The 144117-nt window shown below is 41.4% G+C and overlaps 1 protein-coding gene, 1 non-coding gene and 1 pseudogene across 2 annotated transcripts; all 3 read right to left on the bottom strand.

Moving 5' to 3' along the window:
- Positions 1 to 54612: 54612 nt before the first annotated feature.
- CAPN9 (calpain 9) lies at positions 54613 to 129836 on the bottom strand. The gene is made up of 20 exons (XM_077168297.1): positions 129527 to 129836; positions 103178 to 103247; positions 101005 to 101123; positions 95445 to 95578; positions 91110 to 91278; positions 90018 to 90101; positions 84566 to 84651; positions 79412 to 79489; positions 75975 to 76135; positions 74741 to 74898; positions 74389 to 74597; positions 71226 to 71262; positions 70028 to 70108; positions 67681 to 67738; positions 65396 to 65460; positions 64828 to 64896; positions 64190 to 64268; positions 60985 to 61101; positions 60074 to 60132; positions 54613 to 56652 (listed from the first exon to the last, which is right to left on the bottom strand). Exons 1-20 carry the CDS (start codon positions 129737 to 129739, stop codon positions 56626 to 56628), a joined length of 2073 nt encoding a protein of 690 aa, XP_077024412.1. The 5' UTR covers positions 129740 to 129836; the 3' UTR covers positions 54613 to 56625.
- Positions 91685 to 91791, bottom strand: LOC143642977 (U6 spliceosomal RNA). Its single transcript, XR_013156033.1, has one exon. It is a non-coding gene; the product is annotated as a U6 spliceosomal RNA (small nuclear RNA).
- Positions 129837 to 137947: 8111 nt separating the features above from the next.
- LOC143689432 (keratin, type I cytoskeletal 18 pseudogene) lies at positions 137948 to 139204 on the bottom strand (annotated as a pseudogene).
- Between the last annotated feature and the right edge of the window lie 4913 nt (positions 139205 to 144117).

The raw sequence follows: 144117 nt of genomic DNA, 5'->3' as shown, positions 1-144117 counted from the left end.
GGTGATGTGACTCAATCAGTTGTGGGGACTAAACTTGATTAGACGGGGACATGTCTCCACCCATTCCAGGGGAGTCTTGATTACTTTCTTGGAATCTTTTTAAAGAGGAAGTATGAAAAGGCTGGGGATTCTGAGAGGAGAGAATGACAAGAGCCAGAGCCCACACTGCCAGAGACCTTTGGAGATGAAGGAGAATGCCCCTGGTGGGGAGATTCATGAAGCGAGAGGCCTGGGGAGGAATCAAGAAGATGACGCATTTGCCCTGTGCCTTTTCAGTTGAGAGAGAAATTCTGAACTTCATTAGCTTTAATTGGGTGAATGTAACCTCTTGTTGGTGCCTTAATTTGGACATTTTTATAGACTTGTTTTAATTGGGATATTTTCATGGCCTTAAAACTGTAAACTAGCAACATATTAAATTCATGTTTTTAAAAGCCATTCCATTTCTGGTATATTGCATTCCAGTAGCTAGCGAATTAGAGTAAGGTGGTATCTATTTCCCTTCCCTTTGAATCTGGGCTAGCTCTGTCTGTCAATTACTTTGACCAAAGAAATGTGGCGGAAGTTACACTGTTTAACTCAGAGCCTTAGCCTGAAGAGGTCTTACAGTTACTGCTTTTATTCTCCCCCATCATGCAAAGAAGCTCAGTCTTGTCTCCCAGGGGAGAGAGTCCATGAGAAAGAGAATGAGGCACATCAGTCCATCGACCCAGCCTGACATACGAGTGTGCTAGTTTGGAGCTGTTACATGCCCCAGAAAAGCCATGTTCTCTTTACCAATCCCTGTGGGGGCAGACCTGTCGTGGGTGGGATCTTCTGGTTCAATGGAGAAGTGACCCAGTTCATTCAAGATGGGTCGTAATTCTGTACTGGAACCTTTTATGAGAGCACAGAGAGAAATGCCCAGAGACACTTTGGAGAGAGGCATCAAAACCAGAGCCCGGGAAAGGAGGACCAGCAGATTCTGGCCAAGTGCTTTCTCATATGATAGAGGAACCCAAGTGCCACCAGCCTTTCCTCAGAGAAAGTGTCTTCCTCTTAATGTCTTCATTGGGACATTTTCATGGCCTTAGAACTGTAAATTTGTAAACTAATAAATCCCCATTGAAAAAGCCAACCTATTTCTGGAATTTTATATCCTGGCAGTTTTAGCAAACCCAAACACATGAATGAGGACATCCAGGACCAACCTGTTTCCTGCCAACTTGCCCACTGACCACAAACATGTGAGGCAGACCAGATGACAACACATGGAACAGAGAGGAGTCAACCAGCTGAGCTCTGTCCAAATTGTCAACCCACAGAGCTGTGGGCAAATAAATGGTTGTTGTCTTAGTCCCCTAAGGTTTAGAATGGTTTGACTGACAGCAAAATAATCAATGCACTCTACCACTTACCCCCTTCCTGAAAGTCTGTAATGGATTTCTATTTTAAGAGGGTGGAAGAGAAAGACAAAATAAAAGCAAAAACTCCCCCAAGTAGAAAATGCTGTGTAGGGCAGAAACATTCCACGAATATCTGTATTGATTTTCTTCATTTAGTAATAATAAATGGATAAGTGCACAGCCTGCCTTACCGTTTACAGAGCACTGTCACCTGCCTTCATTCTCTCGCCTCTACTGAGATGAAAGATGGCAGACATCTGGGCTGTAAGTAGAAAGAGGAGCTCCTGGAAGATGATAGCGCTCCCTTCAGGAAGGGGCTGCTAAAAGCTGGAGAGAGCTCTGAGGACAAGACCTAAAACAGACCCTCCCATGATGCCCAATGTCCACCTTCAGCTCTAAGGAGATGAATCGACGAGTGGGTGTGTGCTGCTCTCCAGTGCCAGGGCCCTGGCGGGAGCATAATAAAACAGAACAGTGCGATCACTGCCCTCAGAAGTCTAGTTGGAGAGGCAAAGAGAGCTACAATTGAACATATTTTACCGTTAATCTGTATTTCACTGTCTGCATGGCGCTGTGAGTTTCCAATACACCAGGACTTTAGCTGGAAAAGGTAGCAGAATGGAGAGGTCAGGTTGTGTGAAGAAGGAGGGGAAGGCTCCAAGAAGAAACAGGATTTTACTTTCAGCGCCACCTTTAACCTGTCCTCTCCCAGATAGGACTGCCTCAGGAGGCAGGTAGGCATTTTCCCTGTGGCTATGGGGTGGTACATATATGCCTCATCATTTATGGGTTAAGATGGCAAGAGCTGTCTGGGATATTTGAAAACTGACTGTGTCCGGGACTCACAGGAATTACTATGAGAATTTTCATTGATTAAAGATATAACTTGTGCCAGCTTGTATATCAGGTGATGTTTTATGTCATTTAATCCTTACCATACCCCCTGTGGCATTGGTATTGTTATTAGTCCCACTTTATAGATTATAAAACCAAGGCTCGAATTGGTTAAGTAGCTTATCCAGGGTCACACAGCTAGTAAGTATCCAAATAGGTGGTCAAACCCTGGTCCATATGACTTCTGAGTAAGTGCATGTGTTAGTTAGATTCAGTTGTCAACTTGGCCAGGTGAGCATACCTAATCTTGTTGCTGCGGACATAAGCCAATGGTACATCTGTTGCCAATTACATCTGCAGTCAGCTAGGAGGCGTGTCTGCTGCAATGAGTGATGTTTGACTTAATTGGCTGGTGCTTAAATGAGAGAACACAATGTAGCACAGCCTAAGAAGCTCGGCATTCCTCATCTCAGCACTTGCAGCTCAGCCCAGGCCTTTGGAAATGCAGAAAGAAGTCACCCTGGGGAAAGTTGTTGGAACCCAGGGGCCTGGAGAGAAGACCAGCAGAGACCATTCTGTGCCTTCCATGTAAGAAAGAACCTCAGTGGAAAGTTAGCTGCCTTTCCTCTGAAGAATTAACAAAATAAATCCCCTTTTTATTAATAGCCAATCCTTCTCTGGTGTGTTGCATTCCAGCAGCTAGCAAACTAGAACAGAGTACAACCATTTTATAGGAGCCATAGAATCCTGCACATCTGCCTAACAAAAATCATTTTTTTTTTTGCTACAAACTAGTGAAGATGTTTTCTGACAGATAATTTACTCTGAAACTTTTTCATGCTTCTTCTTTTATACTTATGTTCACTGAGCTGTGATGTATCAAACCATCCTTTTTTTTCTACTTAGAACATAAAGCTACAAAGAAATTTTTTCTGAGCATCACAGTGGTTCTTTACATGCTTAATGATTGTTAGATTGAAAACTCAGTTTGGTCATTTTAACACCCAATTTCATAGGCCTAATATTCTTGATCTTTTTATTATTACTTTTTTTAATGAAGGCTGCTGTCCCCTTGTCTTCCACGTGTCCTTCTGTGGTTCTCACTACTCCCATCCCCATTTGGGTTGAATCACTGGGTGCTGCATTGGAGCCACACTATGGCAGAGGCTGTTGTGGGGGGTGACCTCTGTCTTTACTGTACCATCTCTGGGAGGGGAACGTATCACTTCCTTTTGGGGGCAAATAGTACATCTGAGAATGAAATATAGCAGCAACAGGAGCAGCAAGAATGGTCTGCAGTCTCTCTCTCTTCCGCTATCAGACCTTTGTCCTCTCTGACCTTCATTACCCTTTGTTATGAGTTGAATTGTATGCCAAAAAAGATATGTTGAAATACTAACCCCTGGTGCCTCAGGATGTGACCTTATTTGGAAGTAAGGTCATTGCAGCCCTAATTAGTTAAGATGAACTCATACAAGAGTAGTGTGGGCTCAATCCAGTCTGCCTGGAGTCCTTATAAGAAGAGGAGAAGAGGCACAGAGGCACCCAGGAGAGAAGGCCATGAGAAGACAGACAGGACTGGGGTAGTATAGCTATGAGCCATGGAATGCCAGTGACTGACCACCACTGGAAGCTAGAAGGAGGCAAAGAGGATTCCTCCCTCGGAGTCATCAGAGAGAGCATGGCCCTGCCAGCACCTTGCTTTGGACTTCTGGCCTCCAGAACAAATTTCTGTTGTTTTAACCCATAAAATTGTGGTGCTTTGTTATAGCAGCCCTAGGAAACATGCATGTGCATGAAATAGGATGATATATCTTTGAAATTTCTGGCACAGAATGTGCACCCAGTAAATGTTAGATGAATCCACACTCTTTCATAGCATGGTTTTAGGACTGTAGGTTCATTTAAATTATGTCCCTCACAAAATATATCTACATATGGGACACTCAAAAAATAACCTTTTAAAATTGTATGGCACTTCAGACCCTGTAGAGCAGACATTTGGTTTCAAAGCCTGAATCAAACAGCCTATGCAGCATGTTACAAGCATGTGCTCCTCTAGAATTCAGAAATTTTAATGTCCTTTAAGAGGTCCCTGAGCCTGACTTTTATATAGATACTCTCTTACCATGAGCACATTCTGACCTGCGGGGGAAACAGTCCACGGAGTTCTGACAGGTGGAGACGAAGGGGCTCCTCCACCTACCAGCCGGGTGAACTTGAGCAAATCACTTCTCTTTAAGCCTCAGTTTCCATTTACTAGTTTGCTAAGCTGCTAGTAAATGTAATATACCAGAAATGGAACAGCTTTTATAAAAGAAATCTAATAAGTTACAAGTTTATGGTTCTAAGCATAAGAAAATGTCCAAATTAAAGCACCATCAAGAGGTTACCTTCCCTTAGGAAAGGCTGATGCCATCCAGAACACCTCTGCCAGCTGGAAAGGCACCTGGCTGGCACCTTCTGGTCCCTTGCTCCTCGGTTCCACTGTTACTTTCAGCCTCTGTTCCTGTAGGGTTTCCTCATTTGACATCTGTGGGCCTTTACTTAGCTGCTCTGGGACAAAACTCTGGGTTTCATCTCTTAGTATAGCATCTGCTGTGGCCAGAGAGTTCTCTTCAGATTCTGGCTATTTCTGTAGTCCTTGCTTAGCATCCAGGCTATTTCTTTCTCAATCTCCAAGCATCTATATTGGCTCTCTCTGTCAACTATGTCATTTCTGAGGTTTCTGTAAATGTTTTCCCTTTTAAAGACTTCAGTAAACTAATCAAGACTCATCTAGAATGGGTGGAGTCACACCTCCATCTAATCAAAAGGTCACACCCATAATTGGGCATGCCACATCTCTCTGAATATAATTTAACCAAAAGTTTCTGCCCTGCAATATCGAATTAGGATGAAAAGAAATGGCTGTCCCTACAAGACTGGATCAAGATTAAAACATGGCTTTTCTGGGGTACCTGATGGCTCCAAACTGGCACATTCCACTTCAGCAAAGTGAGCCCAATAATTCTGATGCCACAGAGTTGTGAGGCTGTGTAAGTTGAAGTTCCTGAGATTGCAGACCTTCAGAGGTGATCATTATCCCTTCCTACCGCCCAGTGAAGGGGTGGAGGGAAGGCTGGGAGGTGCCAGGCCCTGTCCCTGAGCTCTGGGTCCAAGTCTGCAGGGTGGGGGTGGGGGAGTGAGAGACCATCAATAGATTTAATTTGTGATATTTAAATTCTTAAAACTTTGAGAAACCCTTTAGGGAATATCTTGGAAAGGCTTGGCCGCTGGTCTGACCATTTCAAATGGACCGGCTCTGATGTGATTTCTTTCATCCACTGAGGTTTCCTATCAGATTGTTGTTGTAAAAATGTTTCCACTGAAAAGCACATAAGGGTTGGAAATCCCTGGACAGTAAAATCCCCCAGATTGCTTTGGCTTCTGACCCTGGGTTCTCTAACTCCTTAGCGCCTGGGCCAGTATTTGTACTTACAATACTGCCCCTGAATTGGAAACAGCCTCATGAGAGGTGCTTGAAACAGTGCCTGACTGGCTGTAGAACTGGGCTGTCTCACTTGGGGCTACTGGGCCCTTGACAGGGGGCTGGAGCTAACTGAGATGTGCTGGAGGGTGCAAGATACACACTAGATTTAAAAGGGTCAGCAGGAAAAAAAGGAATGTGAACTAGCTCCGTAATTTTGTTATACTGATTGTTGAAACAATAATATTTTGGATATATATATAAAATATATGGCTAAACATTGGATAAGTAAAATATAATACAATTATTTTCACCTTTTTTTAAAACTTCAAAAATTGCGGCTGCACGTGCGGCTTACATTATATTTCCACTAGACAGCATTATACAGAGCTTTATCCTCTTCTGGAAGGCCTTACAGTACATTCATTCATTTGACTTACACACCAGCTACGTGCTAAGGTCAATGTATGTCCTGGATGACCACAAGCTGTGTGGGAACATGGCCTGAAAAGTAGTCCCCACTTGTTATCCCTGTGACTTTGCACGAAACAGTTTCCTCCACTGTAGAATGGAGATTAGAATCCCTTCCCTGCCAGCCTCATGGGGTTATTGTAAAGCTCAACCCAGACAATGTAAAAGACTCTTAAGGTCTCAAGAATAAAGTTGGCATTATTATCTTTATTATGGGGGTGAGAAAGCCTAGGCAGAGAGAGGTGTGTGACTTTTCTGAGCCTGGGAAGGACCCCCATCTCTCCTGGGTCTGTATTTTTTTCTGTCTAGTACAGGGAACTCCACCATTAACCTCTTGAGTACACATTCCTTTCCAGCCTCCTGTTCCAGTGAGTTGTCAGATTAATTTGACAGGAGAGGGTCCCTTGAGAAAGGGCAGATTTGCCTTTTGGCCCACCCAAACCTTTCAGGATTGCAAGCTAGGAAAAGAAATAAAAATGACCTTAAAGAATTGTATAGCAACTTTTTTGCCAAATAGTCAATGTGCTTTGAATTTGTACAAGGCTATTCTTTACAAGGACCTTTTCACCCCGAGGAAGATGGTAACCATAATTGTCTCCATTTTCCAGTTGAAGAAATAGAAGAACATAGAGGTTGAGTGTTCTCCACAGAGGCATCCAACCAAACAAGGGTAGAGCCAAGAACAGTCTCTAGGGGCATAAGAAGTGGGGAAGGAAAGGGAGAAAGGCTGTATGTGGGAGAGCAAAGTCTAAACAAGGTCCAAGTGCAGTGTTTGGAGTGGGGGTGGAGAGAACTGCCTGTGGCTCAGATCTCAGAGGTCTCTTCAGAAATACTCACGTACAGATGAGTATCCACGACCTCCACAGTCAATGAAGATTCTTTAAACACAAATGGTTGGATACATTCTCTGATTTGGAGAATAATCAAGTGCCGTCTTTTCTTGGATGGTGGATTCAGGCATAGTGTCAAACTCATCCTTCTACCCCATCTGATGGGGGGGTGTCAGCTAAGTGTTTGTGCTAAGTAAAGTCTTGACCTGGAGGTACCACCCCACATGGCATTGCTGGACTACTGATGCTGGAGGACACTCTCCAGTGCCAGTAAGCCTTGCTGGAAGAGTCTGGGGGCTCCATTGTTGTTGGATGGCAGGTTAGAAGAGTCCAGGAAGAAGTCACACCCTCTAAAATTTATAAAAGAGGCAATTTATACAAAAGTGTCACTGAGAGTCCAAGTGGACTGAGAGAGATGCATGGAGCTACAGGTGAGGCTACCAACTTGGGGGACTGAAGATGCCTCAGCCCTACCCATTCTGAGTCTTAGAACTGAGCTCCATGACCTTGTACATCATGTGCCCACTCCATACTGAGTTTTCATTTTTTCTTAAGCAACAGAACCACCAACACTGATGCACTTGCTCTGCAGAAGGTGGGACCTGGTGGTTACCTCCTCTCTTCTTACCTTTGGGAGTTCCAGGTAAGGATCGGCAGCAGGGTAGATGAATTAAAAATGGACTTTGGAGTCACATGGATGGAGGTTCCTTCCCGACTGTGTGGTTTGGTAGATTACATGACCTTATGGACCTCTAGTGTTGGTGTGAGGAGTCACTAGACTAGCTGTTAACATAATGCCTGTCACATAATAAATACTACTTAAAGGGTTGCCATTGTTTTTTATTAGCAAAGTCATAATGAGTCAAGAAGGAACAGAAGGAGGTGGCTCTCCATCCTGGTGCCATATTCCTGTCCCCTTTCTTCTCCACCATCCCCAACTCAATGCTGGAGTTTCTACCTGTCTTCCAAGAGGGCATCATACCACCTTGTGGCTTCACTTCCCTCTATGGGCTGGACTTGGTGTTTGTTTTTACTGGCTTTCACCTGCAGGTCGACTTTGTGTGCAGGCTGCATGCAGTGTGATTTTGTTGTCCCTGCTGTTCCTTTTTTCTGACTCTGCCTCTGACTTCTCAAGAGCTGATTATGAAGAGGGCTATCAGGTGCCTGATCCCAAACCATGCTGAAATTGGTAGTTCCTTCCAACACACAACTCCCACCCTCTAACCTCCATTCTGTCCAGCTCCCCAGGTTGTCCTCCAAGCACATCCAGTGCTTGGCAGGCACCAGCACTGGGGACGGCGGATGAAGATAAGTGGCTGAGAAGCCCTGGCTAGTCTTGGGCTGCTGGAAGGGCAGATGGCCAGCTTTGATCCCAGCAGGTTGGGTCTGTGTACTCTATTTTCTGTCTTCCAGCCCTTGAAGATCCAGCTCTGCTTAACCTGGGGTCTTTGCTCTCTCTTGACTTGGGCTCTTGCTTCAATCTTGTACCAAGGGCAGACAGCACGGCTCCAGGGTTCCATAGGAAGCAGACAGAAGAGCTGATTTCTCCTTGAATTGCTTACTTACTGTTACCTGCATCCCAAACCCAGCAAATGCTGAGGCAGGGTTTCAGTGATTAATGGGGCTCTCTAAGACTGCCCCTTTGGACAATTTCCCTCCCCTTACCTTCACTGCCAGTATCTCCTGTCCCACAGGGCTCTAACCCCATCCATTCTGCAATGCCATTTAGGAGAATATGATGTTCTATTAACCTCTTCTGAGAACCAGAACACTTATAGAAAGGCTCTCCTGCCCATCTGTGATCATACCAATCAGGGCCACAATTACCAACTGCTCTGATTTCCCACAGCAAAAGGTTCTGGTTTCTAAATACCTTCTTATTAGTAAATCACATCAAACAATTGACTTAGCTTTTCTGTTCTCTGCATACCTTATTTGTAGTATGGGAAGATTGATAGTTCTATGTCATAGGGTTGTTTTGAGGATTAAATTAGTGAACATGTCAAGTATATTCAACAGTGCTTGGCACATAGCAAATAAATACTTGATAAATGACATTCACTATTATCATCACAATTGTTACTAAAGCAGTCTGAAATCAAACTCCCTGAAGTTCTCCCTGCCCCCCTGAAACTTTGTCACATTCCATAGCTTGCATAATTTGCTCAGTTTCATTGCGTCAATATTTGTGTTTGGTAGCAAATGTAAATCAGAAATACAGATGTTCATACATGACCGTATGAGGTTTACAAGGAGTCCTTCCTACATTGCCTAAGAGCCTGTTGGGTCTTAGCTCAGAAAATTGCCATCTTCCTCAAACACAAGTCTCCTTGGTGACTCATGTTATTTGCAAATTTTCTGCATTTAACGTCAATAAAAATCAACATGAATAGGTCTTTGCTCACTATACTCTTAATAGCTGAGCCATATTACAAAGCAAATTCACCTTCCTGCTACCAGTTAAAAGCATCCTTTACCTGTATGTCTACGAGAACATAAGCCCCCTGGAGGCAGGACTCTTTCAGTCTTGCTGCATTGCCAACCTCTACAACAGTGTCTGGGTAGTGGGTGTCTGTTCTGTCTGACTCACGCTGACGTTTACCTCTAGCTCTTCATTTTGTCCTCCTGGACACCCCACCCATCCCCAATAACAGTAGGAGCAAGGTGGCTGGGGCATCCTCGATGGCAGGGCTGAAAGAAAGAGCAGCAGCAGGAGAAGCCTGGACTTCCACCATGTAGAGTGACAAAGACGCATGGGTTCCCCCTTTGGTCAAGAAGATGCTCCGAAGGTAGGCAGGCTTGAAGTGGACATTTCAGTACCAGAAAGTGAGTCATTGTTCTTAAGAAGGCTTTAGGACATATCAAAGATATTGTCCAAGGAAGGGAAGAGGGAACTGACAGAGGTAGGATAGTTGAAGTTAATAGTTAAAGAAAAAAAATATTTCTTGACTGTTTCCCCAACTGAGTTCAGTTAACCTAATAAACCAGTTCCTTCAGTTTAGTTCAGGCTACAGTTTTGGCCTAGAAAAATCCCTCTTGTTCACCTTATGACTTTCTTGGATTCCCTGTGGCCAAGATTACACCTGGACTGAGGCCTGCTGCTTGCCAATCCCAGTGATTTCCAGGGAAGCAGCGGTTCCTAGACAAGCCTGCTGATATCTCTAGTTCAGATGACCCTGAGCTGCTGACCCAGGGGCTTGGGAGACAAGCCAAGCTGTTAAATATCATAACAGTAGAAGTCATCTCAGGGCCCCAACTGGGATTCTTAAAACAAATGTGGATGTGGCTAGCCCAGGTTAGAACAGAGATGAGGAAGCTTCCAGTTCTCAGGGAAGTTCCCAGAAGTCTCTGGAATCCATCAGGCAGATGATATGTGTGCTGGTTTGAAAGGACATTTGTACCCTAGAAAACCCATGTTTTAATCCTAATCCCATTTTGTAAAGGCAGCTGTTTCTTCTAATCCCGATTCAGTATTGTATGTTTGAAACTGTAATTAGATCATCTCCCTGGAAATGTGGTTTCATCAAGAGTCGTTGTTAAACTGGGTTAACTGGAGGCATGTCTCCACCCATTTGGGTGGGTCTTGATTAGTTTCTGAAATCCTATAAAAAAGGAAACATTTTGGAGAATGGGAGTGATTCAGAGAGAGCAGAGAAGAACGACATAGCCACGAGAAGCAGAGAGTCCATCAGCCAGTGCTTTGGAGATGAAGAAGGAAAACACCTCCCAGGGAGTTTCATGAAAGGAAGCCAGGAGAGAAAGCTAGCAGATGATGCCATGTTCACCACATGCTTTTCCAGATGAAAGGGAAACCATGACCCTGTTCTCCATGTGTCTTCTCACTTGAGAGAGAGACCCTGAACTTCAGCAGCCTTCTTGAACCAAGGTATCTTTTCATGGATGCCTTAGATTGGACATTTCTATAGACTTGCTTTAATTGGGACATTTTCTCAGTCTTAGAACTGTAAACTAGCAATGTATTAAATTCCCCTTTTTAAAAGCCATTCTGTTTCTGGTATATTGCATTCTGTCAACTAGCAAACTAGAACAATATGGTCGTGGAAAGGAAAGGTCTCTGGGTTGGGAGAACTAGAATCAAATCCTGGGCCTGATTATCTGCAAATAATCAGCTATGTATCCTCTGGTGAGTCACTTAATCTTACTAAGACTCAACTTCTTTATAATTTGAGGGAAACAGGAGAGATGGAGGATTTTAACCTACAGTCCCTTGATAGGCTTCAGAGAAACTGTGATGCTTTAAAATTATGTGCAATTTTTTTTGTATGTGCGTTTTCTTGAGGAAAAGGCAAGAAACTTTTTTTTCCAGATTCTCAAGCGGGTCTGTGCTGGTCTGAAACTCTTCTGTACCCAGAAAATCCAGGTTCTTTAATCCTAATTCGATATTATTGGGTGGGATCTTTCTGACTAAATTGTTTCCATGTAGATGTGACCCACCCAGATGTGGGTAGGACTTTCTGATTAGGTGGTTTTCATGGAGATGTCCATGGAGATTCAAGATGGATCACTTACTAGAATCCTTTAAGAGGGAACTATTTTAGAAATAGCATCAGAGCTGAGCTGACACAGACAAGAGACCTTTGGAGATGCAGAAGGAAAATGTCCCCGGAGAAGCCTCTTGAAACGAGAAGCTAAGAGAGAAAGCTAGCAGATGTCTCCATGTGCCTTCCTGGTTGACAGAGGTGTTCTGGACCCATCGGACTTTCTTGAATCAAAGTATCTTTCCCTGGATGCCTTGGTTTGGACATTGTCACAGCCTGAGAACTGTAAACCTGCAACTTAATAAATTCCTTTTCTAAAAACCATTCCATTTCTGGTATATTGCATTCTGTCAGCTTCAATAAACTAAAACAGGGCCCATGACCCAGAAAAGCAGTGAGAATGCGGGGTGATACCTGAGGTTCTTCCATCATATACCATCTAGAGTTCTAAGTTACAGGCCTGCTCAATGTGTTCATGGGTCTCTAAAGTTGGCAGAGACAAAGCTAAGGCTCTGCATCCCGCCCCTGAGCAGTGGGGCTGTGAGGGGAGCCGAAATGGGAGGGTGGATGGATACACATCTGTTTCTTCCCTCAGTTGTGGAAGAAAATGCAGCTCTCCAAAGTGCTGTGCTCTTCCAGAATAATGGGATGCAGATGCTCCTGTTATAATCATTTCCTTTTGCTCCTTGTCCACAGGCTCCGTGGAGTCTCCTCGGGGAGACAGTTGGCCCAGCTCAGCATCTCCACCTTCCTTTTTCTGCGTGTGATTTGGTACTGCTCTTGACACCACATGGAGGGGGTGGTTGCTGCCTGAGCCCCAGGACCCATTTGCTGAAGGCAAAACAAAACACCACCTGTGGTATTTCACAGCCTGCTAAGACATCCTACCTCCTAGGTGCACAGAAAGAGTTCTGTCTGTTTTCCCTACAAAACAATATTTTTCTGCTGCTTTTAAGACAGACCAGAAATGTATAAACAGAGACAGTTTGGTGTTTGAGGCGATGTCCTCATAAGAATTCAGCTTCATAAATTGGATTAAGTGGACAATGAGTTTCTCACATGCTTAGTTCTCAGAACCTCTTGTCTCAGCACCTCCAAACTTTTTAGGAAAACCCTGGTCAGACTGCAATTCAGAGTTAGCCATGAGGCTGTGGAAGCAGAAAAACAAATGATTAAATGTCCAGGGGCTAATGAACTGAAATGTGAGCTTCCCCGGCTTTTTGGGAGAAAAGGTCCCCACTGGCAGGCCTCACCACAGGGCTGCTTCTGGACATCCAGGCCAAATGAGTTCTCAGTCCACTGGGCTGCTGGCAAAGCCGTTCCCTGGACCTACTGCTTTTCTTTAGGGTCCAAGCTATGGGATGGCTTATTTTTGTATATATTTTGCTTGTTCCCAGCCAACTCTTCTCCTTACCCCAACCCTATTTCAAATAGGTCAGTTTGAATATCCTTTTGGCAGGAGAGATGGGGAATTTTATTTTTCCATCCAGGGGCCTCCCCAACTGACACCCTGCTGGAACAGTTCAAGCCCTGCCAGCTGCTGGGTGGTCTCATGGGCCAACAGGAGCCCGGTTCTCCCTGTTGGACAACATCAGTGTTTTCCCTGGAAGAAAGGAACAGAAGGGCCTTTTCAGTGAAGTCAAAGCTCTCAAGCCCTGAGCCACGAAACACCCCCGCATTAGTGACACAGCCTTTCCATCAGCCTGGCCTGGGCCTGGCACCGTGTGGGAGAATGATGGAGCACGCAAGCTTTAAAGGTAAAAGAAGAGGACTTGAATCTTCCCCACCACGTGGATATAATTAGATCTTGGGTGAATTTTTGCATCTCCTTCTACTACCACAAGTCCTTGTAAAGATCCCAAAGAGACACACAGCTCCTGTCTTCATACCTGCAGTCATATGGCCCAGTGGGAATAATAACCTCTTGTATTCATACAGTTTATAAAGACTTCCACGCATGATGGTATCTCAACAACACTGAAAGTGGGCAGGGGTTCTAAAACTGCTCCCATTTTGCAGATCCCCACCCCTCTCTGACCACCACACCTTGGAGCTCTTATCCCCTCACCCACACTGATTCAGCTCTTTGTGGAACATAATGGTTTCCCTTCTTTCCTTTCACCCAGGCCTTCAGTCCTCTCTCTTAGATGTACTGGTTTCTTTCTTCACCCGTATATGTACTTCTTGGCTGTCCAGATTTTCTGCTAAAGCACTGTGTCTATGCCTCAGACTCTTCCCGTCTCTGCCTCTGGTTGCTGAGCAGAGCTGGAGAGAGATTTGGTCAATGCTTTCTAGTGACCTGTCCCTCCCAGGCACAATCACCCCAGCATCACTTCATCTGCCTCATATCTTGCTTCTTCTTAAGCTCCAATTCCAACTCAACCTTCATGCTAGAGAACTCTCTTCTGACAGCTCTGGAAATGGAGGTCACTGCTTTGTTTCAGCCTGCCTCTGTCTCCACCTCTTGTTCCTCTCAAGAGGCACCAAAGAGCTGCAGATAAGACCACAATGTTGGATCCAGTTCCCAGTTTGCCACTATGAGCTGGGTGTGTTGGCAAGTGGCTTAAGGTCTCTGTGACATGCTTCCCTCATCTGTAAAATGGAAATAATGATAGTACCTACTGTTGGGGTTCTTATGAGGATTAAACATTAAGTAATAGAACACTGCCTGGCTCAAATTAATTATTCTATGAATGATAGCTGCTTTAGTATTATGTTGGTCCCCTTTGGACAAAGTTGACTGTTCAAAATTTGTCCTCCTCTTAATCTTTTAGGTTTCTGTTCCACTCCCCATTGCCTATAGGATCAAATCTAAGATTTTTGATGTGGCATTCAAGGACCCTCCTACCCATCCAGCCTCATTCCTAAACTCTCCTCATACTCAACTACTTGCCTTTTCTTGCACATGTAATTCACCCAATTTTGAATCACATCTCTTTTTTGACTCTTTTTTATGCCTTCCTCCACCAAAATAAACAGAAAAAGCAACTTCTTTCTTTCTACTCAAATACTGTATCCATTATCTATTGCCATAAAAACAAGCCCAGAATTCCATGGCTTAAAACAATAAGCATTTCTATAACCAGTAAGTCTGTAGGTCAAAGATTGGGGTGTCTCATGGGGGCAGCTGTAATCTTGGAACCACTCACGTGTCTGCAGCCAGCTGGATGAGGGTGCAGGGGCTCCCTGGACCACATGCCCCTCACTTTCCTCTCACAGGCCAGCTTGGGAATGCTCTTGTGATGGTGGCAGAGAACAAGAGAGAAAAGCAGCACAAACGTGCAAGCCTGTTCAATCCTTCAGTTGGACATCATTTGCTAATGTCCTGTTGGCCAACACAAAGCAAGTCACATGGCTGATCTTAGGGTAAAAGAGGAGGGACTATAAAGTTATAGGCCAAAGGGTATGGGTCTGGGGAGTTTGGGAGGAGTTTGGGACTCTAAGGTGGTCAATCTAGCACAGATAGCACGTTATACACATTGCCAGTGGAGCATTTATCCCTCTGTATTACAGTTATTTATTTATGTGTCTGCCCCTTTCCCACTGCCCTACATGCTCTAGCTCCATAGATGCAAGAACTGTCTTATTCATGATTGTATCTCGACTACTTGATTGAATTGAGTTTATGCTCCCCTCTCTATAGCAGTCTGAAAGAGCTCACTATGTTCTGTTTTTAAACAGATATCCTCTGGAAACTTAAAGTGTTTTCACTTCACCCTGCTGCCGACTTTGAGCTTTCCGTTGGTAAATCTCACAGCCAAGTTTCTTGATTACGTGGCTTATAACAACTGCCCTTTCCTAAGTCCTTAGCCATCTGTAACTGGATATTTGAAAGCCACTGATAATGTTTTACCATATTCAGTCTAATTCACCAGCCTGCTTGACTTTTTAGTAACAAATGTCCATCTCTTTATCAAATAATTCTCCTCTTATTGGTGTAGGACTGTGAAAAGGGTTGGCCCTCAGCATCAGAGAGATACAAGTTGCATGCCTTTCAGATGTGTGGCTTTTGGGGCATCTGTTGTGTTCCACTTAGTCTGCGTCCCTCTTGGTCCCATCTATTGGCTCACTCCTACTCTCTGCTTGTGATCTTGAGTCAAAGTCCTTCTCTGAAGTCCAGAGGTTTTCCACATTTCTAGAAGACTTTAGAGCCAAAGAAAAGAGAGGGGTTGGTTTGAGGGTTGTCATTTTGTCTGGAAATAGTGCCATTTTGGGAAAAGTGTAGATTTCAGATTCAAACAGTTCACATCCCTCTCTCTTTCACTCCCACAAAAACCCTGAACCATGTGATAGTTCTTATTTCTCTCTGACCTCTTTTTTTTAAATCTCTTTTTCCTTTTATGTCCTAATGTCAGGCTCCTTGAAGGCTCTATTCCCTTAAGCTTTCTTTTTCTACATTAATTTTCTTGTTAAAGCTTGACTTTTAAAAGATTTATCTGAATTGATACCTTTCAAATTCAAACCACCAGCTCTGTAATCTCACTTAAGATGCAGCCCCAGATTTCCACTTTCCGTCAGTACGTTTTCACTCTGATATTCTGTAATTACCTCAACTCTCAAACTGGAACTGGTTTCTCTTCAGTATTCACCCATTTTTTGGTTGTTGTTGAGGGCCATTTTTCCTCCTCTGTCTGAAGTTCACAGCCTTGTTCATCTTTGTTTCCTCCTTCCTGTTGGTGGCTTTTCTCATTTTCTGTCTTCCCACCAAGCTTTGGACCAGCTTGTCGTTTTTCCTCCAAAAGACTGTGGAGACACGAATAAATTAATCCCCTGTTTATACCTTTTCTTCCAAAGACAACATTACATTTCCTGAGATTATGGAGTGAGGAGATGAGGCACAAATTGTTATTTGTCTAGGCCACATGCTTATCAAGTAAGACTCTAGGTAGTTATGGATGTTTTAAGATGTGGATAGGGAGAGAGAGGCTGAGGAACAAATTCTCTGTGTTCTTTTACTTCTTCTCTGAGAACAAAAAACAGTACCAATTCCTCATCCCTGGTAAATGCACATAAAAAGTCTTGTCCTCCAGCCTTTTAACATCCTCAGATGCAAGGGCATAAAGAATGCGGTGGATTTCTTCCATTCTGGGCAGAGATCTTTCCAAGAAAATGATCTCATTTTGTCTTGTTGAAAGACTCATTTTCAATGTGCACATTTCAGTTTCCTTATTAAGTAGACACAGAATGTCTAGCAGCTTCCTTTAAGTGATTTCATACATAATGACTATACATATTGCTCCACTTCATATATGCGTCTCAATAAATCATTATTATATTTCTTTCAGCACTGTGGTAATCAAAATACATTGAGTAATGTGTGTGAGTCCTTTGGGTTCTTCTAGTCTGTAAAATAAATGTCTCATGACTTAGGAGCAAGGGCTGAGAGGGAGGACTATAGGGTTGAACCTCCTGTACCGCCCTTCCAGTAGAGTGAGATTGTGCAATGCCATGTGTAGGGTGAAAGACAGCTGGGTGGGAGATGAGGAGAGGAAAGTTTGACTCCATGGCTTTGCTGTTTATTTTTTTAAAATGGTTTCTGCCAATACTTTCAGAACCACAGTCCAAGATCAGAGACAAATTGTCAAGAATCCTGCAAGGCGTCCAATACCTTGGACTCAATGAAGAACACTGAGCATCAGTGGTGTCTGAGAAAATGACTGTGCTTAGATCTGGTCTTGCCTTACAAAGATTTGTAAACCTAGTGAAGTATTTGCTGAAGTGAAAATTGTAAGCCAACTAGCTACAGCTACCAGTTTCACGATGTTTGAGCAATGCTGACCTCTGAGTCACAGAAACTACCCAATCATTAGCATGCCAACCTTATGAAACCAAATAAGGTAAATTTTCAAGGTGCTATAAGAAATTAATACCTGAGGCCTGCCTACTCTAGAAAACAGTGATGGCATTTTTTCAGGAAATGCATTTTAACTACAAAAGCAGTAGGAAAAAGTCAACAAGTAATCTTTAATAAATTTGATTGCTACAGGAAAATTTGCAGTACAGAAAAATTGGCAGTGACTCAAATCCCCTTCACTTCATTTCTTAGAAATTGGCCCCAAGTCTCTTGAAACTTCTGTTCAGAATGTTTTTCAAAATTTTTTCTTTCCCATCCACTGTCTCCCTGTATCAAATGCTCGTCTAAATTTCTTGTCTTTGAATAGATGTTCTTTTACCTTCTGATTTTTAAAAATTCCTTTCCTTAAATCAGAAGCTTTAGGTTTACCAAAAAAACTCAATCAGGAAATGCAGAGTTCTCATCTCTCTCTCTCATGCACATGCACACCCACAGTCTTCCCTACTCTTAACACTCTGTACTAGGGTGGTACCTTTGTTACAGTTAATGAAAGAATATTATTTTAATTACACAATTAACAATAGTCCATAGTTTGTATTAAGGTTCACTAATGTATAGGCCTTTAAAAATTTTTTTATTCTAGTAACATATATACAACCTAAAATTTCCACTTCTAACCAAATTCAAATGCATAATTCAGTTGTGGTGTTGACTATATTCACAGAGTTGTGCTACCATGACCACCATCCATTCACCAAAGCTTTTCCATCACCCCAAACAGAAACACTGTACTAATTAAGTATTAATTCTCATCTCCTACTCCTGTCCCAGCCTCCAGCAAGACTGTATTCTGGTTTCTAATACTATGAATTTGCTTGTTCTAATTATTTCATATCAGTGAGATCATACAATATTGGTGAACATCAGTGTGCAAATATCTGTTCTAGTCCCTGTTTTCAATTATTTTTGGTATATGCCTAGAAGTGGAATTGCCGGGTTGTTGCAGTTTTTCAGCAACCCCTGCGAAATGAATACACACAGACACTGACACTTCCTGGGGAATGAGTCACACAGACACACAGAAGACAGACAAGATGACTGCAGCCCTGAAGAGCTCCAGCTGCTTTATTTCATATCCTTTCTCACAGCTCTTTTGCTGACCAAGCCTGCTTTTCAGTATATTACTCCCTACATACAAGAGATAGCTTAAAAGACCTTGGGGTTTAAGAAAAAACAAACATTCTGTCCCTCTCAGACTGTCCTCCAAGTAAGCAGATAACAGTCTCCACAGTTTACTGCCAAGGCCACTCTGAAGCCAGTCACTCCCAATAAATTCCGCAGGTTTTCTGTTAACCCTTTGGCTCCTACACCAGGTCATGTGGTAATTCTCTACTTAATTTTCCAAGGAACTGCCAAACTGTTTTTCACAGCAGCTGCACCATTTTAAATTTCTACTAACAGTGATGAAGTGTTTCTATTTCTCCACATCTTCTCCAACACTGGTCATTTTTTCTTTTTCTTTTCTAAATACTAGCCATTCCAGCAGGTAGGAGATGATATCTTATGGTTTTGATTTGCATTCCCTAATGACTAATGATGCTGAACATCTTTTCATGGATTTCTTAGCCATTTGTGTATCTTCTTTGGAAAAATGTCTGTTCAAATCTTTTGCCCATTTAAAAAAACTGGGATTGCTTGCCTATTTGTTGTTGAGTTGTACGATTTTTAAATATATCCTGGATATTAATCCCTTATCAGATATGTGGTTTCCAAATATTTTCCAAATAGTCTTTTTTTAATTAATTTTTTTTATTGTATAGTATAACATATATACAAAGCAAATAAATAAAAAAGTAATAGGTTTCAAAGCACTCTTCAAACAGTGGCTACAAGATAGATCCCAGAGCGCCACAATATAGGAGCTGGAGGGTTTAAATACTTTTTTATCATCACAGTTGACATTTTTTTCCTTCTTTTATTGTGAGCAATAACATATATACAAAAAAAGCTATAAATTTCCAAGCACAGCACCACAATTATTTGTAGAACATATTTCAGAATTTGACATGGGTTACAATTTCACAATTTTAGGCTTTTAGTTGCGCTAATATACTGGAGACTAAAAGAGATATCAATTTAATGATTCAGCATGCAAACTCATTTGTTAAGTCCTATCTTCTCTATACCATTCCATCATCATCTTTGATCTTTCCATACCTCTCATTGGGGTTGTTTGGGCTATGGCAATTCTAAATTTTTGATACAGATATTGTCTCTTTATTTTCATGACGAAGTTCTTTGATACTGAGAAGTCTCTGAGCTTGATGCAGTTACAGTTATCTGTGCTGTGAAATGAATTAGGTATGCCAGTTTAGACTTGTTCTTGGTCGAGAGAAATCTAGAGAAAAACCAACAGATGAGAAGCCAGAAGCTGAAGCAGTGAAACCCATGATCGCAGGACCAGCAGACATTGCCATTTGCCTTCCCATGGGACAGAGATGCTTTAGATGTCAACAGCCTTTCTTCAGAGAACGTATTGTTCTGTTGATGCCTGAATTTGGAAATTTTCATGGGCTTAGTATTGTAAATTTGCAAACTAATAAATCCCCATTGTTAAAAACCTGTCCATTTCTGGTATATTGCATTTTGGCAACTTTAGCAAACCAAAATATTCTCTTAAAATCTTTTTTATTTCTGTGAGGTCTGTCATAATGTCATTCCTTTCTTTTTTGATGTTAGTTATTTGTACCCTCTCTCTTTTTTCTTTTTCAGTATAAAGTTTTTGTTTTTGTTTTTTTATCTTTTCAAAGAACTGACTTTTGGTTTTGCTGATTCTCTCTATTGTTTTATTCTTTTTTGGGGGGTAAAGGGTGCATGGGTTGGGAATCAAACCTGGATCACCCGCATGGGAGGTTAGCATTCTACCATGGAACCACCTTGTTCATGCTTGTGTTATTCTTTATCTCACTTATCTCCCCTCTAATCTTTGCTATGCCTTTCCTTCTGCTCACGTTGAGTTTGCTCTTCTTTTTCTAGATCATCAATTGTGAGATTGGGTCTCTGATTTGAGGTCTTCTTTCTTAATGTAAGATTTTAGAGCTATGAATTTCCCTTCAGCACTTCCTTTGCTGGATTCCACATGTTTTGATGTGGGTGTTTTAATTTTCATTCACCTGACTATAAGTCCTAATTATTCCTTGTGATTTCCCCTTTGGTGGTTTAAGGGTGTCCTGTTTATTTTCCACATATTTGTGAATTTTTCAGTTCTCACTCTGCTATTGATTTCTAGCTTTACTCCATTGTGCTCAGAGAAAATACATTGTATGATTTCAACATTTCTTAATTTATTGAGATTTGTCTTTTCACTAACATATGGTCCATCCTGGCAAATGATCCATGTGTACTAAAGAAGAATGTATATTTTGCTGCTGTTGGGGGAAGCATCCTATCTGTGTCTATTAGGTCTAGGTGGTTTATAGTACTGTTCAAGTCTTCTATTTCCTCATTGGTTTTCTGTATAGACATTCTATCTATTATTTAAAGTGGTATATCAAAGTCTCCTATTATTAATTATTAATGTAGAACTATCTAGTTCTCTCTTCAGATATGTCAGTATTTGCTTCATATATTTTGGGCATCTGCCATTAGGTGCATATATGTTTATAGTTGTTATGTCTGCTTATTGAATTGACCCCTTTATCTGCATATAGTCACCTTCTGTGAGGGAATGGCACTCCATAGGATCTTACACTCCCATCTTGGTCAACCAGAAACTGCAAGGTTGGTTTAACATTAAAAAAATCAATAAATGTAATTCATCATATTTAAAGAATACAAAATAAATACCATATAATCTCAATAAATGTAATAAAAAGCATTTGACAGAATCCAGAATCCATTCTCGATTAAAACTCTCAGCAAACTGGGAATAGTCAGGAATTTCCTCAAACTGTAAAGTATATCTATGAAAAACTGCATCTATTATCATATTTGGTAGTAACACTTAGAATGTATGCCCCTAAGATCAGGTAAAAAGCAAGGATGTCCACTTTCATAACTTATCTTCAACAGGAGGTTCTAGGTAGTGCAGTCAAGCAAGAAAAGACAAGACATTCAAATTTGGAAAGAAGCGAAATTGTTTTTATTCACAGATGGCATGATTATCTACATAGAAAACCCAATGGTATGTACAGAAAGGCTACTAGAAATAACAAGTGAGTTTAGCAAGTTTGCAGGGTACAAGATCTATATACAAAAAGCATTTGTGTTTCTCTATACTGGTAATACACAATTGGAAATGAAAATTAAAATAAAAATTGTAATAGCATAAATATGTAAAATACATAGGGTTAAATATATCAAGACATGTAAAACCTGTTGTTTTATAATTATAAGCTGTTAGGTAAGCTTAGGTAAGGTTCTTTGGATGGTGGAACATAACACAAAGACACTTGGATAGGTGAAAAGCAGAAGTCTTAAACGCTGAATAAGAGAAGGCTGCCACAGGGCCGCACGGAGGGTTGTACCTGGGGACAGAGTAATAGCAATCTGGAACTGAGGGAGGCAGCTTAGTATGGCAAATAAGATGGGGTCAGCTAGGTTTCCTGGACTCCCTGTAGATTGGCCAATGTGAATAATTTCGAGGGCTCCAGGACATAAGATATATCCTATTTAGATCAGGTACCTTGTCTCAGGGTGAGGGTATGTAATGGCCGGGCAATGTGAGAGCCTGGAAAAGTGAGTGGGGGACTTCATTGGCTGCTCAAGAAAGGGAACTGACAGGCTTTTGTCCAGGCCTTAAAGAGGGAAGTGACAGGTTTTTAGGAAGGGTCTTAAAACTGTGCTGAGACAGCATTTCAAAGAAAATTATATCTATATACTGAAAAGTACAAAACATTGTTGAGAGAGATTAAAGAAAGCCTAAAGAGATGGGAAGGTATATCATGTTTGTGTTCAGAAGTCTCAATATGGTTAAGATATCAATTATCCCAAAATTTATCTACAGAGTGAAGGCAATACCAATGAAAAGCCCAGAAGGCTTCTTGGTAGAAATTGACAAACCAATTATGAAATTCATGTGGAAATGCAAAGGACCTAAAATGGCTGTGCTGGTTTGAAGCTGTTATGTAGGCCACAAAAGGCCACGTGCTTTTAATTCATTCATGTGTGGGCAGACCTTTTGTGGATGGGACCTTTTGGTTAGGGTATTTCAATTGAAATGTGGCCCAGCCCATTCAAGGTGGGTCTTAATCCTTTTACTGGAGTCCTTTATGAGGATGAAAGACAGAAAAAACCCAGAGAGCTTAGAGAGAAAAGTCCTGGAGAAGCTAAGAGAGGACCCACAGAAGCGCAGAGAGAAGGCCATTTGCGTCAGAAGCTGAAAGAAACAAAATCTGGGAGTAAAGGACCAGCAGACACCAGTCATATGCCTTGCTATCTCACAGAGGAACCCTGGATGCCAGCAGCTTGTCTTCAGAGAAGTTATCATCCTGTTGATGCCTTAATTGGGAAATTTTCACAGTCTTAGAACTATAAATTTGTAAGCTAACAAATCCCCATTGTAAAAGCTAACCCATTTCTGGTATATTGCATTCCAGCATCTTTAGTAAACCAAAACAATGGCCAAAATGACTTTGAAGAGAAAGGACAAAGTCAGAGGACTTCCACTATCTTAAAGATTTATAAAGTTACAGTAGCTAAAAACAGTGAGATATTAGCATCAAGATAGACAATGGCTAAGCTTCTGTGGTAGTTAGATTCAGTTGTCAACTTGGCCAGGTGAAGGCACCTAGTTCTGTTGCTGTGGACATGAGCCAATGGTACATGAACCTTATTTGTTGCTAATTACATCTGCAGTCGGTTAGGAAGTGTGCCTGCTGCAATGAATGATGCTTGACTTAATTGGCTGGTGCTTAAATGAGACAGCACAATGTAGTACAGCTAAGCAGCTCGGCATTCCTCATCTCAGCACTTGCAGCTCAGCCCAGGCCTTTGGAGATGCAGAAAGAAGTCACTCCGGGGAAAGTTGTTGGAAACCAGGGGCCTGGAGAGAAGACCAGCAGAGACCATCCTGTGCCTTCCCATGTAAGAAAGAGCCTCAGTGGAAAGTTAGCTGCCTTTCCTCTGAAGAACTAACAAAATAAATCCCCTTTTATTAAAAGCCAATCCTTCTCTGGTGTGTTGCATTCCAGCAGCTAGCAAACTAGAACAGCTTCCTAGAGTTTGTTTGAGTTTTCAAGCTTTAGCTGCTATTTTGTCACCAAGTAACTCTCCTTTGGCTGTGACTTTGGATCTTAGTCCCAGGTTCTTGACTTAACCTAGAGTTCAACTTGCTCATTTGTAGAACAGAGAATTGATATTTGAAAACTGTAAGGTGACTCAGTTTTTTTATTGCTCCATGATTCTGTGATGCTAAGTAATCTTTTTTAGAATTACAATATATTTCAAAATTAGACAATTAGATTGATGGAACAGGAAAGAGTCCAGAAACACACCCACACAAGTATGGTCACTTGATTTTCAACAAAGGTGCGATGACAATTTATTGGGAAAATGGATAGTATTTTAAATAAATGGTGCTGAAACAATTAGATAATCATGTGAGAAAAAAAAAGAGAAGAAAAAAGGAATTTCAATTCATATCTCACACTGTATAAAAAAGCTAACTCAAAACAGATCATTGAAATGTAAACTCTAAAACAAAGTTTTTAAAAGAAAACATGAGAAAATCGTTGTGACTTTGGGTCAAACAAAGATTTCTTTTGTACAATACAAAAGTACTATTCATTAAAAAATAAACAACTTGACTTCCGGAGAAGATGGCGGCTTAGTAAGACGCACGGGTCTTAGTTCCTCCTCCAGAAAAGCAACTAAAGAAACAGAAACAATACGAAACAACTCCCGGAGTTACGATAGAGACCAAAAAGACAGCGTACCCCATTCTGGAACGGCTGAACGGGCAGGGAGAATCTGCTGCGGTGAGATACCCGAGGGGCGTGCGTTTTCCTGGCCGGGGCGGCTGGCGACTGGGGTCCCCTCCACGCACGTGGCTCCCCGGTCTGACTGGGAACGTTGGATAGCGGGGCCCTCCCGTCACGTTTGGCGATTCGGGCCAGCTGGGCAATTAGGACCGGCACTCTCCCAAGCCTCGGCGGCCAGTGACTCCCGCCTCCACGTGCGGTTTCCCGGGCCGACTGCCGTGCAGACAGACGAGCGCCACGAGCGCCACCTACTGGGCAAGAAAAGAAAAACAGAGCCCAGAGATTTCACAGAAAAACCTTTCAAACAGCTGGGTCCCACACCCAGGGAAATCTGATCAAATGCCCAGACACCAGCAGAAGATAATGGATGACGCTCGGAAAATTGAAGATATGGCCCAGTCAAAGGAACAAACCAATAGTTCAAATGAGATACAGGAGCTGAGACAACTAATGCTGAATATACGAACAGAAATGGAAAAACTCTTCAAAAACCAAATCAATAAATTGAGGGAGGACATGAAGAAGACATGGGCTGAACAAAAAGAAGAAATAGAAAATCTGAAAAAACAAATCACAGAACTTACGGGAGTGAAGGACAAAGAAGAAAAAATGGAAAAAACAATGGATACCTACAATGGTAGATCTAAAGAGACAGAAGCTACAATTAGTGAACTGGAGAATGGAACATCTGAATTCCAAAAAGAAACAGAAACTATAGGGAAAAGAATGGAAAAACTTGAGCAGGGAATCAGGGAACTGAATGACAATATGAAGCACACAAATATACGTGTTGTGGGTGTCCCAGAAGGAGAAGAGAAGGGAAAAGGAGGAGAAAAACTAATGGAAGAAATTATCACTGAAAATTTCCCAACTCTTATGAAAGACCTAAATTTGCAGATCCAAGAAGTGCAGCACACCCCAAAGAGATTAGACCCAAATAGGCGTTCTCCAAGACACTTACTAGTTAGAATGTCAGAGGTCAAAGAGAAAGAGAGGATCTTGAAAGCAGCAAGAGAAAAACAATCCATCACATACAAGGGAAACCCAATAAGACTATGTGTAGATTTCTCAGCAGAAACCATGGAAGCTAGAAGACAGTGGGATGATATATTTAAATCACTAAAAGAGAAAAACTGCCAACCAAGACTCCTATATCCAGCAAAATTGTCCTTCAAAAATGAAGGAGAAATTAAAACATTTATAGACAAAAAGTCACTGAGAGAATTTGTGACCAAGAGACCAGCTCTGCAAGAAATACTAAAGGGAGCACTAGAGTCAGATACGAAAAGACAGAAGAGAGAGGTATGGAGTAAAGTGTAGAAAGAAGGAAAATCAGATATGATATATATAATACAAAAGCCAAAATGGTAGAGGAAAATATTATCCAAACAGTAATAATACTAAAAGTTAATGGACTGAATTTCCCAATCAAAAGACATAGAATGGCAGAATGGATTACGACCCAGCAATACGACTGCTAGGTATCTACTCAAAGGACTTAAGGGCAAAGACACAGACGGACATTTGCACACCAGTGTTTATAGCAGCATTATCTACAATTGCAAAGAGATGGAAGCAGCCAAAATGTTCATCAACAGACGAGTGGCTAAACAAACTGTGGCGTATACCTACGATGGAATATTATGCAGCTTTAAGACAGACTAAACTTATGAAGCATGTAATAACATGGATGGACCTAGAGAACATTATGCTGAGTGAGTCTAGCCCAAAACTAAAGGACAAATACTGTAAGGTCCCACTGATGTGAACCGACATTCGAGAATCAGCTTGGAATATATCATTGGTAACAGAGTGCAGCAGGAGTTAGAAACAGGGTAAGATAATGGGTAATTGGAGCTGAAGGGATACAGACTGTGCAACAGGACTAGATACAAAAACTCAAAAATGGACAGCACAATAATACCTAAGTGTAATGTAACTAGGTTGGAACACTGAATGAAGCTGCACCTGAAATATGGTTTTTTGTTTGTTTGTTTGTGTGTTTGTATCTTTTGTTTTTGTTTTTTTTCTTTTTCCTTTTTATATATATATATTTTATTAGTATTATTATTTTAATTCTCTTCTCTATATTAACATTCTATATCTTTTTCTGCTGTTTTGCTAGTTCTTTTCCTAAATCGATGCAAATGTACTAAGAAATGGTGATCATACATCTATGTGATGATACTAAGAATTACTGAGTGCATTTGTAGAATGGAATGATTTCTAAATGTTGTGTTAATTTCTTTTCTTTTTTTTGATTAATAAAAAAATTAAAAAAAAATAAACAACTTGATAGAGTGGACTTTATAAAAACTTAAAAGATGCAACAACATGGATGAACCTCAACATAATCATGCTATGAACATACTGTATGAGTCCATTTATGTAAAACCCTGGATAATGCAAACTCATCTATAGTTACAAAAACCCAATCAGTGGTTTCCTGGGGATATTGGGGTGGAGAAGGGAGAGGAGGGGCAGAGGAGAAGAGTTACAAGGGCACAAGGGGATAACAGATATGTTTATTGTCTTGATTGTGGTGATGGCTTCATTGGCGTATATGTATGTCAAAACTTATCAAATTGTATCTTTAAGTGCATGCATTTTTTTGCGTGTGTCATCCATGCCACAATAAAGTTGTTTAAAAAATATGCAAAAAGCGGGGTGCAAGGGTAGTTTAGTGGTTAGAATGCCCGCCTTTCATGTGGTAGACCCGGTTTAATTCCCAGACCATGCACCCCCCCCCCAAAAAAAAAATATATATATATATGCAAAAAATAAATAAATGCAAAAAGATCAGAGAACAAACAAATTAAAAATTTCAACTAAAAATAGCATATATGATACAATACCATCTCATAAAAATCTATATAGGTATCCGTCTATTCTTTTGTTTCTTTGTTTGTATATATATGAATATCTGAAAGTGAGACATAGCTTTTCAACATCTAGAAAGATATCAGGAATCATGTAAATCAAATAATAATGACTGCCATATCTGGATGATAATTTTTTGATATTTATAAATTCTTTATAATAAATGTTATAATAATGTAACAAAAACATAAAGTGGTTTAATAAACAGCAGGAGAGTTTTTGGAAATATTTCAGGGCTGACAATGATGGAGTCTTTGAATTGCTCTGTGAGGCTCTGTGTGATATCAGCTAGGAAAAATCCAGTGTCTCTAGGTAGAGTGACCTACTATGAGCAAAATAACAGCTTTGCCAAAGAACTTGTGTGATTTTAATGCATTTTTGGCAAAGGAAATAATAGAAAATGGCAAATGTGATGTGGGGTTTCCGTGGGAATTTCAACCCCCAATTCTGACGTTTCTAGTGACTTTAAATCACTGAATGCTACTTGGACATGGTGTTTTTTGTTTGTTTGTTTGTTTGTTTGAATTGCAGTTATTAAATACAGCAGGCATTTTCTGTGAACTGCACCATGATTCTTTTGTTTAGAAACAGAGCCTTGCACCTGCTTTCCATCAAAGGTTTTTAGCATGGTGCTCATTGCTTCAGTGAAGGCCACCCCGTGTGCTTGAAATTTCTCCTATCTGGATTACATAATGCATCTCAGAATTAGAACATACCAGATGCTTTTTGAGTGGTAACAGAGCCAGTTTGATGTGCCAGCCAATTGTGTTTAGTGAGTGGACTTTCACATATCCACAAAGACAAGTCTTATTTTGCCTATTCAAAGGGATTGAAAGGGGCACAGGATATACGTTCTGGATCCAGGTTTTCCTTTCATTCATTCCTCTGTTCCATGAATATTTATTGGGCATCTCTTGTGGGCTTGAGTGGTGTGCTAGGCACTCAGGACACTCAAAGATCAAATATAACTTGTTCTTATCCTGCCATAAAACTTCTCAGTCTATAGGGGAGACATTCAAGTGAACTGAAATGAGAGCCCAGTGGAATACATGCTCTGACCCGGCAGAGCACCTTGGTGCCAAATAGGAAGGCAGCTGACGCTGGCTGGGTCTTGACGGACAAGCAAGAAGCAGTCAGGAACCCTGCTTGGAGTTAAGCAGGGCTGTTCTAGAGATCTTGGCACTTTCCAGGAGGTATTAGCATGTTTTAATAAGGAGGGTTATGTAGTAATTGTCAAAGTGCAGCAGAGTGAGTCCGTATTTAGTATTTGTAGAATGCAAAAATGGAGATGCCTGCCTAAGACCTAACTGGAACTATTTAGAGGTACACAATTGTGGAGCCCCACAGAGGTCTAGGAGGAAGCTATGGATGTGGGAGCAACTGGCACAAACATGGTGTTTGAAGCCACAAGAACAGAAGAGGGTTAGGAAGAGGTTATGGCATGAGATGAAAAGGGGCTGGGGCTGAATCCCATAGAATACCAATACTTAAGTCTGAATAAAGGGAAAAGAGCATGAAAATGAGACCATAAAAGGGAGGCTAGAAAGGCACAAGGAAAACCAGAATATAATAGCTTTCAATAGCTAAAGAAATGTAGTTTCATGAAAATGTAGTGCCCCTTAGTGTTCAGCAAGGCAAGGGCTGCAATGTGCCCCCTGGTTCGAGTGGTTTCCAGGTGATTGCTGCCTCACCTCTGGAGGGGACTCAGCACAGTGTGCTCAGATATGACCATGCGGTGGGCATGGGGAGCATCTAGGTGGAAGATTCTTTTTAAAATCTCAAAGGCAAACTGTGAGGAGCAAGAGAGAAGGTAAAAACCACATGGGTAGATTGGGTTCAGGTAAGTAAGTGAAAGAGTCCAGCATGTTCAGTGCTGAAAGGAAGGAGGAGTAGATTATCTCCTAGAAGCCAGGTCCTATGTGGCCCAGAGAGGGTCCCTTGATGGTCTCATTTTTCTCAGAACCCTGAGAACTGTTACGGAATCAGCTGAGTTCTTTTGCTCCCCCTTTCCCCCTTCCCTGGCCCTACTTCTACCATTTCATTCCAGTCTCTCCCTCTATCCAAGCTACACTCAACTTGGCCTTCAAGTCCCCAGATTTAGGGAAACAATCATATATATATATATATGTATATGATTTTTATATATATATAACTGTACAAAGCAAGGGAGTCCAGAGGGGTTAAGTGCTATGGGTGAAGTCACAAGCCTAATTGGAGTAGCTCAGAACACCAGTCTCCAGGCTCTAAATCCAAGGCCATTTGTATTATGTGATCATGCATTTGTTCTATGTGGTCTAGCTGTCTAACTATCATTGTCGCCTTGCCTTGGAAAGTGATTCTGCTGATAACAAACATAAACTTTCTCACTCAGAATTATCACCGGCTACTTTCTTCCTGAATACATAGGCACTATTCAGGCATCACTTCTCCCTCCCCCCTCCCTCACCAGAAAGGCTGGGAAAGCCCTCATCTGGGGCTGGGAAAGTGCTCCAGGGTAGTATCGGTAGCCAACTGTTTATGCACTGCCATGGTGCAGCCAGCAGCCTTCACACTTATGCTGGCGGTCTCTCGGTCTCTCTTGGCTCTCCGCAAAGGGGTGCTTTGTTTTTCTGAACGATCCAGTGCAGCTGAACTGAGCTGGTACTGCATGACCCTGGCACTCTGCTCCACGCAGTCACATGCTCAGGCCTTTCTGTAGCCCTGGCCCCGCAGTTCAACACTGTGCATGTGGAAAGGAGCCCGGGAGGCAGGCTCCTCATTTCAGACAAAGGTAACTGTGGGCTGAGTGTTCCTCCTGGCACGGTATGAGCAATTTGGTGTAAGGACATGTAGGGGAAGATTTCCACTCCCTTTGTTGGGCTGCAGACACTTTGATGCAACCAGAGGACGGTTAGAGAAATTATGATTTAAGGGATGATTTTTGATTACTGAATCATTTTTTATATATATGTTTTCTTTTTTGCTTTCTGGTATATTGGAGTAGACAGAGGAAAATTCCTGAAATCTCTAGCGTAATCCAGCTGCCTTGATCTCTGATAAGGATTGTATGGCCTTGATCTTCTGCCCCTGTGATTGTAAAAACCTTATGTCTAACCTTTATCTGTAACCATATATCCAGTTTTTCAACTTTAGAGTCTTGTAATCACTAAAGACAGCCCCTAATGTTTATTAATAAAGGGTCTTGGGTCAGCCCAGAGCTAACCCACCCTACGTCCAAAGTTATCTTGAGAACTGAGACTGAATCTAACAAAGATGGGCCCACCTGATATATGCAGTAGCTTAGACTTTAAACTACATGTCACCTAGACTTCATTATAATACTAAAAATCATGCCCATTGTCATATCAAGGCTGCCATTTTCTTTATACACTCTGTAGCTAAGCATGCAATCAGTCTGCACGTGCTCAATAATTAGAGATCATCTCTTATTACATCATTGGGGCCACTGTGCTCATAATCCTAAACTCTGCCCATCTTTTAATTCTATAAAACTGTCAGAATTATTGTAGTTCAGAGTGACAGATTTTAAGCTGATAGGCCATTCAATCATCTACTGCGTGCGTAGTAATAAACTTTTTCTCTCTCTGAAACCCTGATGTCTCAGGAATGGGTCATTTGAGTGCATCGGGCAAAAGAAAGCTTTGCCGTTGTCTGGTAACAATTCAGTGAATGTGAAGGGACAATGTCTGAGGCTTTGGAGCCCCAGCAGGGCAGGTAAGCCAGGTAATGGAGCCTTCTGTGACTGCTGGACTTAATTTAGCTGAGAGGCTTGGCATCCGGGGTTTCTTGGCTCTTCTGGCACCCCAGAGACTTCTGGGCCTTTAAAAGTCTTCAAAGAGAGAAACTGCTTCCAGTTCCATGCCCGGACATCTGACTGGTTGAGTGGGTCATCAGGGTGAAAGTGGCTCAGGGAGCAAATACAGCAGTTGGAGTCCCCTAGAGATAAGCCTGGGTCATGCTTCCAGAAGGATCCCCTTTGCTCTGACCTCTACACTTTTCTGTTCTTTGGGTACCATGCAGTACGGGATGGGAAGTCCTGCCCTAAATTTGTTGACTATACTCCTGGAAAATGAGTAATACAACAATTAATTGGTATTTAATGAAATTAAGTAGTCCTGTTTAAGTACTAGATGGTGTGTTACCTGAGTCTAGTGTTCAATGCTTGTTTAACTGTTAGTTGGTGTGTTCAGTCTAGTAATTAATCAGTGTGTTACCTAAAAATAATGTGTTAAGCATATGTTTAAATTTATTAGTTGGCAACCCACTGCATTTGTATTCATCAAATATTCGTAATTATGGAAATTATGTAAAAAGGAAACCATTAGGCTGAATTGAAAATTGTAAAGATTTTAGTTATGAGTCCATAAAAAAGTATATTTCTGTAACATTATCTGACCTCAATATGATTTAAAATGAAAATACTACCATTCCAGTTAAAATTAAAGATATTTACAGTTCAATTATTCTGCAAAAAGGTAGACAATGGATGAGTTAATATATTCAATCTTTTATGTGTCCCTCTTGAAAGTATTTCTGTGTTTCTGTTTCTTGTGTAACTAACCTTCTATTTGTGTCTCTCTGGCTGTTCAATGTATATTCTCATACCTCTAGATGGTAATAACAAAGTAACAAAAATTCCTTTTAAAAAAGCTCTGTTAGAATTGCTTAAAAAATCAATGTGCAGCTTTCTATAAATTTTATATAAACTGATACTTTTGAAGTAAAAAGGAGACAAAACTTTTTGGCAAGATTCAAAACCTTTGTTTGTAATTACCGTAAACAACCTGAACATTGGAAGGAAACTGCCCTGGAATTTCCCTAAGGCAGCAGAAAACTACCAAAAGGCTGCCTCTGGAAAGAGCAGACTTTTCCCAATGGTCCCGGTCACAGCTTTTAGTGAAATGGACCTAATAACCGGAAATAAAGAAGGGCATAGGAACTCTCAAAATTCCACTGACTTCACTTAAAACTTTCAACAAGCCAGGCTTCATTCTTTCTCTGCAACCTACCCCTGCCCCAGGGCCTAAGCACCTAAGGCAGCCCTGAGAAAACATGGGGGAGGTGTGGTTTAGAAGTCTTTTTTTACTGGGTTTAGAGATTAAAAACAGTAAGTATAGAAAACTGTAGAATAGGTCACGTCTGTTAAAATTATTTTTTCCATTACCTTTGCAATGGTAACTGTAGTAATCAGATCATTATTAAAATATAAATAGCCTTGGGATAGAAGTAACTGAATAAAATCTAATTACCAAATTTCAGTAAGTAAAATGAAAGATCTTTGAGAGATACGGAGAAGTTTTCCTGGATTTAGGCTTGGGACAAAATAAACAATTGCTGTATGTTTTCCAGAACTTAATCTTTAATGTACTTTTAAAATAGTTTGTAATTTTAAGATATTTATGAAAACAAACATATTTTTCAAACGCTGATGAAATGAATTTTTTGATAACATTTTGAACTGAACAAATATGATTTTATTCTGCTTGGGTATGCCCTCCCTAAATTTATAAAAACTTACTAATAAAATAAGCTAGCATTATAAGTACATTCTCAATATTTCTCTTAAAAATAGGCTAACTAGACAGGGTAGGTTACATGAACTGAGAAGCCAGAAGAGAGGCACGGAGTGGAGTCTCCACTTTAAGAGGAAACATGGCCCTGCTGACACCTTGATTTCAGACTTCTAACCTCCAGTGAGATGAAACAATAAATTTCTGTTGTTGAAGCCAACTGGTCTCTGGTACTTTGTTGTAGCAATCCTGGCAAACCAGGACACAGTGGAATTGCTGATTTATATGGTAAGGGTATGTTTAACTTTTAAAGAAACTAGCAAACAGTTTTCCAAAGTGGTTACACCATTTTGCATTCTTATCAGAAATGTATGAGGATTTTAGTTTCTCCACATCGGCTCCATACTAGTATTGTCAGTCTTCACCATTATAGACATATTAATGGGTGTACGTTGTATCTCATCGTGGTTTTAATCTAATAACTAATGATGCTGAGCATCTTTTCATATGCATATTGGCCATTTTTGGTGACATACTGATCCAAACATTTGCACATTAAAAAATTGGGTTGCTTTTCTTATAGAATTGTAGCCATTTTTAACATATCTGGTTGCATGTCATTTACCAGATGTATGTTATGCAAATATTTTTTCCATTTTCATAATGCAGTCTTTTGAAGAGGAAAATTTCTAATTTCAATGAAGCCAAATTTGTCTGATTTTCATTTAGAAATAGTTCCTTTGGTGTTATTTCTAAGAAATCTTTGCCAAATTCACAGTTTTGTTTTAGAAGATTGATAGTTTTAGATCTTACATTTAGATATAATACATTTTGAATTCATTTTTGTGCATTATTTGCGGTAAGGGTATCTCTAATTGGATGTGAAATTGCTCTGGCACCATTTGTTGAAAAGACTATCCTTTCTTCCATTGAATTGACTTGGCACCTTTGTTAATTATAAATGTAAGACTTTATTTCTGGACGAAATTTCTATTGCTCTCAATTCATCCACTGTATCTATCCTTAAGCCAATGGTGCATTCTCTTGATTACTATAGTTTTATATTATTTGAAATCAAGCTGCATAAGCTACTTTGTTCTTTATGTAGTTTCTATGTAAAATCTTCAGGATTTTCTACACACAGGTTTATGTCATCTGCAAATAGAGACAGGTTTACTTCTTCTTTTCCAATCTGTATGCCTTTAATTTCTTTTTCCTGCCTGGGTGGAAATTCCAGCATAATGTTAAATAGAAGTGGTGAGCACTGACAGCTTTGGCTTATTTCTAATATTTAGGGGAAAACATTAGTTCTTTTGCCTCTTTTACCATTAAGTATAATGTTAACTGTAGATTTCACATAGATGCCCTTTACCAGGTTGAGGATTTTCCCTTCTAAATTTAGTTGGTGTGCTGATTTGAAAGGATTTATGTGCCCCAGAAAAGCCATGACTTAATCCTAATCCAATCGTTTGGGGCAGTTTCTTTTAATCCCTACTCAATGATGTAGGCTGGAATATTTTGATTAGATTATCGCCATGGAGATGTGACTCACCCAATTGTGGGTATTAACCTTAGATTAGAGGGAGATGTGATTCCACCCATTTCAGGTGGGTCTGGATTAGTTGACTGGAATCCTCTAAAGGAGGAAGCATTTTGGAGAGCTCCCCCTTTTTAGAGCCCTTACAGAGCCACGAGCACCACAGTGCCCACACAGCCAGAGAGACCTTTGGAGATGAAGAAGAAAAACATCCCCAGGGGAGCTTCATGAAGCAAGAAGCCTGGAGAGACAGCAGATGCTGCCATGTTCACTATGTACCTCTACAGTTGAGAGAAACCCGGGCTTCATTGGCCTTTCTTGAGTGAAGGTAACCTCTTGTTGGTGCCTTTTTTGGACATTTTTATAGACTTTTAATTGGAACATTGTTATGGCCTTAGAACTATAAACTAGCAACTTTTTAAATTCCCCCTTTTAAAAGCCAATCCATTTCTGATATATTGCATTCCGGCACCTTGCAAATTAGAACAGTTGGCTATTTGGTTCATTAATATTTTTTTTTAAATTATTTCATCTCTATTCATGAAGGATATTGGGATGTAGTTTTCTTCTCTTATGCTGTCTTTGTACTAGCCTTATAGAATGTGTTAGGAAGTCTTCTTTCTTCCTCTATTTTCTACAAGAGTTGAGTAGGATTGGTATTATTTCTTCTTTAAATATTTCATAGAATTCTCCAGTGGAGCTATCCAGGCTTGGGCTTTTCTTTATGGGAAGATTTTAAACTATTTAAATTTCTTTACTTGTTGTAGATTTATTCAGATATTTGGGTTTTTTTTCAAATATAATTTTATTGAGATATATTCATATATCATACAATCCATTTGAAGTAAACAATCATTGGTTCACAGTATCATCACATGGCTGTGCATTCATCATTATGATCAATCTTAGAACATTTGCATTACTCCAGAAAAAGAAATAAAAAGAAAACCCAAACATCCCATACTCCTTATCCCCTCCCTTATTGACCCCTAGTATTGCATTCTACCCTATTTCAAGACATACAATAAAGGTAAGTTAACTAAGATAGAGAAGTATTGTCAAAGATACATATATAGATCAGTGGAACAGAATAAAATATCCAGCATAGATTCATACAAACATGGGCAACCAATTTTTTTTTTTCTTGCTAGATAGCTATACAATCATTGAGGATCAGGGCTACTGGATTACAGCTCAACAATTTCTGGTATTTCATTATAGGTATTCTAATACACTAAAAACTAAAAAGAAATATCTATATAATGAGGTAATAGTCATAATCATTTGTTAAATCTGAATTTCTTTGTTATACTTCCTCCCTCTCACTTACCCATTCCCTCAATCTTCATAAATATCTGGGCAATAACCATTTTAACTTCTTCATGCTGGAAAGGGGCGTAGAGGTATAAAACTGGTTGATGTTCTTGGAGAGACTGGTACTTCTGGGTTTCAGGGTTTATCTGGCACAGGAACAATCTGGAGGCCTTTAGTTTCTGAAAAACTAAACTTACTAGGCAAAATATTTATAGTCTCAGATAGAGCCCAGGGTAATCTTTAGGGTTTTCAGGAATACTGTTGGTTGGGTCTTGATATACTGAGGCAATTAGCCATATCTAACTGAAGCTTGCATGAGAGTAGCCTCCAGAATGACCTCTTGACTCTGTTTGAAATCTCTTAGCCACTGAAACTTTATTTTGTTCCATTCCTTGTTGCTTCCTATTGAAATGGAGCTCGAAGGATATTAAGGAATGATGGGAAAAAAAAAAAAAGGAAGAAAGAAAGAAAGACACAGATGGGCTCAGGGGGTCTGAAGCTTGAGTTTACTTCAGACAGACTTCAGACAACTTTATTCTCAACCAGATCCTTGTTATATACCACAGGATGTCAATAGATATGCAGGCATTTCCTGAGGGAGCAAGATTCTTATCTCACAGTGTTCTTCATACTTAACATAACTGTTTTGGGTAAATATTCTCTTCCTCCCAGACTGCTCTACATAACAATCCCCACAGTTTACCGCCACCATCCTGAGGCCAGCAGCTTGTGACAAATTCTGTAGGTCTTGCTTTAAACTCTTGGCTTCTACATTTCCCTCTTTTTATTTTATAAGCTGAGGAAAACAAGAATCACCTTTTTAGGGTGACTATAAGCAGAGGTGACCGCGCCTGTCTTAGGTTGCCCTTAGGCTCTGAAGGGTCTTACCCTTCATTGGCTGCCAGTCAAGCTCTCTGACTTTGATTCAGGAGGGAGCCAACGAGTTTTTGCAAGAATCACCTTTTTCTTTGTTGTTAAACACAGCTGAGGAGGAAGCGAAGTATAAACAGCCCCAAACCTAAGATTTTTTAGCTCTTGGGTAAGTGATTGTGTAACATTACTTCCATAGGCTATATGTAGATTATTCTAATTTACATTCTAATACCCCTTTTTTGTAATTCTAAGATATCAGGACTTAAACTATCTGAAAGCCTTAAAAGATGCCTATTCCCTTTTCCCATTCTATTTCAAACAAGCCATATGTTAAAAGAAGGTAATACAAAAACTGCTCTTATTCCTTTTACACTTTAAACTTTGTAAAAAATTTAAATTATACATTTGATCTCCAATATGAACCAATGTCATTTCTATATTATTTAGTCCATTATTAGTTTGCTCATCAATGAGATTGTCTATGCCACAGTTCATTGGTGTTTTTCTAACAATGCTGTATCTGTATAGTTTGTTGCAATGTGGTTTCAGTGACTGCAGCCACTGTGATGCTTCCAATGATTCCAATGACAGATGCAATAATGAATCCAATTAGTCTATTAGTCCTTTTTAGATATTCTTTTGCCAAATGGATCAGTATATATGTTTCTGGAGAGGATTGCAAAGATCTTGACATCTGCACCGGCAGCCAAATACCTCTTCTCCTTGCTGCTATAATCATCTCATTTTCCTGCAACATAAATGCTTGGGGACAAGTGAATAGAGAATAATTTTCACAATTAGAAGTTTGATTTCTTATATGCATATGAACTTTAACAAGTATATATGGATCTCTAATACATATTTGTATATAGTGTTTATGGCTGCTAAAGAAAAGTTATAGTTACTAGAATTCACTATGAAAATTGGTCCCAGTCCTAGGAAAATTCCCCATAAATTTCTCTGAATAATGTATTTATCATCCCAAATCATGGCACAAATCATCCTCTATGTAATAACTCTGGTTTAGCTTGCCTATCCATATAGTCTGAGTTATCTTCAACCCCACAGGGGAATCTTACAATTCCATAGGAATCATTAATTATGATAACTGCTTGATCCATATGACATGACTGCCATCCATTCCAACTTTCTTTCCCACCTAACAGGCAAGTATCCTTTGTATCCAGAGTTAAGCATATAGGTCTTTCTAAAAATGGAATTAAATTTGACACCAATTTTCTTCTTACTGGACCTGGGAATCCTAAACTTGTATTTAGGTTATTTTGGTAAAGTTGGATTGGCCCATGTTAGGGCTCACAGATAATCCCAGTAAGTATAAATATGTCCCTGTCCTTCAGCAATCAAAATTGCATGTCCTATAGTATACATTACCCATTTAGTTATTTTTTGTCCAGGTCGATATGTCTGGGTTTTATTCTCTTCGAGGGAATCCAAACTGAAGTTCCGTCATCTGCAATGACAAGAGCAAATCCCCTACCCCACACCTTTACCATTCCTTGTTTCCATAAATCATCTTTAACATCTTTCCAATAGATTGGCTGCAGCTGCAGTTCTGTTTGGGATATATCATTTTTCTTTTCCAAATTGCTAAAATGTTGTTCTGCTGGAGTCTGTGATGAATTATCATAAATGTTTAAAAATTTAGAGTAAACAATGCCTTTGCTAATTGATCTTTAGGAGTACTTATTTTCATAACATCATCCTCCTGATCATCGTCTCCCCCTTTTTGTTTTAAAAGCATAGACTTTAGCGTCCGGTTTGCTCGTTCAATAATTCCTTGCCCTAAGTGATTGTGTAGAATTCCTGTAATATGAGTAATATTAAAAGTAGTAAAAAATTTATGAAATTGTTTTCCTGTATAAACAGGACCATCGTCCGTTTTAATAGATTGAGGGCACTCCATAACAGCAAAAGCATTAAGTAAATGTGATTTAACATGGCAGAAATGCTCTCCAGATTGTGCAGTAGCCCAGATGAAATGAGAACAAGTGTCTATGATAACATGTACATACTGCATTTTATCAAAATATGAAATATGAGTAACATCCATTTGCCATAATTCATTTGCTTTTTGATCTTGAGGATTAACCCCTGATGCAAATGGGAGTGCATTCAAAGTTCCACAGGTTGGACAAGTCCTGATAATGTCCTGAGCTTGCTGTTTAGATAAAGATGGAACTTTCTTTCCCAGCCCTTTGCTATTGATGTCAATTTGTGAAGTGTTGTGGGATCTTGAATTAAACTCAGAAGACTATCTGGTTGCTGATTTTGCAATGACAAAGGACTTGGAAGATTGGTATGAGCTCTTTATATGCATGATAAAAAGAGGATTAATTTGACTTCTGACTAATGTTTGTAAATGTAAAAACATTCAGGAGAATTCATTTCTTTTAAACAAAGAAGCTGTCTCAATGTGAGTAACTGTTTGGTAAACATATTCAAAATCAGAAACAATATCAAGAGATTGTGGAAAACTTTGCAATATTTGAATTATAGCTGCTAATTCAGTACGCCGGGCTGAGGTATAAGGCATTTTCTAACTTGTTTTCCACTGGGGTGACATATGCAGCCTTCCCATTAATATTATCATCAGTAAAGACAGTAATAGCTAGCGGGGAAGCCGGAACTATTTTAGGCAAAATCCATTGCGTTCATTTTTTAAAATTGTAAAAGTTTTGACATAGCAAATGATTATTCATTTGTCCTTTAAAGTCACTTAATGCTATTTGCCAAGAGGTATTGAAAATATATAGACTTTGAACCTCTTCCTTTGTGAGATCACACACTATGCAATTAGGGATCATGACCTCTTAATTGATAATATCTTTGGTGACCTTTGACTATTAAAGAAATAATCTTTTGCAAATATGTATTTAAACATTTTTGTCAATTGTTTGGTAAAAAAAATTCATTTTAAAACACTGTCTTGCTAAAATAGGCCTGTGGGAGATTGCAAGGTAAAGAAAATAATAAAATCAACAGGCTTTTTTAGATCTATTTGAACAAGCTGTCCTTTTTGAATGCATTGTTCAATTAATTGTAACTCTCATTCAGCTGCAGCTGTTAACTGCCTTTTGCTTAATAAATCAGAATCTCCTTGTAAAATATCAAACAAGTTTTGTAACATATAATTAGGAATCCCTAAAGTGGCAGGTAGCAAAAATGAAAGCAGAGTGTCAATAGAGACGTGTACCCATAGTAAATGACCAGATTTTTAAAATTGAATTCATTGGATTGATTAAAAAGGAATGCAAGGGGGCGGGCCGCGGTGGCTCAGCGGGCAAGAGTGCTTGCCTGCTATGCCGGAGGACCCCGGTTCGATTCCCGGCCCCAGCCCATGTAAAAAACAAACAAACAAACAAAATATAATAAAACAAGAAAATGTTTAAAGATGTTTCCCTTCCTTCCTTTCCTCCCTCTATAAAAAAAAAAAAAAAAAAAAAGGAATGCAAGAATGTGGATTCCTTATAATTGGTTGTGCATTTTTGCTAATTTTAAATTTATTTCATGCAGTTTTTATGATATTTTCTCACAATAGTGGCCAAATTCTGATTTGCTTACATGACCGGGCCCAGTTAGGTCCTCTGGGAACTGGCTAGGGACCAAAAGGAGCTTCCTGGGACCTAGATATCTTTATTAAAGTACACCTCCTTCTGGGGGGATAGCCAGTCCTCCCAGCTAGAGTGCACATTTTAACTATTTCTTACCAAGGTCATGCGATAGCAATATCAGTTGCATGTAATGGCAACATCAGGTGAACAAAAAAGACTCCACAAGTATATTTTTTCCTTGCATTCAACCCTCAAATCTGATCTGCTTCCAATATAAGCCATGGTTATCTTGGGATAAATTTAGTTTATACATATATAGTTTATATAAACACTGGACAAAGCATTAAGGTATTTTGGCTTAAAGGAATTTAGGTATTTAAATGATTTGAATATTATTTAGTCAGTAATAGATTCATTTATAGTAATAGTACTTAGATTAATAGATTAAGCCACCTGGTTTAGGGCAAGAAGCATTTTTTGCCAGTATGATGATACCCAGGAGAAAATCAGTATTTTTTATACAGATAATAACATGATAAAAGTTAACATAAGTTATTTTGATAAAACACAGACTCTTTGCTTTCTAACTAATTATTTAGAATTTTTTTTTATATCTGTATTAGTTAGGGTTCTCTAGAGAAACAGAAAACAGGGAACACTTGCAAATATAAAATTTATGAAAGTGTCTCACGTGACCGTAGGAACGCAGAGTCCAAAATCCACAGGGCAGGCTGCGAAGCCGATGACTCCAACGGATGGCCTGGATGAACTCCACAGGAGAGGCTCACCAGCCAAAGCAGGAATGGGACCTGTCTCTTCTGAGTCCTCCTTAAAAGGCTTCCCATGATTGGATTTAGCATCACTAATTGCAGAAGACACTCCCCTTTGGCTGATTACAAATGGAATCAGCTGTGGATGCAGCTGACGTGATCATGACCTAATCCTATGAAATGTCCTCATTGCAACAGACAGGCCAGCGCTTGCCCAATCAGATGGACAGGTACCACAACTTGGCCAAGTTGACACCTGTCCCTAACCATGACAATATCCTTTCATTAGAACAGGCTAAAAGTCCAAGAAAGCATTGTCATTTTAGACTCATTAAATCTTTCTTGATTTTAACCATAATTTCTATTTTTATAAACCCTCAGCACTTATTATATTAGTTTAGGCTTTGTCCTATATTTTTCTCGCTTAGTAACAGTTATTCATTTTAGGATAAAACTATTCTGTTTTCCTATTAATAAAAATAGATCTTTCATATTTTTCATACTTAAATCATTACTTTGAACAAATATTTTACCACAAATGTAATTACCATCAAAATTAAATTTGTTAGAATAGTGTTAAATATTTAAAATACTTTAATGTTTCAAATATGCATTAACTATCAATATATAGTTTTTAACAAGAATTTTTAGTTTTAAAGTTCTTAAAATATATTTCTCTTTTCAAACATGAATAGGAGCTAAACTCATGGCCAGTTTCCAAATTGCTGTTTATTGAGGATTTAAGTTAACAAAAGGAGATGGGGTTGCCGTTCCCATTCTGAGTCATAAGACTTTACCTGTAGTATTGGTATAAATCTCATAGAATAATCATTCAAACTAAACAAAGGTAACCTAACAGAATACCTTGAGTCAGAACTACAATCCCGAACTGCACACCCGGTTGGGGACCAACCTGCCACAGGAACCATCAATGAGCACTGACCCCCGTTTGGTATGGCACCTTTCTCACTGAATACTTTCTGACTCAGGTGTACATGAATCCCTATATAAAGGCAGCCCATCAAGAACAAGCCCAGAATCCAATCTTTCTTTATTCTGTTCTGCCAAAGTCAAGGCAAAGAAGCAATTTTTAAAATCTATCATAATAAATCAGTTCTTAGAAATTACAACTGTTGTGGGCAAGCCAGGCTGCAATGACTCCATAGGCTGAACCACAGTATCAACTTTTATCAAATCAGTCAACATTCTCCATTTTCCTGACCTCCCTCCTGCAATAAATATTGGAGAATTCCAAGAACCACGAGACTCCTCTAAACGTCCTGCTCCAAACTGTTCCCAAATCAACCGAGTCAGAGCCTCAAACCTCTCTACAGATAAGGGCCACTGCTCAACCCAAAAAGGCCCGCCTATAGTATTTGTAGTGGATGTCCCTGGAGCATCTCCTCACTTCATGCTTTAAGAGTTCCCTTATTAGATCCCTGTTCGGGCACCAATTGCCGAGTCCGGCTCAAGCAAGTGTCGAAACAGGGTAAGAAGTGGTAGTGGGAGATTGAGAAGAAACACAACTTAGAGTTTAAGACAAAGCATGAGCCAGGTAGTTCATTGCCTGACTGAACACAATAACCAAATAGAAACAGGAATATTTTCCCCGTCTTATATTCACTGCAAAGCCTTCATAACGAATTTCCATTACTTAAGATTTAAAACATTATGGCCTTAAGGCTGAAACCAACAACAATGTTTTTGAATGAGATCAAATAAGCTTACTAATTCAGATGTTTTAACAGGCACCCCAGTAGCTTTAACACACACACATACTCCTCCAGCCACCTATTATGATTACCCGTTACCCTGATGATCCAAGGAAAATGCTTACTTTACCAATATGACTCGAGTCCTCTTCTATCGGCTGGACACACGTGCCTCTAATGAGACTTTTCCTTGGTTCGTTAATATTGATTTGGAGTCTTCTTCTTTGAGCCCCACGTTGGGTGCCAAATGTTGCTTCCTATTGAAACGGAGCTCGAAGGATATTAAGGAATGATGAGAAAAAAAAAAAGGAAGAAAGAAAGACACAGATGGGCTCAGGGGGTCTGAAGCTTGAGTTTACTTCAGACAGACTTCAGACAACTTTATTCTCAACCAGATCCTTGTTATATACCACAGGATGTCAATAGATATGCAGGCATTTCCTGAGGGAGCAAGATTCTTATCTCACAGTGTTCTTCATACTTAACATAACTGTTTTGGGTAAACATTCTCTTCCTCCCAGACTGCTCTACATAACAATCCCCACAGTTTACTGCCACCATCCTGAGGCCAGCAGCTTGTGACAAATTCTGTAGGTCTTGCTTTAAACTCTTGGCTTCTACAATTCCTTTCCCATTTTTAGTCAAGAAGGTATTCTCAATTCCAGAAATCCATGGCCAGGCTAATCCTTGAGAGTCATGGCTCCTGATGCCAGGGACATTTATACCCTAAGAGTCATATCCCACATAGGGATTTCCACATAGATTCCTACATAGATGAGTTCACCTGTTAGTTGGCTTTGAGAGAGAGGCCTCATCTGAGCAACAAAAGAGATTCTCTGGGGGTGACTCTTAGGCATAGTTATAAGTAGGCTTATCTTTGTCATTGCAGAGATAAATTTCATAAGGGCAAGTCTCAAGGTCAAGGGCTTGGCTTAATAAAATGGGAATCCCTAAACTTGAGAGAATATCAAGAATTCCTCAGGTGGGGAAGATTAATATTTCCACATTTTCCCCCAGTCCTTCAAAGGGACTTTGCAAATACTTTTTTATTTCATGCCCAAATTACTCTGGTGTGTATTGGGGTATTACATTAACTTGTCAAAATAACAATATCTCATTCCTTATTCAAGGTTCCATGTAATTATGTTGTTTTGAATAAACTGACCATACAGGTTAAATTATTAGTGTGATAGAGAAAATATAAATTTTGGACAAAATAAACATCTGTTCCTTTGGTCTCACATAAAAGTTGAATACAGACAATATCATCCTTTACCCTGTATTCTGGTTTACCTTAGTCCTAACCAGATCCATTTCATTCATATCTCTAATTGAATTCTGATCTCTTTTCAGCTTCCTAACAGTTGCTGTATGGAGTAATGCTGACTTTCAGAATTGCAAAACTCTAACTTTGAACCTCAAATACCACACAGATACCCATATTTCCAGGTAACTACCAGGAGATACACAAAGAGTTCAGCATCTCAGAATTTAGAAATAACAGTTAAAAATCAGAAACAGATGTGACTGCTATAAATGCTTACAATCTGGGAACCTTTAAAATGAGTCTTGTTGAACATACTGTACTTCTTAATCATTGAGTGTCCAATCTACCCACTTTCTATCCCCTTGAATTCAATTCTCAGAGTGTGTTCCTTATAGGTAGTTTCTATCAGTGAGACCATATACAATATTTGTCCTTTTGCTTCTGGCTTATTTCACTCAACATAGCATCCTCAAGAATCATTCACCTAGTTGCGTGACATACAACTTCATTCCTTCCTGTAGCCGCTCAATGTTCCATCATGCATATATACACCACAGTTTGCTCTTCTGCTCATCAGTTGATGTACTCTTAGGCCACCCCCATCCTTAGCAAATCCTGAATAATGCTGCTATAAACACCAGTGTGAAATGTCTATTTATGTCCAGGTTTTCAGTTCTTCTAGGTGTATATCTAATAACTGTGTTGCAGAGTTATGTGATAACCCTATATGTAGCCTCCTGTTGAACAATCACACTGTTCTCCAGAGAATATCATTCTACTTCCCTACCAACAGTTAGTAGGTATGTCTCTTTCTCCACATCGTCATCAGTTGTTGTATCTTTTTGTTTTTTTTTAAGCAGTTTTATTCACACACCATACAATTCATCCTAATGTACAATCAATGGCTCCCAGTAGAATTATATCATTATGCATTCACCACCACAATCTATCTGAGAACATTTCCATTCCTTCTGCAAAGAAAGAAGAAGAAGAAAAGAAAAAAAAAAGAGAAAAACAATAACAATGAGAAGAATCCCACAGTCCTCCTTTATATCCCTTTCTTATTGACATTTAGCTTTGGTATATTGCCTTTGTTACAGTTAATGAAAGATCACTACAGTATTATGATTAACCATAGACCCTAGTTTGCATTAACTGTATTGTTTCCTTATGCCATCCCATTTTTAACACCTTGCAATTGTGACATTCATTTGTTCCACCTCATGTAACAATTTTATTATATTTGTACATTTAATCACCATCATTGTCCACTCTAGGTTTTGCTGAGTTATATAGTCCCAGTTTTTATCCTCTGTCTTTCCGTCTGTTGTCATATATGTCCCTGGCCTCCTGTGGAACCACCACACTGTCCTCCAGAGGGGCTGAATCATTCTACTTCCTTACCAACAGTTCATAGGTATGTCTCTTTCTCCACATCTTCTCCAATAGTTGTTATCCTTTGTTTATTTTTAAACAGTTTTACTCACACACCATAAAATCCATGCATAACTTCCTTTTTCAACCATACTCTCACTCCACTTTGTTCATTATACTTACAATATTGCACTACCATCTGACAGTACTGTGCTATTCATTTCTGAATCTTTCTAACCAGTTCTGTTGAACATTCTGTACTCCTTCAGTTTCAAATGGCCAATCTCTACCCTCTATCTCCTGATAACCTTTGTTCTCAATCTTAACTCTCAGAGTTTGTTCATTATGGTTGGTTCATATTGGTGAGATCATACAATATTTGTCCATTTGTTTCTGGCTTATCTCATTCAATAAACTCCTCAAGCCTCATCCACATTATTGCATGTGTCATGACTTTATTGTCTTACAGTTGCATAATATTCCATTGTATGTGTACATCATGGTCTGTTGATGGGCACTTGGGAATCATGGAAATCATGAATAGTGCAGTTATAAATATCAGTGTTCAATTGCCCATTTGTGTCCAGATTTTCAGTTCTTCTGAGTATTTATTTAGTAATGGGATTGCTGGATCAGATGACAATTCCATACTTAGCTTCCCGAAGAACCTCCAAAACTGCCTTCCAGAGCTGCTACACCATTCTAATTCCCATCAATAGTGAATAAGTCTACTTATTTTTCCAAATCTTCTCCAGCACTTGTAGTTATCTGTTTGTTTGAAAATGTTTACTAGGTGTGAGATGACATCTCATTGTGGGTTTTTTTGGGGGTGGGATGGGGGTGGGGACTGTGAATTGATCCGAGGTCTTCCGCATGGCAGGTGAGCACTCTACCACTAGACCACTGCGCACCCATCTCATTGTGGTCTTGATCTGCAATTCTCTAATAGCTATTGAAGTTGAGCATCTTTTCATATGCTTTTGAACCATTCATATTTCCTTTTTGGAGAAGCATCTGTCCATGTCTGTCTTTTGCACATTTTTAAATTGGGTTGCTTTGTTGTTGAGTTGTAGGATCTCTTAATATGTTCTAGATATTAAACTCTTGTTTGATATGTGGTTTCTGAATATTGTCTACCATGGCATATGCTGCCTTTTTACTTTCCTGACACAGTCCTTTGATGTGCAAAGGTATTCAATTTTAAGGAGATCCCATTTATCTATTTCTTTTTTCATTCTTCACACTTTGGGTGTAAGGTTTAGGAAACCTCCTTCTATTACACGATCTTTAAGATATTTTCCCTACATTTTCTTAAATATTTTATGGTCTTAGCACTAATGTTTAGGTCTTTGATCCATTTTCAGTTAATTTTTGTATAAAGTGGGAGATATAGGTCCTCTTTCATTCTTTTGGATATGGATATCCAGTTCTCCCAGTACCATTTGTTGAAGAGCCTGCTCTGTCCCACTTGAGTCAACTTGACCGCCTTATAAAAAATCAATTGTCTATATATGAGAGGATCTATTTCTGAACACTCAATTCAATTCCATTGGTCAGTATATCAATCTTTATATGAGTACGATGCTGTTCTGACCACTGTAGCTTCATATGCTTTAAAGTCAGGTAGCGTGAGACCTCCCACTTCATTTTTCTTTCTCAGGTCAGTTTTGGTGATTTGTTTCTTTGTACAAATTTTCCATTACATCTAATCTGTCTGCTTTGTTGGCATAAAGGTGCTCAAATATCCACCTATAATTCTTTTAACTTCTTTAAGGGTCAGCAGTGATGTCCCTTCTTTCATTCTTGATTTTAATTTGTGTCTTCTTTTCTCTTGGTCAGTTTGGCTAAAAGTTTATCAATTTTATTAATGTTTTCAAAGAATCAACATTTGGTTTCACTGACTTTATTTTTTCCCCTGTTTTCTATTTCACTGATTTATGCTCTGCTTTTTATTTCTTTTGCTTTGCTTGTTTTGTGTATGTCTCCCTTCTTCCTCTTACTCCTCTTGTCCCCCCATCTTCCCCCTTATTTTCTTCTTTTTTTCCTTCCCCTTCCCCTTCTTTCTCCTTCTTTTCCTTCTCTTCTTCCTCATTTTGTTTTATAAGGTGAAAGCTTAAATCATTCATTTGAAAAATTACTTTTTTCTAGGTCCTGCTTTAGGTACACGCCATTAATTTTTATGTTTCAGATTTTTTAAATTCAGTTCAAAATATTTCTAATTTTCCTTCTGATTTTTCTTTGACCCATACATTATTTACAAATGTGTTGCTTGTTTTTTAAAATACAGTATTTTTAAATAACTGTGTTGTTTGTTTTTTAAATTGAGAAAATTTCCCAATTTTCTTTCTGTTTCTGATTTTTCAATTTCATTGCTTTTTGACTAGAAAACGTGCTTCGAGTGATTTAAATCCTTTTAAATATATTGAAAGAAAAAAAATTTCTTTTAACATGGTCAGGCACCAGGATTTGAACCCAGGTCTCCCACATTGCAGGCAAGAACTCCACCACCCGATGGCCTACCCTGAAAAAATTTTTTATGATCTAGCATATGGTGTATCCTGGAGAATGTTCTATGTGCTTTTTTTTTTTTTTACCTTTCATAATCAATGCTTTATTGGTTATTCTGAAGATCAGCACACAGACATTATAAACAATTTGCATACAATTCTTAATGTATATACTGAAAATTTAAAAAGCCATGTAGTTATAATTGTTTTTTAAAGTTATTCCAGTGACTTTCAGCTTAACATTTGGAGGCACATATTCCTTAAGAGGATATCAAGTAGCAATATCTTCAAATGTTGATAAGCTGTTACATCATCCCTCTAATGCACAATTTAATATCATGCCCACCACACACTCACGTTTCTAATCTTTCACAGCATATAACAAAGTTCTTACAGAAACTGGACAACCGTAGCCAAGGATGTCACAGAGTGCACACAGTTCTGACAGGGAAAACCAAGATCAGGGAGCAGTTTTAAGAAGCAAATCTACTAGAAAACATGGTAATAGAAGTAATTTAAAATGTTCAACATATAGTAAATGTATGACTGCAACTCCAAAACATCATTAGTATGCGTTGATTATAAGGTATAAAAACCTACCATATGAAATGTTAAGTTGACATTCAAGACAAAGTCTTCCATAATTCAATATCCCACTATTTTCTAATTGTGCCAAAAAATAAACAACCAGCAAATGATTTTCCTTCCCCCAAAGAAGAATTTACACTTAAAAAATGGGATGATGTAGGACTTTAGTCTCCTTCTTAAAAATGTTTCTTCTAGAGCTATAAAATACTTGCATTTGAAAACAGTTGATAAAGCTATTCCTCTGGATTATACATGAAGGGAGAAACAGGGAGCCCTGACAAAACATGAATTTGGCTTCTTTCTCTCCTGCTTCATCAAAGGAGGTCTCTCCTCATTTGTAGTTTCTCCTTTTTCTGTAGGTAAGTCTTCTTTAGTTTCTTGGTTAACCACTTTACTTGTTTTCTCTTTTTTCTCCCCTTTTCCCTTTTGGTTGCACTTCTTTGTCTGAAGATTTATCCTTTCCCGTTTGCCTTTTTTGTCTTTGTTTCCACTTTTGCAGGAGCAAGTTTAGCTGACAGTATTATCACCACCTCTTGGGCTCCTGCTATCCTGCCCCTTGGGCCCAGCTGCCCTTTCTCTTGGGTATCTTGACATCTGAGCTGGTGTGTGCAGGGGGCTGCGGACTGTGGGGTACTGAGAACTTTCTCGAAGCTGGGCTGCTGGCCGCTGCTTCTCCCACTGCCAGAGCTGCTCCATGTGCTTTTGAAAGAATGTGTATTCACTATCTTTGGGTAGAGCATTCTATAAATGTCAGTCAAGTTAGTTGATACGGTTATTCAGGTGTTCTATATCCTTGCTGATTTTCTGATCTAGTTGTTCCATCAGTTCCTGAAAGGGGTTATCGAAATCTACAACTAAAATTGTTAACTTGTCTATTTCTTCTTTCAATTCTATTTTTGAATTTTGAGGCTCTCCTGTTAGGAACTGTATTATTTCCCTGTGGCTGCCATGGTAAGTTACCACAGACTGGTGGCTTAAAGCAATAGACATGTTTTCTCTCATAGTTCTGGAAACCCAGAACCCAGAATTAAGGTGTCAGCAGGGCTACACTCTAGGGGGAGAATTCTTCCTTGCTTCTTCGAACTTTCGGTTGCTCCAGGTGTTTGTTGGCTTGTAGTAGCATAACTCCAATCTCTTCCTCTATCTTCAGATGGCCTTATCCTCTGTGTCCATCTGTTCTCCTTTGTTTTTTTCCTGCTTGTTTCTGATAAGGGCACTTGTCATTGGATTTAGGGCTTGCCTGAGTAATCCACGACGATCTTGTCTCAAGATCCTTAACTTAATTACATTTGCAAAGATCCTTTTTCCAGATAAGATCATATTCACAGGTTCTGGGAATTGGGACATGGACATATCTTTTGAGGGACCACCATATCAATTCACAATACATACTATGACTTTTTTTGGCATTTTTAAATTGTATAATATAATGTATATACAAAGCAAAGAAAGAAAAAAAGGAATAGTTTTCAAAGCACTCTTCAACAAGTAATTATAGGACAGATCCCAGAGTTTGTCATGGGCTACCCTACAATCCTCTCAGATTTTTCCTTCTAGGTGCTCCAGAATACAGGAGGCTAGAGGGCTTAAATACCTTTTTATCATCACAGTCGACTTTTTTCCTTCTTTTTTATTGTGTGAAAACTAACATATATACAAAAAATGCAATACATTTCAAACACAGCATCACAATTAGTTGTAGTACATATTTCAGAGTTTGGCGTGGGTTACAATTCCACAATTTTAGGTTTTTACTTCTAGCTGCTCTAAGATTCTGGAGACTAAAAGGTATCAATTTAATGATTCAGCAATCATATTCATTTGTTAAATCTTATTTTTTTCTGTATAAATCCACCATCTCCTTTGACTTTCCTATCCCTCTCTTTAGGAGTATCTGAGCTATGGCCATTCTAACTGTTTCATGTTGGAAGGGGCTGTCACTAATATGGGGTAGGGAGATGGAACTATCTGATGTTCTGAAGAAGCTGGGATAGGTTTCAGGACATATTTGTCCAGGGACTCATCTGGAGGTTGTAGGTTTCTGGAAAGTTACCCTAGTGTGTGGAACCCTTGTGGAATCTTATACATTGCCCTAGGATAGGCTGGAATGGTCCTGGTTGGGGGTTGGCAGGTTATGATAGGTAGCAAGGTCTACCTGAAGTTGCATAAGAGCAACCTCCAGAGTAGCCTCTCGACTCTATTTGCTCTCTCTCAGCCACTGATACTTTATTAATTACACTTCTTTCCCCCCTTTTGGTCAGGATGGAATTTTTGATCCCATGGTGCCAGAGCCATATTCATCCCTGGAAGTCCTCTCCCACACCACCAGGGAGACTTTCATTCCTGGATGTCATGTCCCACGTAGGGGGGAGGGCAATGATTTTGCTTGCAGAGTGGGCTTAGAGAAAGTGAGGGCACATCTGAGCAACAAAAGAGGTCCTCCAGAGGTAACTCTTAGGCATGCCTATAGGTAGGTTAAGCTTCTCTGCTACCTACATAGTCTTCACAAGAGTAAGTCTCAAGATCAAGGGCGTAACCTATTGATTTGGGTGTCCCTAAAGTTTGACACAGTATCAGGTGATTTCCTGATGGTAGACTTTAATAATTCCATACTTTTTCTCCCATCCCTCAAGCAACTTTGCCAAAGTTTTTGATTATCTGCTCACTATACTCTAGGAGGTATCCAGGCATTACAATAAGCTATACCGGATTAAATGACCTCTTTCTTATTCTGGGATCCCTATGTTTCAGTTGTTCAAATGATCCATACAGATAGGTTGAGTTAGATTATGTGTTACAAAAATTTAGTTTCCATACCAAATAAACCTGTCTTCCTTTGGTCTCAAAGAGTATGTGTGGTTCTAAAATATAGACAATGTCTTCCTTATCCCTGTGTTCTGAATTACTTTAACCCCAACCTGATTGGCTTCATTCTTATCTCTAAACACCAAGATACACACACACACACACACACACACACACACACACACACACATAGATAACAACCTCTCAAAATCCAGAAATATAATTATCACTCTGGACTAAATGTGTCTGCTATAAGAGCTTACAGTCTAGGCCCCTCTTTTCTTATAAGCATTTTATAAAGAAGATCATACCATAATTGTCCTTTCATTTCTGGTTTATTTTGCCTCACCAAATTTCCATACGTTCATTCACATTGCTGTATGCCTCATGACTTTGTTCCTTTTTATAGCAACACAACATTCAATCATATATGTATACACTGTTGTTCACCAAACTACTTCTGAGTCAGTGCATCCTTTAGCCACCTGCATTCATCAGGCATCACGTTTAATGCCCAAAGACCAAAGTCCATCAACACTCTTAATGTTAGATTATTTCATTGTTCCCAAGAGAAAGATAACCAATAAACATACCCTCACCAAAAAGGAAATCTAGACCTCCCCTTAACTCTTGTCCCCCACCTGCCACCCCCATTATTTACTTGTTCTTTTGCTGTGATAGTGCTGATGGTTTCCTTTTAAACATAGTCCATAACATGCAATAACAATTTTCCCCCTGTACCCAGGACTTAAACACTCTTTGTACACGAATCATAGCTTTGAAGTGGTTCTTGCAAGAACCAATTCATATTTCTAGTGTTAATCAGTGGGACGCATAGGTCTATACAACCCCTTTCAATCCTGTTCATCTTCAATATGGTAATATTACTTGTAGACCCACTAGAGACATAGGAGTTCAACCTCATTAGATCACTATTCACCCATTTCTAGCTTCTATGTATCACCAAGTCCCCTATATTCTATATTCTGATTTCCCCTATATTCTGATTTTACCTTTACCATGGTCATAAAAGTGGAATCATGTAATATCTATCCTTTTGTGTCTGGCTTATTTCACTCAACATTATGTCCTCAAGGCTTATTCTTGAGGACATAATCTTGTCATGTGCTTCAGGACATTGTTTCATTTTACTGCTGCATAATATTCCATTGTATGTATACATCACATTTTGTTAATCCACTCATTTGTTGATGAACATGAACATGAACATAAAATGTTCATGTTTCCACCTTTTAGCAATGTGAATAATGCTGCTATGAACATCAGTTATATTGCTACATTTTTAATTGTTATATGTGCTGGTTTGAAAAGATGTATGTACCCTAGAAAAGCCATGTTTTAATCCTAATCCCATTTTGTAAAGGCAGCTGTTTCTTCTAATCCCTATTCAGTATTTTATGTTTGAAACTGTAATCAGACCATCTGCCTGGAGATGTGATTTAATCGAGTGGTTGTTAAGCTCGATTAGGTAGAGCCATGTCTCCACCCATTTCGGTAGGTCTTGAAAAGTTTCTGGAGTCCTATAAAAGAGGAAACATTTTGGAGAATGAAGGAGATTCAGAGAGAGCAGAGCAGAACAACATAGCCACAAGAAGCAGAGTCCACCAGCCAGTGCCCTTTGGAGATAAGAAGGAAAATGCCTCCTGGGGAGCTTCATGAATCAGGAAGCCAGGAGAAGAACCTAGCAGATGATGCCATGTTCACCATAAGCTCTTCCAGATGAGAAAGGAATCCTGACCATGTTCACCATGTACGTTCCACTTGAGAAAGAAACCCTGCACTTCATCGGCCTTCTTGAACCAAGTTATCTGTCCCTGGATGCCTTTGATTGGACATTTCTATAGACTTGTTTTAATAGGGACATTTTCTCAGGCTTAGAACTGTAAACTAGCAACTTATTAAATTCCCCTTTTTAAAAACCATTACGTTTCTGGTATATTGCATTCTGGCAGTTAGCAAACTAAAACATTGTATCTTCCCTATGTATTGATTTTTTATCATTATGAAATCTCCCTCTTTGTCTTCAAGCTTATTTTGTCTGTTATTAATATAGCCACTTCAGTTCTCTTAATGCTATCATACTATACCATTTTTCATCATTTTACTCCAACTCATCTGTGTTTTTTAGTCTGAAGTGTATCTCTTGCAGACAGAATATAGTTTGACCTTATTTTTTTAATGTAGTGTGAAATCTCTGCCTTTTGATTGTTGTATTTAGTCAACTCATATTTAATATAATTATTGATATTAAGAAACAAACTCTTTTGTTTCCTGTATGTCTTATTTTTTGTTCACATTCTTTTTTTGCCCTGGTTTTGTGCTAAACAATTATTTAATTCCTCTGTTGCTTTACCATATTTCTGAGTTATTTTCCTAGTGATTGCTCTATAAATTAAAGTATGCATTTCAATTTATCACCACTTTCTTCAGGTTAATACCAACTTAATTCTGGTAAAATATAGTAATGCTGTTCCAGTATAAATTTGTTTCCTCCCCTCTCCTTTGTGTGTCATAATTATTGCTTTATAAAATCTTATAACAAAATTAAGAGATGAAAAGAAACATATTATACAGTCTTTTATATTTACCCAAGGATACTTTTGCAGTGTTCTTCATTTCTTCCTGTGGACTCAAGTTACCATATGTGTTGGTTTGATACTATTATGTACCCCAGAAAAGCCATGTTTTAATCCTGATCCAATCCTTGTGGGGTCAGACCTATTGTTTAGGGTGGAAACCCAAAGAGTAGGTTGGATTGTTTCCATGGAGATTTACCCACCTATCTGTGGGTGAAAACTTTTGATTAGATGGAGGTGTGACTCTGCCCATTCAAGGTGGGTCTTGAATAGTTTACTGGAGTCCTTTAAAAATGGAAACATTTTGGAGGAAGCTTAGATGTGTGAACTGCTGACAGAGAGAGAGCAGATGCGCATGAGATTCAGACATTTGGAGATGCAGAAAGAAAATGCCCCCCGCCCCCCGCCACCCTGGGAAGCTGCTTGATACCAGGAGCCAAAGGCCCCAGAAGATACTGGTTACATGCCTTCCCAGCTGACAGAGGTGTTCTGAATATATTGGCATTCCTTGAGTCAAAGATGCCATCCATCTCTGGATGCCTTAGTTTGGACATTCGTATAGCCTTAGAACTGTAAACTTGCAACTTAATAAATTCCTTTTATAAAAGCCATTCTATTTCTGGTATATTCCATTCCACAGCATTTAACAAACTAATACACCATATGGTGTCATTTTTTGTCATCCTGAAAGACTTCCTTTAATATTTTTTTCTATGGCAAGTCTACTAGTAATGAATTCTCTCAGTCTTTATTTATCCAGGAATACTTTTACTTTACGTTCTATTTTTTCACTTTTTCTGGAAATAGAGTTCTTAATCTAAGGTTTTTTCTTTTAGCACTTTGAACTTAATCCCACTGTTTCCTATCACCCATTATTTATGATGAGGTCAGCAGTAATTGCATTATTATTATTCTCCTTTATATGAGAAGTTATTGCTGCTTTCATGGTTTTCTCTTTTTCTCTCAACATGTGACTCTGATGTGGCTTTGTGTTTCATATGTTTCTGGTGTGAAAGTATATACTCTTCAGTTATGATAGCTCATTCATATGATTTTTTTTATTTCAAGATATTTTTAAAAGCATACAGTACACAGACAGAGGTAGATAGATGGATATAATTAGGGTGACCATAAATCCCAACTTGCCCAAGACGTTTCAATTACATCTGTTGTCCTGGTGTAATAATTAATATATTTTTAATGCTCACAAGCTTCTGGTTTGAATCGTTAAGTTTTATAACTACTCTAATAATAGTCAATTGAACTGATGCATGTGAAACATCTTTTGTGGCTTCTGAGTGTCAGTATTAGGCCACATAACTCACAAATAAATAGAAACCACACACATATACTACACTTAAACCCACGCCTTCATACTGGTTTTTTTTTGTTGTTGTTGTTCTGGCCTCATGATACTTTAAACAGCCTCATTGAGAGTTCAAAATTAATGGTTCTATAATGCTCACATTCTTGCAATGAAGGGCAGAGGCAAACACAAAACATCTGATAGTAGCTAACTCTTTCAGGAGTTTAAGAAACCATTGGCTCTCCGGGGAATGAGAGCACCCACTGTACATCAGGGGCTGTGCTAGATGCTTCCTGTATATGATTTCATTTGCTCATTGCAAGATCTCTGTGAGACAGGAATTATTATCTCTATTTTAGAGTTGAGGAAACCATGTCTCAGATAAGTTAATAAGTTTCCCAGGGACAAACATCTAGGAAAGGAAAGAGGATGTCCAGTTCATAAACACAATTCTACTCCTTCCAAGTCCTGGAGAACTCAGTTGAGAAACATCTGTGTCCTCATGGACCCCCACCCACCATTTCTACATCATCTGCCACAAGTATATTAATTAAAAAGTGGGACCTTATTTACTAAGCCAATATCTTCTCATGTTACTTCTTATTTTTCCAATTCAGTGGGATGTCTCTGTTCTGACACTGAACAGAAGCTGTAGGCTTTTCCACTCTGTTCTCCCATCATGGTGGAGATGAATGAGATCAATGTGACCAGAATCTGGACCTCTTGGGAAGAAATCATATTGTACTTGGCTTTTCTGACCAAAAGGCTGAAAACTGGACAGAGAATGTCTTAGTCCAGCTATCAGAGGAGAAGTGAATCAGTTCCCTAGGGCTGCCATAAGAAAGTACCACAAATAGCGGAAACAATATAAACAACTCCCTCACAGATATGGAGGCTAGAAATCTGAAATCAAGGTGTCACCAGTGCTACTCTTCCTCTGAAGGGTCTAGGGAAGAATCCTTCTTTGCCTCTTCCTAGCTTTCTGGTGGTTGTTGGCAATTCTTGTCATTCTTTAGTCTGAGCTGCATCACCCCAATCTCTGCCTCCATCATCATATGGCCTTCTTCCCTGTGTCTTTTCCTTTATTGACACGATCCCAGCCATATGACTTAGCATGACCTCATCATAATTTGGTTACATCTGCAAAGACCCTATTTCCAAATAAGGTCACATTCACAGGTACCAGGGCTTAGGACCTTGGCATATCTTTTTTGGGGACGCAATTCAACCCATAGCAAGGAGGCAGGATCTTTCACATAGCTTCATTCTATTGGTAAGCATATAAAATACCTTGATAAAAAGGAAACACACTTAGAATGCTAAAAATGTTTAATTATGACCACACACCTTTCCCCTCTCATCTTAGGTCAAAGGCATTTATAAAAACATTGTTCTGTAAAGGATGCTCAAGTATGATGACTGAAGCTAAATTGAAGCCAGCGGTTCTGTGCACTGGAACCTCTGAATGATATTAATGGTTGGAGGTGCAGAAAGCAGAGGGAGAAAGAGGAATTACTAAGATGCCTGTATCTGGGGTAAGACAAGTTACCATGTTTATAAATGTAGCATAACACCACAGAACATAGCTGAGCCCATTTCATTCTCACCAGATCAAAGTACAGGGAAGGAACAGGAAAGAGGTGGACAACAGAAGAGGAGAGAGCCCGGGCACAATGACTCTAAACCAGGAGAAGTACACGGTCCAAAAGTCAAGACTCAGGAGGACAACCCTCCTCCCTGCCAGGACAGCTTCAAATGTTCATCGTCAAGTTGAGGAACTGGAAATAAAAAGAGAGATAAAGGCTTGTTATACCATACTTCCTGCCAGCCTCAGGGGTCACCCTGGTCTGTTTATTTCACAGGAACTCTGCCTTCTGATCATTTTGCCTCCAAACTTAGACATCTGCCTCAACAGGAAACACTTTTCCTGTTGAAGTTTTCCAGAGGTCCTGAGCCCTTTCTAAGTGTGCTCAAATCAAGCACAGCCATGAAAGAGATGGTAAAATGTGGTTTCTCCCTGTTGAAACAGCACATCCTCTCCCTGGGCAGGGCAGTATAAGGCTCCTTCCTCTTTGAAGGGGGCACCCCTCACCTTGGGGAGACTCATGATTCTCCATTACTGAATTACTGCAGAACAGGGAAGCAGGTTCAGTGTTTGGGCACTCTGGAAAAGTGGCTAATTAGCCTGGAGGTCCCCCCTCCTTTCTTCTTTCCTAAATCCATCCTGCTTCCTCCTTCATTCTGGTTTTCTTATCACAATAATTGTGTCTCTGGGGAATATGATTATGTGTGATGGATTTTTTTTCTGCCCTCCTTCCTAGGACAGGGCATAAGCCAAGGCTAGGATAATAGAAAGAGGCTAGGTGAAGGAACACACAAAGACTCTTTTAACATAGTAACTGCCCGTGAGGCCAACTCGGGCAGGAGAAAGGGTAGTATTGTTTCCACGGTGGAGGAGAGAATGGAGTTCAAACAGCGGCTCTCAAACCTAGATACACACTGGGGTACTTCCAAAAATATGAATGCTTTGTTACCAAATCCAGAGACTGGTCTTAGGGCCTAGACATTAGAATTTTACTGTCCCCAGGTGATGCTAACATGCGGCCAGAGCTGGGAATAACACATTGAAAGTGAGGGAGAGAACGGATAGAGCACAAAGGTTTTTCCTACTTCAAGGAGAGTAGAAATGTCTTTGTGTTAGTTTATAGAAAGAACTGTCTTCTGGAGGTGACTTTTTTAGTCCACCTTTTGGAGCTAGACTTATTTCTGTACTTAGTTATTGAATTGGTGAAAGAGGAAGAGGAAGGGCAGAGGGAAGGGCTTTTTGCTATTATTTCTATATCGAGAAGACAGTTTTAGATTATAACCATGGTTCTATGGGCATTTTTTGTAAAATACCTGTGTTTATTGTGGATAAGGTTCATTCTTTATTTTACAACTTCTAAACCTTTTAGATATCTTGAGGTGACAATGTACGATAAAAATAGAGCTAGTAAATTAATAAATTTATAAATATCTTTTTGCTAAATTAACAGAAAAGAGGTACATTTGATATGGAATTGTTAAACCATCTCTGACCAGAATGCACCAGGACTTGCTCATCAAGTTGGCTGCAGAGGGATAGATGGACGTACAAGGGGAGGGATGGATGAAGATGTTTCATATTACATCATATTTCCATTTTGATGTAACCATTTTATGTGCACATTGTATGTGGCTGTACCATAGGAAAACACTGTTATAATACAATGGAAATATACCTTTTTGTTAATATTTCAATATAGATCTGTTAATGACTATTTTTAGATGCATTATTCTTATTGTACTTTTCTTTTATGTCTCATTTTATATTGAGCATTAAGAAATGTGGTATTTGTAACTCTGCCAATACCTATAGGCCTGTTGCCATTTGAGTCTTTTATGAAACTTTTGCCCCTAAAAGTAGGAATATATTTCTTTTCCCCTGTAGGAAAAAAAAGTGTTCATAAGGGAAGGGGAAAAGAGCCTGTACCAAATAACTTGCATCTGTTGAGGCAATGGAGATGGGATAAAGCTGTCATTCCAGCCCCCAGGCCTTGGGCACTAGGCTTTGAAGTTGCAACTTGAACTTGAAGCAATGCAATGCTTTGTATGTTCTGGTATGACTGGATTTTAGACAGGTTAAGAGGCTGCTGAATAACAAACCTAACAACCACTGTTTCCTTCCACTGTGCACAAATGTGGCAACCATCACATTTTCTTTATGCTCATTAGAGGCCAAAGTTTGAAGTAAATGAGAAATAAAATTGGGTATCTAGGTGCCTCTTGTTTTCATAAAAGAATAATTTGGGTGTATACATCTTTCTTTGAAATCCTGGGATATTTAATACAGTTATCAACCATGGGGAATATATTTATTGAATGTCTTCTATATGTTAGAAAGGAAAGAGAATACCAGAAAAGGAGATATCAGTTTCTGTCCTCAAAGAAATTATAATGTATCTAGGGAGATAAGATATACACTTGAGAAAATTAGTGACAAGCCAACATAATAAATTATCAACTTAAATGATAATGTTATAAAACAAAACTTTTGGTATAGGATGAAGCCTAAGATGATCTCTTTCTGCAAATGGGGAAACTGAGACATGGAGCAAGACGGTTGATCACAGACAGCAGGAAGGAAAGGAAGTTTGATCATCAACATGTCTTCAACTTCTTTATCTTGGAATGCACAATGAAATGTTATGAAGACCCAAAGTATTTGGATTTGGAAATGAGTCGATGTGTGCACGCTGAGTATGGAAATGGGCAAAGGGGGAAAGACAGCACAAAGACTGACAATGAGACACAGGCACCCTGACTTTAGTACAGCTTGGTCAAAGGGACAGCAGAATGGGACAGAAAGATACAGGAAGAGAAGGGAAAAAATGGGAAATACAAATTATGGAAGCCATTGAAAGAAAGCATCCCATAGTCCACCCTCTGCCTTTGAGCAGGAGAATGTCCAGCCAGCACGTCTTAGACTTTGGGTGTGCATAAGAAACACTGGTAATGTTGTTAAAATGAGATTCAGATACAGTAGGATTGGGGTGGGCTGGAGAGGCTGCATTTCTAATGACCTCCCAGGTAAGCCTAGGACATGGAGCACACACAGAGTAGCAAGGGACAGCAACATTCTCTGGGGAGAGAACATATCAAAACTACCTGAGGGGCTTTTTCCAACCCTCTGACATTCTGATCCTTGCCCTCCCAGCTTCCATCATTATTGCAGTGACTGGCTTTTGTAACTGGCTAGCATTTTGGGTTTCTCTGGGTTTTTGACAGAGGGAGCCACAGGACCACATGAGAGAGGAGCAAACAAGCTGGAAGCTAGAAGGAGGGAAGACTGAGAATTCCACAGACAGAAGAAAGAGAAGAACAAGAGGGTAGAGTTTGCTCTCTCACGCTATTCAAGGTGAATTATTTAATCTCTCGATACCTAAGTTTCTACCTATGTAAAATGGGGATAAAATTAGTACTTACTTCATAAGATTATTGGAATGGTTAAATTGATCACAAATGCAGAGCATCTTTAAAATATTAGTTATTATTATTACACCCGCAGCTGAATGTTAACCAGTACATCAAACCCTGTTGCATTCAGCAAACATTTATAGGGCTTGTGCTCTGTCAAGACCTGTGCTGAATTTGCAAATGGAGGGCTTGGCTTGGCCATACCTCATTTATATTGAGATGAATGAATTCCTTGTTCTTTGCACTGAGCGCCTGGAAGACCCCTGGTATGAGACAGATGAGAAAGGCATCATTGTAGAGACCATTCCTTCAACATTTTAAATGATTTCCCAGTGGCCGGGTTTGTCTGAGAAGCCTGGGAGGGCGCTGCTCCACCAAGTGGAAAACAAATGGTGAACAGGGATTTCTCGCAGTTAAGTCGAAGCTTCTAGAATTCCTGCGATTGCAGCAAGTTGGTGACCTTGGTCATGGGTGGCACCTGCTGTCATCTATGATGTTTCAGCTTGCTCCCAGATCCACAACATCTCCCCCGTATTTCGGTCTCAGCATCTGAAACCTCACTATTTTCCTGAAGCTGAGGTTCTTAACGTTTTGCAGGTTACCTTTTGGGGGCTCCCTTGGAGAAGCCCAAGAAATCTATGGATGCTCCTGGAAAAAAAGCCCACGTGCACAAGATTTTGCATAACTCTTGAAAGCTGCTCTATCTTTAAGAGCCTCTTATGATAAGGTGAGTATTGTAAAAGGTCTCATGCAGAGAGAGACTCTTCTCATGCTATATGCTATGATGGGATTTGACCTTTTAACCTGATGAGCCTTTCCTTTGCCCCAAGAGCTATAAGGCATGGCCCCTTACTCCTACCCCCGCCGTTCCCTTAGAAAGATGATGTGAATGTATAAAATTGAAAATTAAAAGTAATGCATTACCTAGAAGACACAAATTCTAACCCCTTAATTGACCATACATATCCACCTAAACCAAGCAATGCCTTTTTTGTGGTCCTCGACATAATTTTTGGCAGGTTGGTTGCTACTTGATCATGGCAGGTGACTGAAGATGCCCTGCGGTAGACTGTCCCCAAGGGAGTGGGACCCTCTCAGCCCCGCTGGGCACTTACGGCCTGCGTTCTCCAGCCGGACCAGGCAGTTGAGGAAGTCATCGAAGCCGAGCTGGAGCTCTTCGTTTGCGTACCTGAGGACCATCAGCTGCAGGAGGTGATTGCTCAGCTGAAAGCCTGCGGTGGGAAAGGGAGAGACACAGGACCTGCCACATCTGAGCCCCAAGCTCCTGTACCCTCTGGGGAGCTCCCTGTCAGCTAGGAGTGGTAAACTGTCAGACCCAGATGAGACAGAGGTCACACACTGGCTGCAGGGATATAGCAAAGCTGTCTCTGTGGGAATAGGCACCTGATGTCCTGAAAAGACTAAAGTTTTGCAAAGCTGAGAGTCTGGGAGGGAAGGAGGCCTTGGGCAATGTGTGCAACCTTTGACTCATCCAGGCACAGGGAAACAGATGGTTCAGCCTTCCTCCTTTCTCACTCTTCAGTTACACTTTTGTTACTTTCTTTACCTCACAGCCCTCTAAAATAAACAATGCTGAACCTCTTAGGGTCTTTGAGTCTCCATCAGAGCTCAGAGTCCCACCTGGCCCCAGCTTTAACTATATCTTTGTCTCCTGTCTTTCTTTCTTAATTCCCTGTTGCCTCCCTTCAGTCCTGACACTGAGCAGCACTGGTTGCAACAGTAAACCCACTGACAGCAATCAAAGCTCCCCCTGCGTGGTGTGAGTTCCCCAAACCCAGGCAGCCACGGTCTTAGGTTTGAATGAGGTATGAGAGTGCCTATTTGCTTGGGATGGTTGGGTGCTGGGGAACTCACAGTCATACCAGAAAACAGCTTCTGGGTTAAGGAGTCCATGGTCTTGGTTTTGACACCAACATCACCCACAGGGATTTGCCGGCTTTCCAGGAAGCTTGTCTGGGGGAATTTAACGTGTCTCCCCTCTAGCTCTTCCTTTTGAGCTCACTCCCTCCCTTTTTCTATCCTTGCTGAGTCTTTAGCAGAGAATGCTTATCTTAAGGATTCTAACAGTGACACTCAGCATATATATATTTCTCAAGGACATTTTAACCCAGAGGTACTGGGGCTTTAGAAATAATGTTTTTCCAGAGGCATTGCTGTGTATATAGTAAATGACCCTAGGCCAGTGGCTCACACACATCCCAATGGAGTGAGAATGCTAAACTGGGAGCCAGGAGACCTGAAATTTAGCCCTGATACTGTAACCAAGAAATTAGGATTGAAGGGACAATTCGATCACTGAATTTTTATATACATACTCCTTTTTGCTTTCTTGGTATATCGGAGTAGGCAGAGAGAATATCTGAAATCCCTAAACCAAAATTCAGTTGCCCTGATTTCTGAAATGATTGTAAAAGCCTTTATCTTGTGCTTCTGTGGTTGTAAAAGCTGTTACTCCCTTTTTCTGGTCATTTCTTATAGGGCAAAGGCCCTAATGCTAATGAAGAATTTGAAGTCAGCCATGAACTAGCTTCAGCTCCAGATATTTGTAAGTCCTATCAGCTGGGCTCTGTGGCTAGTGAAAGATGACTTCTCCTTTCCTTTGGCTCATGCTTTTAGTACTGAAGTGATGGCTCTGCCTCCCCTCCTTTCAGCTTATGTTCTCCTATTGAAATTATAATGATAAGACTGTCTCCTTTTCTGCTTTGAACCTGCTATTTGAAATGACCTCATCATCCCTTGTTAAAATCCTTAAAAACCTTGAACCCCCTAAACTCAGGGAGACAGATTTTGGGCCATGAGGCCATCTGCTCTCTTGCTATGCACCTAGTAATAAATTTTTTCTCTCTCTGAAACCTCGGTGTCTCAAGAATTGGTTATTGAGTGTGTTGGGCAAAAGAATCAGTCCTTGTCCAGTAACAACACTGCACCAGCCACAGAGTGAATTTGGAGCTGTTATTAACTCCTCTGGGCTTCAGTTTCTTCATTTGTTGAATGAGGGGTTTAAATAAATCAATGCCCTCTCTGCTCCAGCATTTAATGCTCTGATTTCTAGCCAATACCCTTAGGAGGCACTCCCCTGCCCCTTCATTTCAGTCAACACTTCCCAGGAAATGTTCACAGTGTTGTTTGGAGACCCACCCACAGTCCCCCTGTCCCCTCAGTCAGCCAGAAGGGGGCCCATCAGGCTGTACCCTCCATGGGCTGGAGGTGGTGGAGAGTGGGGGTGTTCTCCTCCCTGCTCCTTGCCTTTCAGCAAGGGAGATCAGGGCAGATACGGTCATAGTAGTCCTTTCTGAAGGACTCACTTGTCCAATGCTTAGTCCCTTTTGCCCTGGAAATGGAGTCTCCAGCCCAAAGAAAATGAGATCCTCATCTGGTACTTTCCACATTTTCTTCTATCCATACAGAAACCAGATTTTTCTAAGAGAGTCCCAATTTTGTACATTCTGCCACTTTATCAGACCATGAAACTGAAAATGTTTCCAGATGTTTGATTTACCTGGGAGGGAATTGGATTACAAGCCTCAGTAGGAATCAGGGGGCATGTCTATGACACATGCTTTGTGAGAAACCCTCCACAGCTTGGCAAGGACTTTGGGATGGAGAGTGGCAACCAAAACCATGGTTATATGCAAAAGGAAAGCTGAAATACAGAATCGAACTGACATGCCATGACTGATAGAGGATTAGAAATACCACCTGGAATCAATCTTTTGTGAAAAGGAGCAGGGTATAAATTATGATGAAATAATGCAGGTTGGATTCAGAATCTACTGCTAACAAAGCAAGGGACCTGGCCACGGTGCAGCAGAGGAGTGCAGGTTATGTGAACAGGATCCATAGTGGTTCTCATCATTAACCCCAAAGTCACAGGATTGTCACCTGAAACCATCTGAATGCAGAAACGAGAGGTCTGGAGGAACGGCAGGTTGCCACCAAAGAGTTGCACAATGCAGCTTGGCCAGAATGTCCCCAGTGAGAGGCGTCTGGAGGACAGCCTAAGCTCTTTCTCATTGGATACATTTTTAAAAGTCCCACCAAGATTGCAAAGTGGTTTAAAATCCAGACCCTGGACTCAAGGAGTCCTGAATTTGAAACCTGGTGTGACCTTAAAGAAAAGCAAATACTTGGAGTTTCACTTTGGGTCAAAGGTGAACCTTCTGAGGCAGTGGTGAGAAGACTCATCCCCTCCTCAGAGTGACAATTCAGGGGCTGGAGCCAGTCATGGCCAGGGTCAAAACTCCACAGCTTCTGAGCCACGAGTCACCCTCACATGACACATCCCAATGCTTTCCTTACCTGCTGCTTTCAGAGCCACCCGCAACTCATAGGAGGACATGGTACCGGACTTGTCAGCATCAAACTGAAGGAACAGATTCTAGAGGAGAGGAGAGCAGAGACTTTGAGAATGTTGATCTTTGGCAGAGAGAGATATATCAACCATATTAACTAGGGGATCTGCCAACCAGGAGGAGAAATTTCTCAAAAGGGACTGGAAATTAATGGGTGGATGAGACCGTCCAAAAGAATTTGGTGTTTTATCTTTTAGATAAAGCACTACGGTACCTCCAAAAGTATTAGAATTTCTTTCCTTTTCCCACTTTCAAATACAAATCATCTAGCTTGTAGTATCTTAGCCTCCAGATTGCCAGGGGCTGAGGCTGGCAGGGTGGTGGGGAGTGACTGCTAATAGGATCAGGATTTCTTTTTGGGGTGATGGAGATGCTCTGGAATTAGATTGTGATGATGGTAATGCAACCTTTTGAATAAAAACTACTGAACTGTACACCTTAAAATGTACTTTGAAACTTTAAAATTGCTTTAAAATGGTGAATTTTTAACATGTGAATTATTAAAATCTTAATTTTAAAACTCCATTTTAGCTCTAGGCTTCTTGGCCGTCTCCCAGAGGTCAAGCAGTGGACATGGCTACATACAGTCCATTTCTTCAGTTTGTTCCAGAACACTTTGAAGTCATCAAATTCTAGTTTTCCATTGCCACTGGTCTGTGCCCGTATGGGTTAAGGAAGACATTAGGAGTACCTCAATCGGACCCCTGGGGGGACTTTAGAGGAAAAGATGCAATGAGATGGGGAAACTCTCCCTGGACTTATATAAGGTGACACAAAAAGTATGATGGCTTTAATTATTAAACCATGAATCTCTGAAGAGGGAAAATGACAGGGGTGTGTGTGGTGTCAGAAGATCTTCAAATATGTAAAAATAGAATCCTTCATCCCCCTTGGATGGAATCCTAAAGTAGCAACAAGAATCCCTAATTCCCCGGAAAACCACTCCCCCCACTGAAGAGAGCCTTGGGTCTTGGCTCTCTTGATGCTTTTCCAATTATAACACCAGGAAGCTCTCAGTTTTTGGTTATTTTCTGTGGCGAAGACTATGCTACTGGTAAGGATGTTGCATTTTAGGAAAGTCTTCATGGAGACAAACTTATCTGTGCATAAGCCCAGCACTAAGTTATTTCTTCTCAAGTATTTGGAAGGATACATCCATTAGAGAAATGATGTTCTTGCAGGAAATCAGGCTTAGCTTCTTGAATTTGATGTCTTTTTCTGAAATCACACATGAAAGAAGAATTCAGATGACCCTCGATGAAAATAAACCTATGTTCCCATCTATCAAACTCTAACAGTGTGCTGGATCTGGGTGGCCAGCTACTTTCTTACAATGTGGGTGAGACAGAAACAGATTGGTCTTTTTGGAGGAAAACTTTGCAAAATGTGAAAATTGCCTTAGACATATGAATACCTTTCCATCCATTTATTTAGTTTCAAGAATCTCAAGCAATCAGATAGGCACAGAATTACAAATGAGGGTTTTATTATCAGGTTATTTGTAATGTTAAAAAAATATAAATGACCAATGAAAGAGTTTGGTCAATAAATTACATGTATACATAATGGAATATTATACAATCCTAAGGAATTATGGCTTTGGGGCATATTTAATGATCTGCGGAAATGCTCATAAAAGCCAAGTTTAAAAAGAAGGATTTAAACTTTTTGAAAAAATTGCAACCCTTATACATGGCTAGTAGGAAAGTAAATGCTGCAGCTGCTTTGGAAAACAGTCTGCACTTCCTCCAAAGGTTAAACGCTAACCTGGCAATTCTCTTAGCTATATACCCAAGAGCAATGAAAATATGTTCACACAAAAACTTGTAGATGAATATTCATAGCAGCATTATTCATACTATCCAAAAAGTGTTAGCAACCTAAATGCCCATCAACTGATGACTGGATATATATCCATGCAATGGAATATTATTTGGCAATAAAAGGAATGAAGTACTGATAATGTTACAACATGAATGAACCATGAAAACATTACGCTAAGTAAAAGAAGCCAGTCACCAAAGATCACATATCCTATCATTCCACATATATGAAATGCCCAGAATAGTAAATGTCTAGAGACAGAAAGTAGATTAGCGGCTGCCAGGGATTGGGCCATGGGATGGCAGTGGGGTCTAGAGGCAAATGAGGAATGACTACTAATGGGCATGGTTATTTTGGTGGGGAGAAGTGATCAAATGCCCTAAAATTGATTGTGGTGATGGTTGCACAACTCTGTGAACAAACAAATGAATTGTACACTTTAAATTGGTGAATTATATAGTGTATGAATTATATCTCAAAGTTGTTATGTAAAAATATAAATAAAATTATATCTATAATTTAATACCAATTAATTGTATTAACAAATGTTAACAGTGGTTATTTAACAGTGATGAGATCAGTGGTGAGTTTTATCTTTGTCATTAGGCTTTTCTGCATTTTTAAGAATTTTCTCCAGTAAACCTGTGTCATTTCTCTAATCAGGAAATAAACAATGAATTCTATTTTAAAGCCTACTTAAGGGAGACCAAGCTGGATCTCCCTAGCTGGATACCGGGATGACGCTGAGCCATCCAATTGGAAAAGGACGACATGATTTCCTGGGGACGATGGGGTCAGATTTCTGGTAGGGGCCAAGACTGCACTCCAACTTTTATGTAGATGGCAACAGCAAAAATAATGGAAGAGATGGTGCAAAAGCAGGATTTGGAGTCTACTGGGAACCTGGCAATCCTCTAAATGCAAGTGAGAGGATTTCTGGATGACAGACAAACCAAAGAGCTCAACTGCAGGCAGCCCACAAAGCAACTGAGCAAGTGAAGAGCCAAAACCCAGATAAACTCATTATTGGAGCAAAGAGCAAGTTTGTCATCAAAGGCATGACAGAATGGATTGGCAACTAGAAAGAAAATGGATGGAAAACAGCTTCCGGAAGGGATGTCGTCAACAGAGAAGACTTTGAGAAGACTGATCCAGCTCCCCAAGGAATGGACATTCAATGGAAATATGTTCCTGGTCATTGTGGCATCAAAGGCAATGAAGAAGCTGATAGATTGGCCATGAAAGGATCTAGAAAATAAGACAGATTTCATCTGAGGAGTTCCCTATCCTTTTGGAGCTATATCTGCTGATGCCCACCCATTTCCAAACATTTCCTAACATCCTTCTGTGAGCACCTCCATATAGAACTTGGCTTCTCACACTTACTTGTCTCTACCTTTTTCTATCATGGATATAACCAAACTCTTTGCCAAGTACAATGTAATAAAAGCAGACTTCATAGTTAAAAAAAAAAAGCTTGTATAAGAGTCAGTCCTGGAACGTGGGTGTGCCACTCTGAGGGGTAGGGTGGAGCTAGAGGAGATCCAAGCAGCAATGTGTCTGTCTCACCTTCCCATGGGAAGCCTTGTGATCAGGAGGGGTGCGAACACTTACTCTTTTGCAGCACAGCATTTAAAACATATTCAAGTTCCTCTGCTGTTACCTTCATGTCCTGTTGAAATGGAGACAGTTGCTTTATATGACCCTTCACATCTTATTTGTTAGGGTTTCTCTAAGTTCTGAACTTTATTTGGCTCCAGTGACAGACGGGGCCCTTGAGAGTCTGCAGCAAGTCACCATTCCTTTCTGTGTAGGTGCAACCCCCTCTTGCCTTCTCAGGGATGGTGCTGAGGCCAACTCCAAGAAAGACTGTTGACAACTGAGCAAGACAAGCTAGTACCTCCCGAGCTTCTCTGAGGATAGGACTCACTTGTTGAATTGCTTGTAAAGCCCCCAAATGATTCTAGTTTTTGAGGAAGTTTGGGAAAACTAGTCTGACTCTCCTAGCTTCTGTATAGTATAATCACAGGTAGAGCATTAAAAGATTCTCATCTCTGGGGCCCACCCCCCGGGGCTGTTCCAATCAGAATACCTGGAGTTTGGCTCATTGGTTATTTTTAAAACATCTAAGGGCTAATTTCAGAACTACTGATGTAAGGCCTTGTTACTCAAATGAGGTCCACTGAGGTCTTCAGCTTCAGCTTCTTTTAGTGATGGAGAATCTCAGGCCCCACCTCAGACCTACTGAAGAACAATCTGCATTTTTTACAGGATGCTCAGGTAATTTTTATGCCCATTAAAGTACGAATCGCCCTGATTTAGAGATAATTTTGTCCAGGCTTTTGAACTATCAATGTGCAATGGAATCACCCATAGAGTATGCCTGCCCAGGTTACACTTCAGAAGATTCTGAGGCTTGGGGAATGGCTGTTTTGGATGTTAAGCCTTGGTGAGGCTCAGATGAGCCTCCATTCAACAGAGGTAGAAGGAGATGGAGTAATGTGTCTAGTTAGTAGGTGCAAGAGCTACGACTAGAGCCTGGAAGGCCTGCACTCCATTCTGAGGTGCATAAAAAAATTAAAAAAATAACTAAATGAGGGGGTACATGGGTAGTTCAGTGGTTAGAATGCCCACCTTCATGCAGGAGACCCAGGTTCGATTTCTGAACCATATACCACCCCCTCCCCCCCAAAAAGGTTAAATCGATGTTCTGTAACATTCCACCCTCCCCACCTCCCATCTTTTCCAAACCCTGGATCTCCATTTCTGGCAACTTCTGCCCCTACCTCATTGTAGCTCCTCAACTACTCAAAGCTCTTCATTGCTGGGTTTGACCAAGGCCAGTCCACCCCATAGCACTGAAGCTGGGATTTCAACCTGGCCTTCCCTCCCATCACCACACTTCTGCCTTGCCCATGGTTGAAAGCCCTAGGAACAATAAGAAATCACTTTTCCTGCTGTGGTTTATGAAAGTCACATAGGTTCCTGCTGTTCTTTACTCCAATCTGTCCTCTCCAAGTCTCCCTGATCTACCTGTGTGTTAGTCCCTAAAACTCCCATTTGAGGTTCATCCCGCCCCAGATTTAAGGATCATCTCCCAAAGCAATCTCTTTTATAGTTCAGGAGCTCCATCCAGGGAAAAAAGTCATTAGCACCTTGTCATGAATTAGTTTATCAGCTACTTTTATTTGTGGCAGCCTGCTGAGGCACCAAGAAGCATAGCTAGGACAGTATCTAGAAAGGAGGGGCCTGAATAGGGGGAAAGGACCACGGAGCTGTGTGAGGTTCGACCACAGGTAGACCAGGAGGCCAGAGTAGCAAGGGCCCCTAATGAGGAAGCTGGGCAATAGAGAGGGCAGAGAATGGAGGAGGGGGCAGTGACAAAAGGATATCAAAGGGCAGGTTTTCTCTTCTTCCCAGACACCTGTGGCTGACCCTGGGCTTGTCCTCCTTAGGCTAGCAGTTGTGGCTGCCAAACCTGGGCACTCTTTTGGTGTTAATGGACAAAACTACACTGTACCCAGGTGATTCTCTCTCAGGTAATGTGTTTGCAATTTAATGGTATATTCCCTGAAAAATACTCCACTATTCACCAGATCAGAGGTAGCATTCCAATGGCAAGGATTTCTGGACAGGAATTAAAGGAGCAAACATTTTAGGACTTTCTCTAGTCTCTGATAGAAGGTTTCTGGGCTGTTTTTGAGTTTCTTTGTTTTCCTTGCCTCAGTAACAGTGGCAGATTGGTGGAGGAGGTATTTTGGGCAAGGCAATCTTTGGGGCCTCCCAAATAACATGGGCTGTTCTTATTTTGCAATAAGATCCTTTATGCTCTGAGAAGGTGGTGCTGACAAACATCATTGGCTACATTCAACACCTGGGGAGTCAGGCTCTGCATGTAAGTTCCGGGGGCTGGGAACTACTCAGTCATACCAACAGTGCTGGGGGTAAGGGTGCACTATACCTTGCCTGCGATTCGTTCAAACTGGACACGGAACTGCCGCTCCTCCTCTGTCTCCTGGTTAGGAGACGTTGGCTCTGGAGGCTAAAAAAATAACCGAAGGCATTTGAACTGGACCCATGAAAAAGAAACTTGACATTTGCCTTCTCAAAGAAATAGCAAGAAGGTAGGGGGACCCAGGTGGAGATGGTGCCTCAATGTGAGAACCTGGGACCTCCCAACCCTAGCTGTATGTCACCCTCCTTATGATGTGTGCTGTTTAACTGAGCTCAAACGAACTGGCTGCTGTCTGTAGCCTTACGAATGGCAGCCTTGGATTCCTTGCAAGGGATCTTTAGAAGGTGAGAGTCTAGAAAGACCTGCTTTGTATGGCTCACTGAGCCTTCCTTGCCTTACAGGTATGAAGGTGAATGGAAGCTTTCCTACATCCCTAGACTAGGTTAAGGTCTGGGTATGGGGTTTTCATAGCCTCCTGTACTCTAGAATACTCACCATCCATGACTGTAATCGTTTGTTTAATCATCTTTCCTAATAGATGATAAAATCTTTGAGGAGCTGTTTTCTGAGCCCTGTGCCTGGTATACGGAAAGAGTTCAGTAAATCGTTATTTTTGGCTTGTGAATAAATCTCAACCCAGGGAGGGTAGCAAAGAACAGCAAGTTCCGCCCCCAAATCAGATCACTGTTGACTCTGAAGTGGAAGAATTTTCCTGTTGATACCTCAGCACCTCTTGAAAGTCTTACAGCCCTTTTCACATGTATAAATAAATCCTTGCCACTCCTGTCTCTGCAGCACACACAGAATAGAACTGAGTCCACAGCAAAAGAATTTACCTGCCTCCCACATTTTTTCTTTTTATCTATTCTTTTTCTTAAATAAAATAGATTTTTAAGATATTTTATCCCTTTCAGAAGCAGCAATCACTACTCAAAGAATGGAGGAAGATGGCAGCAAAGAGAAAGATCACACTGAATAGAACTTTATACTAAGTACTAACATTGTCCTCTGCTGGGTCCTGTTGGATATAACAGATTTAGAAGGCATAAATCTTATTCTCCAGGAGGTTAGAACCACAGATACTTACCTGATAGTAAATAACTATTCCTTGAACTTTAGAGTTTTAAATAACACTAGGGTTAAAAGAATGGTTTCCAGGCCATTTGCTGAGTCCCACCTCCAAAGGCAACATCAGAAAACTCACCTCGGGCAGGTTGATGTCTACATCTCCATCCATGTCCCTGAAGAGGCAGAAAACATGCTGACTCAATTATGGATTAATTTTCTAATTGGAATCTGCACAACTAAATGGCCCAGAAATATTGTCCCATTAATGTCCTTTTTATCTAGTGACAGTTACATTTCACTGTAGATCCCATGCATTGACCCCTGAAGGCTCAGACTCTGCCCAGCCTGCAATTAAGATGGAAGCAGGTGTAGCCATTACCCAAAGAAGAATGTGTGAATTCTGGGTTTCTAGAAATGTAAGAAGCTGAAGAGTCACTTCCTATCCCCTCGCTGAACTGTAACTAAGGATATTTATGAAGGGCTTGGTAGAGCTGTAGAATCTCCAAGGATTCAGAAACAAAGCAGTTTCTATTTCATAATATACTCCCTTTAGAGATTAGGGAGAACAGATAGACATTCGTAGGAGACCAGTCATTCAGCCTATTAAAGTTAGTCATTCTGGCAGAATTTTTAAAGGTTACAGAGCCAGTTGAGCCAGAAGCAAAAGAAGTACCCCTGAAAGCTGCATCCTTTACCCTTTTACTCCTCCTCATAGATGGAAAACTCTTATTTCACCGGAGGAGGAGGAGGAGGCATGCATGTGTGTGTGTGCTTATATTTGAGAAAAAGAGGAAAAGTGAAGAAATCATATATATATATATATATATATATATATATATATATATATATATATATTCTGTTTACAGATTTAAGGGAACCTGCAGTGTTTGGGTAGTACTAATACTGAGAGGAAGAGCTATTGTTGAAGCTAAAAACTTTTGGAAGAATCTAATCTTACAGATCAAAACCTGAAGCTTTCCCAAAGAAAAACTAATGAAAACTCAAAAGGAATACAAATAAGCAAACAATAATATTGACGCAGCAGTCATTCCTTTCCTTCTGATCTTGTAGGTACACACAACATGATCTTTTCAGAATTTTTATCTTGACTGAGACCCTCCTTGTAAGAGCCAAACTGATATAAACAGAGCTATGTAGATCTTCTATTATGGAGCTGCAGAGTTGATTATTATGATCAGCATTCTAGTAGATTAAAGTGTCTTGGTCAGGGCAAACCTGAGGATGGAGTTAACTTTGCCATGTACAAGCTGCATATAGGCGCTAGGGACTCCGACCTTTCCACCCACCAATGGGACAAAGACCGTGAAGCACAGGCTGGCAGAGACCAACTTTCTCTCCCTTGTTTTTGTTGCCCACAACAGATGATCGAATTGCATATAGGATTCACTATATGGTGTGCCTTTGTGTGAACAAAAGGTAATTCACCCTCAGCTCATATGAGGATACTGGAAAATGTTGGAGAAAAATTTTCCAGCAGAGTTTTTAAAAATTAAGGGCTTTATTGCTTATACTTAGCACAAGAGAAAGAAACAAACCTTTTTTTTCCTTTAGCTGTAGAACATATTTTAGAATTTGACATGGGTTACAATTCCATAACTTTTGGTTTTTACTTCTAGCTACTCTAAGACACTGGAGACTAAAAGAGATCAATTCAATGATTCAGCAATTATATTCACTTGTTAAATCCTATTTTTTCTTTACAACTCCACCATCACCTTTGATCTTTCTATCCCTCTCTTTAGGGGTGTTTGGGCTATGGCCATTCTAATTTTTTCATATTGGAAGCGGCTGTCAATAAAATGGGGTAGGGAGATGGAACTCTCTGATGTTCTGGAGAGGCTGGGCCCTCTAGGTTTTAGGACTTATCTGGTCCAGGAACCCATTTAGAGGTTGTATGTTTCTGGAAAGTTACTGTAGTACATGGAACCCTTGTGGAATCTTATATATTGCCCTAGGTGTTCTTTAGGATTGGCTGAAATGGTCCTGGATTGGGAATTTTGGCAGGTTATGACAGGCAGCAATGTCTAACTGAAGCTTGCGTAACAGTAACCTCCAGAATAGCCTCTCAGTTCTATTTGAACTCTCTCTGCCACTGATACTTTATTAGTTACACTTCTTTCCCCCCTTTTGGTCAGGATGGAATTGTTGATCCCACAGTACCAGGGCCAGACTCATCCCTGGGATTCATCTCCCACAACGTCAGGGAGACTTTCATCCCTGGCTGCCATGTTCCACTTAGGGGGGAGGGCAGTGATTTCACTTGCAGAGTTGGGCTTTGAGAGACAGAGAGAGAGAGAGTCCATATCTGAGCAACAAGAGAGGTCCTCTAGAAGTAATTCTTAGGTATACCTATAGGTAGGCTAAGCCTCTCTGCTACCTACATAAGCTCCATAAGAATAAGCCTCAAGATCAAGGGCATGGCCTATTGAGTCAGGTATCCCTAAAGTTCAACACAGTATCAGGGGATTCCCTGATGGTAAACTTTAATAGTTCCATGTTTTTTCTCCCATCCCGAACCATGCCTTTTGAAGTCAGCCCAGGAAACCCACTCAAACTTTGTAATTTGAAGTATTTTCAGTGCACAACAATCCAGTTCTACCCCACTAAACAAAAGATAAAACTAGAGCAGAATGTATTGGCATTTGTCTCTATCTTGTTCAATTCTGCATTGGGGATTTATCTACTTCACATACAGAACTAGTGGATTTTGCCATTTTCTACAATCACTAAAATGCCTCCACTGGGAATATGAATGGACTCTTGTATCTTGAACCACTCTTTTCTTCTGTAATAGAGCAACCAATGGCAAATGGGAAGTAATGGAATTTTTTCTTAGAGGTAACTGATAACGAAATAATTTTGCTAAGATACTGCAAGGGAGAGGTGGCAGAACATGTTGTACATGTAAAATGGGAGGCAGACTTGTCATCATTTGTTTAAACAAGAGTTGAAAGAACATGTCATTCTTGGAACTTGAAGTACATTCCCTTCATCATGGAGAGAAATAAAGCCAACACTCCTAAATGGGGCTCCCTCCCCGGGAAGTTTCTTGGTAATCAGGTCTGAAATACGAAGGACTCATGAATGTGATTCTGGGAGCAGTTGGAGAAGTAAACTTTTTAATGGTTTGTTTGAGGAAGGGAGAACTGAGTTAAAATGGAAATGCACGCATTCTGCAAATAAGCTAAGACACCCTCCTGCCTTATTTCTCAGTTAGTCACAGTTCCAACACCCGGCAGACTACTAAATGAAGAATGATTCTTGATCCTGTTACTCACTCGGTAATGGCTTTCTTCTCTGAAAAAATTCTCAGGCAGAAATCAGCTTCCTGATGTGGCTCAAAAGTGCTGGGAATCAGGATGTACTCCCCAGGGGGCAGCTTGAACCGGTCAGAGACTTCTCTAAGGTTGATGAACGTTTTGCTTCTGGCCTTAGAAGCATGGTATCTGAAGAAGTCTTTGTTCAGATGTTCATCTTTGCCAGGGTACTGCAGTGAAAAAGCAAGAGGGGGCACTCTTTTTCCTTTTTTGCACACATTTTGGGGACTAGCCAGTGAGAATCAGAAATGTGGTAGAGGAGGAACCAAGAATTTAGAACTGGTTTATGGAGAGCAGTGTGAGTCCCACATACTTGATAAATGGCATAACCGATGGTCAGCATATTAACTCCAAATCTCTTGAGTTTTCTCCGATCTTTCTGCATTAGGGCTACAAGGAAAGTGCACTCCTCCTGCCCTTCATCTTTCTCAGTCAGGGATAATTTTATTTGTGGGTTGGTCCAGAAGGTATCTGCCATTTGAAAGAGACAGACTATTTTTTCCTTCCTTAAACAACAATGAAGGACACGTTCTCTCTCCGCCCCCACCCTCCCCCACAATATCCACTCCAATTCCCTCCCCCCATCCATCCAAACTGGAGAAAATAGTTTCTTCCCTTTCTATTTCTGTCAGCATTCCCCCTGGCCCTTTTGCCCTATTTTCTATAATGTGTTTTGAAAATGCAATGTTTTCTTCCTTCCATCTCTTTCTTCTTCTCTTTAGGACCATATCCCATGTATCTTTTAAAATATATTTTTCAGTTTCTTGCCTGCAAAAGTTGGCTCCTTTCTATTTTTTTTTCCATTTAGCATTTCAGTGGAGAATGGAATGGGCTTGTGGATGGCCCCTCAGCATCCATTCCACCCACTGTTTAATGGCCAAGCAATCTAAGTAGGATTGACTTCTTTCTCAGTTCCAGGGCTGAATTCTGATTGGTCTCTGCTAATCCCTCTTGCCACAGGAATTGAACAAGGCCCATCAACCCAGTTTCCTCCATGCTGTACTGGCTCAAGGAACTTCCAATGAGAGGGAAGTTGAGAACCTTAGTTTGATGATCCCTGGGAACTCTCTCTGTGCATGTGAATAAGGGCCAGGAAGCCCTGGATGCTGCTGGCAGCCCTTGCGTGACGATAAAAATAGTCAGGAGAAAGTCAACAGAAAAGAGGGCAGAGAAAAGAATTACAAACAAATGGAACCACAGCCATGAGAGAACTGTCCTTGAAACCCATACTACTTCTCTGAACTTTTCAATTATGTAGGCCAATAAATCGTTTTTATTGCTAAACTGGTGTGAGTTGGGTTTTCTATTACTTGTAATGGAAAATAACCTAAGGAATAAAACAAGGAAGTATTCCTGAGCAGTTCACATCCAACTTCTTCCTATTAAATCTCTGCAACTTTTATTTCCCCAGCCGTCTTTGAGGTCAGACTAACTCGACATTTCTGGCTTTCTCCATGGTTCTAGTTCCTAACCTTCTGGGCCACAGACCCCTTTGATGTCCTGGGACACTTGAGAATGGCAGAGAGAGTGACAAGCAAGCTACCAACCCAGGAAATTGCGGCAGCCACCAGCAGTGGAGCCCCTCACCCAGCTTCCTTGATGGACTGTCACCTCCCATTTGTGGAGAGCATTATCCTCCAGGGCATCAGCAGTGAGGTTGCAGATCTCTACTTTGTCAAAATAGGACTTGAAATCCTTATATGCCATCCTGCAAACAAAGTAGAGGGAACCAATGTGTAGAAGAGTGGTAGTGAAGATGTAATTCATCCATTCATTTGTTTAACAGATATTTATTGAGTGCCTACTCATTTCAAGGAGCTTATATTCTAGTGCAAAGAGACAGAAAACACAAAAACAGAGGTAAAAGTATAAGTTGGCTGTATATAAGTGCTACAGAGAAAAATAAAGTAGGGCAGAGGATGGAAGTGTAGGGGTGGGGAGCTATTTTAAATAGGTAAGGGAAGGCCTTACTGATAAGGTGAGTGTTGAGAGGAGACCTGAGCATGAGACACTGGACAAAATAGATGACAGCAAGCTCCTGGGGCAGGTATGTGCTCGATGGGCTCAAAGTCCACCAAGAAGTCCAACAAGACAGGCACAGGGTGAGTGAGGATATCAGCAAGAGAGAGGATCCCTAATGTAATGGTGGGTCTGATATGTAGGGTCTTCAGGTCATCATAAGGATGTTTGACTTTTACTGTGCGGAAATGGAAAGCCTTTGATAGGTGTTAAACAGAAGGTGGCATGATCCACCTTAGATTTAAAATAAGTCTCTGGCTGCTTTGTTGAGAAAAAAACTTCAGGGGGTAAAAATAGAAGAAGAAATACCAGCTAGGAAGTTTTTAAAATAGTCTAGGTGAGAGATGAGGGTGGCTCAGTCCAGGCTGGTAGCAAGGGAAGCAGTAAAAAGTGATCATATTTTAGACATTTTCTAAAGCTAGATCTTAGAGGATTTGCTAATGGATTAGAATAGGGGGAGGAAAGAATGAAAGGAACAAAGGATGAACCCAAGATGTTTGAGCAACTGGAAGGACAGAGATGGGGAAGGCTGTGGGTGGAGTAAGCATGGGTGAGAATCTCTGGAATTCAGTTTTGAACACAATAAGTTTGAGATAAATATTAGATATTCAAGGGGGAGATTTAAGGCCATCTAACCACAAGCAAGTGGAAGGTTGCTTTCACTTGAAACTTTGGTGCCCACCCCTTGCTCATATTTGTCAACTGCTGTGATGATACCAACTCCTGACCTCACCTTTTCTCCAATAGTTTTTGCTCTTCTTATATAATTCATTAATTCAGACGTTACCTAGAGTTTCTCTGCATTCAAACTTCAGGGTAAATTTATCTCTGCTTTTTAATTCAACAGCTTATAAAGCTCTCAAGAACCTTGAATGTTTTCTACAGAGTTCTTGGGACCTCCCCCCCATGGTTCTTTAGGCAGAGATGGCTAGCAGGCCACCAAAGTTCATCCACCAGAATGGGCCAGGGGCTGTACCCCATCCCTTTCATCTAGGGGTGCCACATGACTAGCTGCCACCAGTGGAATGTAAAGTGTAATAGGTGTTACTTCTGGGTTGAGGCTTTTAGGAAATGAGGATATTGTCTCCAATATATCCTCTTTCCCCCCCTTGCTGGTGGCTGCATGCAGATAACCATGTGACCATGGGGGAAGGTGGAGCTACATGATGGAGGGAGGTTGGGTCCCTTATTCGCTGCATGGAGAAAACCATCCACAGAATAGGAATGTGATTCTTTAACTGTTACAATAAATAAAACATAAACTTTATTGTGTTTGAGTTTTTATGCATTGAGTCTATTTGTTATAGTAGCTTATGATATCCCAAGTTATTGACACCTTAAAGAATGGAGCTGCCGTAATAAAATTTTAAAATATCTGATATCAGCTTTGCAATTGGGGAGTTTCAGTGGAATGGTGTGTGCAAAAACTATAGTGGAATGAGTTCAAGAGAGTAAGGGTCAGGGATGTAAATCTCCCTGGCAATATGGGACAGAACTTCCAGGATGAGATGGGACTCAACATCAAGAGACTGAGAAAGCCTTCTTGACTAAAACAGGGAAGAGAAAAATAAGACAACATAAAGTTTCAGTGGCTGAGAGATTTCAGAGCCAAGAGGTTATCCTGAAGGTTATTCTTATGCATAATACAGATATCCCTTTTTAGTTTATGGTGTATTGGAGTGGCTGCAGGGAAGTACGTGAAACTGTTGAGCTGTGTTCCAGTAGCTCTGATTCTTGAAGACGATTGTATAAAGGTATGACTTTTACAATGTGACTGTATGATTATGAAAACCTTGTGTTTAATGCTCCTTTTATCCAGGGCATGGACAGATGAGTGAAAAAAAATTAGAAGAAAAAAAATAATAGGGGGGACAAAGGGTAAAATATATTGGGTAGATGGAAACACTAGTGGTCAATGAGAGGGAGGGGTAAGGGGTATGGTATGTATGAATTTTTTCTTTTTTCTTCTTATTTCTTTTTCTGGAGTAATGCAAATGCTCTAAAAAATGATTATGGTGATGAATACACAACTATGTGATATTGTCAGCCATTGATTGTACACCATGTATGGACTATATATATGAAGATTTCTCAATAAAATATTTTTTTAAAAAAGAGAGTAAGGGAAGACACAAAGAAATACTGGAGCTGGAAGATCATATCCATATCGTGTACTGACAAAATATTTGGTAGAACCATTGCTTATAAGAATATTGAAGGCAGCACAAATGCCTACTAACGCTGTGCTCTGGGGAAAGAGAATAGAAAAAGCTGGAGTATTTGTGTGTGCTAATTTGTAATCATATTTAACAGGGTGTTACAAGACAGAAGATGAGCTCAGGCAAGAATCAATGAGTTGGAGAGTATGAAAGCGGAGAGAGCTAGAAAACACAAATTTGGGGTCTTGCAGGGTCGGAAGAATCAAGTGCTTCTGGACCTCAAACAGCAACAAATCAGATTGAAAGAAACTCCTCGAAACAAAGGTTCATTAAGAATTCAGGCCTGGGGAAAGACCAGATTAGGAAGGTTTCCTACTCTCTTCACTGTATTTTTTTAGGTGTTTTCAAGGTAGTCACCTTCAAAGACCCCCATCATCGGGTTGGGCATGAGGGTGTAGACATTGTGAGCATCAGAGCGACCTGACTTCAGATTTATCATACAGACTCAGATGATGGCTAGCTCAGAGGGAGAGGCTGCACCAGACACAAGAGGCTCTGCCCCCATCTCCTGGATGACACTAACTCTCTTGGCACTCTTATACAAACCTAGAGAGGAGTGAGTTCCCCCAAAACATGACTGAAATTAAATGTCCTGTGAGCCTAGGTGGATATAAGAGATTTGAGGCAGAAGTGTTTGACTTCTAAAAAAACAAACTGTGATGTTCCTTACACTCAAGGGTAATGGGGAACATTCATACCTGTGATGCAGATAATCCAGTAATGAAAAAAATTGACAAGCACCATACCAGAATTCTCCATCATCGAGAGCAGTATGGCATAGGCGCTTCTGCTCAGCTGGGTCAACAGAACACCACTCAGAAGAACTACAAGTAAACAGAGTTAGGGAGGGGATCATAAAACAGCAGCTGAAACCACACTGACTTTAGCAGCAGAGGAGTGACCTTCCCTAGGAATCCAACATGTCAGTTTTCTTGGAAATAAGTCCTGTTCAGTGATTACTCCTGGTCCCCAGAAATGTGCCAAGGGATTTAGAGACTAGTTGGCCACTAGCCTTCAAATACATGGGCTGGTCCAAAAGGACATGTCATTAACTGCTGAGGGGAAAGATCCCATGGAACCATTTGAACGTCCTCCATGGAACATTATCATGAGACAGTCACAAGGAATTGAACAGCAACAGGGTGGTGGATGGAATGCTATTGGAAGCCATGAGTTGACTAACTTTAGGCCTTTGTCTGCCACCAATGTGCCATGTGACCTGGGGCAAACTGCTTGATCTTGTTCTTTGTTTATAAGCTGACACTCTGAAAAGTAATAACACCTTAGATTGACCTCATGCTTTGTATTTTGTGTACATGACTTCGTTTCAGATTTACAATCTGTGAAGAGGCCTTGCCCAGTCTACACATACACACACACAAGGACACTTACAGGCCAACAGACATGCTCACAGGGAAGAGCTACTGAGGGGTCATCATTGTCCCTCAAAATCAGGAGCTCTGACTCCAAGCTCACTGTGTTTTCTATGATCCCACAGCTACCTCCAAATGGTTCAATTAAGTTATCACTACCATCATGTTATAATTGATGTTGCTACTTTATTTACACACTTTAGGCCATAATTTGACTTCAGAGAGAGGGATCAAGAAATTCTAGGGGAAGATGCAAAAGGAACACCTTTCTAGAGCACTAGTGCCGGAGCAGAAAGAGAAAAACTCTGAGCCATTATTTCTTATGTGGCTGATAACCAGCAAATCAGCCTGATATGTTAAGCAGTGCTTTTTGTTGTTGTTGTACAAAATCCTCATAGTATTTCATAACTTAGAAAAATTATTGTGGTAAAATATATATAATAGACAAATTTCCATTGTAACCATTTTTAAGTGTAAATTCAATGGCATTAGTTACATTCACAATGTTGTGCAACCATCACGCCTATCTAGTTCCAAAATTTTTCATTTCCCCACACAGAAACTCTGTACCACTTAAACAATACTCCCCATCCCTGTCCCCAACCCCCAGTAACTTCTGCTTCACTTTCTCTCTCTATGAATTTGCCTATTCTAGACATTTTGTATATGGACATATCATGGAGATAGTGTGGGTTTAGTTCAGACCTCTGCAATAAAGCAAATCATATGAATTTTTTGGTTCCTACTGCATATACAAACTATGTTTACACTATCCTGTACTCTATTAAGTGTGCCATCATATCAAGTCTAAGAAAAACGTACACACCTTAATTATAAAATACGTTATTGCTAAAAAATGCTAACAATCGTCTGAGCTTTCAGCAAGTCATAATGTTTCTGCTGGTAGAAGGTCTTGCCTCAATGCTGATGGCAGCTGATCAGGTGGTGGTTAATGAATGTTGGGGTGGCTGTGGCAATTTCTTAAAATAAGACAACATTGAAATTTGCCACATAGACTGATACTTCCTTTCACAAAAGATTTTTCTGTAGCGTATGATGCTGTTGGATAGTATCGATAGCTGTTCGATTTTGCCCACAGAACTTCTTTCAAAACTGGAATCAATCCTCTCAAACCCTACTGCTGCTTTATCAACTCAGCTCATGTAATATTCTAAATCCTTTGTTGTCATTGCAATAACATTCACAGTATCTTCATCAGGAGTACATTACATCTCAAGAAACCACTTTCTTTGCTCATCATTAAGAAGCAACTCCTCATCTGTTAAAAGTTTTATCAGGAGATTGTAGCAATGCAGTCACATTTTTGGGCTTCACTTCTAATTCTAGTTCTCTTGCTACCGCTGCCACACTGTGGTTCATTCCTCACCTGAAGTCTTGAACCCCTCAAAAAGATTCATGTGTGTTGGAATCAACTTTTTCCAAACTCCTGTTGATGTTGGTATTTTTATCTCCTCCCATGAATCTGAAATGTTCTTAATGGCAAATACTTTCCAGAAGGTTTTCAACTGACTTTGCCCAGACCCATCAAAGAAATCACAATTTATTACAAAATGTATTTCTTAAATATGACTCCTCCTTTCATGGGCTACAGAATGGGTGCTGTGTTAGCAGGCATGAAAACAATATTAATTTTGTTGTATATCTCCATCAGAGCTCTTAGGTGACCAGGTGCATTGTCAACTAGCAGTAATAGTTCAAAAGGAATATATTTTTTAGCAGCAGAACTGAACAGTAGGCTTAAAATATTCAGTAAACCATGTTGTGAATAGATGTGCTGTTATCCAAGGAATATTTGTTGTTCCATTGATAGAGCACAGGCAGAGTCCATTTAGCATAATTTTTAAGGGTGTTAAGATTTTTGCAATGGTTAAATAAGCACCGGCTTCAACGTAAAGCCCCTAGTTGCATTAGTCCTTAATAAGAGAGTCAGCCTGTCCTTTGAAGCTTTGAAGCCAGGCATTGATTTCTCCTCTCCAGCCATGAAAGTCTTGAGTGGCATCTTTTTCCAATAGAAGACTGTTTCAGCTGCTTTGAAAATCTGCTATTTAGGGTGGCCACCTTCATCAATTAGTTTAGCTAGATCTTCTAGACAACTTGCTGTAGCTTCTACCTCAGCACCTGCTGCCTTACCATGCACTTTTTTTTTTGTAAGCTGTTTTGTGGGGGTCACGTTTCATTCGTTTTTCATGTGAGTATCCTGTTATTGCAGGACCATTTGTTGAATTTTTGTTAGTTTGTTTGCTTGTTTGTTTTGGGGAAGTGCGTGGGCTAGGAATCAAACCCAGGTCTCTGGCATTCACCTTGCTCTTTTACGTTATAGTGATGGTTTCTTTCCTTCCAACCTTGTAAACCAACCAGATCCAAACTTTTCTTTCGCAGCTTCCTCACATCTCTCAGCCTTCTTAGAACTGAAGAGAATTAGGGCCTTGCTCTGGATTAGGCCTTGGTTTAAGGGAAGGTTATGCTTGGTTTGATCTTTTCTCCGGACCACTAAAACTTTCTCCATATCAGCAATAAGACTTTCACTTTCTTATCAAGTACGTGTTCGTTGGAGTAGCATTTTTAATTTCCTTCAAGAACGTAATTGTCTTTGCACTCACAACTTGGCTGTTTGGTACAAGATGCCTAGCTTTTGGCCTATCTCGGCTTTCATGCCTTCCTTCACTGAACTTAATCATTTCCAGCTTTTGACTTTAAGTGAGAAATGTGACCTCTTTCACTTGCACACTTAGAGGCATTGTAGGGTTATTAATTGGCCTAATCTCAATATCGTTGTATCTCAGGGAATAGGAAGGCCTGAGGACATTGTTCACTGTTATAAATGGGCAGTTTATGGCACACCAAAACAATTACAAAAGAAACATCAAAGATCACTAATCACAGATCACCAAAAACAAATATAATAATAATGAAAAAGTGAAATATTGTGAGAATTACCAAAATGGGACAGAGACATGAAGTATGGACATGCTGTTGGGAAAATGGCACCAATAGACTTACTTGAGACAGGGTTGCCACAAACCGTCAATATATTAAAACAAACAAACAAACCTCAGTATCTGAGAAGCGCAATAACAAATGAAGCTCAATTAAGTGCAGCGCAATAAAACAAGGCAGCCTAAAGTGGAATCACACAGTCTCTGCCCTTCTTGGAGTCTGGCTTATTTCACCCAGTGCAAGGATCTCCAGGCTCACCCATGCTGAAGTGCAAGCAGGGTTAGTCCGACTGTCCTGTGACAGGGAGGACAGCCCGGGGGCACTAGGACTAGGTCCTGCTGTTACCCCCAGGTGCTTGTTTCCAATGCTGACTCCCAGTTAAAAAGTGCTTCATCTATTACTACCTCTGTGTATTTTCTGCAGGGTGGGGAGTGTGGAGAAGCTGTTTTCCTTTTATAGACTGCTTTATCTAATCTGAGGAACACTAAAATTTCATCATGATATGAAGCAGTCTCATTCATCTTAGTTTCAATATTTCTCTGATCTTTCTATTTTTGCTGAGAGAGGTACACCACTCTTTTCCGGATGTTGATACTGGTTTGCTCTCAGTCAGTCTCTGTGCCAATGCCCCTTGGTCCTGAGAATGCAGAAGCCAAGGAAAGGGAGAGGGAAGATGGGACAAGAGCAGCAAGGAGGGTAGTGGGTCAGCCTGGCATCCGCAGTCTCTGTCCTAATGCTGGAGTCTCACTAATAGAAACACAGACAAACTGATAGTGGGTGACCTGGCAGCTTTGTCTGAACTGAGGACAAATACTAGCTCCATTTTACTCAAGCTCTGGACTTGCTTCAGGGGTCCCTAGAGCCTTAGGAACCATGGCTGGGGCAAGGAAGGATAGCAGAGGGCTGTCTCCCAAGCAGAGGGGATGGAGGAAAAATGGCTCAGGGAAGGTTTGATTCTCTGGGGCCACTTTCCAAGACGGAACACATATCAGAAAAGCAGACATTTCTCTGTAATTGGGGAGAGGGCAAATAAATAATCCCAGTTAACTGCTTTATAACAGAAGGAATCCCCTGTTCCACTTCCTCTATTTCTCTTCTGAGCCACTGGACCTCTGACCAATGGTCAGTGGCCTTTGGGGAGATCCTTATAGCATTCTGTTTAGCAGTCTTTCAAGGATACTCATTGCCACCTTACCCACCTATCCAAAACATATGCACACACTTGCACGCACACAGCTTACTGGAGTGACTCATAATTTAATAGGAGATAAAGCCTTTCAGGATCAGAGTTAAGGTGTAACATGGTAAATATCCCCATGGAATATAGTACATTCATTGATAAATACAATTATGTGAGAAGTTAAACAGCTATTATGAGTTTGACTGATGGGGGGGCCCTGAAGCCAAAAGGGGAGGAAAAGTTCCCTGGAAACAGAAAAGGAGACTGAATAAGAGCCAGGGGAGAAACGAGGACAAATTGACCCCACTTCACACTTTTGTTCACAGCCCACCCAGGCCCCACACACCCCAGGCTGGAAACAGCCAAGGAGATGGGGCAGCTCTACTGACTTGTCACTCCAGGACCCGTTCCATTCCACCTGGCCCCATGGATTCCGGACTCTGATGAGCTCGATGTTTTGGCCTCCGAAGTTTACCTAGAAGGGAAAAGTGACAGGGAAATGTTGAGATGATGAATGCAGGGGAGATGCGGCTACTTTGCCTGTGGGCTCTGGGATGGGTCTCCGTTGTGTGATAGGTATGCTTGGGGCTGGTTTTAGTTTCTCGGCTAAAACACAGCAGTAGGATGACCCCATTTAATCCTCTCAGAGGCAAGAACAGCTAAAGGGATTTAAAAAACTCATCAATTCTGAATTAGCCCTTGGAATTTTCTAGTTCCCACTGAAGATCATTATTAACATTACACATGATGTTAGATTAATGGCCCTGGAATACTGGGAAATAAAGTTGAAATGTAACTAACAAGAAATTAGTTCACATGAGTCTTCAAATGGATGTGTTTTCTCTCTAGCTTGCAGTCTCCCTAGAGACAGGAACCAACACTTTTTATCTGTGTATCTTCAGACATCTAGCACAGTGAAAGGTTAAAAAAAAAAAAGTCCCCCAAATATCTGTGGACCTATTGCTGAATTTTCTTCACCCTTAGCATTCTACTCACAGATAAATAAGAATATAAATCCCTGGTGGGAATTTAAACAACAGCAATAAACAAAACAGTTTCAAAATCCTGATTAATTCCAATAACCTCCCTTTTTGTGGTGTCATGTGCGGATCCCTGCTGTTGAGGGACAGCCGTGAGATGGCAGGCTCTTCAGCCGGGAAAGAAAGACCACATGCGAAGCAACGGGGGCCCGGACCTAGCCACCTCCACCATGCCTCTGGAGATGACTGCCACCTGACATCTGGCGGCCAGGGCTCAGTCAAGAACCCGCGGCTGGAAAAGCAGCACCACTCCAGGGTATTCCTGTCTGGGGGGCACCACCGAGGGCAGCATCCCCAGCGCTGACCTGCTACCCCCTGCAGCTCCCCACCCACTCCATCGATGAGCGCATCCAGGGCACCGGCTCTACCACCGGCCATGATCTGCTGCTGCCCTCCTGGTCTGTGCTCTGAAGCCATTAGTCCTGGTGCCAGCCTTGGGCCTTTGAGCTCTACCTCAAGCCGCTGGACCCCAGCTCACCCCTGGCCCTGGCCCTCACTTCCCGGGAGCTGGCTCTGGCCTCCCAGGTGCCCTCCCTGTCCCCATGCCCGTGCACAGCCACGACATCGACCACCTTGGGCCCCAGTTCGTGGACGTTCAGCCCGGGACTCAGAGCGAGGAGGCCTAGCATCTTTCGGCCTTCTGCCCATGTGGCCTGGCCTGGGTTCCTGTGCCTGCTCGCAGGAAGCCTGAGAAGACCCCTGGAGAGGAGCGCAAGCCACCCAATGACGAGAAGTCCACAATCCTCAACATTCTGGACGCGTCCCTGCAGTGTCCAGCCGGCCTCATCGTTGTGCACGCCACCAGCAGTGGGGTGGGGCCTAGACAGCTTCCTGGAGCGGCTCTGAACTCCCCACCCCACCCTCACCCTGCACAGTCCGCGGCGGTGGCAGTGACAGAGCCTCTGCCCAGCCCTCGAGCCCAGGTCCCCACTGCCACCCTAATGGACCCTGCACTGGGCCACGGCAGCTCAGAGGAGGAACCAAAGGTGGTGCTCGCAGTGAACCTGCTGTCTGCCCAGCTGCCATCCAGCTATGAGGAGACCCAAGAGGACCCTGCCGCATTGGGCTGGTGCCGCCACCCCAAAGAGTTTGCCAATACAGTCCTGCTGCCCGCCCTCTGCCGGAGACAGGCCCCTCGCCTACTGCGGTGCCTGGCCGGGCCTCAGGGAAGCCGAGCGTCCAGCCGCCCCCTGCTCCGGACTATGCCACGGACTCTGGTGTAGGAGGAGGCTGTCACCGCAGTTCCAGTGACCCCCCACTTAGAGACCATGAACACCATTTCCGCCATGTCCAGTGTGTCCACTCTAAGCTCAGAGAGCGGCGAGCTCACGGACACCCACACCTCCTTCACCAATGGACACATTTTTCTACTTGAGAAGCCGCCATTGCCTCCCAAGCCCAAGAGGAAGAAGCCGGTGACCTCCAGGGCCTGCTGCTGAAGCAGTCCTCTGACAGCGAGCTCGCGGCCCAGCAGCACCTTGCCACTCTGCTGCCTGGCCTGCCTGCCCTCACTACCTCTTCCGGAGAAGGTCTAAGCTGTGGGGGGACCCCGTGGAGAATCGCAGGCAACCTGGGCCTGAAGATGACAAACTCTCTGTGACCGGTGAGCTCACATCCGCCTGCAGCAGCTGAACAGAAACACCTAGTCCCTGCGGGAGGACCCATCTGGTGGCCTGGGTGGTCGGCTGGACCCAACCAAAGAAGTCGCCCATTGGGGCAGGTTGGCTCTTCAGCAGCCTGGGTGTGCTGATCTCCATCCGTTTTAGCCCAGCGCAGCCCCGGAGGCCCTGGCAGCGGGGCCTCCTACCGGGTGCCACCCGGCCGTCGCTCCGAGCCGGGTGAAGCTGGTGGAGGGATGGGGGTGCTGGGGCACAGGGAGGCCTTTCGTCTTCCTGCCCCCACCCATCCTCACGTCGTCCAAGCTCTTCATTTCGCACGAGCCCAAGGAGGTGCGCTTTGTGGTGTGCAGGGTGAGCGCGCGCATCCACTTGTCCTCGCGGTCGCCCCCCACCCACCCCGCCGACCTGTCCCGCACCGGCCCTTCCAGTAGAAGCCGCAGCAACTCTGTAGCAAATTCAACGTGGGCTGCTGGCTGGAGAGCATCCACCTGGGTTAACACCACGACCGCTTCGAGGACCACGAGATTGAGGGCCACCGCAAGAACATCGACGGCGCGCTCAGGCAGCTGACAGCAATTGACGCAACCCCGCCCTCGGCCACGCCCTGACCCCAAGGCCCCCCTACCCGGGCCGCCCCCCACAACGGCGCCGGGGCGGAAAATGTTGCATGGATCGCCCTATTTGCGGCTGCTCGGAGACTTGCCCCGTACATTGCTTAGTGGACCTCCCTGGCCGCCGTCCCCACCCAGCACATGGTCAGGATGGCCGGGGCAGGAGGGGAGGGAGGTCGGGTCCGCACAACTGCTGGTGGTCACTCGCCCAGAGGTGGGGTACCTAGCTCAGCAAGCGAGGTCAGGACGCACCTAGGTGACTTGGGGGAAAGGGGAGAGGCGTTGAGGTATTCCGTTGGGGTCCAAGCATTGCCCCTGTTTTGCATATTTTAATCCACTCTATTTGGAACTAGAAAAGGAGTATCTCCATCTATAATCACTCCTGTTCCCCTAACCCCCAGGCCCTCCGTTACCTCTCCTTCCCAAATTTTTTTCCATCTCTGGCTGGGCCCAGCTCCAAGCCGGATCCCTCACTGCCACTGCAACCCCTAAACCCAGGAGAGGGATGCTCCAGTTGGTCTGGGGCTGGCCAGGGTCCTCCAGACCTGATGTGGGGCAGCTCCATCCTGAGCTGAGCTCCTCCGCAAAGCTTACCTAGGGGCGACCCCCAGGGGGCCCCTTGGCTTCTGGGGTGGGGAAATCATAGGAGGTCCCTAGAGTAGGCCATTGTAAGCCCTTGGGGCAGGTGAGGATCCCCCAGCTGCCCTAGCCCCTCTTACTGTGACTCCTCACACTCAGTAATGACCTGCGGGGAGAGGGGTCCCTCGGACTTGTTTTGAAATGTAGGATTTGGAGTCTGGATTAAGCTCCATCCACTTCATTCACTGGCTTCTGTTTGTGTTTCTAGCTTTTTAAAATAAAATTTAAGGAGAAAAAAAAGAAAGACCCAATCATGAGCTTAATGCTCTGTCCTCATGCAGGGGAGAGGACAAAAGTGTTTCAGAAAGATTTTGGAGGAAAGATAATGGGAGTAAAAGGTTTTACTCATCAACTAACCAAAAATTTGACTTTGTCCAAGTATTTTATCCTCTTTGTATTTGGCATAAATTGCATATTTGATTTGTAAAAATAATTCGAGTAGTATAACCACTTCAGAGTGCAAGATGTGACTCACAGTTCATTATTTAAGAGGTTCATTGATGTGAAATGTTCAGGGAAGGTAAGTTCCTTGTATACCGAATGGAAGCAAAAGCCATCTCACCAAGATAATGGGAGATTTCTGTTGTAACTTGGATAATATTTAGAAGAGCTAATATAAATAAAAACATGCCTTGGAGCAATCAGCAAGGCATGTATGGACAGGGAAGGAAGACAGAAAGAACCAAAGCAAATAGCTATAATTCCTAAAGAATCCCCAAAGAATCCAGAGTCAAGTCTTCTATAAACCAGGGTTGAGACTTGTGCATGAGAGACAGGACTGAGCAATGACAGGCCTCTGAGCTTTGCTGAACTTTAATTTGAGAGGTTGCAACCCAAGGCTTCTCATGTTTCTCTCTCATTGAGTCCTCCTTCCTTACTTTTCTCAAGCACCCCTCAAGGATCTCTGCCCCAAACCAAGCACCTACTAGCAATCAGGGTGGTTCTTTGTGTTGTACCCCAGGAATTAGTTTCAGCCTGGAATACAGCTGAAGAGAATGGGACTGTATGGTACTGAGGAAGAAAAGAACAGACGAGGCTCCCAAACCTGCTGCAAAAGTTTAGCTATTTAAAATCAAACAAACAAACACACACACAGAGAAAATAACAAGTACTGGTAAGAATGTGGAGAAAATGGAACCCTTGTGCATTGTGGGTATAAATACAAAATTAGGCAATCACTGTAAAAAATAGTTTGGTGTTAAATATAGAATTATTGTATGACCCAGGAATTCCTCTTCTAGATATATGCCAAAGGAACTCAAACAGTACTTGTACATGAATGTTCTTAGCAGCATTATTCACAGTAGCCAAAAGGTAGAAGCAACCTAAGTGTCCATCAACAGATGAATGGGTAAACAAAATGTGGTACATACACATATGGATTATTATCTAGCCATGAAAAAGAATGAAGTTCTGATACATGTTGCAAACATGAACGAGTCTTAAAAACATGCTGAGTGAAATAAGCCGGACACAAAAGGACAGATATTAATGATCCCACTTATATGAATTATCTAGAATAAGCACATATAGAGACAGAAAGGAGATTAGATGTTACCCAGGGCAGGGCAGAGTGGAGAGTAGATGGGGAGTTATTTCTCAATGGGCACTGAGTTTCTGTTTGGAGTGATGAAAAAGTTTTGGTAATGGATGATGGTGATGTGGCACAACACTGTAAATTTAATTAATGTCCCTGACATTAAAAATGGTCAAAGTGGGGGAAATTTGCATTAAAAAAAAAGTTTGATGCTGTAGTGGAGTCCTATGGCCAGTCTCTCCTGTCTTGCTGTTTTGAATTCCAGCCTGCCTTTTTCAGATGAGACATTCTCTTGTAGTGTTGTATGAACTGTGATGCACTAAATAAGTATAAGGGACTACTGGCATTATCAGGTCTGTCCCTGTGGTCTGTCAACAGGGGTTAATGTCACCTACCTGATCAATTCCTGTTACAGTATAGGCATGACCCTTAATCAGACCAAAAGGTGTCTGGGCTTCTGATTCTGCAGCATTTCTTACCTAAACCACAGAGAGAGCAGCATCAGACAGAGGGTCTAAGTCAAGCCTTCCCTGCCCTGCCAGGCCTATTCTAAGCCTGATCCCATCACAGTCTCTAAGCCTCTTCTTCTGCTCCCCAGGTTATGGCGATGGGTAGAGCATATGCAATGGTTAAACCGAGAATTTGTGAAGATATTTAGCAGTGGTATGTAAAAAGTCCGAGTCTCTTCCCGGGGAGACTCTCAAACTCAGCCCAGAGTTTACTTTTTCTGACCCCAAAGAGAACAATTTGGCCATCACCTCCTGTAGCACAGCATGAGGGAAAAAAAGTCACAATCTCACACCAAGGAGATTCTGGGGCACACATGACAATATGGCATGCAACTCTAGGTCACTTGAAAATGCAGAGGAAATGGATGATCTATTAGCAAAGAATAAGTTCCCAAAATTAACGCAAGAGGAACTAGAAAAATTGAACAGATTATTAAAAATAAGTGAGGTAGAATCATATGTGTGTATTTTTATGCATAAAACTTAGGAGAAAAGGTTTGATTTCTATCTACTTATACAATTTTTCATGATTTAAGTGAAAAACAAGTTTCAAAAAAGTACACGGTATGATTCCAGTTTAGTAAAAACAAGCCAACCCCCGAATATTTGTGTATGTGTGTTTGCAAACACTTCCAGGAACAAGGAGAAAGTGTGAAGGATACACACCAGGCCAGCACAGGGTGAGGTTGGAGGAGTGAGGCAAGGACAGGAAGTGGTGGAGGGAGATGATAGGTGTTTTTATGTCTCTGGGAATTCATTCACATGATACAGCAAGTATATCTTACCTTTGTAATTCGAAAACCATTAAAGGAAAACTTTCATTTTAATTTAAAGAAATAAACATCGCTCCCTGCTCCTGCCCGAGCTCCTGGTCAGGAAGCCCTTTCCTCAGTGGCCAGGGCACCTGCTCAGACCCCTAGTCCTGCCCAGTGCCTGTGGTGGGCCCTGCAGTGAGGACATGAGTAGCAGGTGACTCACATCAATAGAACAGCCCACCAGAGAGCCCCTCTTCAAGGCCTTCTCAAGAATCTCATAGAAGTTCTCTGAAGCCTCTTTAGTTTCAAAGGTCTCTGCTACACCCCCGGTGAAGTCTTCCATGGCCTCAATGGTGCTGCCTCCTTTCAGGGCTTCATAGCTTCCATTGAGCCTGGAAGGGCAACAAGAGAGCATAGAAACTGCTGTAGGGATCAGGAGAAACTGCCAGGTGGCACCCTTTGGTCATCATGGCGGGAATTATAGCCTTAGAGTGTTCTATCCCATTCCGAATTCCATTCTGAAATTCCCAACTTTCTAACTCATTTTTTAAAACTTGCATACATTAATATTCACTCTTTATGTTGTGAAGTTCTATGAGTTGACAAATGCATAGTGTCATGTGTTCACCATCGCCATACCATACAGTAGTTTCACCCCCCTAAAAAAATTCCTCTGTTCTTTAACTATTCCAGCCTCCCTCCAGACTTCTGGCAATCACTGATCTTTTTACCATTGCTGCAGTTTTTGCCTTTCTCAGAATGTCATATAATTGGAAACATGCAATAGGTAGTTTTTTTTTTAATATGTCATGCTATACGGATTTGCATGTCATCCTTGCACAGGGGTCATGCTAATCTTCTCTGTATCGTTCCAATTTTAGTATATGTGTTGCTGAAGTGAGCACAATAGGTAGTCTTTTAAGACTGGCTTCTTTCACTTTGCAATATGCATTTAAGATTCATCCATGTCTCTTTGTGCCTTGATACCTCATTTCTTTTTTGTTGTTGTTGGCTAAATATTCCATTGTATGGTAGTACCATAGTTTGTTGGTCCATTGACCTTGAAGGACATCTTGATTTGCTTTTAGGGCAATTATGAACAATAGTGCCATAAACATTTGAATGCAGGTTTCCGTGTGGATATGAATCACTTAAGTGACTGACTGCCAAAGCAAATGGTAAGACTATGTTTAGTTTATAAGAAACTGACAAATTGTCTTCCAAAATGGCTGTACCATTTTGCATTCCAAACCAAAAGAATGGGAGAACCTACTGCTCCACATCTTTGTCAGTAATTGGTACTGTTGGGTTTCAGGATGTTTAAGCATTCTACTCAGTGTGTAACAATCTCACTGTTTTAATTTGCAATTCCCTAATATCAAATGGTGTTGAGCATGTTTTCCTGTGCTTATTTGCCATCTGTATTTCTTTTTTGGTGAGGTGTCCTCCCAACCATTTTTGACCTTTTATAATGATCAAAAATGTAAACAAATGTTTTCTTTCCAGGAAGCCTATGCAATATTTTTCTCTTTGAGGCAAAGACAGAGAGGCATTCCTCTGCCTTACCCTTCATTTTGCTGTCGAATTCCACAGCCTGGAGTCCCCTGGCTTTTTGTAAGCTGCAGGTGTAAGATTTACCTATACTGGGCTCACTGAGAATGAAACAGAGAGCAGAGGATCTGCTGTGGATCCCTCAGAGGAGTGTGCCCCCCGCTTCCTTCACTGGAAGGAGAATCTCTTCCCTACTTAAGCCTGAACAGGGACACTAAGGGTATTTGTACAGGCCCTGGACCTTAATGTTCAGGGTGCAGCAGATGGGTAAGGGGGTACATCTTTGGTTCTCCTTTGATGGCTTTAATTCTGTCCTGTTGATTTCAGAATTAACTTAACCTCAGTTCACCTAAGTTATTTCATTTTGCCGGTTTTATACCCCACTTAGAAGCAGAGATTGGTATGACCACCTTTCTTGCTTCCTGTATCTGAGAGGTGCTGGCCTGACATTCAGGCAGGCCTGCGTGTCTTTGAGAGGGCAAAGAATGAGACTGTCTCCCTGGAGAGCTCTGCCATCGTCTGAGGATGGACTTCAGGCTTTTGTGGACTTTTGCTGTTAAGCTGGTGGGGCTAGAAATCAAAAAAGCTGGAGAAAATGAGGCCATTTGATTGGTGTTTAAAATCAATGTGTCAAAATAAAGTGTCAATGGCTGAGCGATTCCAAACAGAGTCAAGAGGTTATCCTGGAGGTTATTCTTATGCATTAAATAGATATCACCTGTTTAGCTAAGGTGTAACAGAGGCTGGAGGGAACTGCCTGAAAATGTAGAGCTGTGTTCCAGTAGCCATGTTACTTGAAGATGATTGTATAATGATATAGCTCTCACAATGTGACTGTGTGATTGTGAAAACCTTGTGTCTGATGCTCCTTTTAACTACCTTGTCAACAGATGAGCAAAACATATGGATTAAAAATAAATAAATAATGGGGGGAACAAATGTTAAAATAAATTTAGTGAATTGAAATGCTGGGGGGTAAGGGGTATGGTATGTATGATTTTTTTCTGTTCTCTTTTTATTTCTTTTTATGAATTGATGCAAATGTTCTAAGAAATGATCATGATGATGACTATACAACTATGTGATGATACTGTGAGTTATTGATTATGTAACAAGAACAGAATGATCATATGGTAAAAAAATAATAAATAAATAATAGGGGGAACAAATGTTAAAATAAATTGAGTAGATTAAAATACTAGTGAACAATGAAAGGGAGTGGTAAGGGATGTAGAAAAAAAACAGGGGAACAAAAGTTAAAATATATTTAGTAGATGGAAACACTAGTGGTCAATGACAGAGAGGGTAAGGGGTATGGTATGTATGAGTTTTATCTTTTTTCTTTTTTTTTTTTTTTTTAGAGAGAGGGAGGAAGGGAAGGAAAGACAGAGAGAAGGAAGGAAGGAAGGATGGAAGGAAGGAAGGGAGGAAGAAAGGGAAACATCTTTAAACATTTTCTTGTTTTATTATATTTTGTTTGTTTGTTTGTTTTTTTTTACATGGGCTGGGGCCGGGAATCGAACCGGGGTCCTCCGGCATGGCAGGCAAGCACTCTTGCCCGCTGAGCCACCGCGGCCCGCCCTATCTTTTTTCTTTTTATCTCTTTTTCTGGAGCGATGCAAATTTTCTAAAAAATGATCATGGTGATGAATATAAAACAATGTGGTGATATTGTGAGCCATTGATTGTGCACCACGCACAAAACATTTGTATGTTAAGAATGTTCATGTTTGTATGTTGTTTGGGTTTGATAATAAAAAATAAATTAAAAAACACATCAATGTGTCAGGGTGGTGTGACAGTGGCTCAGTGGCAGAATTCTTGCCTGCCATGCCAAAGACCCGAGTTCGACTCCTGGTGCCTGCCCATGCCAAAAAAATAAATAAATAAATAAAATAAATAAATCAATGTGTTAGACCCTTTCAACATGAAAACGTTAGAATGGCCATAGCCCAAACACCTCTAAAGAGAGGGACAGAAAGATCAAAGGTGATGGCGGAGTTATACAGAGAAGATAGGATTTAACAAATGAGTATGATTGCTGAATCATTAAATTGATATCTCTTTTAGTCTCCAGTATCTTAGAGCAACTAGAAGTAAAAACCTAAAATTGTGGAAATGTAACCCATGCTAAACTCTGAAATATGTTCTACAACTAATTGTGGTGCTGTACTTTGAAATTTATTGCTTTTTTTGTATATATGTTATTTTTCACAAAAAGAAAAAAAACTCGATTGTGATGATAAAAAATATTTAAGCCCTCTAGCTTCTTATATTCTGGAGCAGCTAGAAGGAAAAATCTTAGAGGATCGTATGGTAGCCCATGACAAACTCTGGGATCTGTCCTGTAACTACTTGTTGAAGAGTGCTGTGAAAACCATTGCTATTTTATTTCTTTGCTTTGTATATATGTTATACTATACAATAAGAAAAGTTAAAAAAAAATCAATGTATCAGGGTGCACATGTGGTTGTGATAGAATGCTCAACTTCCATGCAGGAGACCCAAGTTCAATTCCCAGACCATGCACCCCACCCCCGAAAAAAAATCAGTGTGCCTATAGTCACGTGGTTTAGTAGACCAGGTGTTTAGGCCATAACAATGTTTAGTGGGAAAGTCTAAAGAACCAAGTGTCTCACTGGCACATCCAGAATTTCTGTCCATTCACCCTCTCAGCTCTCCTTCCATCACTTCTTTCAGAGGCAGATTCATGACACAGAGGAGGAAGGGGGCACGTTGTGCAATATGCCTGAGTATAGGTTATATTTAGGCTTGTCGAAAGAAAACTGTTTGGGTTGCTGCTTTCCCACCTGCAACCTTGCCTGAGCCCTGAGGAGGGGGTACCAGCCCGTGCCTTGTCTGCAGTACACCCTGACCCTCAGTTTTCTCCTCCCCAACCCCTAGCCTCCTTCTCCATAGAAGACCTATGAAAAGGCTTCTTGGGGAGTGGAGTCCAGGCTTCCTGAGACAGGGAGACCTCCAGGAGCTTATGGAAGCCAACACTCACTTGGCATAGGCTTTTTCCAACAAGGCGCTCCAGAACTCATTGTTGTCAGCAGAGTGAAGGAAAACTAAGCGGTCCCTGAAAGTGGGCAGTCGGTCATCAATCACCACATCCAGCCACTCATTGTGCTGCCAAAACTGTTACCCAAGAGGGAGACAGAAATTACTGGGGGAAGACACACTTGAGATCTGGGCTTCATTTGTAAAATATTCATCACATTTTTTCCCCTGACCAAACTGCCCACATAGTCTCGAGGAAAACCCCACAAGCGTTCCATGATATGGCCACTAAGATTTCATCTACTCAACCATAAATAATATATTCTACTCTGTCACTGACATTAGTCCAAAGACTCAGTTTCAACCTATCAAAGCCAGGGTAAGAGAGTAGAGCAGGATTTACAGTCAAGAACACGCTACCATGCTCTGAATCAGTTGTTCTTTCCTTAGTTGTTTGTTTTTTGGGTGAGGGGTGGGATGACTGGCCAGGAGAGGGGTATGATGATGTATGTGGAGTATTGTTTTTCTTTCATGCAACCCAGCTCTATCCTCTAGCCCTCAGTTTGAGGCTTCTATCTTAGATGTCCCTTGACTTTTAGCTCCCTCCTTGCTCATGGATAGAGCAATATCCATGTATACATTCAGTTTTGGAGTTTCCCACATATAGGGAGGCTGTAACCAGAGAGCTGAATTTGATATTTCTCATGTGCAACTTGGAGAAGTGAGAGGACAGGTGTGCATATGGTGGTCTCCACGGATATTTGTGGCCCTTAACCCTTCCATATGAATTTGGTGATTGGCCTTTCCATTTCTGTAAAGAAGGCTGTTGGAATTTTGATTGGGATTGCATTGATTCTGTAAACCTCTTTGGGTAGAATGGACATCTTAACAATATTTAATCTTCCAATCTATCAGTATGGAATGTTCTTCTGGTTATTTAGGTCTTCTTTGATTCTTTTTAGCAATGTTTTGTAGTTTTCTGTGTAGAAGTCTTTTACATGCTTGGCTAGGTTTATTCCTAGATATTTGATTTTTTTAGTTACTATTGTAAATGGAATTTTTAAAAATTGATTTCTTCTTCCAATTGTTCATTGCTACTGATTTTTGGGTGTTGATCTTTGCTGATTTTTGTGATGTTCTCTTTGATTTGGTTTGCTAGTATTTTGCTGAGGATTTTTGAATCTATATTCATAAGATACTGATCTGTAATTTTCTTTTCTTTTGTATCTTTATTTGGCTTTGATATGAGCATGATATTGACCTCATAAGATGAGTTAGGGAGTGTTCCCACCTCTTTCAACTTTTTGGAAGAGTTAAAGCAGAATTGATGTTGATTCTTCTCAGAATGTTTGGTAACATTCCCCTGTGAAGTTGTCGGGTCCTGGGTTTTTCTTTGTTGGGAAGTTTCTTATTAAGGATTTAATCTCTTTACTAGTTATTGGTTTATTGAGATCAATTTTGTGTTTCTTCTTGAGTCAGTGTAAGTAGTTTGTGTGTTTCTAGGAGTGTGTGCTTTTAAACAAGCATTTCCCCCCAGACGGAGAGTCAATGCAACTTCTTCTCACATTTTGATCTATTATGATCCTGATGAAGACTTTGGGGATAGAGTAGTGTTCTATCTGCCTACTTCCTCATTCTTCTCTACCTTTTCCTTTCCTCTTTTTTCATTCCCTCTCTCTTTCTCTTTCCTCCTTTATTCTCTAAAAATAAAAATTAAAAAGAAAAGGAAAAAAAAATTATTTTCCCGGTGTCATGGTCAGGTTTGTGTGTCAACTTGGCCAGGTGGTGGTGCCTGGTTGTCTGGTCAGGCAAGCCCTGGCCTGTCTGTTGTTTAGAGTACATTTCATGGACTTAAATCATAATTAGGTCAGCTGCATCCACAGCTGATTGCATTTGTAATCAGCTAAGGGGAGGGTCTTCTGCAATGAGTGATGCTTAATCTAATCACCGGAAGGTTTTTAAGGAGGATTTAGAAGATACAGTCATTCTTCCTGCTTCAGCTGGTGAACCTCTCCTATGGAGTTCATCCAGACCTTTCATCGGAGTCACCAGCTTCACAGCCTGCCCTATGGATCTTGGACTGTTTCATTTGCACGGTTGTCCAGCTAGCCTCACCTGAGAATTCATTGAGGACCTTCATCAGAGTTACCAGCTTGCAGCCTGCCCTACAGACCTTGGACTCTACGTTCCCAGGGTTACGTGAGACACTTTTATAAATTTTATATCTACAGATATCTCCTGCTGATTCTGTTTCTCTAGAGAACCCTAGAGAACACCCAGTTCTCAGTAAAGGGTCCTAATGGGGGCAGTGGGCCTGGCCACTCCTGATCATTGGCTTCCCTTGGGTCCCCCACCCCTCCTGACAGCTGTACTGGGTCTGCATGTGTTGCTCACTCAGGCTTCCTTGGTGGCATTTGTGGTTTCAAGTTCAGGAACTGTTTGGACAGGTGTTTAATGTCCCCTCCTAGCCTCCAGCTTTCCAGAGTGGGGAGGAGGGTGAGGGAGCAGTACTTATAGCCAGTGTTCAGCTGGGAGGGGCTGAGAATTGGGTCCCAATGAGGTGACCAGAGAGATGACTCTGCCTGTCCAGGGGATTGTTGGCTTGAAGTACTCACACACCTGCATTTTGGACAAGGGACTGAAGAGAAGCATGAAGGATGGGGGGTTATTTCTAATGCTTCTCTTTCCTTCAAGTCTCAAGAGGGGAATCACAGTGAGTATTGTCATTAGATATCAGAGTGTAACCAACAGGAACTCAGTAGGGCCAAAGCCTGTCTCATCAGAGGTAGTGTTGTAGAGCAAAACACAAGTGTACTGGGAGGCAGAAACCTGGGTTCTAGGCTTTATTTTCCTTAGTGACCTTGGATAAGTCACTTCCCCTCCCAGGAACTCAATGTTCTCACTGGTGAAATGAGGGCACTGCAAGAGATAATCACAGAGGTCCCTTCTAGCTCTGACATTCTACAAGATGGGAAGGACACAATGCACTTGGGGGAACCCAAGATTAGATGGTAGTGACAGTTCCAATTTAGAGGCGGCAGTTCTATCGGATTTTCTGGGTTAAATATCCTGCACCCTACCACTCTGGCATGTCTGAAAGAATCAATGATTGGCCAAATGTTGGTGGCCAAAAAAACTGGGTGTTTGCAGTATCAATGGGAGCCTGATGAAGTGGAGGGGAAACAGCTAAGCAGTGGCAGGCCAGTAGGGAAGGAGGGGCTGAGTCTCCACTTCGGGCCCAGATACACTGTTATCATAAGGCTAGCATGATCAGCAGTGCCAAGGGGGCCCCTTATGTCTGGGAATAGAGATTAATTCCTTGAGTGACACATCTCTGGGTTCCTGCTCTTGAAACACTTCTGTTATCAGTTCCAGAGACCGGAGGGGATATCTATTTGTCAGATTGCTGGACTCAGTGATAGAAGGAACCAGGGTGGGACCCCAGCTCAGTGGCCTGTGTGGAACAGGAGACAGTGGTAGGGCAAAGGTAAGGAACACTGTGGCAGCACCTCATGCACTATTCCATTTAGTTCTTAGGAAATTCCATGTTCTAGTTTGCTAGCTGCCAGAATGCAACACACCAGAGATGGGTTGGCTGCTAATAAAAGGGGATTTATTTCATTATTCTTCAGAGGCAAGGCAGCTAACTTTCAAATGAGGTTCTTTCTTACATGGGAAGGCACAGGGTGATCTCTTCTGGCCTTCTTTCCAGGCCTCTGGGTTCCAACAACTTTCCCTGGGGTGATTCCTTTCTGCATCTCCAAAGGCCTGGGCTGAGCTGCTTGTGCTGAGGTGAGGTAAACTGAGCTGCTTGGAATGTGCTGTGTTGAGCTCTCTCATTTAAGCACCAGCCAATTAAATCAAACATCATTCATTGCAGCAGGCAGGCCTCCTAGCTGACTGCAGATGTAATCAGCAACAGATGAGCTTGACATGCCACTGGCTCATGTCCACAGCAATAGAACTAGGCACCTTCACCTAGCCAAGCTGACACCTGAATCTAACTATCACATTTCACAAGGTAGATATTATCTCCTTTTATCAGATTAATATACTAAGGCTTAATTTCACTAAGAAAACTGCCCGAATGCCCCCATTCAAGTACGTAGAAGAGGCAGAAGAGGCAGATTTCAATATCTGGTTAGACTCAGTGCAAAGACTGGGGTTGGAGAAGAGAGAGGATGGGTTGTGGGGGGCCTCTACATGTGGCCCTGTCTGTGTCACGTGCGAGCATGTTGGTTATATGTCCTCCACATGATTCCAGCAAACGTGGCCTCTGTTTCCCTCAGTTTTGTTTTGTTTTTATTTTACAATCTGTAAACATTTGATTCCAACTTAAAACATAAAATGGTGCACTCATTTGACATCTTTTGCTATAAGGCCAAGGCCTTTTGTTTGAGTGGGTGGGTATGAGTTTGTTGTTTGGAGTTCTCTGCCATCTTTCTGGAAATTATAGCCAGATAATCTGGAATTGGCATTGTTGAAGCAGACTAGAATGCAAAGGCACATATGAAGAAATCTGAGCCCAGCACCCATCCAAATGTCTTCAGTGCCTCTGTCTATCATGCGCCTGCTGTACTTCAGATCCTCTCGATTTCAGCACTTCTTCCAGCCACTGCTGGAGATTGCTTTGTGTGGACTCTGCAAACTTCATGCGCAGCCTGACAGCAGCTCATCCACATTAGGCTGCCCCTGACTCAAGGTGAGGATTGCCTTGTGCAATCTGACAATGCAGGGGCTTTAGATACTGGAAGTGAGCTTTTGATGAGTGGCAGATAAGAGCTGGGCAATAAGAAATTCTTCCTCCGTTCTCCCCACTGTCTACCCTGAGATGCAGTTTATGTGCTTGATGTAATTCATGAAATTACATGTTTGGTTGCACTTGGTGTTGGCCAGCGTGATAACACATTTTCACGTTGGGTTTCCCCTGCATCTGCTTCATTCTATTTTTTTAAAGATGAGCAGTCTGTAGAACTAGGAGACTGTCACCTTCTCTCTCTTTTTTTTAACATGGGCAGGCACCGGGAAGCAAACCCAGGTCCTCTGGCATGGCAGGCAAGCATTCTTGCCTGCTGAGCCACCATGGCCTGCCCATCATCTGCTTCATTCTTATTGCCTCTTATTTCTGCTTTCTCTTTCAGCTTTTTAAAAAAGCTCACCCAATGTCTCCAAATTTATACTTTTTCAGTAAGGAGAAATTCTCAATTTATGAGAAATAATCCAGGTCCCCAGAGGTATAATTGTTTCAGGCAATCTATGCTTAAAGCTCAAGAAATGCCAAATAATAAAACCTTCAATATATAGACATTCAGATTTACCAGAAACTCTCATAACAGTTGACTGTATAGTTTATGAATGGATTTGCCGTACAATGTCACTAATACCCTTCTAGTGCATTTACATAAGATTCCATTACAAATAGAATGTAATGTTTAGAGCCATAGCTCTCACACAGGTGAGGTACAGCTGTGATCCTGCTAGGGTTGCCAAGAAACGTGAAGATGCACATGGTGTCATGCTGAGCCCCAACGAGGCAGATTCACTGGACAAGTGTTCCCTCTTACCTGGAAATGGAATATCCCAGCATAACCAGGGCCAAAGCCTTGGTCCTGGGGGAGGACTCTCAACAGCGTTCTCTCATTAAGCGTAAGGGAGGCAATGGCAGCTAGTAGCCAGCAGTCGCCTGCAAAATGAAAACTATAATTAACAGTTTTCATCACTAAAGCACAGTAAATGGGAAAACTATATGCCAGAAAGAGATGTGGAGAAATCTATACGTGACCACATCTTTTCTGCATTTAAACAAATGCTAACCAATACTTCTGCCCTCCCTTCTGTCCCCCTCCCTGCTCTTCTCCTGTCCACTGTGTTACAAACAGCTGTCATTTTCTTGGCAGTGTTATAGGACATACTTACTTGGGTTTCAACCCAAACTCCATCATGCAGCAGCTCTGTGAAATTCCATTGAGGACCAAGGCTGCATATTTTAGTGTCAGCAATGGCCACATGAGTAGACACGTCAAGGTTGCCTCCTCCCGAAGCACTTGGGGTTCTTCAGAAATTGTCCCCCTCTGGGGCCGAGGAGCACATTTCTGGGGCTGATGCCCACTCCACCCCCCAGACTCAGTTTAGTTATAGGTCATGGTAGTTCATTGGGCAATTGCTTTCAATTTAATTGAAATTTAATTTGCACATTCAAGATTTGTTGAGTATATCTACTGAATTCCCAAATTGTATCTTCATATTAACACACATCTGGAGGAAACCTAAAATGTGAAGTCAAACATCAAAGAACATCTTATCTGTGTTGTTACAGACACCTAGCTGTATTCATCGGCCCTTACTGAGAGTAGACTAAGACCTCGGATGTGCCTAGCAGTGTTTTCGGTACTGCTTATGAAATATGTCTGAACAGATATAAGGACATATCCATTTAACACACAGGGCTTCTTGGTTTTCTCCCAGGTGTCTTTGTTTTTAGTAGTTAACACCAACATCTTTGGAACTCAAGACCCCATCACACTCAGCTTGGCTTCCTCAAAATTCACATTTTGACATTATCACATGGCCCCTTTCTGGATGTTGTACACTGGAAGGAGAATATCACAGAGGACCTAAAGTCAGGAAAGCTTCTTCTGAATCATTTTATCCCTGGCTTTGACTGGCATGACACCCCAGCCTGAGTGGAGCGACTGAGGTTTTGATTTCTAATGCATTGGCTGTTCTTTGGCAGCCTCCTGTGCAGCTTTTGGGAGATACTGATAGGGAAATGACACAGGCTGGAGACTTTGAAGACCATTTGTTCAGCAAACTTTACTGAATGCCTCCAGGGTGGCAGGCACTGGGCTAGGCACTGAGGATACAGAGATGAGTAAAGTCTGGCCTCTGCTTTCAGTTTGGGGGATGCCTAGGGCCAACCAGTCTAAGAAAGTGACCAGCTGACCTCCTCCACCCTCCTGTCCAAGTTACAGCTTTGCTCAATTTTGGAAAATGTGTCTTTTCCTGGCCTAAGAATGTAACACTTTATTTCTTTTGAGTCAGAAATGCTCTGACCTATTGAAAGCAGGAGATTCAAAGCCAATGTCATGTATACAATTTAAGAGAAATGGAAAAACTCGACAGAAAACAAGATCAGTTTTTACCTCTGTTGGTCCTGTGCAGATGGATGGGACTGGGTGCCCTGGGGCTGTGCGCAGGAGAGGGTGCCTGTGGAAGGCCAAGTGGATGGTGGATGGATACCAGTATTTGGGGGGATGGTACTGAGGAGAAGCATACATAGTGCTGGCTGTGCTCTAAGTCTTATTTTGGGTGGCAGTTTCAAGAGTGTTTATTGGGTTGCTATCTTTCACAACATATATATATGTTATGTGTAGTACTTAGATGCAATAAAAATGTTACAAAAATAATATTTAGAGCCCACCAATGACTAAAGTTAAATGAAAAGTGGAATTCAAAACTTACATTTACAACAATGTGACAAATCCTAAAACTTGGAAAAGCAAAGGAACCCCTAGAGTGATTTTCTATTGAGTAGCAATGTACGGATATGGGGGGGTGAGGGGATGCAGAGGAAGAGAGGGATGGAAAAAATGTGATTGGCATCCATGTGGGCTCCATTCAGAGGGGAGCAGGCCAGCAGACTTGGGAGGAAGGGAAGGAGGAAGAAGAGGGGAATGACCTTCCCAGCACCCTGTGCCCCTGCCAGGTGTGCAGGGACCCCATGTGGCTATGGCTTACCAAGATCTCCTTGGCAGATATCAGTCCTGGTGGCACCTCCAAGAATGAATTCTGGTTTTTTCACAATTTCCTGGAAGAATGAGAGCTTTATTAAAGCAAGACCCACCTCAGAGTGGGCCAGTAAGATGGAGATGGCTTAGGGTATCTATCCTACTTTTAGAGGGAGGACATTATGTTCTATATTTGATTTTTATTCTGGCGGAGGGGCATAAAGAAGGAAAGGCTGCAATGGCCACATGCCTTGGGCAAACCTGGGGTCTCTGATAAATCATAACTCCCCCCCACCCTAGAGACTCCATCCCCTCAGCTCTTCTGAGCAACCCCTCAGTGCATACTGTGGCCAAACAGATTCACATGATGTCTGGCTGCAAAGTGGGATGTCAGCCATACACTTAAGATATTCACCTGTGTTAAGGCACTTGGCTGAGGGTTCAAATCCTGCCTCTATCATTTAACGTGTCAGGTCTGCTGAGGGCTTTATGTTCTTCATCTTAAAATGAGGTTAGGTGAAGGCAGGGCAGATGGTAGTGTAGGGAGGTATGGAATTTAGTTAGTCCTCTAGAGCGGATTGTAAATAGCCAAGAACTGTCTGGAACAAGTGTTTGGGGTACATCCATGACCAGACACATGTCATAGCATAGCACTGCAAAGAAAGCCCCCAAACTGTGAAGGTGGGCACCCCTACCCCTGATTTGGTAGGCTGCTGGGGACACTTCCTGGTAAGAAAAGGAAACAGTTGCTACTTGGTGTAAGGGAAGTTGGCTTAACTAAGCTACAACTGCAGTTTTAATCTACAAATGTGGACTCTGAGTACAGAGTCTGGAGCACAGACAAACCCAGAGAAAACAGGAAAGTAACCCTGAGGTCTCTCCTGGCAGAGAGAAGAGGCTGATAAAGGAAAAAAAAAACCCACAAAACAAAAATGGAGGCTTTTGGAGTTGGCTGCATTCAAATACTGGAAAAGGGGTGCGTCCCAGCAAAAGGTGTACATAGGGCTGGATGCCAACTCTGGCTCTTGACTGGTGAAACTTGGGAGCTGGTGAAACTTGGGGGCTGGGGACTGGCTCTGAAAATGGTTTTTATTTTATTTATTCTCTCTCTCTCTCTCTCTCTCTTTCTCTCTTTTACTTAAAAGTGTTCTAAGCAGCTCATTAGAGAAAGCCTCAGGTATTTTCAGTCATCAGCCCTAACTCAGGCAAGAGCAGAGTTAAGATAGGTTTGAGAGACAAAGTAACAAATCAAGTGGAGGGGTAATTCCATAAAGGGCACATTTTCCCCCAAGGAAAGGGGTCAGGGCCCAGCTCAAGCAGCAACCCTCCTTCAGAGAATTCAGACCCAGGGGCTGAAAAACAGCAAAAGCTTAAGCTCACCTTCCACCTCAGCTTCTGTCTCAACCACTGCCCTGGCAAGGACAGGTGCTACTGAGAATTAAAGGCATCACACCACTGGCAGGGAGCTGCAGGCTGACAACTGCCACCTACTGGGCAGGAAAGGAAAAGCACAGATTCTAGAGGTTCCATAAGAAAGTCTGACAACATTTTGCATCTCGTAATCAGGGAAACTTGATACTGATTACACCCTTCTCTTGATACTGGACTTTCTTTGTCTGGGAAAATGTAATTGGGGTTGATCATATCTAGGGAGATGCTCCTCAGAAACAGGGCTCCATATAGGCAGGGCAAGAACCAGAAAAACAAAAGCTGAAAAACTTTGATCAGTTAAACAGAAGCAATGCTAGAAGTCTAGAATAGGTTAAAATGAATGCCAAAGAACAGATAATGAACAAAGCCAACCAACAAGAAAAGCTTAAGTAAAAGACTGAAAATGACCTCCAGAAAAAACTAATCAAGGAAATCAGATGCCTAGACACCAGCTAAAATTATGAATCATACTAGGAAAAACAAAGATATGTCCCAGTCTAAGGAACAAACTCATATTGCAAAAAAGATACAGGAATTGAAACACCTCACTAAAGATATTCAAACAAGCATGCTAAATCAATGAATTGAGGTAATATATGGCAAAAATAGGTGAAGGATATAAAGAAGGCATGGGACAACCATAAAGAAGAACTTGAAAGTTTGAAAAAACAATTATCAGAACTTATGGGAATAAAAGTGTTCTAGTTTGCTAGCTGATGGAATGCAATATACCAGAAATGAAATGGCTTTTATTTATTTATTTTTTTATTTTTATTTTTTCCCTTTTTTTTATTAATTAAAAAAAGAATTAACAAAACAATTAGAAATCATTCCAATCTACATGTACAATCAGTAATTCTTAATAACATCACATAGTTGCATATTCATCATTTCTTAGTACATTTGCATCGATTTAGAAAAAGAAATAAAAAGACAACAGAATAAGAATTAAAACAATAATAGAAAGAAAAAAAACAAAAAAAACAAAAACAAAAAACCTATACCTCACATGCAGCTTCATTCAGTGTTTTAACATAATTGCATTACAATTGGGTAGTATTGTGCTGTCCATTTCTGAGTTTTTATATCCAGTCCCGTTGTACAGTCTGTATCCCTTCATCTCCAATTATCCCTTCTCTTTTTTTTTTTTTTTTAATTAACGGAAAAAAAGAAATTAACCCAACATTTAGAGATCATACCATTCTACACATGCAATCATTAATTCTTAACATCATCACATAGATGCATGATCATCATTTCTTAGTACATTTGCATTGGTTTAGAAGAACTAGCAACATAACCGAAAAAGATATAGAATGTTAATATAGAGAAAAAAAATAAAAGTAATAATAGTAAAATCAAAACAAAACAACACAAAACAAAACAAAAACCTATAGCTCAGATGCAGCTTCATTCAGTGTTTTAACATGATTACTTTACAATTAGGTATTATTGTGCTGTCCATTTTTGAGTTTTTGTATCTAGTCCTGTTGCACAGTCTGTATCCCTTCAGCTTCAATTACCCATTGTCTTACCCTGTTTCTAACTCCTGCTGAACTCTGTTACCAATGACATATTTCAAGTTTATTCTCGAATGTCCGTTCACATCAGTGGGACCATACAGTATTTGTCCTTTAGTTTTTGGCTGGATTCACTCAGCATAATATTCTCTAGGTCCATCCATGTTATTACATGGTTCATAAGTTTATCTTGTCTTAAAGCTGCATAATATTCCATCGTATGTATATACCACAGTTTGTTTAGCCACTCTTCTGTTGATGGAGATTTTGGCTGTTTCCATCTCTTTGCAATTGTAAATAATGCTGCTATAAACATTGGTGTGCAAATGTCCGTTTGTGTCTTTACCCTTAAGTCCTTTGAGTAGATACCTAGCAATGGTATTGCTGGGTCGTATGGCAATTCTATATTCAGCTTTTTGAGGAACCGCCAAACTGCCTTCCACAGTGGTTGCACCATTTGACATTCCCACCAACAGTGGATAAGTGTGCCTCTTTCTCCGCATCCTCTCCAGCACTTGTCATTTTCTGTTTTGTTGATAATGGCCATTCTGGTGGGTGTGAGATGATATCTCATTGTGGTTTTGATTTGCATTTCTCTAATGGCCAGGGACATTGAGCATCTCTTCATGTGCCTCTTGGCCATCCGTATTTCCTCTTCTGAGAGGTGTCTGTTCAAGTCTTTTTCCCATTTTGTAATTGGTTTGGCTGTCTTTTTGTTGTTGAGATGAACAATCTCTTTATAAATTCTGGATACTAGACCTTTATCTGATATATCATTTCCAAATATTGTCTCCCATTGTGAAGGCTGTCTTTCTACTTTCTTGATGAAGTTCTTTGATGCACAAAAGTGTTTAATTTTGAGGAGTTCCCATTTATTTATTTCCTTCTTCAGTGCTCTTGCTTTAGGTTTAAGGTCCATAAAACCGCCTCCAGTTGTAAGATCCATAAGATATCTCCCAACATTTTCCTCTAACTGTTTTATGGTCTTAGACCTAATGTTTAGATCTTTGATTCATTTTGAGTTAACTTTTGTATAGGGTGTGAGAGATGGGTCTTCTTTCATTCTTTTGCATATGGATATCCAGTTCTCTAGGCACCATTTATTGAAGAGACTGTTCTGTCCCAGGTGAGTTGGCTTGACTGCCTTATCAAAGATCAAATGTCCATAGATGAGAGGGTCTATATCTGAGCACTCTATTCGATTCCATTGGTCGATATATCTATCTTTATGCCAATACCATGCTGTTTTGACCACTGTGGCTTCATAATATGCCTTAAAGTCAGGCAGCGCGAGACCTCCAGCTTCGTTTTTTTTCCTCAAGATGTTTTTAGCAATTCGGGGCACCCTGCCCTTCCAGATAAATTTGCTTATTGGTTTTTCTATTTCTGAAAAATAAGTTGTTGGGATTTTGATTGGTATTGCATTGAATCTGTAAATCAATTTAGGTAGGATTGACATCTTAACTATATTTAGTCTTCCAATCCATGAACACGGTATGCCCTTCCATCTATTTAGGTCTTCTGTGATTTCTTTTAGCAGTTTTTTGTAGTTTTCTTTATATAGGTTTTTTGTCTCTTTAGTTAAATTTATTCCTAGGTATTTTATTCTTTTAGTTGCGATTGTAAATGGGATTCGTTTCTTGATTTCCCCCTCAGCTTGTTCATTACTAGTGTATAGAAATGCTACAGATTTTTGAATGTTGATCTTGTAACCTGCTACTTGGCTGTACTCATTTATTAGCTCTAGTAGTTTTGTTGTGGATTTTTCCGGGTTTTCGACGTATAGTATCATATCGTCTGCAAACAGTGATAGTTTTACTTCTTCCTTTCCAATTTTGATGCCTTGTATTTCTTTTTCTTGTCTAATTGCTCTGGCTAGAACCTCCAACACAATGTTGAATAATAGTGGTGATAGTGGACATCCTTGTCTTGTTCCTGATCTTAGGGGGAAAGTTTTCAATTTTTCCCCATTGAGGATGATATTAGCTGTGGGTTTTTCATATATTCCCTCTATCATTTTAAGGAAGTTCCCTTGTATTCCTATCTTTTGAAGTGTTTTCAACAGGAAAGGATGTTGAATCTTGTCGAATGCCTTCTCTGCATCAATTGAGATGATCATGTGATTTTTCTGCTTTGATTTGTTGATATGGTGTATTACATTAATTGATTTTCTTATGTTGAACCATCCTTGCATACCTGGGATGAATCCTACTTGGTCATGATGTATAATTCTTTTAATGTGCTGTTGGATACGATTTGCTAGAATTTTATTGAGGATTTTTGCATCTGTATTCATTAGAGAGATTGGTCTGTAGTTTCCTTTTTTTGTAATATCTTTGCCTGGTTTTGGTATGAGGGTGATGTTGGCTTCATAGAATGAATTAGGTAGTTTTCCCTCCACTCGATTTTTTTGAAGAGTTTGAAGAGAATTGGTACTAATTCTTTCTGGAACGTTTGGTAGAATTCACATGTGAAGCCATCTGGTCCTGGACTTTTCTTTTTAGGAAGCTTTTGAATGACTAATTCAATTTCTTTACTTGTGATTGGTTTGTTGAGGTCATCTATGTCTTCTTGAGTCAAAGTTGGTTGTTCATGTCTTTCCAGGAACCCGTCCATTTCCTCTAAATTGTTGTATTTATTAGCGTAAAGTTGTTCATAGTATCCTGTTATTACCTCCTTTATTTCTGTGAGGTCAGTAGTTATGTCTCCTCTTCCATTTCTGATCTTATTTATTTGCATCCTCTCTCTTCTTCTTTTTGTCAATCTTGCTAAGGGCCCATCAATCTTATTGATTTTCTCATAGAACCAACTTCTGGCCTTATTGATTTTCTCTATTGTTTTCATGTTTTCAATTTCATTTATTTGTGCTCTAATCTTTGTTATTTCTTTCCTTTTGCTTGCTTTGGGGTTAGCTTGCTGTTCTTTCTCCAGTTCTTCCAAATGGATAGTTAATTCCTGAATTTTTGCCTTTTCTTCTTTTCTGATATAGGCATTTAGAGCAATAAATTTCCCTCTTAGCACTGCCTTTGCTGCGTCCCATAAGTTTTGATATGTTGTGTTTTCATTTTCATTCGCCTCGAGGTATTTGCTAATTTCTCTTGCAATTTCTTCTTTGACCCAGTCGTTGTTTAGGAGTGTGTTGTTGAGCCTCCACGTATTTGTGAATTTTCTGGCACTCTGCCTATTATTGATTTCCAACATCATTCCTTTATGGTCCGAGAAAGTGTTGTGTAAGATTTCAATCTTTTTAAATTTGTTAAGGCTTGCTTTGTGACCCAGCATATGGTCTATCTTTGAGAATGATCCATGAGCACTTGAGAAAAAGGTGTATCCTGCTGTTGTGGGATGTAATGTCCTATAAATGTCTATTAAGTCTAGTTCATTTATAGTAATATTCAGATTCTCTATTTCTTTGTTGATCCTCTGTCTAGATGTTCTGTCCCTTGATGAGAGTGGTGAGTTGAAGTCTCCAACTATTATGGTATATGAGTCTATTTCCCTTTTCAGTGCTTGCAGTATATTCCTCACGTATTTTGGGGCATTCTGATTCGGTGCGTAAATATTTATGATTGTTATGTCTTCTTGTTTAATTGTTCCTTTTATTAGTATATAGTGTCCTTCTTTGTCTCTTTTAACTGTTTTACATTTGAAGTCTAATTTGTTGGATATTAGTATAGCCACTCCTGCTCTTTTCTGGTTGTTATTTGCATGAAATATCTTTTCCCAACCTTTCACTTTCAACCTATGTTTATCTTTGGGTTAAGATGTGTTTCCTGTAGACAGCATATAGAAGGATCCTGTTTTTTAATCCATTCTGCCAATCTATGTCTTTTGATTGGGGAATTCAGTCCATTGACATTTAGTGTTATTACTGTTTGGATAATATTTTCCTCTAACATTTTGCCTTTTGTATTATATATATCATATCTGATTTTCCTTCTTTCTACACTCTTCCATATCTCTCTCTTCTGTCTTTTTGTATCTGACTCTAGTGCTCCCTTTAGTATTTCTTGCAGAGCTGGTCTCTTGGTCACAAATTCTTTCAGTGACTTTTTGTCTGAGAATGTTTTAATTTCTCCCTCATTTTTGAAGGATAATTTTGCTGGATATAGGAGTCTTGGTTGGCAGTTTTTCTCTTTTAGTATTTTAAATATATCATCCCACTGTCTTCTAGCTTCCATGGTTTCTGCTGAGAAATCTACACAAAGTCTTATTGGGTTTCCCTTGTATGTAATGGATTGTTTTTCTCTTGCTGCTTTCAAGATCTTCTCTTTCTCTTTGACCTCTGACATTCTAACTAGTAAGTGTCTTGGAGAACGCCTATTTGGGTCTAATCTCTTTGGGGTGCGCTGCACTTCTTGGATCTGTAATTTTAGGTCTTTCATAAGAGTTGGGAAATTTTCAGTGATAATTTCTTCCATTAGTTTTTCTCCTCCTTTTCCCTTCTCTTCTCCTTCTGGGACACCCACAACACGTATATTTGTGCGGTTCATATTGTCCTTGAGTTCCCTGATACCCTGTTCAAATTTTTCCATTCTTTTCCCTATAGTTTCTGTTTCTTTTTGGAATTCAGATGTTCCATCCTCCAAATCACTAATTCTATCTTCTGTCTCTTTAAATCTATCATTGTAGCTATCCATTATTTTTTCTATGTTTGCTACTTTATCCTTCACTTCCATAAGTTCTGCGATTTGTTTTTTCAGTTTTTCTATTTCTTCTTTATGTTCAGCCCATGTCCTCTTCATGTCCTCCCTCAATTTATCGATTTCATTTTTGAAGAGGTTTTCCATTTCTGTTCGTATATTCAGCATTAGTTGTCTCAGCTCTTGTGTCTCATTTGAGCTATTGGTTTGTTCCTTTGACTGAGCCATATTCTCAATCTTTTGAGCGTGGACAGTTATCTTCTGCTGCTGGCGTCTGGGCATTTATTCAGATTTCTCTTGGTGTTGGACCCAGCAAGGTTGTAATATTTTTCTGTGAAATCTCTGGGTTCTGTTTTTCTTATCCTGCCCAGTAGGTGGCGCTCGTGGCACACGTTTGTCTGCGGGTCCCACCAGTAAAAGGTGCTGTGGGACCTTAAACTTTGGAAAACTCTCGCCGTCCTGGGGGTTCGCTAGCCGAAGTGGCTTGAGCCGGCCCAGGGTCCGAACGCAGGGAGGGTTGCTGGTCGCCGCAGCCAGGGAAAGAGCCCGTCCGAATTTCCTAGTCGGCCCTGGGCAACAAGCGTGGCGGGAGGGCGCCAGCGGCAGCGGCCCGCCCGAGAGAGTGCACGTTCCCCAGGAGTCACGGGTTTGGAAGGGGCCTCCCCCACCCGTCACCGTTCTCCGCGGCCTGGGGGTTTCCGATCCAATTCTCTCAGTTGGTCCGGGGGCTGCACGTGGTGTGGGCGCCAGCCATCTTTGTTTCAGGGGACCGCCTCTCCAATTCTCCCAGCCGGCCCGGGAAGGGGGAAGGGAGTAACTCCGGCCGCTTGCCACCCCGTCCGGTAAGGCCCGCGCGCCTCGGCGATCTCACCCGAGCTGCTTCTCTCAGCCAGCCAGCCGTTCCAGGATGGGGTACGCTGTCTTTTTTATCTCTGTTGTGGCTTTGGGCGCTTTCTGTATCGTTTCTACTCCCCTAGTAGGTGTCCTGGAGAAGAAACTAAGATCCGCGCGTCTTACTAAGCCACCATCTTCCAGGAAGTCCCCCACTTTTCCCTGAAATGGCTTTTAAAAAGGAGAATTTAATGAGTTGCTAGTTTACAGTTCTAAGGGCGAGAAAATGTCCCAATTAAAACAAGTCTAAAGAAATGTCCAATCAAAGGCATCTAGGGAAAGATACCTTGGTTCAAGAAGGCCGATGAAGTTCAGGGTTTCTCTCTCAAGTGAGAAGGCACATGGAGAACACAGTCAGGGCTTCTCTCTCAGCTGGAAGGGCACATGGCGAACATGGCATCATCTGCTAGCTTTCTGTCCTGGCTTCCTATTTCATGAAGCTCCCCGGGAGGTGTCTTCCTTTTTCATCTCCAAAGGTTGCTGGCTGGTGGACTCTCTGCTTTGTAGTGTTGCTCTCTCTGAATCTCTCTGCATCTCTCATTCTCCAAAATGTTTCCTCTTTTATAGGACTTCAGAAACTAATCAAGACCCACTCAAATGGGTGGAGACATGTCATCCCCTATTCCAGTTTAACAACCATTCTTGACTAAATCACATCAACCAGGGAGATGACCTCATTACAGTTTCAAATTACAACATTGAATAAGGATTATTCTACCTTTAAGAAATGGGATTTATATCAAAACATGGCTTTTCTTAGGGGGCATACTTCCTTTCAAACCAGCACAAAAAGACATGAAAAATGCAATGGAAACCTACAACAGCAGATTTGAAGAGGCAGAAGAAAGGATTGGTGAACTAGAGGGCAGGATATCTGAAATCATACACACAAAAGAACAGATTTTTTCTTGGGAAAAGAATGGAAAAATATGAACAGCATCTCAGGGAACTGAATGACAATATAAAGCATATGAATATATGTGTTATGGGTGTCCCAGAGGAGAAGAGAGGGAAAAAGGGGCAGAAAGAATAATGGAGGAAATAATCACTGAAGATTTCCCATCTCTTATAAAAAACATTAAATTACAGATCCAAGAAACACAGCATACTACAAACAGAGTAGATCTGAATAGACCTACTCCAAGACACTTACTAATCAAAATGTCAAATGTCAAAGACAAAGAGAGAATTCAAAAAGCAGCAAGAACACAAAGCCATCCATCACATACAAGCGAAGCTTGATAAGACTTTGTATGAATTTCTCAGCAGAAACCATAGTGTCAAGAAGACAGTGGTATGATATATTTAAGATGCTGAAGGAGAAAAACTGACAACGAGGAATATCTGGCAAAACTGTCCTTCAAAAATGAGGGAGAGTTTAAAATATTTTCAGACAAACAGACACTGAGAGAATTAATGAACAAGACTCCTGATCTACAAGAAATACTAACAGGAACACTAAAGGTAGGTAGGAAAAGACAGGAGAGAGAGGTCCAGAGAAGAGTGTAGAAATGAAGATTATCAGTAATGGTAAAAAGAGAGGAAGAAAAAATAAGATACATGAGAACAAAATCATGATGCCTGCAACAACATGGATGAAACTTGAGGACATTATGTTGAATGAAATTAGTCAGAAATAAAAGGACAAACACTGTATGCTCTCACTAATATGAACTAACATTAATAAGCAAACTTTGTGAATTAAAGTTGAGAATATAGGTTATCAGGAGATAAGAAGTAGAGATTGAGCATTTTATGGTGAAAGGGTACAAAATGTTCAAGGATTGATGATAAAGATTCAGAAATGGTTAGCACAATATATCTGATGGTAGAACTATATTGTAAGTACACTGAACAGAGCAGAGTGTGAATAAAGTTGAAAGAAGAAGGTTAGGGGACATGTATGACACCAGAAGAAAAGACAGAAGATAAAGACTGGGACTGTCTTTATTCACTTTATTTAGTGAAAACTAGAGTGGACAATGATGGTGATTAAATGTGCAAATATAAGAATGTTTTTACCTGAGGGAGAACAAATGAATGTCAACAGTGCAAGATGTTGAGAATGGGATGGTGTCAGAAAAAATACAATCAATGCAAACCAGGGTCTGTAGTTATCAGTAACATTGTAATATGCTTCTATTAAATGTAACAAAGGCAAAATGCCAAAGCTAAAAGTCAATAAGAGGAGGATATAAGGGAGGGGTGTGGGATTCTTGGTGGTGTTGTTTCTCTTTTTCACTTATTTTAAAATTTTTAATATTCTTCTTTTTACCTCTTCTTCTTTCTTTGTGGAAGAAATGGAAATGTCCTAATATAGACTGTGGTGGTGAATGCAGAACTATGCGATTATGCTGGGAACCACTGATTGTTTACTTAGGATGTATGGTGTGCTGTGTGAATAAATATGTTTAAAAGTAAACAGAAAGATACAAGTGCTGGAGGAAATGTGGAGAGAGAGATGTACCTATTCACTGTTGGTAGAGAAGTAGAACTGTGCAGTCGCTCTAGAGGACAGTGGGTGGCTCCACAGGAGTCTAAGCATGGAGTTGCCACTTGATCCTGCAACTCCGTTATTAGGTATATATTTGGAAGAACTGAAATGTCTGCAAGTGAACATTTGCACACTGGTGTTTATGGTGGCAGTATTCATGCTTTTCAATGGATGGATGTGGCCTAAGGGTACATTGGCTGATGAACAGAAAGGTGAAATATGGTGTATACATATAATGGGATATTGAGTGGTTGCAAGAAGGAATGAAGTTGTGAGGCATGTGGCTAGGTGAATGAAACTTGAGGACAGTTTGTTGAGCCAGAAACAAAAAGAAAGATATTATAATGTCTCACTAATATGGACTGACTCTAATGTGCAAAATGAAGATTGAATGGAGTGCCTAGGTTATTAGAGCATAGAAAGCAGGCAGAGACTGGGCTATCAATGATTAAGGAATACAGAATGTTCAGAGAAGTTTCATTGTAAAGTTTCCTAGATGGTAAGGTCTTACAGCAGTCACATCTATACCTGAGTTGTAACTGTTATTTCTAAATTCTGAGATGCTGAGCTCTTTCTGTATAACTTGGTCATTCCCTGGGAATTTTGGGTATCTGTGTGATACCTGAGGCTCAGAGCTAGAGTTCTGCATTGCCCCATATCACAACTGTTTAAAAAGCTGGAAAAGATACCAGACTCAAATTAGAGGTATGAATGAAGTTGATCTGGTTAGGACTAAGGTACATCAGAATACAGGGTAAAGGATGATAATGACTGTATTTTAAAACTTCAACTTCTGTGTGAGACCAAAGGAAGAAATGTTTATCTGGTACAAAAGTTATATTTTCTGTAGCATATTATTAATTTAACTTGTATGGACAGTTTATTCGAACACCATAATTACACAGAACTGTGAACAGAGAGTGAGATCTTGTTGGTTTTTACAGGTTAGTGTGATGCCCAGACATATCCCAGAGTAATCTGGGCAGAAGATAAAAAAGTATTTGCAAAGTCCCCTTGAGTGGCCAGGGAAAAATGTGGAAATATTAAACTTCCCTACCTGGGGAAGACCTGATATTCTCACAAGCGCTGGGGACTACCAATTTAATAGGACAAGCCTTCGTTCTTGGGGCTTGCCCTTATGAAACATTCATGCAAAGGAGAAGCTAAGCCTACTTAAAACTATGCCTAAGAGTCCAAAAGAACTTCTTTTGTTGCTCAGATGTAGTATCTCTCTAAGCCAACTCTGCAAGTAAACTCATTGCCCTCCCCCCTACATGGGACATGACTCCCAGGAGTTTAAAATCTCCAAGGCAACATAGGACAAGACTCCTATGAATGAACCTGGCCCTGCCATCATGGAATTGAGTACAATTTCTTGACCAAAAGGGGGAAAAGAAATGAAACAAAATAGTTTCTGTGGCTGAAAGATTTTAAATAGAGTTCAGAGGTCATTCTGGAGGTAATTCTTATGCATTATGTAGATATCCCTTTTTAGTTTTTGGTGTATTGGGGTGCATAGACAGAAATGCCTGAAACTGTTGAACTGTAATCCAGCAGCCTTGATTCATGGAGATGAATGTATAACTATATAGCTTTTACTATGTGATTGTGAAAATCTTGTGACTGACACTCCATTTATCCAGTGTATTTTCTTACTCAAGAAAATAAAGAAAAAAAAAATTGAGGGACAGAGTTCTCGCCTGCCATGCCAGAGACCCAGGTTCAATTTCTGGTGCCTGCCCATGTAAAAAAAAAAGTTAATTAATAATAATAATGATGGGGGCAGTTATGGGTTATGGGATGTTTTGGCTATTCCTTTTTACTTTTACTTTTATTTTCATTCTTATTTTTATTATTTTTGGAGTAATGAAAATGTTCAAACACTGTGATGAATACACAACTATATGATGATACTGTGAATCATTGATTGTATACTTTAGATGGTTATGTAGTATGCAAATGTATCTTAATAAAACTGCATTAAAGAAAATGAGGTTAGGCATGCATAAGAGGCAACCCCACAAGAGCCATTTTTATTTCTCAGATGTGGCCTTTCTCTAAGTCAAACTCGGAAAATAAACTCATTACCCTCCCCCAACAATGTGGGACATGACTTTCAGGGATGTAAATCTCCCTGGCAATGTGGGATTTGACTTCCAAAAGTGAGCCTGGTCCTGGCATTGTGGTGTTGAGAATGCCTGCTTGACCAAAAGAAGGAAAAGAAATGTTACAAAATAAGGTTTCAATGGCTAAGAGATTTCAAATAGAGTTGAGAGGTCATTTTGGAGGTTACTCTTATACAAGCTTCAGCCAGATATTACAAATTGCCATGGTATGCCAAGCCTCAGCCAACAGTATTCCTGAAAACCCTAAAGAAAACCTAGGGCTCTATCTAAGACTTTACGAAAGGTTTACTTATTAAGTTTATTTTTCAAAAACTTAAAACCTCCAGATTATTCCTATGTCAGATAAGCTGAAACTTAGGGATCTCTCCCAGAGCATCAAACAATTTCTTTCCCATACTCCATACTGTTCACACCCCTTCATGTTAAAACATGAAGAAGTTAGAATAGCCATTGCCCAAATATCCCTGAAGACTGAGAAAATGATCAAATGAAAGGGAAGAGTTGTAACGGAGAAGTTAGTATTTAACAAAGGATAATGACTAGTGAATCATCATACAGATTTCTTTTTAGTTGCTAGGGTACTAGAGCAGCCAGAGAGAAACACTTGAAATTGTAGAACTGTACCCATACTATACTTTGAAATTTGTTCTGAACTACTTGTTAAACTGTACTTTGAAATTTATTACTTTTCTGTATATATTTTGCAATAAAAAATGTTTAAAAATGAGGTTAGGAATACAGGCACCACAGGCTGGTGGCTTGTGCTTTGGATTAAATATAAATTCCCACTCCCCACATACTCAGCCATTTTATTAAAAAAAAAGCATTTAGGAAGAGGTGTAAGTGAGAAATTGAGATTTAACAAATGACTATGACTACTGAGTCATTGTATAGATATTTATTTTTTGTTTCTAGTGTTTTAGAATAGCCAAATGGAAATACCAGAAGTTGTTGAAGTATAATCCAGTAGCCCTGAGCTTTGATAATGAGTGTATAAGCATATTGCAAACAAAACAAAACAAAACATAATCAGAGGGTTTGTGGGGATACAGATAAAGATTTTTTTCCAGCAGCTGACAATTTTTGGAGCTGGGTGATGAATATATAGGTTTTATTAAACCAGTCTCTCTTCTTTTGCATTTCTTTTTGTATAATGTTTTAAGTTTTCTTTAATAAATATTTAAAAAAAAACATTAAAAAAATTCATCTAGGGTGGGCCATGGTGGCTCAGCAGGCAGAGTTCTTGCCTGCCAGAGACCTGGGTTCAATTCCCAATGCCTGTGGATATTAAAAAAAAATTCATTTAGGTAAAAAATATGTATTTATATATAAATATGCATATATATGTATATATACACATAACATGTGTAGCTAAATAATTATAATAAATAGACATATTTTTTATATATACCTAATATATGCCTGAATGTATCTATTCATCGAATGCATATACAATGCATTTATAATGATATATTATCATATATAATTGGATATGTATAAGACAGGAAAAAAGTGAAGTTTTAGAACAATTTTGTTCTTTCCATTGTTTTGCAGAGCTGGGCTCCACTCCTGGCATTGGACTATAGCAGTAACAAGACAGGTAGAAACCTCCTTCAGGGAGCTTACGGATGACTGGCAGAGGCAGATAATAAACAAGCAAGCAAATATGTACATTCAGGGAGGGATCAGTGCTAGGATAAAAACCTCCAGGGTGGGATGGAACTATTTTAGATGGAGTCACCAGGAAGCGCCTAACTGATAAGCTGACAGGTGAGCTGAGACCCAATTGAAGGTTAGGAGAGAGCCGTGTGGAGAGCCAGGAGAGGACATCACAATTCAAATGAGATCAAGATGAAAGTTCCAGCACACAGCAGATGCTTGGTGATTTTAACTGAATCTGAATGAAGGATGAGTAAGGGACTTTTCCCCAGCACCTATTTCCAGAAACCAGCACAGTAGAAGGAGCCCAGGTTGGAGACTGAATCTTCACTCTGGTATCTGGGCAGATGTCAGTGGGTGGGGGGAACTCAAGAGACATGGCCCCCCTGGTGAGGATTTTGCTCTAAATGGTTTTGCCTTAAGCTTCCCAGGAAACCTGCTTGCCCTCTGATCTTCTTTCTTTTTTAAATATTTTTATTGACAAATATTCACACATATACAGTCCATGCATGGTGTACAATCAATGGCTCACAATATCATCACATAGTTGTGTATTCATCCCCATGATCATTTTTAGAACATTTGCATCACTCCAGAAAGCAAAATAAAAAGAAAAAAAAAGAACCTCATACATCTCATGTCCCTTACCCCTCCCTCTCATTGATAACTAATATTTCAATCTCTCATTTTTTTTACCCCTTAACCTCCTATTAATTATTTATTTATTATCCATATTTTTTCACTCATCTATTCATATCCTGGATAAAAGGAGCATCAGACAAAGGTTTTCACAATCACACAGTCACATTGCAAAAGTTATAGCATTATACAATTGTCTTCAAGAATCAAGGCTACTAGAATACACCTCAGCAGTTTCAGGTGCTTCCCTCCAGCTATTCCAATACACCATAAACTGAAAAGGGCTATCTATATAATGCATAAGAATAACCTCCAGGATAACCTCTCAACTGTGTTTGAAATCTCTCAGCCACTGAAACTTTATATTGTCTCATTTTCCTCTTCCCCCTTTTTATCAAGAAGGCTTTCTCAATCCCATGACGACAGGTCCTGGCAAATCTCAGGAGTTCTGTCCCACATTGCCAGGGAGATTTACACCCCTGGGAGTCATGTCCCACATAGCAGGGAGGGCAGTGAGTTCACCTGTCAAGTTAGCTTACAGAGAGAGGCCACATCTGAGCAGCAAAAGAGGTTCTTTGGGGGTGTAGAATAATTGTAAGTAGGCTTAGCCTATCCTTTGCAGGAATAAGTTTCTTAGGGGTGAACCCCAAGATCAAGGGCTCGGTCTATTGATTTGGTTGTCTCCACTGCTTGCAAGAATATCAGAAATTCTCCAAATGGGGAAGTGGACTATTTCCTCCTTTCTCCCCAATCCCTCAAGGGGAATTTGCACGTATTTTTTAATTCATTCCCCAAATAACTCTGGGATATATCAGGGCAGCACACTAACCTGGACGAACCAACAAGATCTCACACCCTATTCAAGATTCCATGTACTTATGGTGTTCTACTAAACTGACCATACAAGTTAAATTAGGTAATGCACTACCCCCAAAATATAAATTTTGCACCAACTAAACATCTCTCCTTTTGGTCTCACACAGAAGTTGAAGTTTTAAAATGTGGACCATATCATCCTTCACCCTATATTCTGATCTACCACAGTCCTATCCAAATCAGCTTCATTCATATATCTCGTCAAAGTCTGACCACTTTTTCAACTTTTTAAACATTTCGTGTATGGGGAATGCTGACTTTCATAGCTTCAGAGCTCTAACCGAGTCTCAGGTGTCACACAAATACCCGAAGTTTCTGGGAATGACCAGGTTATATACAGAATTTAGAAATTATACTTACAACTCCTGAATATATGTGACTGCTGTAAGAGTTTACAGTCTAAGACCATTTATAATAATCCCCAACCTGATAACTCATTCTCTTGACTTCAGTTCACCAAGTTTGTATATTATAGTTAGTCCATATAAGTGAGGCATGACAATATTTGTCTTTTTGTTTCAGACATTTCATTCAACATACAGTCCTTAAGATTCATTCACCTAGTTGCATGCCTCTTGCTCTCTGATGTTGTGTCTCAAAGAATCACCCAGAGGAGAGAAATTTCTTTGAAGTCAAGGGCAGTTCTTATTGGACAGAGGCTAAAGAGATTAATCATGCACGTCCTCTTTTCATCCTCTCTTTCAAGCCTCATGGAGTGATGGGTACCCAGAGCATCTGCCCAAAGAAGCGGCATAGGTTTATTGTTTTTTTGCACATTTAAGTAAGTCTCACCCATCAGATGCACCACAAGTCTAGACCTGGCAGAGATACAAAATCCTGACTGCTGGATCTTACTCCGTGACACTTTCACACACCGGTGCATTCCCATTCTCAGTTCCATGTAGATTTTGGGTTCTTTTTATTAAATTACTCTAATTTCCAATATGATATTCCCTGGCAGGAAAATTGGCTGAGGGTAAGAGAGACAGCTCCTAAGTGTCAGGTTTCCTTAACTTCAGTCGCTGACTTGCCTCTTCTGCTCCTTTCACATCTCTAAAATGAGGCAAGGAGATACTCTCTCTTTTCTGCTTGACCTTGTCTCCCAAAGACATTTGCAGGTGGCTTGCAGCTGGATGCCATGGAGAGGTGCATGGACCTTAAGAGGTCCCATCAGGGGCCCTGGCCCTGATTGACATGTCACCAAACTCCTCCAGGGCTGCCCCCTCATGTATAAGCTGATAGAGTTGGACTACATTCCTCCATCTCAGACTCTGGGCTTGTTGCAGAATGGGCATGGAAGCCCAAAGGGACCCTGAGGAGTCCCTACAGCCCTCTCTGCCTCAATTGTCTAGTACCTATTAGGGGAATTGATCAATAGCCCTAATAAGTGATGATGGCCATTATTTCCCTTGCTACAATTTCCTAAAATGGACTCAAAACCAACTCTGAAAGCCAACAGAGATCCAGCCAGCTCCCTGCTCCTCAGCCTCCCGGTGGCCAGATGGTCTCTTGCATGTGGAGACCTGACCTCCTTCCCACCTTTACTGTCCTTACCCCATCTTCTGCCAGTCTAGCCCTGCCACCTGTGCCTGCAGCTGTTACCTCCTTCCAGCTCCTTTCTTGCAATTGGTTGTTTTTAATTAAGGATTTTATAAGAGCTCATCAAACAAGGAGAAAAATCAACAGGAGAGAACTCATAAATTATGACCAAATGAACACAGATTAGCCACCAGGTGTGAACGGGTGAGATCCTCGCATGTGCTGTGGGTGCCTGGGTAAATGTCCGTGTGCCATGAAATGGTGTGTGCTGGACGGATGCGGATCCCCTGAGTATGGAAGGCATGACACTTGCCTACATGTGCCTAGGCATGCACCTGTGGGTATGCTCCCCATGTGTCTGTTGTGTGCGTACTTCGTGTGCATTGTTTGTACATGGGCATCCTGTTTAGGTGTGTGGGGCCCAAATGGACATTTGTTCCTGTGAAATGTTGTTTGGGGGCTGAGGGTGAGGGCTGCCTGAAAGTACAGTCCTGTGACAGGATGATCAAAGAGGTCTCAATAAACACCAAATGAACCCAGACTGCTGCTTAGCATCCCTGGAGGCCCCGGGAGAGGGGCAGGCCCCTTGGCACCACCAGGTGGTTTCCATGGTGCACGAAGGGCTGAGCATCCTGGGATGTTTGCTTTCAGGGCCTGTTCTCTTTACCTTGTAAATCATCAGGGGCTCAGCCAAAGACACAGACATTTCCCTACTAAGCAATACTTTTTAAAAAGGGGGAAGCCACATTGCTAACAAGGCTTGGAGATGCGAGACCCTGGCAATCAGTAACTTGAAGGTGACCCCTCCCATGTACCCAGGGCTGTGGCAGCATGGGGTGGGGGTGGGATCCTGGGGACTGTTCCCAACCAACTTGGGCCCTGGCTGAGGGAGAGAAACAACTCAGAAGACCAGCAAGACCACCTGGCAGGAGAAGAAATGGCCCATGGTAAACTGTGTGTGCAGACTGTGGTGGTGCCGGGAGAAGCCGTCCACAAGGACTGGAGTGGGCTGGATGGCTTCCTGGAGGAGGGTTTCAGGAACTAGGCTGAGACATGGGTAAGGGAATTGCATCTGGAAAAAGAGCAAGAATGAAGTAGGCAGACAGAGAGTGGGGGAGAGACAGAACACCAAGGCCATTATGAGTTGAGGAACATATGGCCTCATTCTGCAGTGACAAGTACTGGCCTGGAGAGTGTCATCTTCACCATTCAGGCTGGGTTGGGAGCAAATCAGGTTATCTGTACGTCCTTGTCTTCTTCTATACACACACACCCGCAGGAACACAGTTCCCTCAAGGAGACCACACTCTGCCACTGGCCAGGGAATATTCCACCTGCTCCCAAGCTAAGCATGTAACTCCCGCTGGTGACCCAGTGCCTTCCTTGTCCTGGTTTCCCTCCAGGGCAGGCCTGGCTGTCCACACATGCTTTGATGTCCCCTTGGCTTTCCTGGTTCCAGCTGCCCTCGCCCTTCACTCCTCCCACCCTAACTCCTCCAAGCACAGCTGTGTTTGACAAGAAGGTGGTGCTGGGGAAGGACACCTAGCCCCAGAGTCCACTCAGCAGCTGGCCATTTGCTGCTGGAACATGCACCACGTAGGTGCTGAGCAGAAATGCCAGCAGCACCCAAGCCACTGAGGGAGAGGCTTCTCTCTCTGTGCCTTCTAGAGAGAAACCGGCATCTCTTAAGATTCCCTACCTGTGCTCCCATACTCAGACACCCTAAACCTCTGGACTTGCAGAGGAATACCAAACTTTCCCTGGCCCCTTTGCTCCTCATTTTGTATACATAAAATGCACAGCTCCTAGCTCCCTGGAATAGAAAGCAGATGGAGGTGTGTTTCTGGGAACGAGGACCAAGGGGGCAATCTCAGTTATAGGCAGAGAAAGGGCAGAACAGATGTGAGAAAGAATCTACAGGAAGGGTAGCAGTACAACAGGCCTGAGTTAAATGGGTAAACGGGGCTGTTTGGCTCTAAGCTGGGATGGTGGGATGAGAAAGGGACCACCAGGGCTGGGTCGAGGAGGGTAGACTCGGGGGGAGGAGGCATCTTTGCAGGGGAATAGTGGGGCACTGTGGATGGGCCAGAGTAGATTTTCTGCTCCTGCGCCTTGGCCCTGGCCTACTGAACCCAGGCTCACCTATCATCGGTGCAATGCAGTGAGGAGGTGCCTAGTAAGGGTGACAATCTCCCATGAGCTGAGGTCTGAAACTCTGGAATCCCTTGGTGTGTCCAGGTGGCTCTGGCCCCAGGAGAGGAGATCTCTGTGGGTGGAAACAGAGATGCCTCCTCTCCTACTTGTGTGTGTTGGGATTTTATTTTGGAGAAATTCCATCTTCTTTATAGCAGCAAAAGGCATCCAACTTCTTGGCAAAGAGAAGGTAAATTCTAGGCTTCTTGGCAGGTTTGCTCATTTCCCCAGGTACAGAATTACATTTTATACCTGGTGATTTCAGTGATGCTCAAATAGCTTGGAATATAGCTATTTCTGTCTTTTCAGAATGAGGTAATAATTAGATTAGGTTACAATTACAGTGGTAGAAATAACAATAACTGACATTTATCATTTATGTGTCAGGGTCCTTTCTGAGTGCTTTGCATGTATTAACACAGTTGATTCTCTCAGCAACTCCATAAAGTAAGTAGTATTATTATTCCCATTTTAGAAGAGAAAACTGAGGTTCTGGGGTGGAGGCTGTGATGTACTGCTTAGATCGCCTTGGGAAGGAAGGCCTTGCCCTCCAGCTGTTGGGAGGTGCCCTCAGTGATCAGCCCTCTTTGGGGATTGCTAAAGAAAGCTACCTTGTCCTAGTTCATGCCTCCTTTCTGGGGTACCCACCTCTGATGATGGTCAGTTGGGGTATAAACACAAAGTTGGCCCTGTTAGCCCAATTTGGGACAACTCTGAGGGTCCATCCCAGCCCCAAAGCACTCCCTGCAGTTGGTTGAGGCTTTCAATGGGACAATATCACAACTAATCTCTCCCTTTGCTTCTTCCTGCTTCCATCTCTACCTTCCACAGGTATTGCTCCTAAGAGAACAACCTAATAAATATCCTTCCTGTTGATCTCTGACTCAGAGCTTTCTTCTCAGGCTGAAGGGCCTATGGCTGGCAGGCGGCATTGCTTTCAAGTGGGTGGCAGGTGCCATTTTCTACTGAGGAAATATTTGTGCCTGAAGACTGGCCAAAAGTGTCAGAGTGGGATAAGTGCTCAGACGTTCCTGCTTTCAGAATAGCACAGTCTACCAACAACCACATTTTGCTCTCAAGGCCAATGAGAGGCACACTCCATTCATTAAGGAAGCAATTTGTTGGGGAGCATAATAGCTAGTGCCCATGCTCTGGAAACACTGCGTTCAAACCCCACCTGGCATGAGCATTTCCTGGTTGTGTGACCTCAGTCACCCTAACCTCTGGGCTTTGGTTTCTCCTTCAGTAGAATGGGGGTAGTAATAACACTGAGTTCATGGGGTTCTTTGGGGTCAATTACTATAATCCTGGTAAATACCAAATATTGCTTGGGACATAGTAACGCTTGGCTTTTGTCATTGTTGACATGTGCCAGATGATGTGCTGAGGCTGAGGATGAACCAGGATATGGATAGACAGACCGCCTACCCTCCTAGATGACTTATGCTCTACTGGGAGACAAGCGGCAGCTACACAGGTTGTGATTTAAAATGGCATAAGTGCTGGAATAGAGGCAACTAAGTGTGCTTGGGGAATAAAGAAGGCGTCATAGAAGAGGTGACTGTGTCAGTTTGAAAGGATTTATGTACTCTAGAAAAGCCATGTTTTAATCTTAATCAATTTGTGGGAGCGACTGTTTCTTCCAATCCATTTTCAGCAGTATAGGTTAGAAATTTGATTAGGTTATCTTCATGGAGATGTGACCGAATCAATTGTGGGTATTAAACTTCATTAGATGGAGACATGTCTCCACCCATTCTATGTGGGTCTTAGTTAGTTTATTGGAATCCTATAAAAGAAGAAGTATTTTCAAGAAAGCTACAGAACAACATAGCCATAAGAAGCAGAGTCCACCAGCCAGTGACTTTTGGAGATGAAGAAAGAGAACACCCCTGGGAGAGCTTCAGGGAGAAGGAGGCCTAGAGAGAAAGTAAGCAGATGTCACATTTGCCAGGTGCCTTTCCATTTGGGAGAGAAACCCTGAACTTCATTGGCCTTCTAGAACCAAGGTATCCTTCCCTGGATGCCTAAGATTGGACATTTCTTTAGATTTGCTTAATTGGGACATTTCCGTGGACTAAATCTGTAAAATTGCAACTTATTAAATTCCCCTTTTTAAAAAGCCATTCCGTTTCTGGTATATTGCATTCCAGCAGCTAGCAAACTAGAACAGTGACTAAAGATGAGTTGGAGTTTTCTGAGCAGAGAAGGGCCTTCCAGATGGAACATTAAGGCAGGAAGCACCATGGCATATGGTGGGAGAGTCCATGAGGACAGAGCATGAGTGCACAGGGCATGTAGGGGGCCGGTGGGGTAGGCGAGGGGTATGCACACATGGGCAGGAGCTTGCTAGGGAGCCTGTCCCTTTCTCTTAGGCAATGGGCAGTGGACAGAGGACCTTTTGATTTTTATTTATTTAGTTTTTCATGGGCAGGCACCAGGAATGGAACCCAGGTCTCTGGCATAGCAGGTGAGAACTCTGCCTGCTGAGCCACTGTGGCCCGCCCAACTTTTTTTGTTTTAAAACATGAACACTATTCTTTTCATTTGCTATTAAAAGTGTCTTAAAACCAGCGAACAACTTTTTACCTAATTAAAAACAAAACAAAACAATTCTGTGTTATGAAGATGAGACAAAAGCACTTAGTATTATAAGTGCTCATTTCTGGAGGATCATTTAACTATAAGCTTCAAATATTAAATATGTTCTATTCTTTGTACCACCACCACACTCTATTTTATCCTAGGGTTCCAGTCAGAAATACATGCATTTATGTGTGGACAGAGGACTTTACACATAGTTGACACGATCCCTTGAGAAGATGCCCAAAGGGACAGAGTGGAGACAGGGTTCCTTACCAGTTAGCAGGTAAGGAAGCTATTTGGCTTTCTTGAAGGTAGGTTTAAACATTAGGTGATAACCTTGTAGACCTGGGAAAATAGAGAACCAGAGACAATTTACACAAGAGCCAGGGCAGGATGGCACTGGATGAGGGTAACTTGGGAGTCAGAGTCCCTCCCCAGTTCAGTTGCCATCTCTGGTGCCTGAAAAAAGCTGTTCCCTGTAGGCCTTCAAGAGCGACTGGTTTAATAAGTGAACTCAGGAAAGTTTCCTGAGTTCTTTAGGCCTCAACTTTTGATCTTTAAAATGAAACTGTTTTAAAGATTTGAGTTGGCAAAAATTAAAAATAAAAGTCAAATTAAAAAAAAAAAAATCCCAGGGTCCACCATGTGACTCCGGTGCACTTCATTTTTAAAAATTTTGCCCACCATCCCTTTGGGGAGAATGAGCGGTGATTAAGGGAAAGCTTAAGGAAGACTGACTTAAGGTTCCTATAGCTAGAAATCTGCCTTGTGTGTCATGGATTCACCTGCCACATTTGCCTTCCCAGCCTCAGCAGAGGCTTCTGAACTCTGCAAAAGAGTGAGATTTTCATATCAGAAGTGGGGGTTCTCTGCGGCCTGTTGGAAGCCACCTGAAGAGATGGGCAGAAGGAGATGGATGTTTGGGGGTAGACCAGAAGTCATGATTTCTGCACGAATATGCATCCGGGCCTAATGCAGCATTAACCAGTGACATGCTTGTATACTGCTCTTGTTCATCTTCCATGACTCATATCTCATTACCATTAGTGCATCCACTTTCTTGAAGACCAGCACAGGATCAACCAACACAGAGCATCTGTATCATCAGTGCAAAATGATGCACCCATGGTGGAAATGACCACTGAATCACAGCCCTGTCCCCGCTCTTCACCAATGCCCCAAGTAATTATTACAAATTAACCGGATTCAGCACTCAACATGAAAACCATTTGCCATTCTGGACCCAGCTCCATGAGGTTTCTATGCCCAATAGAGGCAGACCTGCAGGCCAGAGGTTCTGACGCTTTTACCTGACCTGCAGGTACAGAATGGAATTTCCTGGCTGTGGCCCCACCACCCCCTGACAGTCAGTAGTCACATGTATGGGATCCCCACAGGACAGGCACTGCTGAGGGATCAGGGGGTTCACCCAGCAGGTTCCAGAGGGTGGAGCCACACTTTTGGGCTAGAGAGAGATCCCAGCAATTTGCTGGAAAAGTGAGACAACCTCAGCAGCATAGGGGAGGTGGTGAGGAGGGAACAGTAAAGCACCAACGAGGGGTGAGACAAACAGCAGGACTGCTGGGGCTGGAGGAGCAGAGGGGATCAACTTCCCTGTATGTCTGTTTCCTGTTGCTCCCCACACCCTTGGGAGTCTCTTCAGTTATAAATGTACCCACAACATGCAGCCTAGGGGATACACCAGTGTTTTCATTTGCTCACGTGCTGAGGGCAGAAAATGAATCCTGAAAGCAACCAAAGGATTTGAGCAGGGGTCCCTCAGAGGCTACTATTTCATGTCCTTTAAATTTTGCTTTTATTTTGGAAATATCCCTTTTCTTATTTAGCAGAGCTTGGTCTACCTTGGCTAATTAATTTCCAGCACCTAATCCATGCCAGTGCAGAGACCTCTCAGTTTTATAGGGCATATGATGAAAAACAAAAATCTAGTTGAGAGAGTGGCTTTAGATTGTCATGAGAAAGGCGCTGGAGACAGAGCCATGTGGCGTTCAGCCCAGATCTACTAACATCCACTGAATGCTGCTTACTAGTTCCCCCATTTATATGGCCCCTGGGCATGACTTCATGTGTTATCATTATGTGAAAATCAATGACCTGAGTAGATGAAGCCTGAGGCATGTGTGCACACACACACATTCACACACATGCAACATTCACACTGCATATACATGCAACACTGACACACATACGCACATGCTCACTCATGCATATGCACACACATATAACACACAAATACATACACTTACATTTCACACATACACTACTCACTTACACCTGCAATACAGAGTGCCTACACCAGGAAATGGCAATAAAGAGTTTACCACTGGGCGGGCCACGGTGGCTCAGCAGGCAAGGATGCTTGCCTGCCATGCCACAGGACCCGGGTTTGATTCCCCGTGCCTGCCCATGTAAAAAAAAAAAGAGCTTACCACTGTTTAAATGGTAGAGCCCAAAAGCTTTTGTGGTTTTTTTAAAAAGGACATGCTGGATTTAAGCCTCCTACATGATTTTAATGTGGGGAGATACAGAGGTAGACAGAGTGGCGGATCTGGTGACTCCTGTGCTGCTCCAGAGTAAGAGGTGAGTCGGAGCTAAGAAGCAGAGCATGGAGGATAACAGGAACAGGAATAACAGCAATAGCTGTCACTTACTGAAAACCTTGGTGGGCCAGATGGTGGGCCCGCATTAGTCATTTAATATCTTAGAATAATCCTCCAATTAATCATTATTGCTCCCATTTTATAAGTGAGGGGACTGAGGCTGGGGGAAGTTAAGCTATGTTACATGAGTGTCTGCACTCATGTAACAAATTAGTGGCAGAGTGGGACCAGCCTTCGGGGTCTCACCCCTAGGTCCAGTGCCCTTTGCACTGCCCCTCCTTGCCCATAAGAAGCTTTTCCCCATGGGCGATTGCCAAGCCAGTAGCCACCTAAAGGAATGAGCGCCAGCTGTGTTGGGGCAGAGGCAGGGCCCTGACTAATCCAGCACGGCAAATATTGACATCTTGTCCCAGTCACCAGCTAGTGCCATTGGGGACTCACCCGGCCCCACCCCAAACTACTGGGGGTGGGGGCAGCACTGGCTCCTGCACATTCAGGACACACTTCATGCATGATTTTGGGAGAAAACCCCTGCTTCCCTTGCATTTAATTCATCACACTTTGGGAACTTGAACTTGCTATGAGCAAACATTCATCCACACTCCCGGAAACAGGGCATGGAAGGGGATGGGTGGTGCCCTGGGACAGAAGCTACTGACCACTTTAGCCCAGCATTATCAGCTACACAGGGAACCTCTGGATTGTCTCCCACCACGTCCCTGCACTTGTTTGCCCTTGAATTCCTGTGGAACATGCTCCTGAGTTTTCCTTTTGGATACAGAAAATTATTCAAAGCTCTGACTCCTGTTCACCATATGCTGACAAGATCCTCTCTGACTCCTGCTCCTGACTCTCTGATTCCTGCTTGGGTGGAAGCCAGAAAGCAGGGAATGGAGGCATGAGGGGTATAGGCATCCTGGGGCCCGAACCAAGGGCATCTGCCTCCAGACCCCAAACCTTCACAAAACAGACTTAGAAGATGTGCCCAAGTCAGGTTTGTCTGTGGCCTACCCCTCCCAGGCACTTCTTTCCCAGCTTCCTCCTCCACCAGGAGCTTGTAACTTCTCCCAGGTTTGGAGCCCCAGAGCTCCTTACCCAGCCTGGCTCCCTCCTCTCCCCCAACTTCTACTCATGTACTCACCCCTGGCCGTTTCCACACAGAGGGGACCTGGGGCCTCTCACTGTAGAACAGGGAGGAACTGTTGGCTGGGAAGTCTGCATCCTCAAACAGGATACCCTTCTGCAGGCACCCCTGCCTCAGCTGCTCGAAGCTCTGGCCCGAGGAGTGGGTGATGCGGACTTCCATGGGAGATGGGTGACCCTGGGGTCCTGGGCCCTGGAAGAGGTAAGGCATAGCTGCTCCTCGGCTGGCTCAGGGGTCCAGGTGATGGTGGAAAAAGGAAGCGTAGAAGCAAGATACCTGTACGGGTCAAGAAGAAGCCAGCTCAGAGGGCATCTCACTCTATATGACCCTCCCTGCCTCTAACAGGGCACCTCCCTGTTAGACTGAAATAGGGACACACCCTGATAACAAGCTGCAGAGAGAGCCTTCTGTCCCTTGGGGGGCTCCCATGGATCCTGGAGGAGCTCCAGGCCAAACCAGCTCTGGGCAGAGGAAGTAGCTTGTGTTTAATGCACTGGGCAGAGGCAGTGGGAGAGAGAATTTCTTTATGGGGAAAGAGAGCAAAGAACAAAATTGTTCCAGGAGGTAGCAGGGCAGCGTTTGTTTTCCTGCTGGGATAATGCACTATGTGTTCTTTCCTGGATTTATTCAGCTTAAGTCAGATAATTCTGGAGTTTTGTAGCTGGAAGAGAGTGTAAAGAATCATAACAATACCATTTACGTTAATGTAATTTTTTTTTTTTACATGGGCAGGCACTGGAAATCGAACCCGGGTCCTCTGGCATGGCAGGCAAGCATTCTTGCAGCTGAGCCACTGTGGCCCGCCCATGTTAATGTAATTTACTCAGCTCTCTCAAGAGCAGTCTCATTTTGATTTTAATCAAGTGTGGATAAACTTTTTCTGTAAAGGGCCAGATTGTAAATTTTTTCACCTCAGTGGGTCACAGGGTCTCTGTGGCAAAGATTTGACTCCGCTATTAGACTGCAAAGGTGCCCAGAGAGGATATGCGAATGAATGGGTGTGGCTGTGAGTGCAATAAAACTTTATTTACAATAACTGGCAGTGGTCCAGGTTTGTCCTACCAAGATGCTGTAGTTTGCTGCCTTCAACCCTCAACATACAGGAAACCCACAAAAGACGTTCACATTCATCCTCTGCCAGTGTCCCAAAGCCTCCCTTCTACAACTTTCCCACTAGATGGGCTTGGGGAGAAATTTTCAAAAACAGACATCGATTTAATGAAGCTGCTCATTTAATTTAATGAAATTAAATTAAAGGTAATCAAATGAAAGTGAAGAGGCTGATCTTTGAAGTATTTTACAATGATTTCTGTGCATTTCTCTAACTGGTCAAAGTCATGGTTTGGAGACAAGCAGTCTTGAGTTAAGAGATTTAACAATGAATTTTTATATAACCTCAAAATTCTCAAGAGTTTTCGCTTAGTTTGACACACTTTCCGTTGAGTGGGTCCAGCACATTCTCATATAGACATGAGAGTCTGGGAGATTGGATTCAGCTCCCAGTTTTGCCTTGGGTGGCCTTGGGCAAATGGCTTACCCCCTCTTCAACTGTTTCTTGGGTGTTCATCAGGTACAACCATAGCTACCCCCGGGGTTGTGTAGTGAGATGATTGAAAATAAAGCAACTCACCTGGAGGCCGGTAGCCAGTAGTTAGTTGATTCCTCTACTTTTCCTTTTCCTGTCCATATTCCCCGCCCCCCTCCCCCACATTCACAGATGCCATCTCTCATTTCTCACTTTTCTGAGACTCATTTTTCAGCCCTTTAAATGTCTCTTTGGCCCCATAGTAAAGCGTCTGAAACACTCACACTGGGGCCAGATGACAGTTCTCGTCCCATCCAAATGATTCTCTGCCAGAAATGCTGGAGCTGCCAGCCTCTGGCCTCTCACTGCCCTGCCAGGCAGCTCTGCTTCTAACTGATCAAGGAAAATGTGTTAGGTAGACAAATGCAAGGATGCCTGATCCATCCATTTCTGGTGACACGTGGGTCAGGGAAATGAGCACCAGCCCAGATTTCTGATAATTTCCCTTTCAAACACCTTGGGTGGCTGGACCAGCCCAGAGTTCTGAGAATTTCCCTTACAGACACCTCGGGTGGCTGGAAAATGGACCTTGAGGTAAAATTCACACTTTCAAAAGTTTTTTAAAGGATTTATCTCCAAGCTCAATGAATTTTATGTTTTTTAAAAAAATTTTGTATTAATTAAAAAAAATTACAAGAAAGAAACACAAACATTCCCAACACATGCTCATTCCTCTCTACACATACACTCAGCAATTCACAATATCATCACATAGTTGCATAGTCATCATCATGATTATTTCCCAGAACATTTGCATCAATTCAGAAAAAGAAATAAAAAGACAGCAGAAAAATAAAACAAAAACAGAAAAAAAAAATTTTACATACCATACCCCTTACCCTTCCTTTTCATTGATCACTAGCATTTCAAACTAAATTTAACATATTGACCCCTATTATTTATTTTTATTTCATATGTTCTACTCATCTGTTGATAAGGTAGATAAAAGGAGCATCAGACACAAGGTTTTCACAATCACACGGTCACATTGTGAAAGCTATATCATTATACAATCATCATCAAGAAACATGGCTACTGGAACACAGCTCTACATTTTCAGGCAGTTCCCTCCAGCCTCTCCATTACATCTTGGATAACAAGGTGATATCTACTTAATGCATAAGAATAACCTCCATGATAACCTCTCGACTCTGTTTGGAATCTCTCAGTCATCCACACCTTGTCTCATTTCACTCTTCCCCCCTTTTGGTTGAAAAGGTTTTCTCAATCCCTTGATGCTGGGTCTCAGCTCATTCTGGGGTGTTTCTCAATCCCTTGATGCTGAATCTCAGCTCATTCTGGGATTTCTGTCCCACGTTGCCAGGAAGATCCTCATCCCTGGGAGTCATGTCCCACGTAGACAGGGGGAGGGTGGTGAGTCTGCTTGCTGTGTTGGCTGGAGAGAGAGGCCCCATCTGAGCAACAAAAGAGGTTCTCTTGGGGGTGACTCTTAGGCCTAATTTTAAGTAGACTTGACCTATCCCCTGTGGGGTTCAGTTTCATATGAACAAACCCCAAGACTGGGGGCTCAGCCTATAGCTTTGGTTGTCCACACTGCTTGTGAGAATATCAAGAATTCAACTTGGGGAAGTTGAGTTTTCTCCCGTTCTCACCATTCCCCAAAGGGGACTTTGCAAATACTTTTCCACTCACTGATCAAATCACTCTGGGATTCATCAGGGCATCACCTGGACAAACCAAAAAAATCTCATGTCCTAGCCAAAGTTCCATGTACTTAAGGTGTTCAACCAACTATCTACATAAGTTATATTAGGAGATGCACTAGTCAAAATATAAATGTGTACCAAATAAACATTTTTTGCTTTAGTCTCACACATAAGTTGAAATTTTAAAATATTAATTACCATCTATTTTCAGCACCCTGCAGTAATGACATTCCTTTGTTTTTCCTCATGCAAAAACATTTTTTAAATTTGTACATTTAGTCACTATCATTGTACTTTCTAGGCATTCCTAGATTATACCATCTCAATCTTTATCGTCTATCTTTCTTTGTTATTTCGTTTATGCCCCCAGCCTTGCTCCCTCTATCATTCTCACATGCAGCTTCATTCAGTGTTTTAATATAATTGTATTACAGTTAGGTAATATTGTGTTGTCCACGAATTTTATGTTTTTAATTACATTCCTATTACAAATACCCATGGGGGTGGGAGAATACAGTCCTTCTACCTTGGTCTCTCCTTAAGGGTTGGATGGACAAATCTTGTCTTTTTATTTAAGCCTAATTTAGTTTTCAGAAATGCCACATACGTAATCAGAGAACTGTATTTTCATTTGTGAAAAAAGCAAAAATATGCTTAAAAATAAATTGCAGAAAGTTTTTTAATAAAAAAAAAGCAAAAATACCTTGGAATGGGAAACACAGTGGAAAGATTTAGCAATTTCTCCAGCCAACCAGAGTTCGCCTTCTTCCATTGCTCTCAACAACAACTGCCCCAGTGTGGAAAGCTAGGACTGACTCTTCCTAAAAGGGCCCTGTGTAGACCTTATCCTGGCCACATCTGCCTGGAATGTCTTTCTCAGGCAATACTTCCTGGTCATTCTTTAAGACCCATCCCAAATGTTTCGCCTTCTGGGAAGTCTACATGACCCCACCTGGAGCCAGAATTAGCTGTCCCCTGTTCTCCATGCACGTCTTTCCTACAGAGCTGATAGAATTTCCTGCAGGACTGCATCTAATGTGTCATTAAACCCAACTTCTTAGCCCAGCATGGGGACACAGGAGAGGCTAAATACTCATTTGATGAATGAACATTGAGCGAAAGACTCAAGGAAAGCAAACTTTGTTCTTGAGTCTCTCACAGACTGCTGTGGTTCTGTGAAAGGCAATTTAATTTTCCAAACCTTCACTTCTTCTCAAGTTGGAAAATGGTTATAGAATTTCAGCGTCACTGTTCTGAAGTCTAGCAGGCCCTGCAAACCGCCTCGTGCAGCTCACCTCTCACCCTCTGGGAAATGCTCAGAATGCTACGGAAGACGATGCCCAGTTTTGGTCAGGGGAAGGGTGGGCATTTCTACTAACAAGCCTTGCCTGCTTGTAGCCAGCTGTAGAAGTCAATCCTTGAGATTCAATTGGCTTTTTGCCAAGTCCCACAGGGACCATTTATCACTTAAGCTGCATTTTCCTCTCCTAAACAGAATGATTGAATTGCTCCTTATGATGGCACCTGGGACCTTTTGACCTGGGGCCTTCCAGGCCTCACCTATTTCCACTGTCCTTTCTATACCCTCCACACCCGTGAACCTGCCAGCTGCTGCAGAGAATGTGATTTGTTTTTTCTTCCCTAGAGATGGCCCACGTCAGCCCAGGTGTGTGTTGTGCAGGAGAGTGAGAGATGTTAGCTGTGGCCCTGGTCCTATCCTTTCTGCAAGGGGCAGGCCTGTGATACCCAGTACGTGAACCACAAAGAACTAATTGTGTGAAACTCCATGTGGGTCAGTGGCTGTCCTAGGAGTTCAAGTGGGCTTACAAATATGATAGCTGAGTGGGCTCATTAGGTTATTTTTGAGAAGTATGGAAAATGGATATGAATCCTGCAACAGGGAATTACTCTGTTTTCCACACCTGTAAAATCTGCTAATGGGTCTGCTGTACTGTAATGCTTGTGAGTCCTTCTGACTACAATGTGGGGAATGGATTGGGTGGGCTAGACTACAAGTAGAAATGCAAAATGATTTAGGATGTTGTTCTGGTTTGCTAGCTGCTGGAATGCAACACACCAGAGACGGATTGGCTTTTAATAAAAGGGGATTTATTTTGTTGGTTCTTCAGAGGAAAGGCAGCTAACTTTCCACTGAGGCTCTTTCTTACGTGGAAGGCACAGGATGGTCTCTGCTGGTCTTCACTCCAGGCCCCTGGGTTCCTACAACTTTCCCCGGGGTGACTTCTTTCTGCATCTCCAAAGGCCTGGGCTGAGTTGCGAGTGCTGAGATGAGGAATGCCAAGCTGCTAGGCTGTGCTACATTGCGTTCTCTCATTTAAGCACCAGCCAATTAAGTCAAACATCACTCATTGCAGCAGACATGCCTCCTAGCCGACTGCAGATGTAATTGGCAACAGATGAGGTTCATGTATCTCTGGCTTATGTCTGCAGCAACAAAACTAGGTATGCTCACCTGGCCAAGTTGACAACTGAATCTAACTAACACAGATGTGTTTGTAGGTGTCCAGCAGGGAGGCATTCATGGCTCAAACTAGGTGGTAGCAGCAGGGAAGGAGAGAAGTGGACAGATTTGGGATATGCTTTAGAAGAATTGTGTCAGGACTGCTATTGGGGTGAGAGAGTGGAGGAGTCAAGGCTCACTTCCTGCTTTTAGATATGAAGAAACAAATGGATGGTGGTAACAGGAGGAGGGGCAGACTTAGAAGAAAAGTTCAAATGAAGCCTTGAACATGTTGAGAGTAAAATGATCTCATAATTGCTGGTGGAAATTGGCATAACCCTTTTGGAAAGCAATTTATTAATATTTATCAAAATTGCAAGGGCACAAACTCTTTGATCTTGTCATTTCACTTTTTCCAATTTTTCCTACGGATATGTGTCCACCTGAAAAGTGAAAGTTTTACAAGGTCATCTCTCTGCTAGAGGGATGAGCAAATGAATTATGGTACATCATGTCGTGAAACGGAATATAATGTAGTGATAAAAAATGAATGAGGAAACTCTTTAATTACTGATCTGGAAAGGTCTCTGATGTGCTGTTAAATTGAAAGCTCAGGTGCAGAACAGTGCACAGAGTATGCTACCATTTGTGTAAAAGGGAGTAAAAAAGAATATTTATTTATATCTGCATAAGATCTATTGAAAATTATAGTAGGCATTTTAATAGTTGCTCCCTCTTTTGATGGTGGATTTAGGGATTCCTGGTACTGGGGATACTTTTTCATATATTTTTTCTTCGGTCTTAAAATTTTTATATACAAATACTTTTTTTTTTAAGATGCAGAAATTTCTTTTTCTTTGGTTCAGATCAATTTTAAGTAGGACTTTTTGATGAGGCTCTTCAGTCAAAATGTGACCCGCCTCATTCAGGATGGATCTGAATCCTACTACTGGAATTCTTTATAAATGGAATGAATTGAGAGAGAGGGAAAAAACTATGGAAGCAAGAAGCTGAAAACAATGCAACCCGGAGGATAAAGGAGAGACCGCAGACGTCGTCACATGCCTCGCCATGCAGCAGAGGAGTCAAGGATCACCAGCAGCCAGTTTTCAGAAAAAAGGCACTGCCTTGATAATGTCTTGATTTGTACTTTTTTTTTTTTTAGCTCCAAAAACTGTAAGTTAATAAATTCCCTTTGTTGAGTGAAACCATTTCATGGTATCTGTTTTCAGCAGGTAGGACACTAAAACACTATCTTAACTGGACTGGAAAGGCCACACTAGGAAGATCAAGGGTTGCGCTTTTCAGTAATACAAAATCATTAAAACATTGCGTAGGTCACTGAAGACAAACAAACAAACAAAACACATAGTGGCTGAGCCTTTTTGTCCTGACTTTCTGGTCCAGATTCAGGGACTATAAATTTTATCATTTTCTAGCTTATCTTTTTTGGGTATGTGTTTGAGATGAGTGCTGTGTTAAGCAAGTAAGAATCAGGTCAGAAAAAAATACCTTAGTTGGGATGGAAAAAAGTGTTTTCATTATTCTGGGAAGAGGATGTAAGAGAACGCTATTTTAAAATTAATTAGTGCTTCTTTGAGCACCAAAATGGGGGTCATGTATTCCAGATGGTACAAGTTACAAGATGGCAGAGCCTTAGTAGCTTGGGTATTTGACTGATCATATGGGGCAGAGTTCCTTCTATCCTTAGACCCTGGCTGACCTGAGAGATTTGGTGGTATTTATTGCCATAGTATATATTAGCATGTCCTAACATACCCATCCTGTTCACGACTCTCCTTTCTCTCCTCCTCTTACCTGAGATGTAGAGAAAGTTTGTGTTCATCCCAAGAGACTGGAGAGAATGAGTTGCAGAGGTAGGTTTGGAAGGGAAAGGAAAAGTGAGAAGGGTAGATTTAGCTGGCATTAGTGGTTATAGAACATACACGTGGTGAAGGCAGGAGGAGGGGGAAGTGATCAACTGAGAGATAACTGACAAATGTAGTTATTTTAAAAGTCATCTTTGTGAGTGTTACATTTTATCCCGGGGCAGGGGCGGGGGGGATCATGAACTACAAATTCTGTTATCTCCCCAGAATTCCCCATATTCCACCTTGGCTTAAATGGAGAGATTTTTTTTTTTCCCTGAGAAGGCTTTTCTAAAAAAAATTATTTATTTTTTATTGATGTATGTATTATACATTCACATACCATGTAATCATCCAAAGTGTACCATCAATGGTTCACAATATCATTATATAACTGTACATTTATTATCATTACAATCAACTTTTTTGAGTGTGAAAAATAATATATACAAAAAAGCAATACATTTCAAAGCACAGTGCAACAAACAGTTGTAGAACAGATTTCAGAATTTGGTATGGGTTACAATTCCACAATTATAGGTTTTTGCTTCTGGCTGCTCTAAGATACCAGAAACTAAAAGAAATATCAATATAAAGATTCAACAATCATATGCATTTGTTAAATCCTACATTCTGTGTATAACTCCACCATCATCTTTAATCTTTCTCCCACTGTTTAGGATATTTGGGCTATGCCCATTCTAAATTTGTCATGCTGAAAGGGACTGACAATAATATGGGGTAGGGGGATGATGTTCTGGAGAGGCTGGACCCTCTGAAGATGCAGAAGTTTTAATTGACCACCTATTTCCCAAAGTGCACCCTGCATTTGCTGCCTCAATGCCTCAGAACTCTGGCATTGTTGGTCTCAAATACCACTTTGTTGTGCACCATCCTGTGGATGGTGGTCTTGTGGATGACGTGCATGGAGTTGTTGCCGCCCAAGGCATCACCAAGACTGAAATCCTCCCCTATCTTCTAGCAGGTGGTGGTTGATGGCGATCTTGGCCTGGCACTTGCCCCTCTGCCTGGGTCTGGCCCAGCTCTGACTCCAGGTGCAGCAGGACCCCGTTGAGATATAACATCTGCAGGGTGTAGCAGGCACCCACTTTTTGCCAGCTGTTCTCCAAACAGTCCTTCGATTTTCTCATTTAGTCCAGGTCAATTTCCAAGGACTGGACAGTACATTTTATCTCCATGAGCATCATCCCAGCAGCTCCTGTCTCAGCGGGTTGAGAGGTGATTACTGCAGTGCTCTCTTCAATCTGTTGAGACCAGTACTTGTCCAGTTCCTCATGGTTCCTCTGAGCCAATTTGTCCCACTGGGCCCTGATGTCTGCCATGATCTTGCTGAGGCCCTGAGACCTGAGACCATCCACCTCCATGGTCTGTCCAGAGCTAGTAATCTGGGCTTGTAGGCCCTTTGTTTCCTCCTCATGGTTCTTCTTCACAAAGAGCAGCCCCTTCTTGAGAGCGTCAATTTCTGTCTCCAGCTGGAGCCAAGTGATGTTGCTGTCATCAGTGACCTTGTGGGGCCCATGGATGTCGCTCTCCACAGACTGGCTCATGGCCAGCTCAGTCTCATACTTGAGTCTAAAGTGATTAGCAGCCAGTTGGGCATTGTCAATCTGCAGAAGGATGCTGGCATTGTCCATGGAATTTTCAAAGATCTGAGCCCCTAGCTTCTTGATGGTCTTCAGGTAGTGGCCCAGCCCCTGACCTGGGGGGGTCCTTATTCAGGTATCCCTGACAGGTTTCCTGGTGCTCCTGAATTTTGTTTTCCAGTCTCCAAGATTCTCACTTTGTCCAGGTAGGGGGCCAGGTGGTCGTTCAGGGCATGCATGGTCTCCTTCTTGCCCTAGATGCCCTCCATTCCCACCAGAACCCCCACCATCCTTCTGGCTAAGCCCCTGGACCCCCAGGTGCCCCAGGAGCTAGAGGAGTGGGACATGGAGCTCTAGGAGCCTGTGCCCCTGGTGCCTACATAGAAGCTGGCTGCACTGCTGGCCAACTGGACCTGGGGCTGGGCAACTGGATGGAGCCCAGGGATCGGCAATTGGTAGAGAAAGTAGTGGAGCAGGTGGTGAAGCTCATGTTGTCTGGGAAGGAAGGAGAGAGGCTGGGGCTCAGGATATGGCTGTAGATTCATATATGCCTTTTTAAACTTAAAAAAAAATTAATGCTATGCATTTATCTGGCTGAGTATTTTTCTTTTTTCTTTGAGTTTCAGATGGCCATGAACTGTTCAGAGGAGGATATCAAGGAGGCAGTTAGAAACGTGAGCCAGAAACAGAAGAGACGTCTCTGACATGTTGCATGGCTCTGGTCCATGCCACTGGATGCCTGGCACAGCTTCCTCCCCCATTCCCTGCACCTGAGACCCACTGCCTGTTTTCCCTTCCTCTCAAGTGCCAAGTCTCTTCTGACTTTAGACTCCTGTTGTCCTGCCTTGTTTCTACCTAGAACGTTCTTCAGTCTTCTTCACCTGGCTGCCTTCAGTGGAGCTCACTCATTCCCATCCTTGGTTCTTCAGCTTGACTGTCACTGACTGTGTGTGCAAATGGGCCAACATCTGTAGTAAGTGCTAGGGAAAGTATGTGTGTGTGTGTGTGTGTGTGGTGGGGGGGGGCTCAAAATGTACACACTGTTTCCCACATGTGCATAATGTTTTTTCTTTATTTTCTAGTACTGAGTTCAACTTGGCAAGTGAGCCCTCAAACTGCCCAGAGCACATAGTCTATTCTAAACCTCTCCTGTGGGTTCAAGTCCAATGCATATAATTTTGCAGTCACTTAAATATTATTATCTCAGGTACTGTCAGTCAAAGCTGAGTCAACTTTGGGTAAGCATTACATCATGGTGTTTCTTCTTTCTTCCTCTGTCTTCCCAGGTGGTCTTTGGGCACTGGGGAGAAGGGCCTCTGGTCTGCATGCCCTTGGCCAGACTCACAGCTGTCCCCTTACAGGGATTTCACAGCCCTCACCAGTCTGGTGTAGAGTGAGTGAGATCAGAGCTTCTCCAGCACCTTGCAGTCCTGCCATGACAGTGGGCACCAGGAGAGAGGTTCTTGGCATTTCCTTGCCTGTGGGGATTGACCCTACCCTACCTCCTCTCTACAGCCCCAGAAGGGTTTTGCTTTCTGTGAGGTGGAAATGTCCCTTTGATGTAAATTGTTTTCCCCTGGTGGTGTCCTTGATGAGTTAGTCTAAAGTTGATCCTCCAAAGTTTAATTTTGACTATAACAATCCCATTTTATGGGCTCTGGACAAATCCCTTGCTCTTTCTCGAAAGCCCTGCCTTCCAAAGTCTAACTAGGATTTTTTTGGGGGGAGGGGGGAGGAGAAGGGGGTGCATAGTCCAGGAATTGAACCCATATCTCCTGTATGGAAGGTTAGCATTCTATCACACCATAGAGTTTTTTAAATTTTTTATTAATTAAAAAAAATTACAAGAAACAAACATTTCCAACACATACACTCAGCAATTCACAATATCATCACATATTTGCATAGTCATCATCATGATCATTTCCCAGAACATTAGCATCAATTCAGAAAAAAAAATTTAAAAAGACAACAGAAAAATAAAACAAAAACAGAAAAAGAAAATTTTACAGGCCATACCCTTACTGATCCCTTTCATTGATCACTAGCATTTCAAACTAAATCTATTTTAACATTTGTTCTCCCTATTATTTATTTTCATTCCATATGTTCCTCTTATCTGTTGACAAGGTAGATAAAAGGAGCATCAGATACAAGGTTTTCACAATCACACAGTCACATTGTGAAAGCTATATCATTATACAATCATCATCAAGAAACATGGCTACTGGAACACAGCTCTACATTTTTCAGGCAGTTACCTCCAGCCTCTCCACTACATCTTGGATAACAAGGTGATATCTACTTAATGCATAAGAATAACCTCCATGATAACCTCTCGACTCTGTTTGGAATCTCTCAGCCATTGACACTTTGTCTCATTTCACTCTTCCCCCTTTTGGTCGAGAAGGTTTTCTCAATCCCTTGATACTGGGTCTCAGCTCATTCTGGGATTTCTGTCCCACACTGCCAGGAAGAGCCACACCCCTGGTAGTCATGCCCCACGTAGACAGGGGGAGGGTGGTGAGTCTGCTTGCTGTGTTGGCTGGAGAGAGAGACCACATCTGAGCAACAAAAGAGGCTCTCTTGGGGGTGACTCTTAGGCTTAATTTTAAGTAGGCTTGACCTATCCCCTGTGGGGTTCAGTTTCATATGAACAAACCCCAAGCCTGAAGGCTCAGCCTATGGCTTTGGTTGTCCACACTGCTTGTGAGAATATCAAGAATTCAACTTGGGGAAGTTGAGTTTTCCCCCATTCTCACCATTCCCTGAAGGGGACTTTGCAAATACTTTTCCACTCACTGATCAAATCACTCTGGGATTCATTGGGCCATCACTCCAGACAAACCAATAAAATCTCATGTCTTACCCAAGGTTTCATGTACTTATGTTGTTCAATCAAGCTATCTACATAAGTTATATTAGGAAATGCACTAGTCAAAGTATAGATTTGTACCAATTAAACATTTTTTGCTTTAGTCTCACACATTAGTTGAAATTTTAAAATATTACGTACCATCTATTTTCAGCACACTGCAGTAATGACATTCTTTTGTTTTTCCTCATGCAAAAACATTTTTTAAATTTGTACATTTAGTCACTATCATTATACATTCTAGGCATTCCTAGATTACACTATCTCAATCTTTATCATGTATCTTTCTCTGTGATTTCATTTATGCCCCAGCCCTCCTCCCTCTACCATTCTCATATGCAGCTTCATTCAGTGTTTTAACATAATTATATTACAGTTAGGTAATATTGTGCTGTTCATTTCTGAGTTTTTATATTCAGTCCTGTTGCACAATCTGTATCCCTTCAGCTCCAATTACCCAATATCTTACCCTATTTCTATCTCCTGATGGTCTCTGTAACCAATGAAATAGTCTAAGTTTATTCCCTAATGTCAGTTTGTATCAGTGAGACCATACAGTATTTGTCCTTTTGTTTCTTGCTAGTCACACTCAGCATACTGTCCTTAAGGTCCATTCATGTTGTTATATACTTCATAACTTTATTCTGTCTTACATCTGCATAATATTTCATCTTATGTAAATGTCACAGTTTGTTTAGTCAACTGTCTGTTGATGGACATTTTGGCTGTTTCCATCTCTTGGTAATTGTTAATAATGCTGCTATAAACACTGGTGTGTAAATGTCCATTTGTGTCCTTGGCCTCGTGTCCTTTGAATACAGACAGCATATAGATGGGTCCTGTTTTTTAATCCATTCTGACAGACTATGTCTTTTGATTGGAGAGTTTAATCCATTAACATTCAGTGTTATTACTGCATGGGTAGTACTTGCTTCTACTATTTTGCCTTCTGGATTTTATATGTCATATCTAATTTTCCTTCTTTTTACCTTTACTCATAGTCATCCTTTCTACACTCTTCTCCACACCTCTCTCTTCTGTCTTCGTATCTGTCTCTAGTGTTCCCATTAGTATTTCTTGCAGAGCTGGTCTCTTGGTCACAAATTCTATCAGTGATTTTTTTTGTCTGAAAATGTTTTAATTTCTCCCTCATTTTTGAAGGACAATTTTGCTGGATATAGAATTCTTGGTTGGCAATTTTTCTCTTTTAATAATTTAACTATATTATCCCACTGTCTTCTCACCTCCATGGTTTCTGCTGAGAGATCTGCGCATAGTCTTATTTGGCTTCCCTTGTATGTGATGGATTGCTTTTCTCTTGCTGCTTTCAAGATCCTCTCTTTCTCTTTGACCTCTGACATTCTGATTATTAAATGTCTTGGAGCATGTCTATTTGGATCTATTCTCTTTGAGGTACACTGCACTTCTTGGATCTGTAATTTTAAGTCTTTCCTAAGAGTTGGGAAATTTTCAGTGATAATTTCCTCCATTAGTTTTTCTCCTCCTTTTCCCTTCTCTTCTCCTTCTGGGACACCCACAACACGTATATTCATGCGCTTCATATTGTCTTTCAATTCCCTGAGTCCCTGCTCATATTTTTCCATTTTTTTCCCTATAGTTTCTGTTTCTTTTCGGATTTCAGATGTTCCGTCCTCCAGTTCAGAAATCCTATGTTCTGTGTCTCGAAATCTACCATTGTAAGTTTCCATTGTTTTTTTCATCTCTTCTATTGTGTCTTTCATTCTCATAAGTTCTGTGATTTGTCTTTTCAGATTTTCAGTTTCTTCTTTTTGTTCTTTCCTTGCCTTCTTTATATCCTCCCTCAATTCACTGATTTGGTTTTTGATGAGGTTTTCCATGTCTGATCATACATTCTGAATTAATTGTTTCAGCTCCTGTATGTCATTTGAATTGTTGGTTTGTTCCTTTGACTGGGCCATATCTTCAATTTTCCTAGTGTGATTTGTTATTTTTTTGCTGGCGTCTAGGCATTTAATTACCTTAATTAGTTTATTCTGGAGATTGCTTTCACTTCTTTTATCTAGGGTTTTCTTGCTGGGTGAATTTGTTGTCTATCTGTTCTTTGACATTCCGTTCAGCTTTATCTGGACCTTTTCCTTAAGTTTTGTTTAACAGAGGAGAATTTTTCAGTTCTTCTTTTCTTGTTTCTTGCCCTACTTGTGTGGTGCCTTTCCCCCACACACACTTAGGAGTGTCTACTTAGATATTATAGACCCCAGCCAGATTTTCCCAGACCAAACTGGCCTCCTATAAGGAGGAAAGAGTCACCTGCATTGGCTTTTCCTGAGGGTGAGACCCAGCAGGTTGAAAGACTTTCCTGTGAAGTCTCTGGGGTCTTTTTTTCTTATCCTGCCCAGTATGTGGCACTTGTCTGACTGCAGGTCTCACCAGCATAAGATGATGTGGTACCTTTAACTTTGGCAGACTCTCCCTGCTAGGGGCATGGTGGAGACAGAGGAGAGGTTGTAGGCTGGTTTTAATGGTTTCAAATTACCAAGCACTGGTGT

This window comes from Tamandua tetradactyla, chromosome 7 (genome assembly GCF_023851605.1).
Source record: "Tamandua tetradactyla isolate mTamTet1 chromosome 7, mTamTet1.pri, whole genome shotgun sequence".
In the NCBI taxonomy this organism is placed as follows: domain Eukaryota; kingdom Metazoa; phylum Chordata; class Mammalia; order Pilosa; family Myrmecophagidae; genus Tamandua; species Tamandua tetradactyla.
The sequence above is the reverse complement of the archived record's forward strand: the minus strand, read 5'-3'. Positions and strand labels throughout refer to the sequence as shown.

Bases quoted from the DNA above. Each gene is read 5' to 3' on its own strand.
- CAPN9 (XM_077168297.1), bottom strand. From the start codon at position 129,739: ATGCCTTACCTCTTCCAGGGCCCAGGACCCCAGGGTCACCCATCTCCC. The intron at 76,136-79,411 runs GTATGGTGCTTG...CTTTGTTTGCAG, and splicing joins CTCGATGATGGAGAATTCTG to GATGGCATATAAGGATTTCA. The intron at 64,897-65,395 runs GTATCCTTCCAA...ATACGGGCACAG, and splicing joins ACATCATTTCTCTAATGGAT to ACCAGTGGCAATGGAAAACT.